A 144,179-nucleotide genomic window follows, 5' to 3' on the forward strand; every position below is an offset into this window, starting at 1 on the left:
CATGAGGCGATGCAGAAGGAGATGAACTCAATGGAGTCGCTAGGTGTGTTCTCCCTCACGAAGTTGCCGGTGGGCGAGCAGGCCGTCGGTAGCCGCTGGGTTTACCGTCTTAAGCCCACAGCGACAGGAGAACCGCAGTATAAGGCCAGATTAGTGGCGAGAGGATTCACGCAGTGCAGGGGGTTGCATTATACGGAAGTTTATGCTCCCACCTCTAGGAGTGAATCTCTACGCTTGGTCTTGGCCATTGCTGCACAAAGAGGTTTGCTGGTGCATCATTTTGATGTGGATGTTGCTTACTTGAACTCAGACCTTCAGGAGGATTTGTACATGCTTCCTCCTCCAGGGTTTGAGGGCAATGAGCAAGGTACTGTGTGGAAACTTCACAAGTCAATTTACGGCCTGAAGCAATCGGCCAGGAATTGGAACTTGTGCCTGAATGAAGCTTTGGAGAATCTAGGGTTGAGGAAGAGTCTTGCTGACAGTTGCCTGTTCCTTAGAGGATCAGGAGACTCACAGGAACTGGTGTTATTTTACGTTGATGACATCATCCATGTTGGAAAGGCAGACAAACAGGTGCAGAAGTTTGCCAAAGAGCTTGGGAAACGGTTTCAGCTCAAGAACCTAGGTGCAGTAAAGATCTACCTAGGCGTCCAGATAGCGAGAACTGAGGATGGTAGCTTCTTGCTCAGTCAGAAAGGCAAGATTGAGCAGTTGCTTGAGAAGTTCAGAATGTCCGATTGTGCAAGAGTTCGGACACCCATGGAGACGAACTTCGTGAAAGATAGCCAGCAAGCAGAAAGTGCTGAGTTCGAGAATGCTGAGCTCTTTCAGTCAGCTCTAGGTAGTCTGTTGTATCTGTCCCAATGGAGCAGACCAGACATTGCCTTTGCTACCAACCTGCTAAGTAGGGAAGCGTCAAAGCCCAGTGTGAGTGCTTGGCACGGTATCAAGCGGGTACTGCGCTACCTGCAGCATACCAAAGACTTCTGTCTTAAGCTGCCAGCTGAAGGTGAGGCGAAGCTCACATGCTATGCGGACAGTGACTGGGCGAATTTGCAGGACCGCAAGTCTGTGTCTGGGTTGGTGGTAAAGTTTGGGAAGTCACTAGTTGGGTGGAAGTCCCGGAAGCAAAGTCTCATTGTGCTGTCTTCTACTGAGGCTGAATTCAGTGCACTGTCAGATTTGTGCCGGGAACTAGAGTTCTATAGATGCTTGGTGCAAGAGATCTATGGGGATTGTAGCTTGCCCATCACGGTTTGGGAGGACAATCAACCTTGTTTGAAATTGGCTGAATCTGCACAATTTAAGGCCAGAACCAAGCATCTGGACATACATTTCCAAAATGTGTGTCAGAGTGTTCAGTCAGGTTTGATACGGCTGAAGTACTGTGCCAGTCACAGTAACTTGGCCGATGGATTTACCAAACCTTTAAGCTTCCAGCGTCATGGGGAGTTTTGTGGTGGTTTGGAGTTGGGGGTAAGTTCTGTACATACTTTCCCCACAGTAGCGCAGGGCGAGAGGGGGTGTGAGGAGAACCTGAGCTTACAGGGTTAAACAGCTCAGAGTGTACGCCCTGCCTACTGTTGGGAGGGGGGAGGTTCGTCATTTCCGAGAGCCGAGAGCCTTTGTTTTTTCTCTACTTTCGCTTTTGAGGAGAGAGGGCGTGTTTTCACGATGCTGTTCGCTGTGATAGTTAATGGATAGTCTGCTGTAAATAAAACTGCTTTTAGCTGCTAAGATCCTGAGTGGACTTTATTTAAGCACACTGAAGCATGCACTGGAGTTTTTTTGCAGCTTTCTTTTACCGCTGTTGATCTCTGCTTTTGCTCAGAGCATCGGAATGTGGAGTTTGGAATGCAGAGGCCTGGCCGGTAGCTGCGCAGCGAAAGCGGGCCGGACGCCAGGCTTATCTGAGCAACAAATCTGTCCTTCAGAGTAGATTCCACCGTGGGAGCAGGGCCAGGGCGGGAGAGTGCTAGAGTTCTGTCTAGTCATGTTGTGTGGCAAGTCCCCTCCCCCATGTGAAATAAAGACACTGGACACAGTATTTAAGGTTAATGGGCATAAAAAGGCCACAACTTTATTGATTACAGAATTGGAAGGTATTGGCCTTAGGCATTGGCTCCTATCGACTACCCGGAAGGGTTGTCCACAAGCCGTGGGAGTCCTGTTGAAGTACGCCAACTAGGATCCCACGGGTGTCACCGCTCTGGGGCATGCCGGAGGCCCTTACCTCCCTAGGTTTCGAACAAGGCCACGCCCCCGGAGTCCTCTACCGGACTACCCTTTCTTTTGGGGAAGGTGATGGCGCTTCCTTCCCCCCTTCATTTGCATAACAATTGATTCCTGCCAATGCCTAACCGCCACTCGAGCAAAGCTCGCCGCCAATACCTTCAAGCCTGTAACCAATTCCTAATCCCTGCTATGATGTCCCCCAACCAAATATCGTTTCCATCGTCTGACAGATGCACGCCATTCCATCTGTAGAGGGCCTCGCTGCTGTACTGGATGCTTGGGTGGCCGATGACGCCCCCGCCCAGAGCTGCCACTCTACGCTCCACGGCCCGCTGCAAGACCTTTCTTGCTTTATTGATTCCAGCCGGGCTCACACAATCCCTCCATGTCCTCCTCTCAAGCAACGAGGACCACAGGATAGTAATGTTTGGGTAAACCGCCATCAGGCCAGCAAAATCGTCAAAGATGTTCCATCTCAAATCAATAGCTTTGCGGTACGCTAGGTCATTTTCCCCCAACTGGATGATCAAGGCATCCGGTGGGCCCTCAGAGGTGGCTCTCGCCATCACAGTTGGCTTAAATTCGCACCAGCGCATCCCTCTTCGCGCTATCCATGTCAGCTCAACATTAGCGGGTAAGTTCAAGTTTTGCCCCAGCCCGGTACTCATGGCACGTTTCCTGGCCCAGTGCACAATGCTGTGGCCCACCAACCAAATGCGAACCTTACGGAATTCTGAAAAGCAAATAGACAAAGAAACCGAGGTCAGAGACGTGCCCACTAGTCATAGGTTCTTTCTTACATAAGCTCTGTATGCATTAGATTTCCACCGGCCCAGATCCTTTATCCTCTCCGTGGAAAGCCCGAGGTGCACGGCGGTGGTTGCAGCACCGATCCGAAAGGAGTGAGCTGCCAGTGTGGTGTAGTGGTTAAGAGCGGTAGTCATGTAATCTGGGTAACCGGGTTCGCGTCTCCGCTCCTCCACATGCAGCTGCTGGGTGACCTTGGGCCAGTCACACTTCTTTGAAGTCTCTCAGCCCCACTCACCTCACAGAGTGTTTGTTGTGGGGGAGGAAGGGAAAGGAGATTGTTAGCCGCTTTGAGACTCCTGAAGGGGAGTGAAAGGCGGGATATCAAATCCAAACTCTTCTTCTTCTTCTTCAAATTCGGCCGTGGGCTGCCCACAATGGAGCAGACCAGACATTGCTCCACGGCCCTGCGCATCACCCATGTAAACTGGTGCCTAGCCAAAGGCGATCCATCAGCATGAATTAACAGGGGGCCTGGGCTACTGGGTCTTAGGTAGAGGAAACGCCTTGTATCCCTAACCGGGCAGGGGCCACTACCTTGCGTGGCTGGCAACCGTAGAACGGCCCCCCTGCCCTGCTGGTCAGTCTTGGAGCTCCAAACTTGGACCATAAGCTTGTTTGCTGAAAGGGTCAGATCACTTAAGAGAATACCCCTCTGGGCGTGGAGAGCCCCTCCCTCACAAACCATTTCCCCTATGCGAAGGGCCCCAAAGAAGGCTATGGAATAAGCGGCCGAGAATAGGCGAGCTTTGTATTTTGACCAGCATATTGTACGTAATTTTTTTGTGTATCTGGGTCAGAATGTCGAAAGTTATGGGCCTCCTCCTATCAGGGCTGGGGGGCTGAAGCCGGCGCCACCCTTCTAAAGTATTACGCACTATAAATTTAGCACACGGGTCGGTGGCGAAAAAGGTTTTACAAAAATATGAAATCCCAGCGGAATGAATATTGAGGGTCTTAGGTGCCCTGCCCAGCTCCTTCAGGTGGGCTAAATAGTGGAGGACCTCCCTCGTTGAGGGAACAGATTTCCGTTTCACGCTGGGAAATTTATTGCGGAACTTTAGGAAGTCGGCCCACGCTTTCTTGTAAGATCTCATTGTGGAAGGGGCGACTGCACCGAATACTCCCTTCATCATGTCTTCCTCCCAAGACTCCAGAGATGCTCCGGGAAAGGCATCGATGATTGTTCCGCATCCGGCGCTAATGAGCGGAATCGCTCCATCTGAAAGCGAGACAGAGCATCCGCGATGTCATTATTGATACCAGGTACGAATTTAGCTGAGAAATATATATTGTTCTCAAGACACAGGAGGACGAAGGACCGCAACAAGTTTCCCACCCTAGGGGTGCGCGCGGACTGTCTGGAAAGAACCGCTACCACTGCCTGGTTATCCGTGTTGAAACAGACCCTGTGATTGCGAAACTGCTCCGCCCAGAGATGTACTGCCACTAAAATAGGGAAAAATTCCAAAAATGTAAGGTCCCGAGAAATGGGCTGGCCCTCCCAATCTTCCGGCCATTTTTTTGCACACCACTGACCCCTGAAATAAACTCCGAAACCCAAGGACCCTGCTGCATCTGACTGAACTTGGAAGTCAGCATTGAGTGACATGGAGTCCTGCCACAGGGATATGCCATTGTATTTATCAAGGAATTGTAGCCAGACTTCCAAATCTGCCTTGACTTCCTTAGAAAGGCGGACCCTATGTTGCGGTGCCCTAAGACCCGCTGACAGCCTGGCCAGATGGCCACAAAAAGGTTGGCCCGGTGCCACTACCCTACAAGCGAAATTTAAGTGACCTAGCAGGGATTGAATTTGCCTTAGAGTAACCTTCTTTAGAAGCAGTAGCTGTTGTATCAATTCCCTAAGGGCTGCCAGTTTTTCCCAAGGCAGTCTGGACGTTTGGGCCACGGTGTCTAACTCGATGCCTAAATAGACCAATGAAGTAGATGGACCCTCCGTTTTCTCCACGGCCAGTGGCACCCCCAGCTCACCTGCCAGGGCCATGAAAGCCTCCAGAAGGGAGGAGCATCGTTGTCTGTTATCTGCTACCAAAATAAAATCATTGAGGTAATGCGATACGCCCGACGATCCTGTCCTGAGGCGTAGGGCCCAGTCCAAAAAGGTACTAAAGGACTCAAAAGCCGAGCAAGCCACGGAGCAGCCCATAGGCATTGCTTTGTCAATGAAATACGCCCCCTCGAATCTAAAGCCCAGCCAACGGAAGTCCGCTGGGTGGACGGGAAGAAGGCGAAACGCCGACTCAATGTCACACTTGGCAAGGAGTGCCCCGCGCCCAAATTTGCGGATCATTTTTACTGCTTGGTCGAATGGTTTCTTTAAATGTAAAGGTTCATCATTGTTCCACTCCATGTGTATGTCTTTAAGGGGCCGGAGCAAGGGCCAGAGCAAGATAACGAGACCCAGCTTTACAGCTGTGAAACATAGCAGGTGCTGCTGAGTTGTATTTGATTAAGGCGTGTCAGCATCTGGGTGTAGTATATAAGGAGCAGCACCTATCTCTCCCATTACCCTGGGGGATGGGTTGGTGGTTGGGTCTGGTTTGGTTTGGTTTGGTTTGGTTTGTTTTGTTGATGTATTTAGTGTAAATGGAGTTTTTGTTTTTCTTATTAAAACCTTCTTTAAGTTATTTTTGAGTCCCTTTAATGCATGGTCTCCCCAGCAAGCTCTCTGCAGCGCTACCATACTGCAAAAAGCCAACATCTTTGGTTATGGGCCCAGCTGCTGAGTGGATGACTGCATATTTTTGGACTCTGAGAAAGGTTTGAAAACTCCTTCTTCTGTTAGCGTAGTTTCTGTGGGTCTGGAAGAGTTCCAGAATGGTTGACCGGGTTCCTGAAGCTGAGAAGGCTCTGGTCTTCCCACAGCTAACAGATGAGAACTATAGTTTATGGTCTTTTCGGGTGGAGGCGCTTTTGACCTCTAGAGAAGTATGGACCTATGTAACTGATGACCCTCCTGACCCTGTAAGTAATGCTTGGTTGAAAGGAGATGCAAAAGCCAGGGCGATAATTAATTTGGTAGTCAGCGACCAGCAAGTAGTCTATATAAGAAATAAGAAAACTGCCAAAGAAATGTGGGACAGTCTTGCAGCAGTGCATGTTAGAAAAGAGTCAGCGTCTGCATTGACGTTTTTCAAGCAGTTGTACCAGACGAAGTTGCAGCCTGGTGGTGATTTGGCAGCACACTTGAGACGTCTGGAGGCAATACGCTGCGAATTAATTCGAAGGGACATGGAGATACCTGATATTCAGTATGTTTTTATCATCCTTTGTTCCCTTAATGAGGACTTTGATGGTATAGCTAGCCAGATATCTGCCGTTCCACCAGCACAATTAACTGTGGAAGGGGTAACGGCAAGATTAATGGGCGAGTTGGACAGAAGGGAGTCTTGTGCCATAAGCACTCCTATTTCCAGAAATAATGAGGAACGCCATATGCAAACCTGTGGTGGTACAACTGCATTTAAAGCTGCAAAGCGTTGTTGGTTCTGCAATAAGCAAGGACATTTTGCAAGGGACTGCAGATCCAAAAGAAAGCAAAGTTCTCCCAAGCCTGTTTCTGTTCGTCAGTCACGGTCGTCAGCCCAGCAGCCGACATCGTACCGTAAAGACAGAAACGAGCCGCGAGCTTTTCACGCTCGGACTAAAGATCGTAAAAGAATTAAAGATGCCAAGTGGAAGTCTTTTGTTATCGACTCAGGAGCATATCAGCACGTCTGCAATGATCGAAGCTTGTTTATTTCTTTCGAAGAGGAAATTGGTAATGTACATTTAGCCAATTCACAAGTCCTTCAGTCGCTTGGCAGGGGTACTGTTAAACTTGACTCTTTAAACATTACAATAGCGAACTGCATTTATTGCCCGTCAATGGACAATTTATTATCAGTAAGGTGCTTTGCTCGTCAAGGCATAACTGTGCGTTTCTTAAAGTCTATGTGTGATTTTTTCGAGGGGAACAAACGTCTATTGTATGCCCGGGAATCTGATGGTTTATATAGACTGTATTTTCGCACCTACTCACAATCGCATATAAATTGCAGAGCAGCACAGTCAAGCCAGGGGTTGAGGAATGTAAGACCACATTCTGGGTGTATCCACATGGCGCACAGAATTCTGGGACACCTGAATTTTGCTGATGTAATTAAGACAAAGAATATTGTTGATGGCCTCAACTTAAAACCATGCAAATTCTTTATGCAGTGTCTATCCTGTTGCAAGAATAAGATTAAGGTTGCACGCAAGGGTAGGTGCTCAGATAGAAAAGTAACTGAGCCATTTGAGCGTGTACATTGTGATTTAGTTGGGCCACTCCCACCATCATTAGGAGGTTCTAAGTACTGGCTTACCCTCATAGACCAGTATAGTAGATACTGTTGGACTTATGCAATAGCTGAGAAGTCCCAAGCATTTGAGAAGTACAAGGTTTTTTGCAACTGGGTAAAAACACACTTTAACAAACCTATTAAGAACCTGTTTTCTGACCGGGGCGGGGAATTTGTTTCTGAGGATTTTGAGAAATTCCTGGAAGCGCAGGGGACTACTCATGAGTTATCTTGCCCCCGAAGTCCCTGGCAAAATGGGCTTGTTGAAGTTGTGCAGCGTGACCTGCAGGCAGGGGTTAAAACTTATCTGCACGATGCTAATCTGCCCAAAGACTTTTGGGCTGAAGCGCTCCATGCCTTTTGTTATGTTAGAAATCGCAGTTATCATTCTGGTTTAGATGTCACCCCCTATGAGAAGCTGTTTAAAAAACACCCTAATCTGAAATACCTACGTATTTGGGGTTCAGATGTAATTATGCATTATCCCGCTAAGCAGAAATTGGGTGAACGTAGTGTTCAGGGAAAATTAATGGGCTACCAGCAGGGGGTGTACAGAATTTACATACCAGCAACTGGCAAATTTCATATTACCAGAAGCATGATACAAACTGTAAATTGGAATGGGGTTGCTGTTTTCCAAGATACTGATGGTATAAATGATACTGAGGAAGAAGAGGAAGAAGCAGCAGCAGCAGGAGAAAATGGTGCTTCTGAATTAATGGGGAAAGACAAAAAGCCTGTTGGATCTGATAATTTGTTTGAGGATTTAAAGTCACAGGCACCCGAGGGGAGGCTAGATTCTCTTGAGTTTTCTGACCGTGAGCTTAGCCTACAGGCACCTCTTCAGTCTGACAATGATAATTTACAACCTGAAACTAGTAGTTCACTGAGTCCCATTAAGTCTGAGGAGTCTGACTCTCCTTCCGGACTGAGACGTTCAGATAGAAAGAGGCAGAAGCCACAGCGTTTTGCAGATGAACATTTTAATACTGTGTATGCCAATAAGGTGGTTTTTGAGCCAAAAAGCTACAATGATGTTCAGAATTTACCTAAGCACAAGCTGTAAATTGGTATAAAGCTATGAACTCTGAGATAGCTTCTTTAAAAGAGCATAACACTTGGTCTCTTGTACCACAAACCCCAGATATGAGACTTATTGATTCAAAATGGGTTTATAGAGTTAAAATGAATGACAAAAATGAAGTTGTAAGGTACAAGGCAAGACTAGTTGCTAGAGGTTTTCAACAAATTCCAGGCGAAGATTATGATTTGTGCTATTCACCAAGTGTAAAATATGAAAGTTAAACTTTTGTTAAAAGATGCATCACAATGTGGAAAAGCCCACTACACAATGTTTCTCTGCTCTTAAGAGAGTGGTAATGTACCTTAAACATACCAAACATTATAGGTTGCAGTTTACAACAATTATTGACAAAGGTTTTGAAATTTTCTGCGATGCATCTCATGCAGTAGAACAAAATAATTGCAGGGGTGTGTCTGGTATGGTGTTTTGTTACAACGGTTGTCCATTTGAATGGAAGTCCCAGACACAAACCATTATTTGTCTCTCCACAACAGAGAGTGAATTATGTGCATGCGTTCAGGCCACTCGTGATGTAGAATGGTATCGGCAAGTATTTGCAGACCTACAGATGCAAGTAACACTACCAGTAAAAGTTTACCTTGATTCCCAGAGTGGACTTGCTATCCTGTGTTCAGAGACCAATACGCAGCGCACTAGAGTCTTAAGATTACGTTTAGAATTTGTAAAGAAACTAATTGCTGATGAAATGGTTGTATTTAAATATGTTCCAGGTGACAATCAAATTGCGGACATTTTTACTAAAGCACTTCCAAAGGTTACACATGAAAAACATGTACAAAGTATGCTTTATGTTTTTGTTCCACAATGATGAACCGCAGGGGAAATGTTGAATGGTTTCTTTAAATGTAAAGGTTCATCATTGTTCCACTCCATGTGTATGTCTTTAAGGGGCCGGAGCAAGGGCCAGAGCAAGATAACGAGACCCAGCTTTACAGCTGTGAAACATAGCAGGTGCTGCTGAGTTGTATTTGATTAAGGCGTGTCAGCATCTGGGTGTAGTATATAAGGAGCAGCACCTAGTTCTCCCATTACCCTGGGGGATGGGTTGGTGGTTGGGTCTGGTTTGGTTTGGTTTGTTGATGTATTTAGTGTAAATGGAGTTTTTGTTTTTCTTATTAAAACCTTCTTTAAGTTATTTTTGAGTCCCTTTAATGCATGGTCTCCCCAGCAAGCTCTCTGCAGCGCTACCATACTGCAAAAAGCCAACATATTTCACCGTACAAAGCTCCTGGGGGATCGCGTCATTGACCGAGCCTCCCCTTGGGTAAGAGAGGTTGTGGATCATGCGGAATTCCCCTGGGGTCTTTTTTGGTACAATACCTAACGGGGATAGATGAAGTCCTTCTACTGGGGGCTCGGCAAAGGGACCTGCTACCCTACCTGCTCTGATTTCCTTCTCTATCTTTTTTCTGACTATCTCTGGCCTTTCTCTGACTGATGTTTGGTTTTGTGGGTCCCCGGTATTAGGGGGAAAAGACACAGGGATTCTGAAACCCGTGGAGAAGCCCTCCCAAAGGTACTGTGCGGCTTTCCGATCGGGGTATTGATCCAGCAGGGTTCTGAGGGGCTGGAGACGGATGGGGGAGAAGGCCAAGCCAAGATGCAAGTTACTGGCGGCTACCGGGCCCTTGGTGGGAGGATCCGGGGGCGCCCCTGTTATTGTTGTGGAAGAACCCCCTGCCCCCACGAAAGGGCTGCTGTTTGTTCTTGAAGCATGCCGAGGCAGGATGGTTGCCCCAGCACCGCTCACATTCATGAAGGTACTTACAGGAGGGTCGCGAGCATACACCCCTGTTGTACTCCCAGCAGTGTCGGCGCCGTTTCACCTCGGTCTTACCCGCCTTGGCTGAATCCTGGTTTTTCTTTTCGATGTAAGGATTGACGTCCTCGCCCCAGTAATTAGGATCCGTTAGATCCCATCGGGTAGAAGGCAGGAGAGAAGCGTTTCTACGGAAATTCTCGTCATAAGTTAAGGCGGCACTTTCTCCAGCTAGCGCGTGTGCCCTCCTCACGTGAGCCATATAGGCGACCAGATCCATGGAGTGCCGTGGATAAGCCGCGCAAACGACTCCCATGAAAACCTGGAACCCATCCAGCCAATTCTCAAAGGTGCGCTCCGCTCTAGGGGTCCTATACCTCCGCTTCCCGAAGGAGCGCCTCTTCTCACCCTTACCTGTTAGCTTAGTCAGGGGGAGGAGGCTGAACATGTCCACGTAGTCCCCATTGAGGATTTTATTCCTCCTCTTCTGGGACAAATGGTTCCCCAGTATAAAGTCGGTGGACTGATTGGTGGCAACTTTTACATCCTCCACTAAAGCCCCATCTTTCCAGTCCAGCACACCGTTAAAGGTCTTACGATGGGAATTGGCCCTCCTTTCGTGCGCCCAAAGTGGGATCCCATGATTCGCTTCACCCAGACCCCAGTAGCTATCCATGGGGCCCTCGCTATCCGAATCCGAGGATGACGTACCTGAGTCGTCCTCCGTCTCGGACTGCTTACTTCTTTTCTTCTTTGAAGAGGTGTGTTTTTTCTTGGACTTTCTTTTCCCTCCTTGCGCCTCGACGTTGGTTGGGTTCACACTGGCAGCTGCCTGGGCAACTTGAGGTTGCACGTGCTCCTCCTCCAAGGCGGAGCCCGCACTGTCATCGGTAGAGCTGTGCTGGGGCTGCTGCTCCTGAAACACACTAGGAATATCTACAACGTGTGAAACAGCGCTGCCACTGGCACCCGTGGCTGTAGCCCTCCCCTTCCCGGTACCTTTTGCAGGCGCCTTTCCTTTACCACTGCTTTGGTTGGTTTTCCTAGCGATGGCTGCCTGGGCACGGGTATTAGGGCAGCTTACGATTGCCGCTTCCGACTGGTTGCTAACCCCTGCCACGACTGGGATGCCCTGCTGACCCTGACCGCAAGGCGGAGTATCGGGTATCACGTCTTGTGATGGTTCCAGGGCTGGAAGGGCAACCCCCCCCCCAGGCCTACACTGTCTGTAAAAGGTTTCGAAAGCCATAAAAAATTGAGCGAAGGCTTGGGGGTCGCATGGCATACTGAGTGCCTGTAGGCGGTGCCATCTGATTACTAGAAGTGGATGGCTGCTGGTCCCCACCTGACGCCATTACTTCGCAAAACCGACAGAAATTATTCGCCTAACTATAAGGAGTCGCCTACCAAGGTGGTCTGTGTACTCCCCACTAGCACAATACAACCTAAGCTAGCTTAGATGCCACTACCAGCCACTGCCAGCGATCAGAAACACAGCCTAAAGCTGCACCCAGCTCAGTATTGTCTATACCAGCTTGGCACAATGTTGACTCTGGGAGGGCTGGTTGCCCTAGCTCAGTATTATCAACCCTGACCAGCTGTGGAACTGGCAACCCAGTTCAGTATTATCCAGACTGGCTAAGGTTCCACTTAGAATTATAAATGCTAGCTGCGACAAACTTCAATAACCTCAATAACCTTGACTTAGCTGTGACTTAACTCTTTAGAAGTTAGCAGCACCTATTCAAATATCACCTATGCCAGTGCAGCTGTAGCTCCAAACAAAATAAAAGCTAGTTAGAACCACTAGCCCAATAAAGTAAAAGAATTAAATTTTTTACCTAAATATATGAATATGCTATTATTAGGCTTCTAACTATATAACGAAATGTGTTTTCTATCCAATAAGCTCAAATAAAAATTTCCCTAAAACAATCGGTTCAAGCCAAAACCAAATCCCAGTGAAAGAGGACGCTTTATTTGTTGAGGGCTGTTAAATCAATTTCTAAACTGAAGGAGAGGGTTTAAGTAACCACTGCAAAATAGTCTCCACTATACCAGGCACAGTGCCCCCACAGCAAAATCAACTTAAATTATGTACCGCACTCGCCTTAAAGGAAAATATTATGAAAATGATTTATAGGTGGTACACGACTCCAGTCAAGCTTGCAAAAATTTACCACTTGTCTGATAATAAATGTTGGAAATGTAAAGAAACTGAAGGTACTTTTTTTCACCTTTGGTGGACATGCCCAAAGATTAAGGCTTTCTGGGAAATGATATATAATGAAATGAAAAAGGTATTTAAATATACCTTCCTTAAGAAACCAGAGGCCTTTCTCCTGGGCATTGTCGGCCAATTGGTGCCAAAGAAAGACAGAACATTCTTTATGTATGCTACAACAGCAGCAAGAATACTCATCGCAAAGTATTGGAAGACACAAGATCTACCCACCTTGGAAGAATGGCAGATGAAGGTGGATTGGCAGAAATGACTGGCAGAATCCGAGACCAGGGAAAAGAGACGGCAGAAGAAGATTGGAAGAAATTTAAGAACTATCTTAAGAAACATTGTAAAATTAATGAGTGTTAAAATGATGCGGCTTTAGAAAGTAAGTGGATTACAGCTGTAAAGATTAAGTTAAAAGAAAAGAAAGGTTAACAATTAGATAAAATTAAGGGTGAGGATTTGCTGAACTAAATATTTGAAATTGGAATGCAGAAAGGGGAGGTATGAGGAGGTCGGTGAAGTAAGTTTTAAGAAAATAAGGATTTGAAATTATACTTGTTTTTTCTTGTTTGTGTTTGTTTGTATTGTTGTGTTTGATTATATAATTTGTGAAACTTTAATAAATATCTTATAAAAAAAATGTACTGCACTCAGCGCTGTAGGCCCAAATAATCTCCAATAAACCAGGCACTGAGCCCCAATGGAAAAGATTCAACTTAAAATATCACCAGCACTCAGCACTTTAGCCCCCCCAGACAAATAAAACCAATAAATCCAAACGATTAACACCAAGAGCCACCTGACTCGCTGCCCAAATCGAAGCGCAATTAATACCCTCAAAGGGAAGTTATTAATCGGCAAATATAAAAACCGTGAAGGCAAGGTCTGCCTGAGCTGCACAAAAACCTTGCTTGCCCGATCGCAGCTTGCTTGCGCTGTTACCCTCGCTTTCAAAGAATACTATGCTAGGGCTCGCAATATCTTCCTACCGGCGTGCGCCACACCTAAAATGGCCGCCCGGGCCTCTACCAGTGCCCCTTCCCAAGATGACGACCGTGGTCTTCCCCCCACCTCAACAAAGATGGCTGCCGGCACTACAACCACGTGCGCCCACAAAGATGGCGCCGGTACTCCGCCCTTAACAAAGCCCTAAACAGAAATGGAAGCCGCAACTTCAAAACCCCCGCTTAGGAGGCGAGCGGTTACTGTAGCAACGAGGCAAACCCAATCCGGCACGAAAATGTAAACAAAGTTGGAGAGGAAATACGGGGACAAAATGCACTGCAAACCAGGAGGCTGAATAACACCGGGGGGGGTGTGGATTTAGAATAGGGAAGAACCGACACCCTATCTGCAAGCCTGGCGCTGCGGGGGATACAAGCCAGGGGACAGCAAAGCGAAGCAACTCGCCGAAAACCTGATGACATGAAAACTGAAGGGGGAAAAGCCAGGAAACCCGTGAGGAAAGCAGGGGAGACAATAAAACACAACCGCCGGCAAGCAAACCTACTACCCGAGCGAGAAGGAAGGGAGCGGAAGGTGGCAGCGGACCGGGGCGCTCCGCTCCGCGTACTTTACCCAACCTGCTCTCCGATTTCAATTGCGACGCTCCCTGCGTTGCCTGTATTCAGTCCCGATCCTCCGACGGCTCCCAAACTGACTAGGTAAGCTCCGAATGCAAGCCAATCCAATGGAAAGTTCCCACGGAGCCGCCCGTGCCTCCCAACCTTCTTTCTGCCGGCAAGCACCCCAGCAACAGTGATTTCAGCTCAGGAGGAGCCCGTGGTCTCCCTAGTGATTTATCTCAGTGGGGTGAGGGCAAGCCGGAGGCAGAAGGTGAGGCTCACAACAACCCCTGAAACAGCGACAACCGCTCCACAACAGCGAACAAACCACTCAGCTGGAAAGGGGCAAAGAGGGCGGTCCCCGGGCGTGCCTAGTCTTAAATAGGCTAGGCCACGCCTCCCCAGCCCGCTGATTGGCGGGCCGGGTCGCCGACACGCCCGGGAATTCCCTGATCATGCGGGGGCAAGGACCAGCCCCCGCGTGTGAGATGTGGGAGGGATTTCTGCCCGTAACCCCCTCTCCTCCCAGGTCGGAAATGGCTTTGTATGGGATCAATTTCAATCTGTTACCTCCGAGGATGTGGACAGGCTGCTTGGACAAGTGAAACCAACTTCCTGTCTTCTTGATCCTTGCCCATCCTGGCTCATAAAAGCAAGCCGGGAAGGGCTGGGTGATGGGCTCCGTGAGGTGGTGAATGCTTCCCTCTGTGAGGGAGCCTTCCCAGACCCGCTGAAAGAGGCGGTCATTAATCCGCTTCTTAAAAAAACATCCTTAGACTCGGCCATTATGGCCAACTATCGCCCAGTCTCAAATCTTCCATTCTTGGGCAAGGTGACTGAGCGGGTGGTTGCTGAACAACTCCAAGCACGCCTGGAGGATGCGGACCATTTGGATCCCTTCCAATCAGGATTCAGGCCTCATCATGGGACTGAAACTGCCTTGGTCGCGCTGGTCAGTGATCTCCAGCGGGCTAGGGACAAAGGTGAGAGCTGTTTCCTAGTTCTGCTGGATCTCTCTGTGGCCTTTGACACCATCGACCATAACATCCTTCTGGACCGTCTAAAGGGGCTGGGAGCTGGGGGCACTGTTATACAGTGGTTCTCCTGAGCCATGTCCAGAAAGTGGTGTTGGGGGATGAGTGTTCAGACCCCTGGGCTCTCACTTGTGGGGTGCCTCAGGGTTCCGTCCTCTCCCCCATGCTTTTTAATATCTATATGAAGCCGCTGGGAGAGATCATCAGGGGGTTTGGGCTGGGTGTTCATCAGTATGCAGATGATACCCAGCTCTACCTCTCTTTTAAATCAGAACCAGTGAAGGCGGTGACGGTCCTGTGTGAGTGCATGGAGGCGGTTGGAGGATGGATGGCGGCTAACAGATTGAGGTTGAATCCTGACAAGACTGAAGTACTGTTTTGGGGGGACAGGGGGTGGGCGGGTGTGGGGGACTCCCTGGTCCTGAATGGGGTAACTGTGCCCCTGAAGGACCAGGTGCAGAGCCTGGGAGTCATTTTGGACTCACAGCTGTCCATGGAGGCACAGGTTAATTCTGTGCCCAGGGCGGCTGTCTACCAGCTCCATCTGGTACGCAGGCTGAGACCCTATCTGCCTGCAGACTGTCTTGCCAGAGTGGTGCATGCTCTGGTTATCTCCCGCTTGGACTACTGCAACTCGCTCTAAGTGGGGCTACCTTTGAAGGTGAACCGGAAACTGCAATTAATCCAGAATGCGGCAGCTAGACTGGTGACTGGGTGTGGCCGCCGGGACCACATAACACTGGTCCTGAGAGATCTGCATTGGCTCCCAGTACGTTTCCGAGCACAATACAAAGTGTTGGTGCTGACCTTTAAAGCCCTAAACAGCCTCGGTCCTGTATACCTGGAGGAGCGTCTCCACCCCCATCATTCAGCCCGGACACTGAGATCCAGCACCAAGGGCCTTCTGGCGGTTCCCTCATTGCGAGAAGTGAGGCTACAGGGAACCAGACAGAGGGCCTTCTTGGTAGTGGCGCCCGCCCTGTGGAACACCCTCCCTTCAGATGTGAAGGAAATAAGCAGCTATCTTCTTTTTAAAAGACATCTGAAGGCAGCCCTGTTTAGGGAAGTTTTTAATATTTAATGCTGTAGTGTTTTTAACACTTGATTGGAAGCCGCCCAGAGTGGCTGGGGAAACTCAGCCAGATGGGCGGGGTATAAATAATAAACTATTATTATTATTATTACATGAGACCGAGCAAAGTAGAAGAGCTGAAGGCTGCTATTGAAGCATCCTGGTCTTCCATAACACCTCAGCAGTGCCAGAGGCTGATAGCATCCATGCCACATTGAGGCAGTAATTGATGCAAAAGGGGCCCAAACCAAGAACTGAGTACGTATGCATGCTTCTACGTCTCAGAGGTCCAATATTGCTCTATTTGCAATCCTCGTTTTGCTGATTTCATTTACTATTCTAATTTTCTGAGATTGTTCATTTGGGGTTTTCATCAGCTGTACGCCATAATCATCACAATTATAACAAATAAAGGCTTGACATATCTCGCTTTTCATGTCATGAGTCTATCTCATATACAGTGGTACCTCGGGTTACATACGCTTCAGGTTACATACGCTTCAGGTTACACACTCCGCTAACCCAGAAATAGTGCTTCAGGTTAAGAACTTTGCTTCAGGATAAGAACAGAAATCGGGCTCCGGCGGCGCGGCAGCAGCAGGAGGCCCCATTAGCTAAAGTGGTGCTGCAGGTTAAGAACAGTTTCAGGTTAAGAACGGACCTCCGGAACGAATTAAGTACTTAACCCGAGTTACCACTGTATTAGTTTCACCTTTTAAGTTGAATTACTGAAATAAATGAACTTTTCCACGATATTCTAATTTTCCGAGTTTCACCTGTATCTGGGGGGAAATAAAGTGGTATGCTGAGAGACATTGTTACGGTGGAGAGCAAATCTGTTTTCAACAATCCTAACATCCAGAGAGAAACCAGATGGCAGCTTTTTTTTTACTGTGTCCACAGAACTCAATGAAAGCCAACCAATGGTTTGGGTCAGGTTAAGTAGAAGCATGTTAAAATCTGCAGATGGCACAAAGTTCAGCGGCAGTAAATCAGAAAGAGGAGCAGTCCTTAAACTGCTGAAGAGAATGGGATAAACTTCAACTGAGCATCCAAGTATTAACATCCTTACAGTAAGGACCTTACCCAACCCTAGTCACATGTAAACACCATTTTAAAGTATAGCTTGATGAGCTAAAAGATGAATAGGAGTACACATTCAAAAGCACATCATATTGGAAACAATGCAGTTCAGTACTAACACTCAGATATGTACCAGCTTTATTCCCAATTCGTGATCCAGCAAGAGACAAACATACTGGAGCTGATTTACATGTATTTTTCTTCTTTTCTGGATTGGGGCATAAGCACTGAGCTCTATCTTTGTTCTTACCTTTATTCAAACGGTTCAAGGCTTCTTCAATGGAATGTCTGTCATCTTCTGTCTCTTCTGGTTTGTTTACTACCAGTAGCCAGCAAAGCTTGTTCTGGCACCTTAGAATTCTTGTGTCTCTTCATTTTTTTCTTATTCCAGGAAAGAAACACAAGACAAGGTCAGCTTTTTGGGGGTTTTCTTTTGCTAGTATTTTCCTGTCCTCTGATAATCGAGTTTGGTGCAGAAAAGGAATGGAGAGCTTTGTTGTTGTTGTTGTTTAGTTATGTCTGACTCTTCATGACCCCATGGACCAGAGCACGCCAGGCACTCCTGTTGTCTAGGTTTGTCATTGCTTTTCTCCCAAGAAGCAGGAGTCTTTTAATTTTGTGACTGCTGTCACCATCTGCAGTGATCATGGAGCTCAAGAAAGTAAAATCTCTCACTGCCTCCATTTCTTCCCCTTCTATTTGCCAGGAGGTGATTGGACCAGTGGCCATGATCTTAGTTTTTTTGATGTTGAGCTTCAGACCCTATTTTGCGCTCTCCTCTTTCACCGTCATTAAAAGGTTCTTTAATTCCTCCTCACTTTCTGCCATCAAGGTTGTGTTATCTGCATATCTGCGGTTGTTGATATTTCTTCTGGCAATCTTAATGCCGGCTTGGGATTCATCCAGCCCAGCCTTTCGCATGATGAATTCTGCATATAAGCTAAATAAACAGGGAGGCAATATACAGCCTTGTCGTATTCCTTTCCCAGTTTTGAACCAGTCAGTTGTTCCATATCCCGTTTTAACTGTAGCTTCTTCTCCCACATAGAGATTTCTCAGGAGACAGATGAAGAGTTACCTTTGAAAACAAGCAAACAAAGGTGTCTTAGGCACATCAATGAACCCAATCACAACAACTGTCGACATGCATAGGGCCGGGAGGCCAGCTGATAAGCCCCAGCTCAGACGTCTCCTTCCATCGTCCCGTGCTTCGATGTAAATCAGCCACCCAGACTTCAAAAGCCAGGGCACGCTATTAGCAGAGTGTACTGTGCACACAGAAGTAGGTGTGAGGCTTGTGAAGTCATTCTACAGCTACAGATTTATTAAACATAAATCAGGACAAAGAAACATATCCCTTCTCTCTCATGTCATCTCAGAGAGAACAGCAAGAGCAAAAGCTATACACAAACGGAAGTTCCCAGCATACTGTGCTGGAGTGTAAACAGACATGTGACATGCAACAATCTCATGCCTGTTCCTTAAGGTGGAATGGAAATGTCAACATCCTCCCCCTTTCCATGTAACCTGTGCTGCAGTATTTCAACCCAACTGCAACTGCTGTACATAAACCTTACGTTGTTCTCTGTTAACAACCTTAGACAACAGATCTGCAGGAATCTCATTTCCTGGCATGTAGGACACCTGAATGACTCCTTTCTGGATACACTCTGTGATGGCCTGGGAATCTGATTCAGAGGCTGAACCAGAGGAATCCCAGCCTGCACAGGAGTCCCTGCCTCCAGGGCCGGTTGAGCCGGGGCAGGGCCTTGAATCTGAAGGGCCCGCACCTGTGCTGGATCCTCAGGAGCAGACACCAGATGAATCCACTCTGGCTCCGGGGGTGATTGAGGGCCCATTGCCTGCAGGTGCTCCTCTCCCAGCCCTGTCAGGGGAAGGTGAGGCAGCCTCTGGGACCAGTAACCCTCCAGCCTCTCCTGAGCTGCATAGGCTCAGGGCAGAGAAGCGGAGGGAACTAAGTTCTATCAGGAGGAGTGCTCGCCTTAAGGCCAGGAGAGGCAGGTCACCTGTGGGCTGGGACCACCCTAGGCCCCAGAAGAGATAAAGGCCAGTCAGCCCAGTCCCAGGTTGCGGGAGCAACGTCGTTGGAAACCTGTTTCTGTCAGCACCCAGACCTGTTTTCCCGGAGTTCCCGACCACGCCCAGCTTCTTGCTTTGGACCCCGCTTTGCCCTTGGTGGACAGTCTCCAGACCCTTGACCCAGGACCAGACTCTGACCACGCCTCACAGTAACCCCCCCCCCCCGGGACCAGCACACACTCCCTTACACGATGTACCTTTAACGGCAAGTATTTGGTTCTTTGCTAGCAACTCTCTGAGGCTAGAAAAGCCAAACAGGATCTGTTGTCTTGATACACCTGTATAGGACATTTCACAGTAACCCTGCCGTCCTGAAACAGTTGCATCAACCATTCACAATCCATAAGTGAATATGACAGTGCATTGAGTTCAGCTTCACATGAACTTAGGCTAACTGTGGTTTGCTTCTTGCACAGCCAGTCAAACAGACACTGGTTGTACATGTAGCATACCCCAGATGTGCTTGTGCCATCTTTGGTTTCACTGCCAAAACTCGCATCTCCAGACTTCTGACCAGTGAATCTGAGTCTGTAGTGCATAGTACCTTTGAGATAATGTGCTATGCGCTTGAGAGCTTTCCAACCCTGAACAGTAGGATTGTTAGTGTGTCTGCTAAGCAGATTAGTGCTTACAGCTATATCAGGTCTTGAACATCTGGCAATGAAGTTCAGTTTGCCTAAAATGCATCTGTACAGTGTAGTGTCAGAAAATGCTTCACCAGTATCATCTACAGGATTTGCATCAACCAAATTCAGCCTGGTTAAGACATCAGCAATTTTCTGAGATTGGTGTACCAAAAAATCACCTGCCTGGTTTTTCTCTACTTCCAGAGAAAGATAGTTAGATACCTGCTGCTCTGTGGAGTATGGACCCACATGTCAGAGCCAAAGATTCTCATGTGCTTGACGTATGGTTTCTTACCAAACATATTTTCATCGGGAGTACAACCTATGAGTGCAGAAAATCATCTGTTAAAACAATAAACCAAACAATTCAGTGACTCCACCCAATATTCCTCATGCAACAAGGTCTTTAGTGCTTGTAGTAAAGTCTGGTTTTAACTTTTGCAAGTCCATTCATCCATGAAGATCTTGGACTTGCGAGGTCATGCTGAATCCCCTTCTCAGTGAGAAAAGCCTCAAACTGCTGAGAAGGGATTCTCCTCCGCGGTCAGTAAATAAACACTGCAGTTGCTTTCCATGGGCATTTTGCAACCAAGCACAGAATTCATTGAACCTAGGAAACGCTTCTGATTTCTGCTTGAGCATTAACACATGAATGCACCTGGAAAAAGCATCAATCAATACCATGAAGTACTTTGTTCCACCTAGAGAGGTTGCAAGTGGACCAACAAGGTCTGTGTGGACAATCTGGTAGGGTTTAGATGCCTACCTGCCAGAAACCTTGCCCTTTGATGCAACCCTCACCTTGTGCTCTGCACATGACTTCCACTTCATGTAAAACCTGCAGGGTTTGATGGTCATTCCTTGAACCATCTCTGGCATCTTGGTCAGTGCCTGCCATCCCAGGTGACTGAACCGCCTGTGGTGAGAATGTATGCAATCTGTGATGTAGGTACGATGTATCTGGGGGGTGGTCTTGAGCTACACCCCTTTCTGTGATGTAGGTATGATGTTTCTGGGGGTGGTCTTGAACTCCAGGGTGGGCAATTTAAAATGTCTATATAAGGGCAGGCACACCTTTCTTCGGGGTCCTCCTCCTTCTCCTGTGTGTGTGTGGGGGAGAGCACCCTGTTGCAACAGCTCAATAAAGATCAGGCATACTAGCTGCTTTGCTTCTCAATATTCTCTGGTTGGCCTCTGTTATTTTCTCTGATCGATGGAGAACCTACAAAGGACTCTAGAAGGGCTCTTGTGTTCCCCATAAGGGAATAAGGGCAGATTTTTGTTTATTACAATATGCAGGACTGGGCTGCAAAAGACAGAGTTTGGCCTCATTAGGTCCCCCTACCATGAACTCCTTAGGTGGGCCACCCTGCGTCCGCCTCGGCATCGCGCCTCGCTATTCTACAACTCAAGATAACACTGAACTGCTCTGCAGGGTTGTTGTAAGGGTTGCAAGTCAAGGCATCGGAAGTGCTTTTGAACATTGAAAAGCCCCTAATCAATGTTAGGATATTTCCGTTCCACCTTAAAAGGGAGCAGGATGTTTGTGTCACAGCCTGCGTATTTCCTGTTCACAGGATGTTTATGTTTTGCTATTGCTTTCGTTTCTCAGTCTGTTGGAGACACTGACTCAGAACGGTCATGTTTTTTCTTTGTTCTGATCAATGCTAAATAAAGTCTATAAATATGCTCTCCTGCTGTGCATCTTTCGTTGTGTGTGAATTCTGCTGATAGAGTGTGCACCAGCCTAAGAATGTGGCAATCTATTTCTGAGGCTTCGTGTCGCTAATTGCTGATATTGCCTGTCTACAGGAGGTCGATGGATCGTCCGGCAGCCGGCTTGGGGCCGTGATGGACTATATCTCCCTGGCAGTATCCCAACAACAAGGTTTCGGGCCCAGATTCACGGCTCTTACAGGAGAGTAAGACTGCGACAGACGGCTGAGGCAAAGAGCCTTTGAACTCCGGCAGATTAATGGATCTGGGAGCTGCACCAAGGGCTTCGTGATTAATGAGCTGCTAAGATAAGAAGTCTTTGAAGGCAAAAAGACTCGCGGCTCAAAGGAAAAGCTGGAAATGGAGTTTTTCCAAGCTACTGAGTGCCCAAAGTTAAATGGGCAAAACTATAAAACCTGGGCAAAGGGGTGTGAAAGTTTACTGCATCAGTTTGGAGTGTGGCATACTGTGTTTGAGGCCCCTCCGGTTCCTCTGACAGAGAAATGGAAACGCCAGAATTTGAGGGCCATTGACGTAATAGTCCTGTCCGTCTCTCTTGAGGAAATTAAGACGCTTGCTGGCAACACCACTGCACGTAAGATGTGGAATGCTTTGAAAAAAGCTCATCAGCCAGTCATCCCAGCCCAGAGTTTGACTGCATCAGAGGTCCTGGCTGTTTCCCAGAATGCGAGTGAATGCAGGGATGCTGAGGGCACCGGTTGCAAGCTGCAGGGGGACCTGACCGACACGTCATCCCAGGCAGCATTCCAGCCTCCAGGGGGAGCCAAGGAGTCGGCAGCTGAGAGTTCTGTTTCTCATGGGAACCAAGGTCATCGCCTTTGCAGAGGCCGGAAAGGCAAAGGTAAACAGAGGCAGGCGCCTGCAGATGGCCAGAAGCAGAGGGAGGGTGAAGAGCCCACACCAGTGGAAAACAAGGTTTTGTTTGCTGGCACAGCTTCACCAAAGGCTAAAAGCACGTCTGCTGACCAGGAGCAGGGGGGCAAGCTGCAAAAGCCCACACCAGTGGAAAACAAGGATTTGTTTGCTGGCACAGCCTCACCAAAGGCTAAAGGCAAGTCTGATGGCCAGGAGCAGCAGGGCAAGCTGCAAAAGCCCACGCCGCTAATTGTTGATATTGCCTGTCTACGGGAGGTCGATGGATCGTCCGGCAGCCGGCTTGGGGCCATGATGGACTATATCTCCCTGGCAGTATCCCAACAATCAATGCTTTGAACTACTATCGCTTTATGAAACTCTGATTAGTAACAGTTTGGGGAATTAAAAATTGCTTTGTTCTGGGGGCGCTGAAGCTCTGTTCTGGGTTGAAAACCCAGTGAAACCACTGGGCCATCTAGTTCTGTATGGTCTGCCATAGCCAGCAGCTGCTCTCCAGGATTTCAAAGAGCAGGTTTTCCCATGAATGGATTGAAACTGCCGCTTTTTGCATAATATGCCTCTCCCAGTGGGCCATCCAGAGCCATTTCCTGTATAGCGTTCTACATCCTATGTAGTCCTGGTTCTTCTAGTTCAATTCAGTTAATTCTGCAACTGTGCAAGTTAGGCCACATCTGCTTTATACATTCAAATCACCATCATGCCACTTGACATTATAACAATTGCATCTTTGTATTCAATCCCTTCAGCACGTTGGACAGCAGTCTCTCAAGGGTTATCCACAGTTACCTTGTGCCCCATGCTTCCTAGGCACAGGTCCGTGTTTTAAAGGCACTGTGTCCGAGTGTTTTGTTGTCCCAGGGCTTTCTAATTTCATTTTCAGCATCCCTTTCCAGGGCAGCTATATTTATTTCATGTATTTAAGGAGTCCTCTGTGTGTGCCAAAGGCTTGTTGCTGGGACAATAGGAGGCTGCCTTATACTGAGTCACACTATGGCTCTATCTAGCTCAGTGTTGTCCACAATGGATGGCAAAAACTCTCCAGGGTTTCAGATAGAGGACATTCTACCTGGAGATACAACAGACTGAACCTGAGAGCTTCTGCTTGTAAGCAGGTGCTTTACCTCTAAGCTATGGCTCGTCTCCCATTGCTTCTGCCCTGAATGAACGGCATGTTGGGATACTGCCAGGGAGACAAAGTCCATCATGGCCCCCAAGCCGTGTCCGGACGTCCATCGATCTCCCGTAGACACGCAGTATCAGCAATTAGCGACAAGAGCTCCAGAAATAGCCTGCCACATTCTAGAACTCAATGCACGCTCTCTATCAGCAGATAATGCACAACAAAAGTCGCACTCAGGAGAGCATTATTTACAAGTTTTATTCAGCGTTGATCAGAACAAAGAAAAACATGACTGCCTGCTTCAGTGTCTCCAGACACAGAGAGGGCGAAAACAAAAGACACAACAGAAACATCCTGTGAAACAGGAAATACGCAGACTCTGACTCACAAAGCCTGCTCCCTTTTAAGCTGGAACGGAAATATCCTAACACGGCAAGCCTGTCCTACAGTCCTCCCAAAACTCTCTTTTGTGGCTATACTCTGCAGGAGGTAACTGGTAGTAGAAGTTGAGCTGTCTGCAAAGTGACTGAATCAGTGAGAAGGGTGATCTGTAATGAAATGGTGACTTTCAGGCATCTCTTGAAGACCTTTTTATGCCAACAGGTCTGTGCTATCATTTAAACATTTCTTGAGTACCCAGACATTTTCATTATTTTGACTGATTTTAATGTCCACTGTCCACCCGCTTTTGTACATTGCTGTATTTTATGACATGCCCTAGCTTCTGAAAAGCCTTTCACTCAAACCAGTTAGACATGACATGAATTAGAGGTTTTATCCATCCGGCATGTATGGAACAGACCCTGACGAATCAAATGACAAAGCATAATTAATCCCCCAGCTGAACTGAACAGGGAGCAGCAGCTGGGGTAGAACATGCAAACAAGAAATTATTAGTTCAAGGTATAGAAGCCCCAGAACACCCCAACCACATGGAGTTAAGAATAGCAATTCCAGATTAAAGGGCTTGCATCTGAGACATTTGTTCCTTCCAAGACAGGTGATGTTCCTACAAATGCATTGGAAATTTTGAAAGGTCCGTGGGCATTTTTCCTCTGCAGCTGAAGATTCAGAGCTATCTGAAGAGGGGGAAATACCAGGTCTTGCTCAGCTGGAGATGTTTTATTTCCTTTGAAGATATAATCTGATGAGAATTTTAGGCTGCCAGGGATGGGGCAAAATATGAGGATGGGGAAAATGATATCACTGGCAGTCACATGGGAGGTTGCTGAAAATGCACATGGAGAAACAATGGGTCTTTGTACTGAGGGGACTTTTTGACCTGCAGGAGGAAGCTAGTTGTTGAAAGGGAACATGGATCTGAGAAGGAGCTTAGAGGGAGATTTCAACATCCATCTGGTGCCATCAATGGCAGTTCGTCACTAGTTCGGACTTGGAGACTCTTTTTCACTCTTAAGGGCCATATTCTCCTCTGGGAAGCCTTCCAGGGGCCCTGTGCCTGTGGTTAGAGGGGCCACAGTTGAAAATGGGTGGAGTGATGCATGTAAACTTTGCTTTTCTAAGGGAGGCTGGTTTCTACAAACATTCAACTCTTCACTCTATGTCCTTCATGACTCAAGGGTGCGAGGGGAGGGGTAGTACCCCTGGTGGGGGGCACGTTGTGCTCCTTCTAGGGTAGTTTGTCCACCTTTGGTCACTACAGCTTTCACCTGTGGCTCTTAGAAACTGTCAGCCTGCAGCAGCAGCCACACCCCAGGAACTGCTTCAACTGGCAGGCTAACCAGGTGAGGGGAGTTGATGGGTCTCAAACTCTCAAAGCTAGTGTTGGGGGAGGAGGAGGCTGCAACAGATCCCCAGGCACCTGCCATGTCCACTGTTCTCTTCTCCCCTCCTCCTCTGTCCCCAGGAACAAGGGAGGCATTACATGTAGCAGAACAAAAGGCACAGAGAGCCCCTCCACGCCTGTTGGGAAGTTAGCCAACTGGGGAGGAGCCTTAGGATAGGGATGCCATATTTCTAAAAGTAGAAACCAAGACCCCCCAAAAGCTGTGGAGCTATTTTTAGGAAGACCCCCAAATTTTTGAGCTTCTTAAAGGAAGACCCAGAAGCTGTTGATGTATGATAGCCCTACCTTAGGAGGAGGCTAAGATCCTCAGTTCTGGAACCTGGGGCTAGTCCTGCCTGTGGAGTTTCTCTGTCGGGTTTTGTCTCTCTGAATAAAGAGTCCACCTTACTGCTTATCTCTGAGTTTTGATGCTGAACTGCAGCTGAATCAGCCCTGACAGCCAGGCTCCGGACAACCGAGCAGATGAGACCACTAGGGGGTCCAACAGTCAAGAAGGTGGTTTCTGCCCGTGCTGTAGAGGGAAGTGAAGAGCAGTGGGGCTCATCCACCTGGGAAGGTAGCTCATTTAAGAGAAGGAAGTCCCTGATCCTAACCTTATTGATCCATTTAGCCCAGTATTGCTGACTTCCACCCTGAGTGGCAGAAGCTCTCCAAGGTCTTGGGCAGAGAGAGGCTCCTACCTACATTGAGCTTCTAACTGCAGATGCTAGGGACTTCACCTGGGACCTTCTGCATGCAATGCAGGTGCTGACACACTGAGGCTATGGTGCCTCCACAAAACCTTCAGTTATGGGCAGGAGGCACTACTCGGCAACATTATATCCCACCCTTCCTCCCAAAGGAGTCCGGGGCAGCAAACACACAACAGTTAAACAACCAAAACATCCAGAAACAGTTCCTATATAGAAGCAGACTAAGAAAAATCTCTACTTAGAAGGCTTCTTGAAAGAGGAAGAGGAAGTAGACATTGAAAAGATAGCAGAGAAGGGACCCCCGATAAGATGGGACCTGCAGGAAGCCGTCATCTGCAGAGCTGAGCCATCAATTGAGTATATAAGGGGTGATATAATTTTCAGGTACCTTGGCCTCAACCAATACCTCGAATTATCAATCAACCTCCTCAGTCTCCTTTATGCTTCTGATGAAATAGGCTATGCCTGCATAAGTTTTTGTTACGTTGTCCTAAAATGCCACTAGTCTTTTGTCTCTTCCTTTTGAAGGATCCTGGTGAACAAGCAAAAAGCCCTTGAAAAACACACACACACACACACACACACAAGAGGACAAGGCAAGACAGGGTTGTGCACCACAAACCATCCCCAAATAAGCCAACATTCCCCATCAATCAATATTGGGCTAAAAGCTATAGAACACAAAGCTAAATGCACCTAAAAACTGGTTTTGAAATAGCCTTGGTCTTGCCTAGTCCCTCAGCCTTGTGAGTTTGGGAGTTAGTCTGCAAGAGTGAAAATCTAATGGAGGATTCCATTGTTGAATTAACCAAGCAAGGGTCATCGTTGCCCCCTATGTACCTGTTAGTTTCTGTTTCCTCACTGAACAGCTGCTTGGAGTCACAGGACTGTTTACATTCCACAGTCCAGATACTGTTAGATTCTCACGGGAAAGGGAGATGGGATGTGACGTTACTGGTTTCCTGTTTCCTTTGTTCTTTCGTTTATTTGTTCAGTTGCTCTCTGCTTCTCATAGAGAGAACATGTATATTTCTTTGCTCTCTGCATAGCTTAGTAATAAAGCATGGCGAGTAGCCCATACTGCCTCATCCTTCCGTTGTGGACTTTGTTGTTTTCATGCTCTGCTGGGCTCAAAGGAAGATGAGCCTTATCAGCTCGGACGACCGGAGCTGAAATTTCTAATATTTTTGGTTATGGACGCCAGAAGGATGGAATCCAGAATGACGGCCGGCAGAGGAAGGAATGCAGTTATCTTCTCTGCGTGTCAAGAAGATTGATGAGAGGTATGTGCTCTTGCCCCGGGATGGCTGCCAGTCCCTAATTAATGGCATTAAGGCTGGACTTTGAACTCTTTGCCAAAGCACTAACCGGCAGCGGCAGAAAGAGAAAGCCTTAAGAAAGTGTGCTTTTTGGAATGCAGCTGGTGGTTGAGAGACGCAGCTTGCTTTAAAGACACAAGATGGCCAGTCTAAGAGTATCAGAGGCTCTTGAAAATGCTTTTGGAATTCCAAAGCTCGGGAAAAATAATTATCAAAACTAGGTGCAATATGCAGAGGCTCTGCTAAGAAAAGAGGGTCTGTTCAATGTGATAACAGACGCCCCCCCAGCTCCTGTAACTGATGAATGGGAGGCTAAGGATTCCAAAGCAAGGGGAACTCTGACGCTGATTGTGTCCCCTGAAGAGCTATGTCTTTTGCGTGACAAGGCCTCAGCCAGAGAGATGTGGCACAGCTTGCAAGAGTCACATTTAAGAACAGAAGCGGGCGCTTCTTTGTTCTTTTATGCCAAGTTGCATGATATGGCACTTGTTGAAGGAGCAGGTGTACGTGCTCACTTAATGCAAATGCAGAATCTCAGGCATGAGTTGCAACAGCGAGGAATCACCATTCCAGAGGCTGTGTATTCCTTCATGATTCTACATTCTTTGGGTTCAAGTTGGGAAGCGATTGCCAGCCAGCTTGCTGTTTTGCCTACTGCTCAGTTAACGGTAGCACATGTTACTGCTGTGGTATTGAATGAAGTGGATCGCCATAGTGCTAGCTGCATCACTAAGGGGGAGTCCTCACAGTTGTCATCCCAGAATGCAGTGGAACCACTAGATGGTGCCAAAGCTTTGAAGGCAGTGAAATGCTAACCATGTGGACGTCTAGGCCACATGAAAAGGGAGTGCAAATATCCCAAGGCCAAGGCAACAGAGCAGCGCAGCGAAAGCTCAACGCATGGAAAAGGCAAAGGTCCGAAGTTCAAGACAACGCAAAACAAGGCAATGGTCTCACGCTTCACTCCAAAGGTCCAGAAGACATCTAGATCTTTCTTCATCGTCGACTCGGGAGCCAACAGGCACATTTGTCGACACAAACATCTCTTTGTGTCCTTTACTCCGCAGGAAGGTGAGATTCACCAGGCGGATGACCACACGATCTCCAGTCAAGGCTATGGAACAGTTGTTCTTTACAGCTTGGATGCATCAATACGCAACGTTCTTTTTGTTCCAGATGCTGCACACAACCAACTGAGCGTCTCGCAGCTGACTGAACAGGACATAGACGTTACCTTCAAGAAGAGGAAGTGCACCATCACCAAGAAAGATGACTTTGTATTGCATGCTGATTATATTGATCGTTTGTTTTTATTGCATTATGATGTTTCTGTTGATGTTGTGCAGGATGAAACTGTTGGGAAACTGCCAGGGAGATATTGTCCCTCATGGCCCCAAGCCGGCTGTCGGACGTCCATCGATCTCCCGTAGTCAGGCAGATCCAGCAGTTAGCGGCACAAAGCCTTAGAAATAGATTGCCACATTCCAGGCTTGTGCACAATGTTTATCAGCAGAAACACAGCCAAAAGCTCGCACCGCAGAAGAGCATTATTTACAGACTTTATTTAGCGTGGAACAGAACAAAGAAAAACATGACCGTTCTGTGTCAGCATCTTCGGCCAACTGAGAAAACGAAAGGAAACAGCAAGCATAAACATCCTGTGAACAGGACATGCGCAGACTCTGTGACTCTCAAAGCCTGCTCCCTTTTAAGGTGGAACGGAAATATCCTAACATCCTCCCCCTTTCCGTGTAACCTGTTGTACCTGTGGTTCACTCAATTGCAACCTTTGTACATAAACCTTATGTTGTTCTCTGTTAACAACCTTAGACAACAGATCAGCAGGAATTTCATTTCCTGGCATGTAGGACACTTGAATCAGTCCTTTCTGAATACACTCTCTTGCACGATGTAGCTTAATCTGCAAGTACTTGGTTCTTTGCTTGCAACTCTCCGAGTTCAGCAAAGCCAAACAAGATCTATTGTCTTGATACACTTGTATAGGACATTTCACAGACACCCTGATGTCCTTAAACAGTTGCATCAACCATTCACAATCCATGAGTGAAAATGACAGAGCATTGAGTTCTGCTTCACAGGAACTTAGGCTCACTGTTGTTTGCTTCTTGCACAACCAGTCAAACAGGCAGTGGTTGTACATGTAGCATACTCCAGAAGTGCTTGTACCATCCGTGGTGTCACTTCCAAAACTTGCATCTGCAAAGATTTCAAGACCTCCAGTCTTCTGACTGGTGAACCTCAGCCTGTAGTGCATAGTCCCTTTCAAATAGCGGGCTATGCGCTTCAGAGCTTTCCAATCCTGAATCGTAGGATTGTTGGCATGTCTGCTAAGCAGATTACAGCTTACAGCTATGTCAGGTCTTGAACATCTGGCAATGAAATTCAGCTTGCCTAGAATGCATCTGTACAGCGTTGTGTCAGAAAACGCTTCAGCAGTACTGTCTACCTGGTAACCTGTCACCATCGGTGTGTCTGCTGGGTTTGCATCAACCAAATTCAACCTGGTTAATACATCAGCAATTTTCTGTGTTTGGTGTACCAGAAAATTACCTGCTTGGTCCCTCTCCACCTGCAGAGAAAGATAGTTGGATACCTCACCAAGATCCTTCATGTCAAAGTGCTCCTTCAGCTGAGCTAGGGTGCTTTGGTAAAAAGCCTGATTCTTCCAAAACATCAGAAGATCGTCAACAAAACATAAACAATACAGTTTGTTTTGCCCCTCCTCCTTGACAAACACACATGGATCAGCATTGCCCTGGTGAAAACCTAGAGAAAGCAATGTCTCAGTGAGCTTTGTGTTCCAACACCTGGCACTCTGCTTGAGACCATATAAGGATTTCCGCAGTTTACAGACCATTCCCTTCTGTATCTCCATCCCATCAGGTGGAAGCATGAACAGCTCCTCCCCCAAAATCCCGTACAAAAAAGCTGTATTAATGTCATGATGGGAAACATGCAGTTTCTCCTCCGCAGCAATCTTGAGCATCAGCCGAATGCTCTCATACTTGACTGTGGGTGAGTAGGTCTCGTGGTAATCCTGTCCTGGTACCTGTGAAAAACCTCTGGCAACCAATCTGGCTTTGTGTCTGACTACCTTGCCATTCTGGTCTGTCTTGGCCTTGAAGACCCATTTGCTGCCAACCAGTCTCATTCCTGGGACTACCGGTACCAGTTCCCAAGTTTGGTTCCTGTTCAAGGAATCAACTTCAGCCTTCATGGCATTAAGCCAAGGCTCAGCATCTTTAGAGGTTAACTCCTGAACCTCTTTGAAGCTTGAAGGTTCCCATACCTTCTCTGAGCTACTAAGAACAGCAGTTGCTGTCTTAGCAAACTCATCAGCATACCTCTTTGGAGGTCTGCCCTTGGTCGCCCTTTCAGACCTACGTACTAGACGCAAGTCTTCTGGACTCATCTCCTCCTTCCTAGGAGAAAATTGACCAATGGTAAACAGTGGTTCTTCCAGTTCATTGTCAGACGCATCAGATGGTCTGACTGAGGCCTTTGCGCTCTCGTAGTCTGCTGTGTCATCACTGCCACTGACATCAGCAGCAGCAGCAGCGCCGCCCACTGAACTGGAATCCGAACTCTGATCATCATCATCATCATCATCATCCTCATCCTCATCAGCAGCAGCTTACTCATCTTTAGCTGCTTGCTTGACATCACCTTCATCCTCCTCTGGGTAACTCTGGAAAATTCCCACATTTTCCCCCCACTTAGGATTGTACTCAACACTCCTTGTGAACTTAATGGACTTAGAGTTAGTCATCCATACCCTGTATGCACCTTTTTCGTACCCCATGAACAAACCATGTGCCCCACGCTTCCCAAGCTTGTTGGTTTGTTGTGTGCGTACCCACATGTCAGAACCAAAGATTTTCATGTGTTTGGTGTTGGGTTTCTTGCCAAACATCTTCTCATAGGGGGTACAGCCAATGGGTGATGACAATCTGCGATTAAAACTGTAAACCAAATTCCCCAAAGCTTCCCCCCAAAACTTATCAGGGAGATTGGCATCATGCAACAAGGTTTTGATTCCTTGCAGCAATGTCTGATTTGCTCTCTCCGCAAGCCCATTCATCCATGGTGATCTGGGCGTTGACATGTCATGCTGGATTCCCTTCTCAGTCAGGAAAGCTTCAAACTGCTGAGAAGTGAATTCCCCGCCCCGATCGGTAAACAAACAGGAAATACGTTTACCGTGCACATTCTCCAACCAAGCACAGAATGCCTTAAACTTCGGAAACGCTTGCGATTTCTGTTCGAGCAAATACACATGAATGTACCTAGAAAATGAATCAATCAGAATCATGAAGTACCTTGCTCCCCCTAAAGAGGGCGCAAGTGGCCCAACCAGGTCTGCGTGCACTAGCTGGTAGGGTTTGGAAGCCTGCCTGCTAGACTCCTTGCCTTTTGGAGCAACCTTCACCTTGTTCTCTGCACAAGATACACATTTCATGTGAAATTTACAGGGTTTGATGTTCAAACCCTCAACCACCTCTGGCATCTTGGCCAGTGCCTTCCAAGAGAGGTGACCAAACCTTCGATGCGCATCGTGAATGCAACCTGCATGAAGAACTTTGTTAGTTTGTGCAACACAACAAGAATCAGCATTAGATACAACAGCAGTGTCCTCATAAGTTATATGGAACAAACCATCCATAAACTTTGCATGCAAATAGTCCTCTTTGCCTTTACTGATGACACAGACGCTCCTCTTGAAGGAAATCTGAAAACCACGCCCAGTAAGCTGCGGGACGCTCAGCAAATTGCTTGCAGCGCCTGGGACATAAAGTACACCGCTGATGGTTGTGTGCAAACTTGCAAGTTTCACAGTCCCTTCTCCTGCAATTTGCAACGTCCTTCCATCAGCCATGTGGATCTCACCTTCCTGAGGCATGAAGGAGATAAAGAGGTGGCGATCCTTCGAAACGTGGCGCGTACAGCCTGAATCAAAAACAAAGCTGCCTTTGGCTGTTGGAGCAGTCTTTACAGCAAGCAAACCCTTGTTTTGCACCGGTGTGGGCTTTTGCAGCTTGCCCCCCTGCTGCTCCTGGCCACCAGACTTGCCTTTAGCCTTTGGTGAAGCTGTGCCAGCAAACAAAGCCTTGTTTTTCCCTGGCGCGGGCTCTTCACCCTCCCTCTGCTCCTGGCCATCTGCAGACGCCTGCGTGTGTTTACCTTTGCCTTTCCGGCCTCTGCAAAGGCATTGACCTTGGTTCCCATGAGAAACAGAGCTCTCAGCTGCCGACTCCTTGGCTCCCTCTGGAGGCTGGAATGCTGCCTGGGACGACGTGACGGTCAGCTCCCCCTGCAGCTTGCAACCGGTGCCCTCAGCATCCCTGCATTCACTCGCATTCTGGGAAACAGCTAGGACCTCCGATGCAGTCAAACTCTGGGCTGGGATTATTGGCTTGTGAGCTTTTTTCAAAGCATTCCACATTCCACGTGCAGTGGTGTTGCCAGCCAGCGTCTTAATTTCCTCAAGAGATACGGATAAGACTATTATGTCTATCGCCTTCGAACCATCGGCTTTCCATCTCTCTGTCAGAGGAACTGGGGGGGCTCAAATACGGTATGCCAGACCCCAAACTGATGCAGCAAACTTTCACACCATTTTGCCCAGGTTTCATAATTCTGCCCATCCAACTTCGGGCACACAGGGGCCTCAGAAGCTTCAAAAGCGTGGAAAAACTCCATTCCAGCTTTTTACTTTAGCCGTGAGTCTTTTTTAACTTGAGAGACTCCTTATCTTGGCAGCCATTAATCACGAAGCCTCTTTGGCGCAGCTCCCAGGCCAATTAAGCCTTGCCGGAGATCAAAGGCTCCTTGCCGAGGTAAACAGAAAAGCGTCCCTTTCTTTCGCTTTCCCCACAACATACCTCTCTGACGCAGTCTGTTGCAGCTTTTACTCTCCTGTAGGTGCTGTGAATCTGGGCCCATAACCTTGTTGTTGGGAAACTGCCAGGGAGATATTGTCCATCATGGCCCCAAGCCGGCTGTCGGACGTCCATCGATCTCCCGTAGTCAGGCAGATCCAGCAGTTAGCGGCACAAAGCCTTAGAAATAGATTGCCACATTCCAGGCTTGTGCACAATGTTTATCAGCAGAAACACAGCCAAAAGCTTGCACCACAGAAGAGCATTATTTACAGACTTTATTTAGCGTGGAACAGAACAAAGAAAAACATGACCGTTCTGTGTCAGCATCTTTGGCCAACTGAGAAAACGAAAGGAAACAGCAAGCATAAACATCCTGTGAACAGGACATGCGCAGACTCTGTGACTCTCAAAGCCTGCTCCCTTTTAAGGTGGAATGGAAATATCCTAACAGAAACTTGTTGTATTGCAGGTACTAACAAGGTTTTGCATGCAGGATGTATTCATGATTATCACCGGAAATTTGGTCATTTGAACTTTGAGGCAGTTTCCAAAATGCCTGCCTTGGTTGAAGGTATGAATATTAAACCCTGCAGGTACCACATGAAGTGTAAGGCATGCGCAGCGAACAAGGTCAAAATGGCTGCAAAAGGTAAGGTGTCTAGTAGACAAACTACAGAACCATACCAGGTAGTGCATGCTGATCTCGTTGGTCCATTATCACCCTCTTTGGGTGGAGCCAGGTACTTTATGGTCCTCATTGATTCATTTTCCAGGTATATTCATGTGTTCAATCTCAAGCAGAAATCAGAAGCGTTTCCTAGGTTCAAGGAATTCTGTGCTTGGTTGGAAAATGTGCATGGTAAACAGGTGAAGTGTCTATTTACAGATCGAGGGGGAGAATTCACTTCTCAGCAGTTCGAACCTTTTCTGACTGAGAAAGCAATTCAACATGATTTGTCAAGTCCTCGTTCTCCTTGGATGAATGGACTTTGTGAGAGGGCAAGCCAAACATTGCTTCAAGGCTTGAAAACCTTGCTGCATGATGCCAAACTTCCAGAGAGTTATTGGGCAGAATCGCTCAGCTGTTTTGTTTACACTTATAATCGCAGATTATCATCACCGCACTGGGCAACAATTTTTTACTTTTTGAATGTTGTCTAGATTTCTACAATTGATTTAGGGTATTTTTGCACTGCTGAATCAGGAAATGACATCTGTTTCTCTCCATCAGGTCAGGTTTTTGTGCTATGTTGATTTGAAAAAAATCAGATCTTGTGACAAAATCGATTACATTTTTGTGGCATTATCAGCTGATTTTTGTCAACACATATCATCCTAAATATGTTTTTAAGAGAAAAAAATGTTTTTCCAACAACATATATTGATTACCTGATAGAAACATCGTTTACTGTAAACTGAATGGTGGGCATTGATAAAGGTAAGTACATGTAAATTGCATGTTGCTTCACCATTTTTCAAACTTCAGGGCTTGAACTTCCCTTTCTTGGAACTCCTGGAATGCTCAGCGGCAGGGAGGTCTCTCTTCAGAGTCCAACAGTAGTGAGCCATCATGACTGCGTCCCAGCGACCCTGATACCTGGTCTCCATCTCTTTCATGTCCTGATGGAATCTCTCTCCCTGCTCGTCACTCATTGAACCCAGGTTCTCAGGAAACCGGTCCATATGTGAAAATAGGTAGTGCATCTTGACGCTCATGTTGCAGCCCAGGTTTCTGAAAGCAGTCAGCATATTGTTGACAAGTTCTGTGTAGTTTCTGGCCTTATTGTTGCCAAGAAAGTTCTTCACTACCAGAACAAATGCCTTCCATGCTTCCAGTTCCACTTCGTTCATTGAGTTTCTGAACTGTTTTTTTTATAATAATATTTATTAGTTTTAGAACAAATTGAACACAACACTACAAAAAACCAAAAAAGAAAAAACATACAACAATACAATACAATACAAAAAACAACAACACTGCAAAACACTAACATACAACTAACAAAACAAAACAAAAACCATTTAAAACACAGTCCAATTTCAATATCTTATCTTTTTTTCACTAATTTCCACGACCTCCTCACACCTCCCTTTTTGTATTCTACTTCTATTAATTGTTTCAGCAATTCCTTTCCATCTTCCTCTGTTTTCTATCCTATAATTGTCTTAACACATTCTAACCTTATTTTTCCCTTTAATACTCTATTAATCTATTTATACTTAATTCCTTATAACATTTCTACTAAAGCCATATAACTTCATTCCAACATTTTTCTAACATTCATTAATTTTACAGTAGTTATGTAAATAGTCTTTAAACTTTTTCCAGTCTTCTTCCACCGACTCTTCTCCCTGGTCTCAGATTCTGCCAGTCATTTCCGCCAATTCCATATAGTCCATCAACTTCGTCTGCCATTCTTCCCTGGTGGGTAAATCTTGTGTCTTCCAATATTTTGCGATGAGTATTCTTGCTGCTGTTGTTGCATACATAAAAAAAGTTCTATCCTTCTTTAACACCAATTGGCCGACCATGCCCAGGAGAAAGGCCTCTGGTTTCTTAAGGAAGGTATATTTAAATACCTTTTTCATTTCATTATAAATCATCTCCCAGAATGCCTTAATCCTTGGGCACGTCCACCAAAGGTGAAAGAATGTACCTTCAGTCTCGTTACATTTCCAACATTTATTATTGGGCAAATGGTAATTTTTTTCAAGCTTAACTGGTGTCATGTACCACCTATAAATCATTTTCATTAAATTTTCTCTTAAGGCATTACATGCCGTAAATTTCATACCTGTGGTCCATACCTGTTCCCAGTCAGCCATCATTATGTTATGTCCAACATCTTGTGCCCATTTAATCATAGCTGATTTCACCGTTTCATCCTGAGTGTTCCATTTCAACAGCAAGTTATACATTCTTGACAAATTCTTAGTTTTTGGATCTAACAATTCTGTTTCCAATTTTGATTTTTCCACCTGGAAACCAACTTTTTTGTCCAATTTGTATGCCTCCATTATTTGATAATAATGGAGCCAATCTCGCACTTTGTTTTTCAATTTTTCAAAGCTCTGCAATTTTATTCTCTCTCCATCTTGTTCCAGAATTTCCCAATATTTCGGCCATTTGGCCTCCATATTGAGTTTTTTCTGTGCCTTCGCTTCCATTGGTGACAACCATCTTGGGGGTTTTTTCCCTAACAAATCCTTATATCTTATCCAAACATTAAACAATGCTTTTCTAACAATGTGGTTTTTATATGCTTTATGTGCTTTTACCTTATCATACCACAAATATGCATGCCAACCAAATACATTATTAAAACCTTCTAAATCCAACACTTCAGTATTTTCAAGAAGCAGCCATTCTCTCAGCCAGCAAAAAGCAGCTGATTCATAATAAAGTTTAAGGTCTGGCAGGGCAAATCCACCTCTTTCTTTAGCATCCGTTAATATCTTAAATTTTATTCGAGGCTTCTTGCCCTGCCAAACAAATCTAGAAATAACCTTCTGCCACTTCTTGAAACAATCCATCTTATCCAAAATTTGCAATGTTTGGAACAAACATAACATCCTTGGCAGCACATTAATTTTTATCACAGCAATTCGGCCTAACAATGATAACTTCAAATTTGTCCATACTCCTAAATCCTTTTTCACTTCAGTCCAACATTTTTCATAATTATCCTTGAATAAGTTCACATTTTTAGCAGTCATGTTAACCCCTAAGTATTTCACTTTTTAAACCAATGTTAGTCCTGTCTCCTCCTGAAACTTCTCTCTCTCATTCATAGTTAAATTTTTCTCTAGAACCTTGGTTTTCATCTTATTCAACTTGAAACCTGCAACCTGTCCAAATTCTTGAATCAGTTCCAATACCCTTTTAGTACTAGGTTCTGGCTCCTGTAAAGTCAATACTAAATCATCAGCAAATGCTTTCAATTTATACTGTTTAGCTCCCACCTGTATACCTTTAACCTCTTGGTCCTTTCTAATCATATTTAGCAAAATAAAAAAATTCCTTCCAGTAGCACCTTAAAGACCAACTAACTTAGTTCTTGGTATGAGCTTTCGTGTGCATGCACACTTCTTCAGATGCACACGAAAGCTCATACCAAGAACTAACTTAGTTGGTCTTTAAGGTGCTACTGGAAGGAATTTTTTTTATTTTGACTATGGCAGACCAACACGGCTACCTATCTGTAACATATTTAGCAAAACCTCGAGGACCGATATAAAAAGCAATGGAGAAATTGGGCAACCTTGTCGTGTCCCTTTTTCAATCTTAAACTCTTCTGTCATCACATTATTCACAATTAATTTTGCCTTTTGTTCTGAATAAATTGCACCTATACCATTTTCAGAACCTTGTCCTACCCCCATCCCCTGTAGATTCTTCTTCATAAAACTCCAAGAAATATTGTCAAAGGCTTTCTCTGCATCCACAAATATCAAGACTGCTTTAGTATTAATATTCACTTGTAGTTTTTCTAGAATATTAATTATATTCCTCGTATTGTCAGACAAATGTCTGCCCGGGAGAAAGCCCGCTTGGTCTGTATGAATTTCTTCTGCTAACACCTTTTTAAATCTTTTAGCCAAAATATCTGCGAAGATTTTGTAATCCACATTAAGCAGCGATATAGGGCGGTAGTTCTTGAGCTGTGTCTTTTCAGTCTCTGTTTTCGGTATAAGTGTAATGTAAGCTTCCTTCCACGACTCTGGTGCCTGTCTTCCTTCCAATATTTCATTGCAGACTTCCTTCAATGGTTGTATTAACCATTCTTTCAAAGATCTGTAATATCTTGAAGTCAAACCATCTGGTCCTGGAGATTTGCCTAATTGCATGTTTTGGATGGCCCCTTCCACCTCCTGATCCGTTATCTTATAGTTCAACATTAACTGTTTTTCCTGAGAGATTTTACGTAGTCCATTCATTTTTAAAAATCGATCACTATCCATTTCTTTTTGCTTCTCCTGTGTATAAAGTTGTTTAAAGTATCTCTGAAAACACTTCCTGATCGCCACTGGGTTCTGTATATTCTTTCCTTCCACTTCCAAGTTCGTAATAGTGTTGAGTTTTTGTCTTTTTTTCATCTGCCAGGCCAACAATTTTCCACACTTATTTGCCGATTCAAATGTCTTTTGCCTCATCTGTTTGATCTTCCATTCTATTTCCTGATTCATCAGCTTCATATATTGTGTTTGGTATAGCTTTATCTCTTTCAGGATCTCCTGTGACTTTGGTTTTGCTCTCAGTTTTTTCTCTCCTTCCTTTATTTCCCCAGGATTTTATCCTTTTTTCATTCTGAATTCTCTTCTTAATTGCATTCTGTTGTATTAGGAATCCTCTCATAACCGCTTTGCTTGCGTCCCAAATTACTCTTTTTTCCACTGTAGTATTCATATTTATCTCAAAATAATCTCTTAGAGTTTTTTGGGTCTTCTTAGTCACCTCTTCATTTCTAAACAAAGTATCATTCATCCTCCATCTAAAGGAACCAATTGACGTCAATTTCATTTCCATCTTCACAGCATTATGGTCAGAGCAAGTTTTAGGGCAATTCACCGTTTTGCAGATCTTCGGGACCAGTCCCCTGGTTACCCAAATTTGGTCGATTCTTGTCCAAGTCATTTTAGCCTCAGAGAAAAAAGTTCCCACTCTTCCCAGAGGGTTCTTCATTCTCCAAATGTCAACTAAGTCCATACTTTCAGTCATGTCAAAGAAGGTTTTTGGTAGTCTACCATCTTTGGTGACTACCTGTCTCTGTGCCTTGTCCATATTTGTAGACACCACTCCATTCATGTCTCCCATCAAAATCATATTGTAGTCCATATAGTCCATCAAAGTCTCATGTAGCTTCTTAAAGAACAACGATTTTCCTTCATTTGGTGCATAAATACCTACAATCAGAAATTTCTCTCCTTGTAATTGAATTTCAATTGCAACAAATCTTCCTTGATCATCTTTAAATATGAATTTTGGTGATAGGCTCTCCTTTGCATAGAGGACCACTCCTCTTTTTTTAACTTTATCCGATGAAATAAATTCTTGGCCTAATCTTTTATTACTCAATATCTTCCTATGTAGCCTTATCACATGTGTTTCTTGTAAACAAATCAAGTCCAAATGCTCTTTTTTCAATAAATGAAATACTCTCCGCCTTTTTTCGGGGGAGTTCAGTCCATTCACATTCCAGCTCAAGGCCTGCAGCGCCATCATGTAGTTACTCTGGTACCCCCCCAACTGCACCCAATGCTTGCTCCTCTTCTGTTGGTAGTGATGGTGAAACGTTCACTGGGAGGTCCAATCCAAAGGATAATGTCGATATATCCAATGTTCCCCTGTTTGGTGATCTTCTGTCCGATGCTCTTTGCTCTGGTCCTCTATCTGGTGATCTTCTATCCAATGCTGTTGGCTCTTTTCCAATTCCCTTCTGTAGATCTTCGTATTTAATCAAAAACTTTACTTTAACTTCTACTGATCTTATTTTTATTTTCCTTCCTTTGAAGCTGAAAGATAGGCCTTGGGGGAACTCCCACCTAAAGATGATTTTATTCCTTCTCAGCAGAGCAACAATATCTCCGTAGTTGGATCTAAGATCCAAAAGGTATTTTGGGACGTCTTTGAAAATTTCCACTCTTGACTGATGTATTTCTACATTCTTCTGGTAGTGCCAACCCAAAATTTTGTCTCTCTCTTCTTTGGTCCGGAGGGAAATCAACAGTCTCTTATTCTATTCTTCTCTTTCTTCCCTCCTCTTCCAAGTCTAAATGCCCTCACAATTCTAAACTCTTCTTGACCCAAGTCCAATTCCCAAAAATCAGCAAATTCCTGTGTAAGAAAATCTATCAAGGTTTCCTTCTCCAATTCCAGTATGGCTCTAATCCTCAAATTTGTCTGTTTTTCTTTAAGTTCAATCATAGCAAGCATCACCTTGTGTTCGTCAAGTTGCCTCTGTAGGGTTGGCACTACCTCTTTCTCCAATTGTGTTACTTTACAATCAGCTGCTGCTGCCTTCTCCCTAGCTTGCTCCGCAGTCTGCCGTGTCAAAGTGGATTCCTGTATCAATTTCTGAATGGATTCTGTATTGGTGTTCACCTTTTGTCCCAAGTTATTTATACTTTCTGTATTTAAAACAATTTTATTAGTTGCAGTATCCACTTTCTTATTAAGCTGTTCCAGTGAATCATTTATCTTACTTAATGCAACTGCTAGAGCCTCTTCTGTCGACATTCCTTTTGATTTTAAATGTACTGGTGCAGAAACAACAGCCGCAGAAGAGGCAGAGGGGCCTGATGTTGAAGCTCTCCTGGGTTGCTGCCAAGTCTTACCGGATCTCAATGTTCCCCCAGCTGCTGGCTGTTCTGTTTTTCCCTTTTCATTTGCCATAACACTTAACAAATTCAAGGTCAGTCCCAAAGTCTCACGGTTTCTTATCTTGTGACTGGAAATTCCCCTAGCCCAGCTCTTATAAAGCAACCAATTTTAAAGACCTCCACTAGGGGGAAACAGTTTCTATTTGTAATAGTCAATTAGAATCCTCTTTCAAACACAAATCCGGAGTTAGTTTCAATTTTTCAGTTACTTTTACTCCTTTTTAGTAACAGACGGAGACAATAGAAACAGTGTATTTCTCTTATTTTGCTAGCTGTCAAAGAACGTTCTAAGCGCTGTCAATGAACATTCCAAAACGTCGGTCCTGCTAGCAGCCCGTTTCCAGGGTCAGAGCGGCAGTATTTTTACTCTCATCACTCTCTCTTGCAGGTATACTCTGTCCTCAACTCCCCCCTCTTCTCCTGCCACCAAGGGCGGGTTTATACTCTTTTCTGATGGAAATTTAGTCTTTTACAGAAGGCTTTCCAAGACTTTAGCTTGCAGCCTTATTGCTTCCGTCTATTTACAAATGGGGAAGGCGGACTTCCTGTGTTGAACCTCCCCTGTTTCGATGCCAAATTAAACTTTTAAAGTCCAATTCTCCCTCTTCCGCTCTACTCACGAATAGTTCTTTGAAGTCAAATTGTCCACAGGAAAAAGTCAGTGCTCTCCGGCAACAGCTATGCGGCTTCGCTCCGTGGAAGAAGCAGACGATTCGAAGCACCATGCCGCTCACCCCACTTCGCTCCGGATCCCCGAAACCGGGTTTCCCCGCGAGTAGGGGAGGCGCAAAAGGTGCCCGCCGAATCCTACGCTCACAGGCTTCTCCCGCCTGTGATTTTTTGCAGGTCTCCGCCTTTGCCGTGGCGGCCAGACCCAATTCCCACGGGGCAAATTCCTCCCGATCAGAGGAATTCCGCCATTACCGGAGGCACCACCCCGGAAGTCTGAGTTTCCGAACTCTGGATCTCTGATGAGCTGACGGATCTGAGGACCATCAAACATGCCAGCTTTTAACTTCTCCATAGTCAATCCTGGAAAAGCCTAGCATAAGTAAGTGAAGCAGTAACCATCCTTGTCCAGAGCCTTTGTGAACTGCTTGATTAAGCCGAGCTTGATGTGCAGCGGTGGGAAGAGTATTCTGTCTCTGTCCACCAGAGGGTCATTGATAACATTCCTTTCTTTGCAAGGCACCAATTCCTCCCACACAGGCCAGTCCTTCTTTGTGTAATGCTGAGCACGGTCCCTACTATCCCACATGCACAGAAAACATGGGTACTTGGTGAAGCCAGACTGTTGTCCCAACAAAAAGTTCACCATCTTCAGGTCAACACAAATAAACCACTTATGCTGATCATAACCAATTTTCTCCAGCACATACTTCACCGCTTCATAGTTCTCCTTCAGTGTAGTCGAGTGAGCCAGGGGTATAGAGGCAGACTGGTTGCCGTTGTGAAGCAGAACACATTTCATTGATCGCTTGCTGCTGTCAATGAACAGTCTCCAATCTTTGGGTTCATACTGTGGCACTCCAAGCTTGAGCAGAAGCTGTGCAATATCTGCACAGTACACCAAGTCCTTCTCTTCCGAGAAAAACCGGAGGTACTCTTGATGCCTGTTGCGGAAGAAGCTGATGCGAGCACTGTCAGAGAGGAGGTTTTTTTTCCTTCAATCTGGATGCCAACAGTTCGGCAGAGTCCTTTGACAAGCTGAGGTCGCGAACTAGATCATTCAACTCCTTTTGAGAAAATGGATGTGGAGCATCATCTTCAAGAACCACTTCTTCTTCTTCATGTCCTTCAACACTGGAGGCATCTTTGTCACTAATGTCAGGAAGTTCTCTGAAGATAGGCACTGGAATTTCATCACAATGAGCTACAGGACGACGTGTTGATTGAAGTTCAGGATACTTGAGGCTGCTCCGGTTCTTTCTGTTGATCCCAGTCACATCAACAACGCAGAAGTAGCAGTCAGTGACATGGTTTGTCGGCTCCCTCCAAACCATAGGAATTCCAAACAAAAATAGGTACTAATTAGTCATAAGTTGGCGCATGCACGGGTGGAGTTTCCTATACACTTTGTGGGGCGACTGCCCCATTAACTTAGTTTTGATCCCCCAACTTTATGCTTTGCCGCACCAATTTATGGAAGATTTCGAGGTTTTATGACTTCAAACTGATCCCTTTTCGACATAATCACCCAGAACTATTGGACCTGAATACTTCTTGTCATTAAAATAATCATTTCCAATCAAAACAATTATTTGACATGGCATTTTACCCCCACCAACTTCTTCTAAAATACTCCACACAAGAGTACATGTGAACAAAAATGTAAAAAAATGACATGTGGCCATAGCTCAAAAACTTGACCTGATTGAGCAAAACCAATTTGATTTTTGGATTCAGTGCATCAGATTTGTCCTAAATCAGCTGAAAAAACGCAGACAACAAATTTGTTGTTGACCAGTGTTGGTTGTACCGCCTATGAAAAGATGTTTGGCAAGAAACCATACATCAAGCACATGAGAATTTTTGGTTCTGACATGTGGGTTCACACACCACAAAGCTCCAAGTTAGGCAAACGTGGTTTGAATGGTATCTTTCTAGGATATCAGAAAGGTTCTTACAGAATAATGATGACTGACTCTAAGACAATTAGGCTCACTAGAAGTGTTGAGTACAATGCCAAGTTGGGGGGGGGATGTGGGAATTTTCCAATGTTATCCTGATGACAGTGAAGAGACTGAGGATAAGCAGCAGCAACACCCCACACCCACTGATGAAGGTTCTGAAACTGAATCTGAAACTGAATCAGATGATTCAGAGGATTTCAAGAGTGCAAAAGCCTCTATGCGACCCCCTGAAGGTTCTGATCAAGAATTGGAGGAACCATTGTTCACTATAGGCCACTTTTCTCCTAAGAAAGAAGAGGAGAGTGTTGAAGACTTGCGTCTAATTCGCAGGTCTGAAAGAGCCATGAAAGGTAGACCTTCAAAGAGATTTGATGATGAATTTGCTAAAGCAGCAAAAGCTGTAACTGCTGTTAATAGCTCTAAGAAGGTATTTGAACCTTCAAGTTTCCAAGAGATCCAGGCTTTGGATACAAACGATGCTGAGCCATGGTTAACTGCCATGAAGGCTGAGCTTGATTCCTTAGAGAGGAACAAAACATGGGAGCTAGTTCCAACAGTTCCAGGGATGAAACTGCTTGATGGCAAAGGGGTCTTCAAAGCAAAGACAGATCAAAATGGCAAGATAGTCAGACACAAAGCCAGATTGGTAGCCAGAGTTTTTTCACAGGTACCAGGAGAAGACTATCACGAGACCTACTCACCCACCGTGAGATATGAGAGCATTAGGCTTATGCTCAAACTTGCTGCATAAGAGAATCTACACATTTCTCATCACGATGTGAATACAGCATTTTTGTACGAAACCTTAGGTGAATCACTTTATATGCTTCCACCTGATGGCGTACAGGTTAAACAGGGATTTGTTTGTTCTCTGAAGAAGTCCCTATATGGTCTCAAACAAAGTGCACGATCCTGGCACTCTAAACTCACTGAAGTGTTATTTTCTCTAGGTTTTCAGCATGGTAAAGCTGATCCATGTGTATTTGTCAAAGAGGAAGGGCAAAAGAAGCTGTATTGCTTGTTTTATGTTGATGATATTCTTTACTTTTGGAAGGATGTCAAAATGTACAATAGCACCCTAGCTCAACTGAAAGAGCACTTTGACATGAAAGATCTTGGTGATGTATCCAACTACCTATCTCTGGAAACAGAGAGAGACCAAGATGGTAATATTCTAGTACACCAGTCACGGAAAATTACTGATGTGTTAAGCAAACTAAACCTAATGGATGCTAACCCTGTAGACACACCGATGACAACAGGTTATCAGGTAGATGACACTGAAGAAGCATTTTCTGACACTACACTGTACAGATGTGTGCTAGGAAAACTAAACTTCATTGCCAGATGTCCAAGACCTGACATTGCAGTTAGCTGTAACTTGCTAAGCAGACACGTCAACAATCCTGCTGTTAAGTATTGGAAAGCTCTGAAACGCATAGCACGCTATTTGAAAGGCACTATGCACTACAGACTGAGATTTAACCATCAGAAGTCTGGTGGTCTTGAGATATTTGCAGATGCAAATTTTGGAAGTGACACTACAGACAGGAAAAGTACGCCTGGAGTTTGCTACATGTACAATCAGGGTCTATTTGATTGGTCATGCAAGAAGCAAACAACAGTTAGCTTGAGTACTTGTGAAGCTGAACTGAATGCACTGTCTTATTCACTTGTAGATTGTGAATGGTTGTTACAGTTTTGCAAAGACATGAGAATTCCTGTCAAATGTCCAATCCAGGTTTATCAGGACAACAAAAAGCATGTTTGGCTTTGCTGACTTCTGAAGGTTGTAAGCAAAGCACAAAGCACTTGCATTTGAAGCTGCAACATGCTAGGGAATGTGTTCAGAAAGGACTCGTAACGGTGTCCTACATGCCAGGTAATGAAATTCCTGCTGATTTATTGTCCAAGGTTGTTCCGAGGGATCAACACTGTACCTATGTACAGAAATTAGGTTTGTACTGATATTGTACGAACATGCCGCCCAGTGGTGTTTACAGAAAGGGGGAGGATGTTAGTTTCTGTTTCCTCACTGAGCAGCTGCTTGCAGTCACAGGACTGTTTATATTCCACAGTCCAGATACTGTTGGATTCTCACGGGAAACGGAGACGGGATGTGATGTTACTGGTTTCCTGTTTTCCTTTGTTCTTTCGTTTCTTTGTTCAGTTGCTCTCTGCTTCTCATAGAGAGAACATGTATATTTCTTTGCTCTCTGCATAGCTTAGTAATAAAGCATGGCAAGTAGCCCATACTGCCTCATCCTTCCATTGTGGACTTTGTTGTTTTCATGCTCTGCTGGGCTCAAAGGAAGATGAGCCTCATCAACTCGGACGACCGGAGCTGAAATTTCTAATAGTACCTTGTGGTTGCTCTGTGCCAGAGGGCAAATGAGGGTGGGCCTCCTCCCTCGCCTGGCTGGTAATGAGAAAGGAAAAGGTCAGAGTTGTGTGAGAGAGCTGGGCTAGAAGTTGGCAGAAGTCACAGAGAGAGAGAGAGCCATGCCTGATTTCTTCTTGATTCGAAAGCTGTAACTGGAAGAAGCAAGACCTTCTGGGGCGTTAATGCTGTGAGCCTCTCCATCTTAGGCTCAGGTTGTATATGTGTGTGAATAAACCATATATGATAAAGGCACCACAGTCTCCGCTGAGCCTCATTCCAAGGAAACTTGCTCTAACAACCTCACTAATGCAGCCCTTTCAGTCCTTTATTCTAGTTCCCCTTTCCATGCTGTACCATACAAAGCTATGCCAGTATTTTCAGGGTCATCTTTCACCACAATTTAGGGTTGCCATATGTCTGGGGAAACCCGGACATGTCCTCTTTTTGGGGACCAACATGCCTATCAGGGTGATTTTTTACATTTTAGAGGGAATGTCCAGGTTGGGGGGGAGTTGTTGGGGTCTCGGGGTCAGGTGGCTCAGGATTGGGCTGCTCTGCCCGCCATGGCCCTTGCCAGCCCGAGCTGGGGAAAGGGGCATGGCAGTGCCGACCCCGCACACCTCTTTTCCCAGCTCGGGCTGGCAGTGCCTCAGGCTGTCCTCTTTTTTTGCTCTTCAATATATTATTTCATTGTTTATTACTTATTGAATTTATATACCACCCAATACCCGCAGGTCTCAGGGTATTTCACAGAGTAAAATGGAATATAAAACAAAACAAAAAAATACAGTTGTACCCTCGTTTTCAAACAGCTTAGTTCTTGAACGTTTTGGCTCCCGGACACCGCAGTGACTGTTCCAGTTTGCAAACTATTTTTGGGAAGCCGAATGTCTGACGGGGCTTCTGCGGCTTCCGATTGGCTGCAGGAACTTCCTGCAGCCAATCAGAAGCCGTGGTTTGGTTTTCGAATGTTTTGGAAATCAAACGGACTCCCGGAACTGATTCCATTCAACTTCCAAGGTACGACTGTAATCAAAATAAAAACAACAACCCAGTAACCCACAGTTGGATGGCCCCATTGGGTTCTAGAATTATGGAGGGATGAAAAACTTATCGCATTCCACTTTCTCTACACTATGTGTGTACCCCTGACAGTGTCCTCCCTTACTTATTTCCCCCCTAAACTAGAAAGCCCCAAATGTTTTAGCTTCTCATCTGGGAGTTGCTCCAGCCCCTTGATAATTTTGGTTGCCCTCTGCTGAACATTTCTGCCCCCACGACTGAGGAGATTTCACTCCTCCCATATCCAAGAATCTGCTGATGTTCTCTGCTGATTCTCCAGAGAGGAGGGGGTGGTTTCTGCTCTCTACTTATTCCGCTCAAGCCTCACGTCAGAGAGAGAGAGAGAGAGAGAGAGAGAGAGAGAGAGAGACTGAGTGTTAGAGAGAGATCATGTGTATAGATAAGGTTGCTGCTAAGAGCAGCTGCAGACACTCAGTGCAGTTCAACATTTTTCGTTTAGACCTCATTTAGCTCTGTATATAGTTGTGTATTATAGTTGTAGATAGAATAAAGAAGATATTCTACAGAGCTGCTCTCCGAGTCGTTTATACTCTGCTATACTCTGCTGTGCAACGACTGTCTTCTTGTGGAAGTGAATCCGGTGCTCACAACTCTAAGCTGTGAGTCCACAGCACTTTGACCTGTTCCTGTGCAGAAGGTGGTCTCTGGAAGTGCTACCCAGCTCGCCTAGCCCAGTCGGGGCTGAAGTGGATGAGTCCAGTTGGTGACACTGGCTCATGGGCGATGCTGACAACGACCCCCACCCCCAAGCTCTGCCTTCAACTGCAAACGTGGCAGACAATGCCTTCCCTGCAGTTGCACTGCCAAAAAAGTTCAGTTTTACTTTTAAGGACAGGAAATTCTCCTGCAGGCCATCTGTGCTAAAGAGAGGGTGCAGATATAACTCTCCTTGTTTTGGACCACCCAATTTGCAGAAAAATAAGACAAGATTAAAAGTGTTGAGTTTTCCCCACCCCATGGAAAAGGAGCAAATGAAAAATCCTCTCCTGAGCTGTGGCTGCTACTTCCTGAGCATGAGAGATGAAAAGGGCCTGTATGGATTTGGCAAAGTCAGCATTCAGAGTTCGAGAATCACACTTGGCTCATGACCAAGGGTGTCAAAAAATAGCAAAAGCCAAACTTTTGGCTCAGAGTTGAAATGCTGACGTTCCTCTTCTCTCTGGCCTGCTGGTCAGCGGATGCCTTGACCAAGACCTGGTTGTCTAACTTTAGACCTTTCGCCTACACCTGCTGTTCTGGGCTATGAAACAACAGCAGCAATTCAGACCTTGACTCACTGCAAATCATGTGTGCAAATACAGAACCTGGCTTTGGGCTGCTTTGCCTCTGACTTACTTTGCAACATCCTCTCTCTCCAGAGGAATCTTGCTTTGAACAAAAGTAACCCACAGTGGAGGATCAACTTCACTTTATAAGCCCTGCCCCCCCCCACTCCACCCCACATATGGGGGAAATAATACTGTTATAACTGACCTCTCCTGAGGATCCTTTGCTGTTATTCTGTGAGGTCCAAAGCTTTGCTTGACCCCACCAAGCCCCAAACAATGTGGTCCTTAAAAAAATATGTGCCTGCACCCACTTTTACACTTCAGTGGCACTTACTTTGACATGTTGACCATGAATCAGTGTGGCCCTCAGCCTGAAATGGGATTAGCTATAGCTGGTCTGCCCCTTAACTCAGAAGTTGCTGGATCCACATTTCAAAGCTTGCCTTAAGACAGTAAAGCTTATTTTTCTACAGCTGAGGTGGGGGATCTGTGTTCCCTCCAGATTTTGCTGGTCTCCAATGCCCATCACCATCATGACCAATGGTCTGGGATTAGAGGATCTGGAGTCCAGAAACACCTGGAGGGCCTGAGCTTGAAATTAGGAGTGTCAGTTTTTCACTCTGGGCCTGTGACATTCTGAACAAAGGGACAGTCTCTGCAAGAGCGCTCCAATGCTGAAATGAAAAATATGGCATGTCAAACAATAGCTTGGGATCACACATCCACTCTGGAAGTCCTAAGGCCAGATGTGTGGGAGCTGCTTGGGCTTACTCACTGATCAGAGAAAGGAATTCTGGGAGCATCATTTTTTTTAAAAAAAGCATTCCCTTCTTTTCCTTTTTTAATTTATGGAAGTGGGTTCTGAAAGAAAACGTTGTAACTTGGTGAGTACTTATGCCCAAGGCCAGCCTAAGACATTTTGCTGCCTGAGGGAAACGACAAAATGCACTGAGGTCAGCTGGGTTGTTAAAAAGGTAGCGGGCAAGGCACGTGACAGCTCTCTTCTCCCACAGAAGCAGCCTAGTCAGGAGGAAGAGCTGAGGGGAATACTTTGCTGATAAATCTCATGGTAGTAATGTGCCTAGATAATTAACATTTTCTGTACAAGTATGAAATTGGTATTGTTTAAACAGTTGAACAAAAATATATATTTCCTAATAACATCAACTCTGACTTGGACCTGTTTATAGTATATCCTGAGATTTTGAGTTTGAGATTGGACAATAATTGGACATAATGGCCAGGTCCAAATATGTCTTTTTAATAAGCAGTTTAACAATCACTTCTTAAAGGGGGTCCAAGAAGACTCCCTCACAGAGGGAAGCATTCACCAGCCCACTGAGCCTATTGCTCAGCCATGCCTGGTTCCCTTTTAGAGCTAGGATGGGCGAGGATCAAGGAGACAGGTGGTAGGTTTCACTCGTTCAAGTCTATCCACATCCTCAGAGGCAACAGGTTGTAATGGATCCCATCCAACTTGACTAGACCCAGTGGCGTAGTGGGCTGCGGGGGCACAGGGACAGTTGCCCCAGGCACAAAATTGTTAGAGGTGCACAATTTCAGCACCTGGTGCTGCCTCAATACAACTGCACGCTTCCATCACTGGGGTCCAATGACAACGGCTTGTCCATGCGATCAGGTAAGTGACCTCTCCAGACAATGGGATGGCTCTTCTTTTCTTATCTCTGTGGCTGTGATCCCCTGGGTGATGTGGATGCCATTAGGCAGTCGAATGCGCATGCATACTCCGTCTGTTTCCCTCCCTCCTACCCCCTCCTCCACGTGGACTAGGCAGAGCTCTGGCACCCTCCTACCTTGGTGGAGTCTACCTTTTTCCAAACCTGAGCAATTTTATCTGCAAAAAAACCTCATGACAGGAGTCATTACGGGAGATCTTGGACTCTGTATCAGACCCTGATGGCAAAGGTGGTTCTGTTAGACTATGATACCACCTGAAAGAGTCTCCTGGTACTGTTTTTACCAACAGATCCAGCAACAATGGTCCTCCTCACCGTCGCTATCACCACTTGGTAGGCTCGACGTTGAGCTCTAACCTGTGTTTGGTCTCATTTGAAGTGAGTTTTTCACCACCAGCACTTTAGCTGTCTCAGTAATTGTTTCATCACCCTCAGCCCCAGGGGTAGAACCACAGGGTCATCCAAGTGCCATGCCATTGGAGAAGGTGCTTTTTAAGGTTTGTGGAGCAGCACACTCTTATTCCCCACCACCAAATGTGCTTTCCATGTGTTTGGTCGCCGTCTATCGGGTCTCCCCAGATGAATTTGCTATCAGAAGGAGGCATGTGAAGCCATAATCCTGGAAAGAGATTCTGGAGAGAAGCGAAGCACTCAACCCAATTTTAGCGTTTGATTCTGTGAGAGGCGCCCAGTGCTTGGTCTTACTAGCTGCAGCTCAACTTTAACTATGTTTACAGCAGAGGAGCAAGTCCTGGAGGGCTGGCTTCCTATTCTGCCTCTATGGGTGAGTTGGCATTGATGAGGAAAATTCCGGGGTGTGAGGCTACTCAACAGCCCAGTTCGTCAGGCAGAGCCCACGGGTACTTGTGGTCAGAAATGAAGGAGATTCCAGCCACAAGTTGGAGCAAAACAGCGGTCAGTAGACCAAGATCTTTTTTTGTTGCGCAACAGGTTCCCACAGGAGTAAGAACCCCGAACATGGGGTGACATTGACTTTTAAAACTTCCCACGGTCACCCAGAATACATTGCGTACAGAGTCACTGACACATCAATACTACATCATTAAAGCGTCACAAAAGGGGAGGGTTACACAGGGATTAACAAGATTAACATAGGCCAGGGGTAGGCAACCTAAGGCCCAGGGGCCGGATGTGGCCCAATCGCCTTCTCAGTCCAGCCTGCGGACGGTCCCGGAATCAGCGTGTTTTAACATGAGTAGAATTTGTCCTTTTACTCAAAATGCATCTCTAGGTTATTTGTGGGGCATAGGAATCCGTTCATTATTTTTTTCAAAATATAGTCCGGCCCACCACATGGTCTGAGGGACGGTGGACCGGCCCACAGCTGGAAAAGGTTGCTGACCCCTGACATAGGCAAATATGTCCAGACTTCTCACTCAGTACAAGCTTAACACAGGCAAACATGTCCAGGCACCTCTTAAGTACCTGCCACCAAAAGTACAATAGAACTCACTCCTGCACATCCATAAAAAGGTAAAGGGACCCCTGACCGTTAGGTCCAGTCATGGATGACTCTGGGGTTGCAGCACTAATCTCGAGCTTCCGGGTCATGTGGCCAGCATGACTAAGCCGCTTCTGGCAAACCAGAGCTGCACATGGAAACGCCGTTTACCTTCCCACTGGGCACTTTGATGTGCTTTCAAACTGCTAGGTTGGCAGGAGCAGGAACCGAGCTCAGCCCGTCGCGGGGATTCAAACAGCCGACCTTCTGATCGGCAAGCCCTAGGCTCTGTGGTTTAGACCACAGCTCCACCCGTGTCCCTCCTGCACATCCATACCCTGGGGCAAGTCTGGTGATGGGCTCTTGGTTTCTTTGGCCAACTAACTGCTCAGTAATTGTCACCTTTGGGCACTTCCCTGGGTGAGGGGGGGGTGTACACGTGTCCTCACACTTGAGGGATTATGGCGGGAGATAGAGGGGGAAAGAGTCCTTTCCTTAAGGGCAAGAATCGCGTTGGAATGGAGGAAATTGATGCAGGGGGTTGATTTCCTATGATTTTCTGAAGTTAGGGGCTTTTCCTAAGCTGGCAGTCCGTAAGGGAAGTGGTTTGACATATTTCTTGCAACAAAGGATCATTTTTTTGCAATAGAAACCAGTTAATGGGGTTTTAATGGACTGAGTCCATTGTTCTCTCAGCAGGCGGCCACTCAGGAGCTCAGTCAAGCTTGCAAAGCTCCGCTGCTCTGCAGAATGGAAACAGGCAGCGGTACAAGAAAGATTCTGTCCACTAGAGGCCGCTATCCGCTAACCGCTATTGGCTAGCTGTCAAAATCCTATGCTTTTAATTGGGCTATACGCAGTAGTATACATACATTATTTATTACGGCCATAGGCCCATACAGATAAAAACAAGACATAAATAACAGCTTGTGCACGTGGGGAAAAACAGCCGCTAAAACACCACTATAACAATAAAATACTATAAGATGGAATGACATACTGCGCCTTAATTAGCTTGTAGTGCTCCTTGGCAACGCTTTTGGGTAAGGACAGCGACCAGAAACCTAGCTACTTTCAGGGTCGTATGGGTATCCTTATCCTGCAAGATTTGGGCAAGGTGGAATTTTGGTGGGGTACCCTCTAGTTTCTGTGTGATTGATCCCAACAAATTTGCCCGTGGCACATTGAACAGGGGGCAAGTGAACATAATGTGCTGAAGCGACTCCGACGTCTCCTTATCACATTCGCACATGGCGGAGGCTTGGCCCTTTGAGAATCTATGTCTCAGGACATTGGAGGGAAAAACGTTAAACCTCGCTTTGGTGAAGGCCAGCCTATGGGCAACAGTCGAAAGGGAGGAGAGGTATGATGGAACACAGTAAGTTAAAGTAATACCAATGTTCTGGGGCGAAGAAACACCTCCCCCCAGCGTATAATTTCGCTGTAAATCGATGTCATCCAGTCTTTGGCGGATCAGTCTTTGAGCAGTGATTTGATCTAGTTTTAGGGAATCTAAGGGAGAGCTTCCATAACTCAGGAGTTTGGCATGAATTCTACTAGTCCAAAGGCTGGAGAATTCATCTCGCCATAAGCATTGGACAAGGTAATGGTCTGGTAATCTATGCCACAATGATAACCAATAATTGAAGACTTGCTTCCACAGGCAAGTTTCTAAGGATGCGATCTTCAATTCTAGTCGCATGGCTGCGTTGCTTACGCACAGGGGGAGCATTAGGATCCGACGTAGGAATTGGTTTTGCAGAGTCTCAAGAGGAGCAAGATCTGTCATCACGGCCCAGAGCGGGGCAGCATAAGCAAGCATGGTAACCACTTTTGCCTTGAACACCTTTAGGGCCGAGGGAACATGCAAAGCTCCATCCGAAAAGAAAAATCGGAGGAGCGCATATGACAGAGTTTTGGCCTTATTAAGTAGGTGTTGAATTTGTGCTTTCCACCCCAAATTGTATTGAAAAATAACTCCTAGGTATTGAAATTTTAGGACTTGCTCTATTTTTGCTCCACCAAGCTTCCATTCGTATAATCTCCGACTTCTGGCGAAAATCAGAATCTTAGATTTAACATGGTTGATGGTTAATTGGTTGAGTTGACAATACGTGGCAAAGATCTTCAGAGCTCTGGTTATTCCAACACGTGTATGAGATAGAATTACCGCATCGTCCGCATATAAAAGGAGTGGACAGCGGTAATCCGCTAGTCTAGGCGCATGTGTACTTGGAGATGAGTTGACTAGGGGTGTTCGCATGTCGCTGATGAATAGGTTGAATAGGCAGGGAGCCAATATACATCCTTGGCGCACTCCCTTGTTTATTGGTATCGAATTTGTGAGGTCGCCCGCAGGAGTAAGTCTCACTCTGGCAAGGGTACCTTCATGGAGCTGACTTATAAGCCATAGGAGTCTTCTGTCGATGCCCTGTTTCGCAAGTTTCTCCCAAAGAATATTTCTAGGAACGCTGTCAAAGGCTGCCTTTAGATCTAAGAAGGCAGCACAAAGGTAGCCCCGGGGAGGGGAGGAGTACTTCTGTGCCAGATGGTAAAGAACTATCGCATGATCAGTTGTAGAACGTTTAGTTCTGAACCCTGCTTGTTCGTGGCCAATCTGGTTAGTCTCATCTACCCATCGCGATAGTTTAGTCAGCAAAAAGCTGGCATAAATTTTCCCTATGATCGAGAGGAGGCTGATGTTACAGTAGTTTTCCGGCTCCATTGGAGAACCTTTTTTATGAATTGGTACTATAATGGCCTCCTTCCATATTTTGGGGATGAGACCAGAAGCGTTGATTGCGTCGAAGGTTTTGGCCAAGATGCCAGCCCACCATTTTGGGTGTAGTTTGATGGCTTCAGCAGGGATCAGGTCGGGCCCTGGGGCTTTGCCCGGTTTCAGCTGGGCTATTAGCTTGGCTATTTCGTCAGGATCGGTGGGAGGCCAAATAGGTAGGTGGGAAAACAGATGCATCAGATGGTCGGAGGGAGCATCTGCCTGTGAGAAACATTTCTTCAGGAACAATTCCCATGTCGGTGCTGGGATGACTGCCCTTGGGTATTTCCTCACCCTTCTGTTAATCAAAGACCAGAATTCCCTGGATCTATGTGGCTTTGAAGCAGTAATCAAAGCCTGCCAGCGATTATGTTGCCATTCACGTTTGGCAGTTTTCTGCGTGCGTTTGTAAACTTGCTTGGCTTGTGCATAACTAGCTGGCAGAGTAGATGCATCGGAGGTCTTATATACATTATATATAGCACGAAGGCGCTGTCTTGCTTGTTTGCACTGAGAATTATACCAGGGGGCACCGTAAGTATACTCGTTTCGATTTAATATTTTGGGTGGTAACCTGAAGAAGGACGTAAGAACAGTCGTATGATGGTGGAAGCGTTTCAACACTATGCTATGCTCATCTGAGGCAGAGCCTATGTCGGAATGGGGCCCGAGGATTTCTTTTTGAAAGAATTCCTGATACCATTTGATTCCTCTTACTTGGAGAGATTTGTTGGTTACCATCTGGGTCGCATGTCTATGGGCCTCCGACTGCCAGTTCAGGGAAAGCTTGGCTACCAGGGGAAGATGATCACTAGATTGTACATTCTCGATCTTAAAGGTGGAAATACACTTAAGTAGATCACTGGAGACCAACAGGTAATCGAGGACGCTGTTTGATTTGACGCTCAGATGAGTGAAATCCCCTGGAATATCAGGGAGGCATGTTCCATTTAGGGGGACCAGATTTAAACGGATGGCCATTTGATAGAGGAGTACTCCAGCCTCATTAGCTCGTTGGTCTTTAGAAGTTCTCCTCATGATATGTTCCAGATCATAATTATCAAGGTTTGGGGTAACCCACCATTTGGCTTTGGTCAGCGAGTCCCAATTTGCTGCTGTGCGGGCATTAAAATCGCCACCTATTATGGCCGGGGTGTTAGGAAACTTAACATAGCATGAGAGCAAATGCTCTTCTAGCGAGCCCCATTTAGAGCCCAGTTCGGAGGAAGAACCCCCAGGTGGCAAGTAAACATTTGTAACTAGAAGCGAGATCTTTTCCCCCGCAATCAGCCCGGTAAGGGCATAAGGAGGCAAGGCCTGTACTAGAGTAAATTTAGAGTGTAGGTTGAGGGAGATGCCTATTATTAGGCCCCCTTTGGGGCGGCCTCCTTTCTGAGAGGGGCAGGCAGGGAGTTCTAGAAGCTCAAAGCCATTTAGGGCAATTTTCTCTACTTCCCACGATTCTTGAGCAGTAGTATGTAAATACAGAGATCGTTCCCAAGTCCCCGTTCATATTGATACGGTTTTATACCAGAAAGAGGGAAGCAGGGTCTTTTATTAATAGAAAATATGTGGTGCTTGGTGTGACAGGGGAAGGAAAGGGCTTTCTTGAGCTCATTGTCTCGCGCCCTAGGTATGTGGAGGGGTTTCTGGGAAAGGCGAGATCCCTAGCGAATTTCCCCCTTGGAAATTCTGTATAGTATATTCTTAAAAAAGAAACAAAAAGTGGGGGGGGGGGGAGAGAAAAGACTGAAAGGGAAGAAAGGTTTCCTCTGTTCCCCTCCACATTCCCGGATGTAAGAACAGTCCTTCTGGATTAAAAAGGTAAAGGTACCCCTGCCCGTTTGGGCCAGTCTTGCCAGACTCTAGGGTTGTGCGCTCATCTCACTCTATAGGCCGGGAGCCAGCGCTGTCCACAGACACTTCCGGGTCACGTGGCCAGCGTGACAAGCTGCATCTGGCGAGCCAGCGCAGCACACGGAACGGCGTTTACCTTCCCGCTGGTAAGCGGTCCCTATTTTTCTACTTGCACCCGGAGGTGCTTTCGAACTGCTAGGTTGGCAGGCGCTGGCACCGAACGCCGGGAGCGCACCCCGCTGCGGGGATTCGAACCACCAACCATGCGTTCGGCAAGTCCAAAGTGCTGAGGTTTTACCCACAGCGCCACCCGCGTCCCCCTCCTTCTGGATTAGACCAATGGATTATCTAGTCCAGCACCTTGTTTCCCATAGTTGCCCAGCAGAGGCTCACAACAAGCCCATAAGCAGAACCTGAGTGCAATGGCCCTCTCCCACTCATATTCCCAAGCAGGGACAGACCTATGATGAGCCAGAGTGAGGCACAGCTTCCTCAGGCGGCCGATGCTGAGGTGAGGGGATCGAGCTGTGAGTGCCCTGTGGCCTGTCCTGTACCCCTACGTTAGCTGACTGCTCTCAAGTGCAGTGAAAGATCCTGTCCTTTCCAAAGTACTTGGACTAAGATTCAACAGTCAATCCAATTGGCTTCGGTACAGGAAAGTTTTTTGGATGTTTTATTGTTTTTGATGTTTTCATTTGCTGGGAGCGCCCAGAATGGCTGGGGTAACCCAGTCCAATGGACAGCATATAAATAACAACGTTGAATTTGTCTGATTTCCTTTCAAAGCCATTAAAGTTGGTACTTTTCAGTACCTATGGGTGTAGTGGGATCTGGACCATGGAACTCTCAGTTGGTGACTTGTGGGAGTCAGTCTGCAGCTCACCACACCTCAACCAGTGAGATGTATCACCAGAGATTACAGAACCCGAGCCAAGTCTTCAATGATGTCCTGCTCCCAGCAGAACAGCTTCTTCCAGAGCAGTGGCGGAGCAAGGTGGGGGCGGTCCGCACTGGGTGTCATCCTGAGGGTGGGGGGGGGGACATTCACTGTAGGCTTGGGAAGCTGGAAGTTGTGGGTGGGTGGCACGCTATTGCCCTGCGCTCCTGGCTGGAGGAGGCAGGCAGGCAGGGGAGTGGACAGGAAGGAGGCAAGTGAGCAAAGAACGGGACGGGACAGGAAGGGGAGAGGAAGGAAGCGGGATCGGTGAAAGCTGGCAGGGCGAGGCCATCACTCGGGACCTTACCTTTCTTGAATTTTTCCCCATAGTGGTGGCTGTGCACCTTTGGACTAATGAATTTCGTGATCGCCAGGTGTGCTTTAGGGCAGACAATCAAGCAGTGGTGAACGTCCTGGCCAAACAGTCTTCGCGTTCCGAGAGGGTTTCTGGTTTGCTTCGCGCATTTGTGCTGCTGTGACTCAAATTTAATATTATTTTCTCTGCCAAATTCATCCCAGGCATTAATAATGACACAGCGGACTCTTTATCTCGATTTCAGATGGACCGCTTCTGGTCATTAGCACCTCAGGCTCACCTGCTGCCAGAACCTTTCCCAGGCCACCTTTGGAACCTTGGAAGCGCGAAGTTATCAAGGGAATATTGGCCTCTGTGGCACCTTCCTCTCTAAAGTCATATAAAAAAGCCTGGTGTGATTTCTTGGAATTTCGGTTTAAGGAGATAGCTCTCATGCATTGTATTCCGCCCACTACCCATCATGTTCTACAGTACTTGGCACATCTGCATAACTTAGGGCGTGCTGCAAAAACTTTAAAAATTCACATTGCTGCAATTACGTTCTTTAGCAAATTGGTATTTTCATTTGACCCTTGTGCAGACTTTATTGTCCATAGAGCAATTGAGGGGTGGAGCAGGCTTCAACCCTCAAAAAAGGATGGCAGAAGGCCGATAACTTTCGACCTTCTCTGTTTGATACGCAGAAAATAGGGCCATTTGCTGGTCAAAATATGAAGCACGATTATTTTCCTCTGCCTATGCTGCTGCTTTCTTTGGAGCCTTGAGAGTGGGGGAGGTTGTTGCAGAAACCAAATCAAATAGTACCTCATGGGGCCTGCTGTTAGAATGTTGGGTGTAGTGAAGGGTTAACCTTCTATGTCTTGAGCTTGAGGGGAAGGGCTTACAAAGGAAGTAAGCCAGGATGTTACGTCACAGCTTGTTATGCTGTGAAAGAGTGCTTTTGTTTTTGAGTTGGAGTGCGGCTCTCAGCCGAGAAGGATGTCTGAATTCTCTGGTGGAGTGTTTGACTGTTTGGCATGTAAATAAAGCTTTTAGATTAGAAGAAGCCGTTTGGAAAGATTTACTGTCCTTCTCACACATGAGATTTCGCTGTGTATCTGCTTAATTGCTTTCTCCAGAGCTACGCTGAAAACAGAAGATGGCTTGGCAGGTTAAAATGATAAATTATGCTGAGCTTGATAGAATATCAGGAAGATTAAGGGACCAAGACGAACAGAAATTTCATGACAATTGGAAGAAATATTTAATGTATATGGAATCTAAATCTCAGGTGACACTGGCGGGGTTGAAATAACTCTAACAGCGGGAAAGGCCTATGTAAAAGAGTTAAAAAGTACGCGACTATATAATTTATTCGATACTTACCAAAGGAGTGGAGGGAAGTCCAAGGCTCAGTTGAGACCAGTTATATATTTTATTTATGATTTGTGAAGTGGATATAATTTGTATAAGGTATGTGGTGGATTTTTTGTTTATGTTTTTCCTGTATATATGTGCAAATATGAATAAAAAATTATGAGAAAAAAAAAGAAAACAGAAGATGGCAGACGCTGGAAACCAGAAGCTCGCAGCGGGAGCGTAGCTGGACGAATAGAAGCAAAAAATCTTCTGAACAGGTTATGGCTCAACGCCAAGAGTGTGAGAAAGGACTTGAAAGGCTTTAAAAGACTGAAAGTCAGCTTGATCGATTGCCAAAGAGATCAGAGGGCAGATCGGAGGAGGCTGACGGAGAGGGAGCATCGGAGCCAAAACTTTCCGGAACGCCCGGTTGGCAAGAATGAGTGAGTACTCTAGCCACAGAAAGGAAAGGGAAAGCATGGCAAAGCCCCAGGGACATGGCTTTGAGTTTAATATGCCGTGTCAGAGACTGAGTAGCCAAAATTGGCTGGAATGGTCTTTTGCAATGGAATACCTGCTAGTGGGAGAGCAGCTATGGCACTTAGTGCAACCCCCACAGCCTGTTGCTGTGCAAGCACAGGGGGGAAAGGCTGCAGTTCAAAGTGAGCTGGAGCAACGTGTGCTCAGAATTCTGGCTGAAAGCGTGGAAGCTTGTCTTGTGCCAGTCCTACAGGGTGCCAGACAGCCAAGGGTCGCTTGGGAATCCCTCCGGAAAGCTTGTGAAGCTGGGGTGGGAAGCAAGGGCCAAGAGATGGCTGCACCAGAGGGGGAGAGCCAAGATGGCACTGGCCAGATTCTTGAGAGCTCATCCAAAGCTGAGAGGAGTTTTGAGCCCCCACGGGGGGGCGAAGGGACTGTTGCTGTGGCTGCTGCTGGTGTTTTTGCTGTGCCTGAGAGCAGTTTGGATGCTGCAACGTGTCTGTGTGAGGAGCCAGGAGAGAGGCTAAGAGTCGGGAGCCCCGTACTCATCAGAGGGGGTGAAGGCAAAGGTCCTGGAAGCCCTGTGAGCAGTGGGGGGGGGGCAGTGAGCAGTGAATGCTCTGAGAAGCCTCTTTCTCCAAAAGCTGCCGAGTGTTGTTTACTCCGTGAGCCGGAGCCTAGCCGTGGGAAGCTGAATGCTACTGGAGGCTCCAAGGTCGCACAGCTGGGAACTTTGCTGATAGCGGGCGGCTATCGGAAGGAGCTGCGTGAGAACGCCAGGAGAAGTCCAGTCTCCAAGGCGACTGAGAGAGTTGAATCTACGGAAGCTGTGAAGGCCGTGGGCAAGTCCCCCTGCCGGGGGGAGTCTGTTGCCGTGGCAACCAGAGAGGACGTCTGCAGAGGCCCCAATGAGGGGGGCAGCAAGGGGAGTGTTGCTATGGCAATTCTTCAGGAATGTCAGCAACCAGACACTCTAACTGTTGTGGTGGACAGTGGAGCCACAAACACTCTCGTGCCATCTGCTGGTCTTTTGAGGAACTGCAGGACAGTAAAAACTGACAAATATGTCACCTTGCTGATGGAAGTAAAAGAAGGCTGACACAGTCAGGATATTTTTACTGTTCTTTTCTTAAACATGAGGTCAAAGCTTATGCTGTGCCAGGCTTAGCCAACTATTTGTTAAGTGTGCATGATTTACTTGCTGATGGTTTTCGTGTGTCTTTTGCAGGTACCCAATGTGAGTTTTCCAAGAATGGGAAGCAATTGTACACAGTGCAAGCCAAGGGGGGGTTGTTTCTTATAGAGTTGCCTATTTCTACAGAAGAGGATGACACTGAAGATGCAAAGGGGCAATGTGTGAATGTAGCACCCCACGATGGTTGTCCACATATCTGACACAGGAGATTTGCCCATCTGAATTGGGGAAATGTCAAGAAGGCACCTGAACTGACACAGGGGTGCAAATTCAAGGCTTGTGACAGATTCTTGGATTGCCATGCTTGTAAACAAGCCAAGATTGTCACATGCTCTTATCCAAAGTCAGAGAGACAGACCACTCCACCCTTTGAGTTAATTCATGCAGATTTGTGTGGCCCCATGTAAGTTGAGTCGTTGGGGGGTGGTCAAAATACTCTCTGCTCTTGATTGATGATTTTTCTAGGTCTGCTTGGACTTTTGCTCTGCACTCTAAAGGGGAGGCGGCTGGGCTGATCAGGGATTGGATCACCGCAGTTGAGGTAACTTTCTCCACCAAAGTGCGTGGTTTTCAGAGTGACAGGGGTTCGGAGTTCACTGGTTCTGCTTTGCAGGATTTCTTTAGAGAGAAGGGGATTGGCCACCGATTGACCGCTCCTTACTCTCCACGGCAAAATGGAGTCGCAGAGAGGAGGAACAGGACAATACAGGAAGCGGTGTCGTCTGTACTGTGGGATGCAGGGCTACCCCAGAAGTACTGGTTGGAAGCCTGGCGGTATGTGGTGCATACGCAGAATAGAGTGTACAATTCAAGTGTAGGGAACATGCCCTATTTCTTTCTGCATGGAAAGAAACCCAAGGTGCACTACCTTTGTGTGTTTGGTTGTGAGGCCTGGGTTCTAATTCCAAAGGCTCTACGCAAGAAAGATGAGCCAAGATCCAAAAGAATGATCTTTGTAGGGTATTGAGCCTGGCTCCAAGGCCTGGTGGTTTGCGTACCCAAGTGGAAACCAGTCAAGGTTAGTGATCAGCAATAGCGCTGAATTCTGTGAACATGCTGGATGGGCACATTTGCACGCTAATCCGGACGTGCTTTCGCAGCAGTTCTATGACTCAGACGTTGAGGAGGAGGAGGAACTTGTTGCTGGGGACCGAGGTCCGGAGCAACAGGATCCACCACAGGGAAAGAGTCCAAGGCAGGGACAACTCAGGATCCCTCAGAGGGGGGAACCTAGAACCCCTCCTCAGGCAGTTGTCAAGTCTGAGCCAAAGAGTGAGCCTTCCTCACCTGCTGGACCAGCTGTAAGGCCCAAAAGGCGCAGCAGGTCAGAGGGGGAAGACACTGAAGTTGAGGATGATTTAGCTGGACCCAGTGAGTCAGAAGGGACACCAGGGTTCACACTGAGGAGATCAGCGAGGACAAGGAGGCCTCCTGATCGGTATGAAGCTACAGGCGTCTAGGTTGGTGTAGCCAGATGTGAACCTGAATCCTTCGAGGATATTCAGAGTTTACCTCAGGAAGAAGCAAGTAAGTGGCACAAGGCAATGGACAAAGAGATGAGGTCCATGGAAAACCTAGGTGTGTTCTCGCTCACAGAGTTGCCACCGGGCAAACAGGCTGTGAGTTGCAGGTGGGTTTACCGACTTAAACCCACTGACGCTGGAGAACCACAGTATAAAGCTAGATTAGTGGCTCGAGGATTCACTCAGAGAAAGGGAATACACTTCACTGAGGTGTATTCGCCAACCTCACGAGTGGAGACTCTGAGGACGCTTTTAGCTGTTGCTGCACAGAGAGGTTGGAAGGTAAACCACTTTGATGTGGATGTTGCCTACCTGAACTCAGATCTCCAGAAGGAGCTGTACATGCTTCCTCCTCCAGGGTTTGAGGTCAGTGGGCCAGGCATCATCCTCCTCCTGGGTTTGAGATCTTGAGGCAGGGTGTTGTGTGGAGATTGCACGAATCCATCTATGGATTACGTCAATCAGCCAGAAACTGGAACATGTGCCTGAATGAAGCCTTAGAAGAGCTAGGTTTCAAAAGAAGTGTTGCTGATAGTTGTCTTTATTTGAGAGGATCAGGTGCAACACAAGAGTACTTGCAGATTTATGTAGATAACGTATTATTCTTTTCAGAGACAGATAAACAGGCAGAGAGGTTTGCCAGGGAGCTAGGTAAACGGTTCAAGCTCAAGCAGCTTGGTGCTGTCAAAACTTATTTAGGTGTGGATGTGGTTAGAGCACAAGATGGAAGTTTCTTGCTCAATCAGAAAGGTAAAGTTGAGCAGCTGCTTCAGAAGTTCAGGATGAGCGATTGTGCGGGAGTGAGTGTGGAGTTTGGAACTGACAGGGTTAAAACTCCGTGGTGTCCTGTATCTGGGAGGAGCTTGACGCAGGGAAGTGCGTCAGACTCTGTGTGTGTTCAGAGAAGTGCTTTCGATTCTAACTGAGAGAGACGCAGCTAAGGCTGCAGAGAGACAGTGTGTGCTTTTGGAGAGCACAGCGATGCCGGAATGTTCTGATGGATTTATTGCTTTGTAAATAAACGCTTCTAGAGATAGGAACCGATCTGACTTTGGACTTGATTTATCCCTCATCTCACACAGATGCAGGACCGCTGCGACTCTGCTATTCCTGCCCGGGTCAGCTTCCAGCTTCAAAGCAGTGCTGCGCAGGGGAAGCGCTGACTGGACGGCAGGATTAATTTCCCCAGAGGTTATGGAAGTTCTGTGTTTCCTGACAAATGTGAGGAGGGAGAAGACTGCCAGCTTTGAGCTCCTGCCAGGAAGGGCAGTGGGAGAGGCAGCTGGGCACCCAGCAGTGGGGGTGCAAGCTGATCCAAGAGCTCTGGGAAAGCCAAAGTCTCCAAGAGTTGTTTGTGCTTTGAGGCGAAGTCCAACAGCGAAGGGCATTGTTCTGCAGAGGCCCAGGATGGCGGCAAGGACACTGGCCGGCGTGGAATGTCAACAAAGCAGGTTTCCAGGGCTGGTTCCCAGCAGAGACGTGGGAAAGCAACAGGCCAGGAGAAAAACAAAGACAAGGCGTCTTATCACCTCACAGCTGTGTTGGTATCTCTGGGAAGCTGCGAAAGCCTTAGTCGGGGGGAGGCTGTAACCATGGCAGCCAGGAAGAACACTGGCAGTGGGGGTGCGAGCGTCGCCATGGCATCTTTGGAAAACAGCCAGAGAGACATTTTATCTCTTGTAATCGATTCCGGAGCTTCTCATTGCCTCGTGAACTCCAGAGGGCTCCTGAGGAACTGCAAGACAGTTAAAACTGGACGTTATGTCATATTAGCTGATGGATCTCAGAGACCACTGACTGAAACTGGGTCTTTATACTGTTCTTTTCTAGATTCTGAGGTGCAAGCTTTTTTGGTTCCAGAACTTGCACATTTTCTTTTAAGTGTGTCAGAACTTATGGCTGTTGGGTTTGATGTTCTGTTCTCTAACAATCTGTGTTCCTTCTACAGGGATGGGAAGAAGATCTACAGTGTTGAGAGGAAAGACAGGCTCTTTCTGGTGGAGATGCCTATTGAAAATGGGGCTGTTGGTAAAATGGGACTGGTGGAAAATGGGGCTAGTGGAAAGTCCATTAAAGATGCCCAAGTGCAGTGTGCAAATGTCCCACCACACCATGATTGTTTACATCTCTGGCACAGACGCCTAGGGCACGTAGCGTGGTCGTATGTACGAAAAGCCGCAGAGAACACAATTGGTTGTAGGTTCAAGGCATGTGACAGATACCTAGATTGTCAAGCCTGTAAGCAATCGAAGGTCACAACATGCACATACCCCAGGTCAGAGAGGAGAACCAGTAAACCGTTTGAGCTTGTGCATGCAGATTTATCAGGACCCATGCCAACACCTTCTTTAGCTGGGTCTAAATGGATTCTGGTTCTGATTGATGATTTTTCGAAACACACCTGGCTGTTTACACTTAGACAGAAGTCAGAGGCGGCTGCACTGATCGGGGATTGGATCACAGCGGTAGAGCTGCGTTTCTCTACCAGGGTGATTTCCTTTCAATCTGATCGCGGGGGGAGTTCACAGGTTCTGCGCTGCAATCGTTTTTCAGGCAGAAAGGTATCAGTCATCGACTGATGGCCCCCTATTCTCCGCAACAGAACGGGGTGGCGGAGAGAAAGTTTCGGACCCTACAGGAATCAGCGAACGCCATGTTGGCAGACTCGGGTTTGCCACAGCGCTTTTGGGCTGAGAGTTATAAGACAGCATGCTTTGTTCAGAACAGGGTGATCATAGAATCATAGAATCATAGAATCATAGAATCATAGAGTTGGAAGAGACCACAAGGGCCATCGAGTCCAACCCCCTGCCAAGCAGGAAACACCATCAGAGCACTCCTGACATATGGTTGTCAAGCCTCTGCTTAAAGACCTCCAAAGAAGGAGACTCCACCACACTCCTTGGCAGCAAATTCCACTGTCAAACAGCTCTTACTGTCAGGAAGTTCTTCCTAATGTTTAGGTGGAATGTTCTTTCTTGTAGTTTGGATCCATTGCTCCGTGTCCGCTTCTCTGGAGCAGCAGAAAACAACCTTTCTCCCTCCTCTATGTGACATCCTTTTATATATTTGAACATGGCTATCATATCACCCCTTAACCTCCTCTTCTCCAGGCTAAACATGCCCAGCTCCCTTAGCCGTTCCTCATAAGGCATCGTTTCCAGGCCTTAGACCATTTTGGTTGCCCTCCTCAGGACACGTTCCAGTTTGTCAGTGTCCTTCTTGAATTGTGGTGCCCAGAACTGGACACAATACTCTAGGTGAGGTCTGACCAGAGCAGAATACAGTCGCACTATTACTTCCCTTGATCTAGATGCTATACTCCTATTGATGCATCCCAGAATTGCATTGGCTTTTTTAGCTGTCACGTCACACTGTTGGCTCATGTCAAGTTTGTGGTCAACCAAGACTCCTAGATCCTTTTCACATGTACTGCTCTCAAGCCAGGTGTCCCCCATCTTGTATTTGTGCCTCTCATTTTTTTTGCCCAAGTGCAATACTTTACATTTCTCCCTGTTAAAATTCATCTTGTTTGTTTTGGCCCAGTTCTCTAATCTGTCAAGGTCGTTTTGAAGTGTGATCCTGTCCTCTGGGGTGTTAGCCACCCCTCCCAGTTTGGTGTCATCTGCAAATTTGATCAGGATGCCCTTGAGTCCATCATCCAAGTCATTGATAAAGGTGTTGAATAAGACCGGGCCCAAGACAGAACCCTGTGGCACCCCACTAGTCACTCTTCTCCAGGATGAAGAGGAACCATTGATGAGCACCCTTTGGGTTCGGTCAGTCAGCCAGTTACAAATCCACTGAGTGGTAGCATAGTCAAGACCGCATTTTACCAGCTTCTTTACAAGAATATCATGGGGCACCTTGTCAAATGCCTTGCTGAAATCAAGGTAGGCTACATCCACTGCGTTCCCTTCATCTACCAGGCTTGTAATTCTGTCAAAAAACGAGATCAGGTTAGTCTGACATGACTTATTTTTCAGAAATCCATGCTGACTATTGGTAATCACAGCATTCCTTTCTAGGTGCTCACAGACTGTTTGCTTAATGATCTGCTCCAGAATCTTCCCTGGTATTGATGTCAGACTGACTGGGCGGTAATTATTTGGGTCCTCTCTTTCCCCCTTTTTGAAAATAGGGACAACATTTGCCCTCCTCCAGTCTGCCGGGACTTCGCCTGTTCTCCAGGAATTCTCAAAGATGACTGCCAGTGGTTCTGAGATCACATCTGCCAGTTCTTTTAATACTCTTGAATGCAGTTCATCTGGCCCTGGAGACTTGAATACATCTAAACTAGCCAAGTATTCTTGTACTATCTCCTTAGTTATTCTGGGCTGTGTTTCCTCTGCTGAATCATTTGCTCCAAATTCTTCAGGTCGGGCATTGTTTTCTTTATCGGAGAAGACTGAGGCAAAGAAGGCATTGAGGAGTTCAGCCCTTTCTGTGTCCCCTGTTTGCATTTCACCATCTTCTCCTCTGAGCGACCCCACTGTTTCTTTGTTCTTCCTTTTGCTACGAACATACCCATAAAAGCCTTTTTTGTTGCTTTTAACCTCTCTAGCAAGCCCGAGTTCATTCTGTGCTTTAGCTTTTCTGACTTTGTGTCTACACGTGCTGGCTATTTGTTTGAATTCCTCTTTGGTGGTTTTCCCCCTTTTCCATTTTTTGTACACATCCTTTTTTAATCTTAACTCAGTTAAAAGTTCTTTAGATAGCCACCCTGGCTTCTTTAAGCACCTTCCATGTTTCCGTCTCATTGGTATTGCCTGACGTTGTGCTTTTACTATCTCCCTCTTAACAATTCAAGTGTGGGAGACACTCCCTACTTTCTGCTTCATGGGAAGAAACCAAAATGGATTTTCTGCGAGTGTTTGGCTCTGAGGCTTGGGTCCTCATTCCAAAGGCCATGCGCAGAAAGGGTGAGCCAAGGTCTAGGAAGATGATCTTTGTAGGCTATGAACCGAGTTCAAAGGCGTGGCGTTTCGCATACCCTACTGGCAACCAGTCTAAGCTGCTTATTAGCGGCAGTGCTGAGTTTTGCGAGCAGAGTGGGTGGAAACATCTACACGGAAACCCGGATGTTCTGTCAGACTCAGATGAGGAAGAGGAGGACGACGAGGCTGAACCTGTTGCTGAGGTGCACAGTCCACAGCCACAGAGCCCAGAGCTGGGATCTCCAAGGCAGAGGCTCCGAACCTCTCCAAAGGGGAGTCCCAAGACCCCTCCACAGGTCTCTGTCAAGTCTGAGCCAAGGAGTGAGCCATCCTCGCCAGCAGACCCAGCTGTGCGGCCAAAAAGGTGCAGCAGGTCAGAGGGGGAAGTTTCTGACACAGGAGATGGTAGGGTTGATCCAAGTGAATCAGGCGCAGTTCCAGAGTTCACGCTGAGGAGGTCAGCAAGGTCAACCAAGGGTAAGCCTCCTGAAAGGTATGAAGCCACTAGTGTCTGGGTTGGTGTGGCTAGATGTGAGCCTGAATCCTTTGAGGATGTTCAGAAGTTGCCTCAGGAAGAAGCTAGTAAATGGCATGAGGCGATGCAGAAGGAGATGAACTCAATGGAGTCTCTTGGTGTGCTCTCACTTACACAGCTGCCGGCTGGAAAGCAAGCTGTGAGTTGCAGGTGGGTTTACCGTCTTAAACCCACAGAAGCTGGAGAACCACAGTATAAAGCGAGATTAGTAGCCCGTGGATTCACACAGAGGAAGGGTGTCCACTTCACAGAGGTCTATTCGCCGACCTCGAGAGCAGAGACTTTGAGAACGCTTTTGGCGATAGCAGCACAGAGAGGTTGGAAGGTGAACCATTTTGATGTAGATGTCGCCTACCTGAACTCAGACCTCCAGGAGGAGTTGTACATGTTTCCTCCTCCAGGGTTTGAAGTCTGTGAGCCAGGCGTCATGTGGCAGTTGCACAAATCCATCTATGGATTACGCCAATCTGCCAGGAATTGGAATATGTGTCTACATGAAGCCTTGGAAGAGCTAGGTTTCAGGAGAAGTGTTACAGACAGTTTGTGCTGGTCCCGGGGGTAAGGTACCTTGGGCGTAGCAGAGTCCACACGAAGGGGGGCAAGGTCCGAGGCAGAGAGCCGGGCGGGGAACAGGTACGCTGGAACAGGAGGCTGTGCAGGGAACAGGAACACCGGATGGTCGGGAACAGGAGGCCGAGCAGGGAACAGGAGTACCGGATAGTCAGGAACAGGAAGCCGAGCAGGGAACAGGAGTACCGGATAGTCAGGAACAGGAGGCCGAGCAGGGATCAGGAACACAGGAAGGTCCGAAGCCAACAACGACGTTGCTCCCGCAACCTGGGGCCGGGCTGACTGGGCTTTTATCCTCTTCTAAGGCCAGGGGCGGTCCCGGCCCCCAGGAGCCCCGCCTCCTCTGGCCTTAAGGCGAGCACTCCTCCTGGGGGCAACCAGTTCCCTTCGCCTCTCTGCCCTAAGCCTCTGCAGATCAGGAGAGGCCGAAGGGTTACTGGGCCCTGGAGGAGGCTCACCTGTGGCCACTGGGTCGTCAAGCCTCTCTGGGGCCAGAAGGGTTTCACCTGGGGCCAGCTCCTGATGCACTGCCACAGGTGCAGGTTCTTCAGCATCTAGGCCTTGCCCCAGTTCAGCCGGCCCTGGAGGCGGGGACTCTTGTGCAGGCTGGGATTCCTCTGTTTCATCCTCCGAATCGGAATCCCAGGCCATCACACCATCCCCCCTCCCAGGCCCCCCCCTCAACCGAGGGTCCGGACCCGGCTTGCCGGGGTACGTCGCATGGAACTCTCGGAGGCAGGCAGGTGCGTGGACGTTGGCCGCTGGTTCCCAGGAACGGTCCTCCGGTCCGTACCCCTTCCAGTCAATGAGATACTGCAGCTTTCCCCTGCGGTATCGGGAGTCCAGGACGCGTTCCACCTCGTACTCAGGCTCTCCCCGAACCAACACTGGCTGCGGTCGGGGACGGTTCGGGTGGAACTCGTCGGGTGGGGCCACCGGACTCAAAAGGGACCTGTGGAAGACCGGGTGAACCTTCAGGGTTGCGGGTAACCGGAGACGAAATGCCACAGGAGAGACTTGGTCTACGATAGGGAACGGGCCGGTGAAGCGGGCGTCCAACTTCCGCGAAGGTCGAGAGGGGTGGAGGTGGCGAGTGGAGAGCCAAACCAGGTCACCGACGCGAAGTTCCGGCCCCACCTGGCGGTGGCGGTCGGCCTGGGCTTTGTACGCTTCCTTGGCCTGGTGCAGTTGCTCCACCAAAAGCTGTTGCTGGGACTGGAGCTCTTGAAGCCACTCCGTCACCGCCGGGACCGCGGACGCCGGCAGCACCTCTGGAAACAGCCGTGGATGATAACCATAACTGGCCTGGAACGGGGTCTGCTGGGTGGACGCATTCACCGCGTTGTTATAGGCGAACTCTGCCAATGCCAGGTGGTCGACCCAGTCATCCTGCTGGTAGCTGCAGTAACACCGGAGGTACTGCTCCAGCACCGCGTTCGCCCGTTCCGTCTGGCCATCGGTCTGTGGGTGGTAGGCTGACGAGAGGCAGACCTCTGTCCCGAGGGTCTGGTGTAATGCTCGCCAGAACCGGGATGTGAACTGAACGCCCCGGTCGGACACCACACGCTCAGGTAGGCCATGCAAGCGGAAGACATGCTGAAGGTACAGCTGAGCAGTTTCCTTGGCTGTGGGTACAGATGGACAGGGAGCGCAGTGCACCATCTTGGTGAAATGGTCGGAGAAAACCAGAAGGCAGGTACAGCCACGAGACGAGGGTAAGTCCACTATAAAGTCCAATGAAACCGTGTGCCAAGGACGCGGTGGAACTGGCAATGGCTGAAGTAGGCCGGGGGGTCGCCCGGTAGGTCCCTTGGCGCGCCGGCAGACATCACAACCAGCAACATAGCGAGCCACGTCAGCCTTCAGGCGGGGCCACCAAAACTCTCGACTGACCAGATGGGTGGTCCGATACCGTCCAAAGTGCCCCGCTGCTGGGGCATCATGGGCCATCCGGAGAACCTCCAGCCGTAGTGGCCCTGGCGGGATGTACAGACGACCGTGATGCAGCAGAAGGCCCTGATGCAGGACCAGTCCCGGATACTGTGGGCTGGACCCTTCAGCCAGCTCCCGGAGCCGATCCTGGGCCCAAGCATCGACCCGCTGCTGTTCCCGCACCCGAACCTGCAGTGGCTGCGCCTCCTGGGTGGCCAGGAATGCAGCCGGAGGTAGGATCGTGGTGGGTTCTGCTTGCTGTACCGTGTCTGCGTTGTCTTCAGGTTTCCGGGACAGGGCATCCGCCTTCTGATTCTGAGAGCTAGGGATGTAGCGGATCCGGAACTGGAACCGGGAAAAGAACAACGCCCACCGGATCTGTCTTTGGTTCAGCTTGCGGGTGGTCTGGAGGTACTCCAGGTTCCGGTGGTCGGTTCTCACCTCCACCGGATGTCGTGCCCCCTCAAGATGGTGGCGCCAGACCTCAAAGGCTACCTTGATGGCCAGTAGTTCCCGCTCCCACACAGTATAGTTACGCTCCGCTGGTAGGAGCTGGCGGGAATAGAAGGCACAGGGTAAGAGTGGCGCTTCAGGCCCAATCTGTTGAGACAAGACGGCACCGAGAGCCGTACTGGAGGCGTCGGTCTCCACCACAAAAGGTCGAGAGGGGTCAGGATGTTGTAAGATTGGTGCCCTCTGGAAACAGGCCTTCAACCCCTGAAACGCCTCCTCTGCCTCCTTGTCCCAGGAAAACGGCGTCTTTGGGCGCAGTAGCCGGGTCAACGGGGTGGTGCGATGAGCATAATCAGCGATGAAGGTCCGGTAGTAATTGGCGAACCCCAGGAAACGCTGTAGGTCCTTGCGGTTCCGGGGTGCCGCCCATTCTCGAACCGCTGTCACCTTCCCCGGGTCCATTTGCACCCCATCTGGAGAGAGCCGGTGACCAAGGAAGTCCACAGTCCGCTGATGGAACTCGCACTTGCTGAGCTTTGCGTACAAACGGTGCTCACGCAAGCGCTGCAGCACGGTCCGGACATGTCCCTCATGGTGAGCCGGGTCACGGGAGTAAATCAGTATGTCATCCAAATACACCACCACGTACTTGTCTAACAAGTCCTGAAACACGTGGTTGATGTAGCGTTGGAACACAGCAGGCGCGTTGCACAAACCGAAAGGCATAACCAAATATTCGAACTGCCCGTACCGGGTCCCAAACGCTGTCTTCCACTCATCCCCGGCTCGGATCCGAATCAAGTTGTAGGCCCCTCGGAGGTCCAGCTTGGTGAACACCTGTGCCCCTTGCACCCGCTCCAGCAGCTCCGAGATAAGGGGTAAGGGGTACCGGTCTGGGACGGTAATTTTGTTCAGGGCTCGGTAATCATGGCAAGGGCGGAGTTCCCCACATTTCTTCTTAACGAAAAGCACTGGTGCCGCGGTAGGCGAGGTGGAAGGCCTAATGAACCCACGCTCCAGGTTCTTGCGCAAGAAGTCCTGCAAAGCCTCGCGCTCTGGCTCTGTTAGGGAATATAAGCGACTCACTGGTAAAGGCGCTCCGGGTTGGAGGTCTATGCCGCAGTCAAAAGGCCGATGTGGCGGCAGCTGGTCTGCCCCCCGTTCCTCGAACACGTCCTGGTAGTCCTGGTACACGGCTGGGAGCGTGGGTGCTGCCTCCTCTGAGGGCGCGGCCGCCAGCGTTCCGGATTGAGCATGGGAACATGGGTCTGGGAAGTGCACGGTCCGTTTGACCCAGTCAATCTGAACGTTGTGGGCTTCCAGCCAGTCCATCCCGAGCACCAGGGGGAAGCGGGGCATAGAAGCAATGTCCAAAGTTCGCAACTCCCGGTGCTGCTGGAGACACAGGACCAGGGGCTGGGTCTCCTGAGTAACAGCACCTGAACGCAGAAGTCGTCCGTCAATCGCTTCCACCTGGATCGGTACTGGCTTGTTCCGAAGTGGCACCTGATGATGGGTGGCAAAAGCAGCGTCCATATAGGAGCGGGTTGCCCCTGAATCTACCAAAGCATGGGTGAGGATCCAGGGCCCCCCTGGAGGGTATAAACGTACCGAAACCATAAGATGTTGCAAGTCCATTGGTGCGGGCCCATTCTGTACGGTTTGGGACCCCCGGTAGCTAGGGCCATCAGCTACTGGGGTTGGCGGTTTCCCTGCGGCTGGCGTTTCTCAGGGCAGGACCGAGCGAAGTGTCCACTTCCGCCACAGTAAAGACAGAGATTTCCCTCCCGTCGCCGCGCCTTCTCTGCGGGGGAAAGGCGTGGCCGCACTGCCCCGAGCTGCATAGGCTCCTCCGTTAAATCAGTTGTGACCGTGGGGCTGCCGGAAAAAGCTGGTGCCGTGAACTGGGAGTGTCGGCAACCCCGGGCCTGACGACGATCCTCCAACCGGTCGTCTATTTGTAGACTCCGTTGAATGAGAGTGTCCAGCGTGGTGGGGCGTTCCATTGTGGCCAACTGGTCCAGTACCTCGTCCGAAAGCCCTTCGAGATACTGGTCCCGCAGTGCCGAGTCATTCCAGGTCAAGTCCTGTGCCAACAGCCGAAACTCCGTGGTATATGTGGCCACCGTGGACTTGCCCTGTTTCAAACGCCGAATCGCCCGGTTGGCTTGACTCTCTTTCTGGGGGTTGCCGAACGCGGCCTCCAAACGATTGCAAAACCCCGTATAGTCTGCCAGCAAGGGGGAGTCTTGCCTGAGTAGCGGCAACGCCCACTTGGCCGCCTGGTCCTTTAACAAACTAATCAAAAAGTGCACCTTGGTGCGGTCGTCAGGAAAGTTCCGGGCTCGCCCCTGAATATACAGCTTGGCCTGGGCCAGGAACATGGGAAAGCTGGCCGGGGCTCCATCAAATTTCTCAGGCAAAGCCACTGGGTACTTGCCCGGAGCCGGGGCGTCGGCCCCAGGAGCCGGTAGGGCTTCCAAGCGTTGCTGAAGTGCCACAACCGCGTCGCTGAGCCGCTGCACGGTGTGAGTCAAGGCCTGGTTCTCCTGGGCCAAAGCCACCAGTGTAGCCGCCTGTTCAGCCATGGCCTCTGGCTCTTCCCGAACGCACCCCTACGAAGGGGGAGTGCGGGTGTGGCGGGAGCAAACTGTGCTGGTCCCGGGGGTAAGGTACCTTGGGCGTAGCAGAGTCCACACGAAGGGGGGCAAGGTCCGAGGCAGAGAGCCGGGCGGGGAACAGGTACGCTGGAACAGGAGGCTGTGCAGGGAACAGGAACACCGGATGGTCGGGAACAGGAGGCCGAGCAGGGAACAGGAGTACCGGATAGTCAGGAACAGGAAGCCGAGCAGGGAACAGGAGTACCGGATAGTCAGGAACAGGAGGCCGAGCAGGGATCAGGAACACAGGAAGGTCCGAAGCCAACAACGACGTTGCTCCCGCAACCTGGGGCCGGGCTGACTGGGCTTTTATCCTCTTCTAAGGCCAGGGGCGGTCCCGGCCCCCAGGAGCCCCGCCTCCTCTGGCCTTAAGGCGAGCACTCCTCCTGGGGGCAACCAGTTCCCTTCGCCTCTCTGCCCTAAGCCTCTGCAGATCAGGAGAGGCCGAAGGGTTACTGGGCCCTGGAGGAGGCTCACCTGTGGCCACTGGGTCGTCAAGCCTCTCTGGGGCCAGAAGGGTTTCACCTGGGGCCAGCTCCTGATGCACTGCCACAGGTGCAGGTTCTTCAGCATCTAGGCCTTGCCCCAGTTCAGCCGGCCCTGGAGGCGGGGACTCTTGTGCAGGCTGGGATTCCTCTGTTTCATCCTCCGAATCGGAATCCCAGGCCATCACACAGTTGCCTGTACCTGAAGGGGTCAGGAGAGACACAGCAAGTGGTTCTTGTATTCGTTGATGATTTCTTGATAATGGCACAGACTAGTAAACAGGTGGAGAAGTTTGCTAAGGAGCTTGGAAAGCGGTTCAAGTTGAAGCAGCTTGGAGACGTCAAGTCGTATCTAGGCATAGAGATCGCAAGAGCAAGTGATGGAAGCTTTTTGCTTCGCCAGAAAGGTAAGATTGAACAGTTGCTTGAGAAGTTCAGGATGTCTGATTGTGCAGGTGCCAGGTCACCCATGGAGACTGGATACGTGAAGGAGTGTCAGCAAGTAGAACGCGTTGTGTTCGAAAATACTGAACTCTTTCAGTCAGCTCTGGGTAGTCTGTTGTATTTGTCACAGTGGAGCTGTGGGAAGCGCTGACTGGACGGCAGGATTAATTTCCCCAGAGTGAGAAGTCCTATGGAGACTAGTTTTGTGAAGGACAGTCAGCAAGTAGAACGCGCTGTGTTCGAAAATGCTGAAGTGTTTCAGTCAGCCCTAGGGAGTTTGAAGTACTTGTCCCAGTGGAGCAGACCAGATATAGCGTTTGCTGTCAATCTGCTCAGCAGGGAGGCTTCAAACCCTAGTGTGCAAGCCTGGAATGGCATCAAGAGAGTTCTGAGGTATTTGCAGGAAACCAAAGACTTTTGTCTTAGGTTGCCAACGCAAGGTGAAGTCAAACTGACTTGTTTTGTGGACTGGGCTAATCTTCAGGATCGCAAGTCTGTGTCTGGCTTAGTGGTGAAGTTTGGGAACTCAGTAGTTGGGTGGAGGTCCAAGAAGCAGAGTCTTATAGCGCCCTCATCCACTGAAGCTGAGTTCAGTGCTCTTTCAGAGGTGTGCAGAGAGGTAGAGTTCTACGCTTGTTTGGTCCAGGAACTCTGCGGAACAAATTGTCTGCCGATACTTGTCTTCGAAGACAATCAGCCATGCCTTCGTTTGGCCGAGACGGGTCAATTCAAGGCCAGGACCAAACACCTAGACATTCGCTTTCAGAATGTGTGTCAGAGTGTTCAGGAGGGGTTAGTTGCGTTGAAGTACTGTCCCTCCGCCAAGAACCTCGCTGATGGGTTCACAAAGCCACTCTCCTTCCAAAGACATGGGGAGTTTTGCGAAGGTCTGGGTTTGGGGTGACCGAGGGTCAATATTCCCCCTCAGGTGCGAGACAAGAGGGGGTGTTGGGTGTAGTGAAGGGTTAACCTTCTATGTCTTGAGCTTGAGGGGAAGGGCTTACAAAGGAAGTAAGCCAGGACGTTACGTCACAGCTTGTTATGCTGTGAAAGAGTGCTTTCATTTTTGAGTTGGAGTGCGGCTCTCAGCCGAGAAGGATGTCTGAATTCTCTGGTGGAGTGTTTGACTGTTTGGCATGTAAATAAAGTTTTTAGATTAGAAGAAGCCATTTGGAAAGATTTACTGTCCTTCTCACACATGAGATTTCGCTGTGCATCTGCTTAATTGCTTTCTCCGGAGCTACGCTGAAAACAGAAGCTGGCAGACGCTGGAAATCAGAAGCTCGCAGCGGGAGCGTAGCTGGACGAATAGAAGCAATAAATCTTCTGAACATAGAAGACATTCAGTTATCTAGTTCTGAGTTGGTGTTGCACATTCAGTGGTCAAAACGGACCAGAGTGGCAGGGGTGCCTTGATGAAGCTTGCAGCATCCAAACATCAGGGCCCCTGCCCAGTAAAAGGCATCAGGTGGTATTTGAGTCTCAGATCTGCCTGCGTGGGCCCTTTATTCATACATGAAGATGGTTCCCGCTTGATGAGACACCAGTTCACGCGTGTCTTACGCAAGGCAATTGACGCCTGTGGTTTCCCAGCCAATGAATACGCTGCACACTCTTTTAGGATTGGTGCAGCCACTATGGCACCCCATTTAGTTTTTTTTAAATAAGATATTTATTAAAGTTTCACAAATTATATAAACAAACACAACAATACAAACGAACACAAACAAGAAAAAAGAACAAGTATAATTTCAAAAACTTATTTTATTAAAACTTACTTCACCGACCTCCTCATACCTCGCCTTTCTGCATTCCAATTTCAAATATTTAGTTCAGCAAATCCTCACCCTTAATTTTATCTAATTGTTAACCTTTCTTTTCTTTTAACTTAATCTTTACAGCTGTAATCCACTTACTTTCTAAAGCCGCATCATTTTAACACTCATTAATTTTACAATGTTTCTTAAGATAGTTCTTAAATTTCTTCCAATCTTCTTCCGCCGTCTCTTTTCCCTGGTCTCGGATTCTGCCAGTCATTTCTGCCAATCCCATATAGTCTATCACCTTCATCTGCCATTCTTCCAAGGTGGGTAGATCTTGTGTCTTCCAATACTTTGTGATGAGTATTCTTGCTGCTGTTGTAGCATACATAAAGAATGTTCTGTCTTTCTTTGGCACCAATTGGCTGACAATGCCCAGGAGAAAGGCCTCTGGTTTCTTAAGGAAGGTATATTTAAATACCTTTTTCATTTCATTATATATCATTTCCCAGAAAGCCTTAATCTTTGGGCATGTCCACCAAAGGTGAAAAAAAGTTCTCAAAACTCTGCAATTTCAGTTTATCCCCTTCCTGTTCCAAAATTTCCCAATATTTCGGCCATTTGGCCTCCATATTGAGTTTTTTCACAGCCTTTGCCTCCATTGGGGACAACCACCTTGGGGTTTTGTTTTCCAACAGGTCTTTATATTTAATCCAGACATTATATAATGCTTTCCTGACAATGTGATTTTTTAAAGCTTTGTGAGCTTTAACCTTGTCGTACCATAGGTATGCATGCCACCCAAAAATGTTATTAAAACCTTCTAGGTCCCAAAATGTCTGTGTTCTCAAGAAGCAGCCAGTCTTTCAACCAGCAGAAGGCTGCTGATTCATAGTAAAGTTTAAAGTCTGGCAGGGCAAATCCCCCCTTTCCTTTGCATCAGTTAAAATCTTAAATTTTATTCTGGGTTTCTTGCCCTGCCAGACAAATTTCGAGATATATTTCTGCCACTTCTTGAAACAATCCATCTTGTCCACAATTTGCAATGTTTGAAACAAAAACAACATTCTAGGCAATACATTCATTTTAATTACAGCAATGCGGCCTAGCAGTGAAAGCTTCAAATTTGACCATATTTCTAAATCTTTTTTTACTTCTGCCCAGCATTTCTCATAATTATCTTTAAATAAGTTCACATTTTTAGCTGTCATGTTAATCCCCAAGTATTTCACTTTCTTAACCACAGTTAAACCTGTTTCATTCTGGAACCTCTCCCTTTCAGTAGCTGTTAAATTTTTCTCTAATACCTTAGTTTTTAGTTTGTTCAGTTTGAATCCTGCGACTTGACCAAACTCTTGAATTAGTTCTAAAACTCTTTTAGTACTAGAGTCTGGCTCTTGTAATGTAGAAGAAGAAGAAGAAGAGTTTGGATTTGATATCCCGCCTTTCACTCCCCTTCAGGAGTCTCAAAGCGGCTAACATTCTCCTTTCCCTTCCTCCCCCACAACAAACACTCTGTGAGGTGAGTGGGGCTGAGAGACTTCACAGAAGTGTGACTGGCCCAAGGTCACCCAGCAGCTGCATGTGGAGGAGCGGAGACACGAACCCGGTTTCCCAGATTACGTGACTACCGCTCTTAACCACTACACCACACTGTAAGTACCAAGTCATCTGCAAATGCTCTCAATTTGTACTGTTTTGCTCCGACCTGTACCCCTTTAACCAGCTGGTCCCTTCTAATCATGTTTAGCAGGACCTCCAGGACCGATATAAAAAGCAATGGGGAAATTGGGCATCCCTGTCGTGTCCCTTTTTCTATTTTAAATTCTTCCGTAACCACATTATTTACAATTAGCTTAGCCTTTTGTTCAGAATATATTGCACCCATACCATTCTCAAATCCTTGGCCTACCCCCATCCCATGTAGATTCTTCTTCATAAAACTCCAAGAAATGTTGTCAAAAGCTTTCTCCGCATCCACAAATATCAATACTGCTTTAGTGTTTATATTCACTTCTAGTTTTTCCAAAATATCTATTATATTCCTCACATTGTCTGACAAATGTCTTCCTGGGAGAAAGCCTGCTTGGTCCTTATGAATCTCTTCCATCAATACTTTCTTCAGCCTTTTAGCCAAAATGTCAGCAAAGATTTTGTAATCCACATTAAGTAACAATATAGGGCGGTAGTTCTTAAACTGAGTCTTTTCAGTCTCTGTTTTCGGTATGAGTGTAATATAAGCTTCTTTCCACGATTCTGGTGCCTTTTCCCCCTCTAAAATTTCATTGCAGACTTCCTTTAGGGGTTGTAGTAACCACTCCTTCAAAGCTTTGTAGTATCTGGAAGTCAGCTCATCCGGTCCTGGAGATTTGCCCAGTTGCATATTTTGAATGGCACCTTCTATCTCCTGTTCAGTTATTTTCTGGTTCAAAGCTATTTTACTTTGATGAGAATTTTTTTGTAATCCATGTTTCTTAAGAAATTCGTCTATGTCCAATTCTTTCTGCGGCCCTTGTGAATATAATTGTTTAAAATATCTCTGGAAGCAGTTTCTGATTTCATTTGGATTATAGATGTTCTTTCCTTCCACTTCTAAATTTGTAACCATGTTTAATTTTTGTCTTTTCTTGATTTGCCAAGCCAATAGTTTGCCACATTTATCCGCTGATTCAAATGTCTTTTGTCTCATTTGTTTAATTTTCCATTCTATTTCTTGATTCATTAATTCCATATATTGTGTCTGATATAACTTAATTTCTCTCAGAATCTCTTGGGACTTTGGTTTAGATCTTAATTTCTTTTCCCCTTCTTTTATCTTTTCCAAAATCTTATCCTTTTTCTCATTTTGGCTTCTCTTCTTTATTGCATTTTGTTGTATCAAGAATCCCCGCATAACAGCTTTACTTGCATCCCAGATTACTCTTTTTTTCAACTACAGATAGGTAGCCGTGTTGGTCTGCCATAGTCAAAATAAAAAAATTCCTTCCAGTAGCACCTTAAAGACCAACTAAGTTACCGTATTTTTCGCCCAATAAGACGCACCGGCCCATAAGACGCACCTAGTTTTTTGGGGGGGAAATAAAGGGGAAAAAATGTATTTTCCCCCCAGGTGCGCTGTGCTAATCCCGAAGCTTGGGGCGTGCGGAGCTCAGCGCGCCCCAAGCTTCTGGGTGCGCGCAAGCAGTCCGCGCGGCTCTCCCAGGGCTAGCGGACCGCTGCGCTAATCCCGAAGCTTGGGGCGTGCTGAGCTCAGCGCGCCCCAAGCTTCTGGGTGCGCGCAAGCAGTCCGCTAGCCCTGGGAGAGCCGCGCGGCTCTCCCAAGGCTAGCGGAGCGCTGCACTAATCCCGAAGCTTGGGGCGTGCGGAGCTCAGTGCGCCCCAAGCTTCTGGGTGCAGGCAAGGTCTCCGCTAGCCGTGGGACAGCCGCGCGGCTCTCCCAGGGCTAGCGGAGCACCGCGCTAATCCCGAAGCTTGGGGCGTGCGGAGCTCAGCGCGCCCCAAGCTTCTGGGTGCAGGCAAGCTCTCCGTTAGCCCTGGGAGAGCTGGGTCTCCCACAGCTAGCGGATAGCTTCCTGAAGCCTGGAGAGCGAGAGGGGTCGGTGCGTACCGACCCCCCTCGCTCTCCAGGCTTCAGCGAAAGCCTGCATTCGCCCCATAAGACGCACACACATTTCCCCTTCATTTTTGGAGGGGAAAAAGTGCGTCTTATAGGGCGAAAAATACGGTAGTTCTTGGTATGAGCTTTCGTGTGCATGCACACTTCTTCAGATACCTTATCTGAAGAAGTGTGCATGCACACGAAAGCTCATACCAAGAACTAACTTAGTTGGTCTTTAAGGTGCTACTGGAAGGAATTTTTTCTTTTTTTCAACGTTAGTCTTTATATTTATTTCAAAATAGTCTCTCAAAGTTTTTTGGGCCTTTTTGTATACTTCTTCATCTCTAAATAAGGTGTCATTCATCCTCCATCTGAAGGATCCAGCTGTTGTTAACTTCATCTCCATCCTTACAGCATTGTGGTCGGAGCACGTTTTTGGGCAGATTTCCACTTTCTTTATCTTTGGTGCCATCCCTCTAGTAACCCATATTTGGTCAATTCTGGTCCATGTCATTTTAGCTTCAGAAAAGAAAGTTCCCTCTCTCTCGAGAGGGTTCTTTGTTCTCCAGATGTCAATCAAGTCCATATTTTCAGTCATTTCAAAGAAAGTCTTTGGTAATTGTCAGGGAACTGACATCGGAGACCAGCAGAGAGAGAAGTCGCCCCGATAGTGCAGGAGAGGGAACCAGCAAGGAGAGAGAGAGGGTTTCCGAGGGGGAAGGGAATCAAGGTGACACCAAGAAGGAAGGAGGGAATGAGAGCACTTTGGAGGGAAGGCTCAGGGACTCTTCCAGTGAGATCAGCGGGGAGAGTGCCGGACCACCACTGGGCATGCCTACTCTGCGCAGAAGGCTTCCGCGCAGAGAGGCTAGGCGGAGACTGGCTGTCAAGGAATTCTTATGTTGGAAAAAAATTAGGAAACACCCACTAACGGATTCTGCCAGCGACTGAAGCAGACGCACAGGAGTGCGCTTCAGTTAGGGAAAGGTTAAACAAACAAGCAGTTTAGGGAAGTCGGTGACTTACACACAAGCAACTACAATTCCCATTACAGCAATCCGTTAGTCCCTCACGTTGCTTGTGCAGAACAATCAGAAAGGGGCACCGTCATGAGTCTAACCGGAGGAGTAGGCGCTGAGGAAGGAGCCAGGGGCGGACCATCTCTGGAGGAGAGAAACAGAGAGTTGGAGCAACAGCTGGCTGTTCTGGCGGCGCGACTGGACGAAAGGAGGACTCAGGATGCCCAGGGGAAACCCACCCCCATCGCAAGGAAGGTACCGGGACTAGTGCAGAAGTTTGGGGGCAACCCCAGAGAGTATAACGCATTTAAGACAGAGGTGCAGTATGCACTGGACCTGCAGTATGATGGTTTTGTGGACGATGGGGCTCGGGTCGCTTTTGTGATTGGACACCTTCAGGGTGGGGCCAGGGAATGGGTTCGACCCTTGATGGCGTCCGAAAATGCCACGCTAAAGGACCTTAGGAAGTTTTTCAGCGCCATGGACCATATGTTCTCGAGTGAAGTGGAGATGAACGTGATGCGCAAGGAGCTGATGAGTTGCAAACAAGGGAACCAATCAGTGAGAGAATACTGGTCTCGTTTTGCCATGTTGATCCATAAACTTGGGTGGGAACTGGGTTCGGAACCAGTGCAAATGTTGTTTGAGGAAGGGTTATCCCCTTGGGTAAAAGACGAACTTTCCCGCTCGCCCCGCCCAGAGTCGATGGACCAGCTGACCAAGTTGGCGCTCGCGGTGGGAGTGCGACAAGAGACGCGGGTGATGGAAAGGCGGGAAGGGAGAGTGGAGCGTTGTCATGACAACTGGATTCCTGAGATGCCAGAGTTGCCTCAGCCGCCAGCGGAACCAATGGTAATGGGAGGCGCACGCGTGGGGTTTCAAATGCTGGCGAGGCGTGCAAGAAGGAGGGGAAAGCCGCCAAGAAATGCTTTATCTGCCAACAGCCGGGACATTTCGCCAGGGTCTGCCCTCAGAGGAAGGCGTGGCAAGGAATGGTGGGGGCAGTTGGTGGTGAGCAGGAGGAGGAAAAGGAGCAGGGAAACGACAATGCTTGGCTGCCGAAGAGCGGGCACAGCAGCCAGGCAAGTACCCAGTAAAAGTGCCCAAGCCAGACCCTCCCCAGGCAGCCATCGCCATAGAGGTGGTGCTAGAACTCCCAAACGGGCACCCAATCAAGGTGAAGGCATTGTTGGATTCAGGGAGCTCTTGCAACTCTTTTAGCAGGGAATTTGCCCTGGAACACCAGCTCCAGTTATTGCCATTGGAGCACTCCTTGCAAGTAACAACCATCGATGGGAGGGAACTCCTGGGGGGGAGAAGTGACCCACCAGACACCTCCTATGAAGATGAGAGTATCCAGACACACAGAAACAATTGCTTTTCACGTGGCCACACTAGCAGGACCTCCAATCATACTGGGCATGAGTTGGTTGGCATTGCATGATCCAGTGGTGGGGTGGCACCAGCGAACAGTCTCCTTTGGGTCAGCTTATTGCATGGAGCACTGTCACGGAGGGGAGATCCAGAGAATGGCAGTGGCCAGAGTGGCAGGGATGGTGACAGGAGAAAAGGGGAGGGTACCACCTCATTATGCAGACCTGGAAGAAGTCTTCAGTGAGAAGGAGGCGGATAGACTACCCCCCCCACAGTCCCTTTGACTGTCAGATCAACCTACTCCCTGGGGCCCAGTTACCAGTGGGTAATCTGTACGCCATGTCAGACAGGGAGATGCAGCAGTTGCAGAATTTTATTGACAAGAACCTGAAGAGGGGGTTCATACCTGGTACCTCCACCTGGTACGCAGGCTGAGACCCTACCTGCCTGCGGACTGTCTGGCCAGAGTGGTGCATGCTCTAGTTATCTCCCGCTTGGACTACTGCAATGCGCTCTACATGGGGTTACCTTTGAAGGTGACTCGGAAACTACAGTTAATCCAGAATGCGGCAGCTAGACTGGTGACTGGGGGCGGCCGCCGAGACCACATAACACCGGTCTTGAAAGACCTACATTGGCTCCCAGTACGTTTCCGAGCACAATTCAAAGTGCTGGTGTTGACCTTTAAAGCCCTAAACGGCTTCGGCCCAGTATACCTGAAGGAGCGTCTCCACCCCCATCGTTCTGCCCGGACACTGAGGTCCAGCGCCGAGGGCCTTCTGGCGGTTCCCTCATTGCGAGAAGCGAAGCTACAGGGAACCAGGCAGAGGGCCTTTTCGGTGGTGGCGCCCGCCCTGTGGAATGCCCTCCCATCGGGATGTCAAGGTGATGGACAACTACCTGACATTCAGAAGACATCTTAAGGCGGCCCTATTCAGGGAAGCTTTTAATGTATGATATTTTAGTGTTTTTTGGTTTCTGTGGAAGCCGCCCAGAGTGGCTGGGGAAACCCAGCCAGATGGGCGGGGTACAAATAATAAATTATTATTATTATTATTATTATTATTATTATTATTATACGAGAATCAAGGGCGGTGGGGGGCAGTCCGGTGTTTTTTGTGGACAAAAGGGACTCCAAAGAACCCAGATTAGTCGTAGATTACAGGTCCTTGAACCTCGTGTCGGAACCAGTAACCTTCCCCATGCCTAGAATAGATGATATTCTGGCCAAAGTGAGGAAAGGGAAGGTTTTTACCAAGTTGGACCTTCGAGGGGCGTACAAATTGATAAGGATGAGGGAGGGGGATGAATGGAAAACCACGATGTTCACCCCTTTGGGGGCCTTTGAGTACCTCGTGATGCCCTTCGGATTAAAATCAGGCTCCAGCACATTTCAAGCATTCATGCACCTCGTGCTGGGGTCCCTGCTGTACAAGAATTGCGTGGCTTTCCTGGACGACGTGCTTATCTACTCAGAGAACGAGGAGCAGCATGTAAAAGACGTCAGGGAAGTGCTAAAGAGGCTGCAGGAGAACCAGCTGTGGGTCAAATTGGAGAAGTGCCAATTCCATGCCCGAGAGGTGGAGTTCCTAGGTTACAGATTGTCGGACAAGGGATTAGCCATGGACCCGGGCAAGGTGCAGGCTGTGTTAGAATGGAAGACTCCCAAGAGCCGGAAGGACGTGCAGAGGTTCTTGGGGTTTGGGAATTTCTATAGGAAATTCATCAAGAACTTCACCCACTTAACAGCGCCCATAACCGATTGTCTAAGCAGCAAGAAGTTTGAAAGGATGGCGGAGGCTCAGCAGTCCTTTGGGAAGCTAAAGAGGGCGTTCGCTTCGGAAGAGCAACTCTTACACGTAGATCTGCGGAAGCCAATGAAGCTGGAGACGGACGCATCAGATCGAGCGGTGGGAGCTGTTTTATTTCAGCCGGGAGATCGTGGAGAGTGGAAGCCGTGCGCCTTTTTCTCGAGGAAACTGAATAAGTCCGAACAAAATTACACTGTGTATGATCGGGAACTGCTGGCCATTCATGAGGCCTTTCGTCGATGGAGACATTTTCTAATAGGTGCACAGCACAAGATCCAGGTGTGCACGGACCACAAGAACCTAGAGTATTGGAGAACTGCACGTGTCTTGAATCAAAGACAAGTGCGATGGGCACAGGAGTTTTCAAAGGTTTTTTTTTTTGAGATTAGGTACGTACCGGGGAAGGAAAACGTCCACGCAGACGCCCTTTCTGGCAAACCAGAGTACATGGAAGGAGAGGGAGTACCGGAAGTACGTCATGTCATACCAGAGAACCAATGGGTGTGTGGGGGAGTGTTGGTAGGGAGGCAAGAACTCGTGGGGTGGACGAGGGATGACCAGTACGCCCAAACCAAAATCAGAGAGATCCGAAATGCAGCAGAAGGTCAGGGGGGTTTTGAGATAAAGGAGGGGGTTTTGTACTATAAGGGAGCGTTGTACATACCTGAAGGGGACTTGAGAGGAAAGATACTCAAACAGCTTCATGACAACCCCACGGCGGGACATTTTGGTCAACACAAAACCATGTTGCTAGTCACTAGGCAGTTCTGGTGGCCAAGGATAAGGGAAGATGTAAGAGAATACGTAAGAAGGTGCGAACGCTGCCAGCGGGCCAAGGGGGAGAGGGCAGCACCAGCGGGGTTACTGGAACCTTTGCCAACACCAGAAAAACCATGGGAGGTGGTCTCAATTGACTTTATGACCGATTTACCTAGGTCCAAGGGTAAAACGGCTGTCATGGTGGTAGTGGACTTGATGACCAAAATGTGTCATTTTATTGCGTGCTCGCACACAGTGACAGCCGAGGAAACAGCTAGGCTGTTTGTTAATCATGTGTTCAGGTTGCATGGCGCCCCCTTGAGGATTTTGTCCGACAGAGGACGGCAATTCACTTCCAGGTTCTGGAGGAAACTGATGAGCCTGTTAGAAGTGGAGGTGAGTTTCTTGACGGCCAGACATCCGGAGACCAACGGGCAAGCAGAGAGAGCCAATAGCATACTTCAACAGTATCTGCGCTGCTACGTTAACGAAAGGGAGAACAATTGGGTGGACAAACTAGCACTGGCTGAATTTGCATACAATAACGCGGAACATGTGTCCACAGGGATGAGCCCTTTCATGGCCAATTACGGGTGTCACCCCAGGGCTTTCCCAGGGGAGGGGGAGGGAAACTGGAGTGTACCGGCAGCCGAGCAATTTGTGGAAGAAATGGAGGCGTTACACCAACAACTCAGGGTCAACCTGGAGAGGGCGAAGGAGGCGTACAAGAGGCAGGCGGACAAGCACCGCAGAGACGGGGAAACCAGAAGAGTGGGGGACCGAATCTGAGAACACATGGGTTCCGGCAGAAGAGATCAGGGATGAGTATTTGCAGGAGGAGTTCCATCGCAGGTTCCCAAGAAAACCCAAACCTTTAGGAAGGTTCTGGGAGGAGCAATTTGGAGACACGGAGGAGGAAGAGGAGTTTATGGGATTTCCCCCCTCTGAAGAGGAGGAAAGGGGAAGATCAGAGGAGGAGGAAGACGAGTGGGCAGAAGAGGATGCGCAAAAAGACGGCAGCAGGTGGAGAGAGGTGCTTGAATCCTCTGAGGAGGAGGACAACTCCTTCCGAGGTTTTCCAGCTTCACCGTCCCATGAACGGACGGGGGAGGAAAGGGGGTCTGGGAGGGAGGTGGATGTCAGGGAACTGACATCGGAGACCAGCAGAGAGAGAAGTCGCCCCGATAGTGCAGGAGAGGGAACCAGCAAGGAGAGAGAGAGGGTTTCCGAGGGGGAAGGGAATCAAGGTGACACCAAGAAGGAAGGAGGGAATGAGAGCACTTTGGAGGGAAGGCTCAGGGACTCTTCCAGTGAGATCAGCGGGGAGAGTGCCGGACCACCACTGGGCACGCCTACTCTGCGCAGAAGGCTTCCGTGCAGAGAGGCTAGGCGGAGACTGGCTGTCAAGGAATTCTTATGTTGGAAAAAAATTAGGAAACACCCACTAACGGATTCTGCCAGCGACTGAAGCAGACGCACAGGAGTGCGCTTCAGTTAGGGAAAGGTTAAACAAACAAGCAGTTTAGGGAAGTCGGTGACTTACACACAAGCAACTACAATTCCCATTACAGTAATCTTCCATCTTTAGAGATTACCTGTCTTTGTGCTTTATCCATATTTGTAGATGTGAAGAGAATCAGAACTTACAGGGTTAAATAGTTCTGAGTGACGTCTCACATTCTGAGGCGTGGTTATGTTCACATACGGGAATGTTCTCTGTGTGTGAGTTCTCTTTCGGTTTTGACCGAGAGGCGAAAGATGTGCGCTCTTTCGCCGGGCTGATTTATGATGTTTTTCTACACGATTAAAGACTGTTGGAGATAAGCAAGAAAGCCTGCGTGCAGTCTGATTTATTACACACACATTGCAACAGTTTTCTACCGCTGCGGAGACTCTGCTGAAGGATGCTGACAGTGAGCTACGCACGGGAGTCCAGTGTGGCGCAGGAAAGCGTGCCGGACTCCATCATCAAGCCACATTAGATACTACTCCGTTCATATCTCCCATCAGAATTAGATTGTAATCCAAATAGTCCAATAAAGTCTCATGCAACTTCTTAAAAAATTCAGCTTTCCCCTCATTCGGTGCATAGATTCCTACAATCAAAAATTTTTCTCCTTGAACTTGAATTTCAATTGCCAAAAATCTTCCTTGCTCATCCTTAAAGATCAATTTCGGTAACAATTTTTCCTTTGCATAAATCACCACTCCTCTTTTCTTAACTTTATCAGATGAGATGAATTATTGTCCTAATCTTTTGTTAATAAGTAATTTTCTATGTAACCTCGTCACATGTGTTTCTTGTAAACAGATCAAGTCCAATTGTTCTTTTTTCAATATGTGAAAGACATTTTTCCTCTTCCGGGGAAGGTTCAAACCGTTACAATTCCAGCTTAGAAGTTGCAGAGCCATGATGGGGTTATTTACCTCCTACTGCTCCAAGTAGTTGTTCTTCTTCTGTCGGTAGTTTCAGTCCAAATGATAAGTTCGCTATGTCTAGTATTTCTTTTCCTGGTGGAACTGGTTCCACTCCAGATTCCACTTCTTTCTGAAGGTCTTCTTCGTTGTCTCTCAGAAACTTGTCTTTATCACTCACTGTCTTTATTCTTATTTTCCTATGGCATCCCATTTAGGCCTCCCAACAGATAGGATCAAGGAACTAGGTCGCTGGAAGTCAAATGCTTATAAGGGATACATTCGCAAGAATCAGCAATTCTCAACTGCTGACCAGTAATTCCAAAATCCATAGTGCTCAACCCTTACCTGTGCTTTCATTTTCTTATTTCCCAGCTTCTCAAGGTCTCCACATTTGGATCTGTGGTCATAGCATTGTTCATTGGGCTCGTGTGTCAAGTGTGGCATCAGCAATGACCTTGGTCTGCCATCAGGTGTTCGTGTTTCCTGGATTTCAAGACGCGGCATGCGTTGGGAAGAGTAGTGAAGGCAAATGCAGCATCGTTTGGTCCTGCCTTCTAAAAAGAAGGGTGTGGCGTGGCAGTCATAACCCCATAGCTATTGACAAATCCAGGAAACTTCTGAATCGTGTGGTGGCCCGCAAGCTGCTATATATGAATGGCCATGTGATCACACACCCTGACATCCGATTCGGTGATGTGTTTCTGTTTCGTGACGATGGCGTCCATCTTTCCGATCAAGGAAATGATGTGTGGTTGGCAGACATCATCAGAAGTATTAGGAATTGGTTGCAGCTGTGAGGGTATTGGCGGCGAGCCTTTTGGCTCGGGTGGCGGTTAGGCATTGGAATATGTGTGCTGTGTTGGAGGATTGGGTATGCACCATCATCTACCCCTCCTTTTTTGGTTATTCTGTTAAAGGAATTCGGCGGTCGTGGATCCTGTCCGATGTCCTGCTAGTGGCTAGGGCCATGGCACGACCCCCGGTGACGTCATGGGGGAGCTTCCAGTTGTATTTCCATCAACAAGCTCCTCCCATTGGTTGTTAACCCTGATATGACTCCCGGCTGTGTGGGGTGGAGTCTTGTATTGCTGTTTCATCCAATGCCTAAGCCAACACTACTCACATGCTGTAACCAATAAACGTTGTGGCCTAATTTCACCCATTAACCTAAAATAACGTGTCTGTGTGTCTTATTATAATCCTATGCGGGTGGAGGGTCCTCGACTCACAAACGGTTTCTGCCTCACCTCTGCAAAACTCCACATGTTTCCGCCCAACCCTGTCCTCAGCCAACCCCCCACTTAGAAGCCACTCTTGGGTTATTGACTTCTGTGTGCTTGTGTATCTGTGTCTCCCTTGTATCTATTAGCGGAAACCTGTGTGGGGTTCCTCTCTGTGTAAAGTCTTCAAGCTGTGCCTGTGTGCACCTGACAAATCTGCCCCATTGCCTTTCCCTCATCAAAATTTATCTTTTCCCCCACCTCCAGTCTCCGTTGTTGTGTGTCCTGGCTGAGAGGAAAAACAGAAGGCAGGTGGCCATCGGTCAGGGATAGTCTACTTGAGATTTCTGCATTGCCCCAGGGGGTTGGCTTGATGACCCTCAGGGGTCCCTTCCAACTCCACTATTCTCTGGTGCAGGCTTGTGCAGATTTTTAGGTACAAGTTGGATGCAAGGGGTGCAGCCCATCTTATGCACCGCCGGCTCGGGAAGAAGTCCCACTGATCATGATGAGACTCGCAGGCGAGTAGATGCTGCTGTGCAGGCCTGCTGTTTAAATAAATGTTTTACTTTTCAGATAATACAGAGCATGGTGAAATCTCAATAACTAAAATCTCCCCTTCCATAGTTTCTGTCAGGAGTTCAGCCTACACTCGAGTAGGACCCTGGCAGAGACACGTGCCTGACTGGCATGTTCCCTCCCTCCTGGTCAGTCGTTCGGGAACTTCATAAGCTTCATGAGGAAGTTGAAGTAATTTTCATCTCTTTTAATATTTTAGCTTTTGTATGTTTTAAAGTTTAGATTGTTGATTTTTCTTGATTTTACTGCTGTGGTGTTTTTTGTTGTTGTTGTTGTTGTTGTTTTGGTAAACCACTTTGCAGGCTTTTAAAAATAATTTTTTATTAAATAAAGAAGAAATACATAGAACTAATAATAGAAATATATAGGGAAATATATATTCCCCCTGTTTTATATATTTTTCCTTCTCTTCCTCCTGCTGCTGCTCCTCCTCCTCCTCCTCGTGTTCCTCACCTGAAGGAAAAGCCAAAGAACCACCATTAAAATTGGTGCCTGGTATGTGCAATCATATGCTGTATTTTTATTCTTTTTGGCAAGAAAATGGGCACTCAAGGAGGCAGCAAACCTTTGTACCCTTCAGAGGCACATGCGCAGTCTGCTACTGGCCTCTGGTCTCCTGCGCATGGGGTGGGGGTGGGGGGGAGGCCACCCCTTCCACGCAGCGAAGGCGACCCTGGCATGGCTAGCAGCTGCCCACAAAGGCACACTGAACTGGGCTCCAGACTGTGGTGGGACTCCCCTAAGCCCCAGCCAACATGGATGATGGGACTTGAAACCCAACATCATTGGGAGGTAGGACCATGTCCCCGGAATTTGTGAAGACAGGATTCTCAAAAATACCTCTTGCTTGCGGCTCCTGGAGTGTTGCTGGCAACGGCTGGAGTTTCTTTTCAAGCTCCTGGAGCTTCACACGCAATGCTTGTGCTTCCTTAAATACTGTTCCCCCACCTCCCACCCCCTCTTGAGGGCCTGCTTTAGTGTTTCAGCTGCATGCCACACCTCAGCCAAAAGAGCTGCTATAACTCAGAAAAAGAAGGGAGCATCTGTGCATGTCATTCCGGTCACGTTGCACCATAGTGGGACTTGTTCATCTGAGCTTCCACAGGCTGTTTTTTTAATTGTTTGACTTGGGTTGTTTGTTGGTTTTTCTTTAATTTGGGGCAAGGTCTTTTTATGTGCCCTCTCAGTCCCGAAGAGCCAGCACTGTAAATCAGTTTTAAGGGAGTCTTACAACCACAGCTGCCGCCACCCCCCACCCCCCAGCATCAACAGCAGTTACACATACAGGCTTTTAAAACTTATTTAATATCTTTTTAAAAAAAGTTAACCTTGTAATTCCTAAATCATTTTAAACACTTTTAAATACTTTTTAAAATTCTGCTTTTTAACATTTATGTAAATGATGTAATAAAGGAAACCAAATGGCCAGATATTTCCCTGTTTCAGTTTTATCCCATAATGTATCCATTTTGCTACATGCCAACGATACGGTGTTGTTAGCACAAACACAAGTGGGTATGAGGCGATTACTAAAGAACTTTGGGAGACTGTGTCGTAACAAAGATTTGAATACAAATTATTCCAAGACAAAAGCCGTAGTATTGGGGGCACAGCCCAGGAAGCAGAAATGGCTCCTAAATGGACAATCCATTGAACAAGTCAGCCATTTCAACTACAGTGGTACCTCTGCTGGCAAACGGGATCCGTTCCGGAGCCCCGTTTGCATCATGAGCAGAATGCAACCCGCATCTGCGCATGCACGGGTCGCGATTCGCCACTTCTGCACATGAAGTCATTCTGAGCATCTGCGCATGCGCGAGCGTCAAAACCCAGAAGTAACCCGTTCCATTACTTCTGGGTCACCGCAGGCCGCAACCTAAAAAGACGTAACCTGAACCGAGCGTAACAAGAAGTATGACTGTATTTGAGGATTTGGTTCTCTGATACTTGGTCACATCAGATCTTGGGCATCAAGATCTGCACAAGCAATTATTAGCTTTACCAGAACTGAAGGCAGCAATGGGATTGCCCCTGCTCTGAGAAAGATATACCAGTGGTACCTCGGAAGTCAAACGGAATCCAGTCCAGAAGTCCGTTCAACTTCCAAAACATTCGGAAACCAAGGCGCGGCTTCCGATTGGCTGCAGGAGTTTCTTGCACTCAATCCGAAGCCGCGGAAGCCCCGTTGGACATTTGGGCTCCAAAGAACATTCACAAACCGGAACACTCACTTCCGGGTTTGTGGCGTTCGGGGGCCAAAACATTCGAGTCGCAAGGCCTTTGGAATCCAAGGTACGACTGTATTGGTAAGGCGCCCCCACAGGTAACATGGGGGAGGAGGAGAACGATGGGGGTGTAATGGTTCTAGGGGTTGCTCGTGTGTAAGCCGGTGCTTATCACCCCGGCTGGGTGCAAACACCTGGCTGGGTTGCCTAAGTGAACCTTTTCTGTCCGGACAGCCACTCACCCGTGGCTGACTCAATCGCTGGCAGAATCCGTCAGTGGGCGTTTCTTAAACTTCTTCCAGCAAAGAAGCCCTTTGATGCCTAGTCTCCTCCTACTCTCTCTGCGTGAAAGCCTTCTGCGCAAGGAGGGTGTGGGCAGCGGAGGACCCCTACTCTCCCCGCTGCTCCCAGGCAAAGAGTCATGGGACCGCCTCGCCGCTTCCCCCATCTGCCCCCCTTCTCCAATGGTGCTACGCTGATTCTCTTCCCCAGAAGATGGGCTGCTTCTCCTGATCCCTAGACACTCTCTGGAATCCCTCTGGCTTTTGCTCTCTCCCTCCGCCACTGATGGCAGTTCCCTGACATCCACCTCCTCCTCAGGACCCCACCCCCCACCCCTGGCGCGATCTTCCGATACATCCTCCTCTCTCTCCTCGACCGACGATGCGGGGAATCCCCTGAAAGAACTGTCATCATCATCTTCTGAGGATTCAAAACCAGCCTCCCATCCGCTCGGATCTCTTCCCGCTGGTTGAACCTCCCAGTCTGATTATTCTCCCTCGGACACCTCCCCTCCCTCCTCTTCGGAGGCAGGGAAACCCACAAAGTCCCCTTCGTCATCTGTGGGTCCAAATTCTTCCTCCCAGAATCTAGCTAATGGTTTGGGCTTACCTGGGAACAAACCATGAAACTCTTCCACCAGATACCCATCAGTGATTGATTCTGCAGGGACCCAAGTGTTTTCAGACCTAGGTTCCCCCTCCCAGGCTACCAAGTACTTTACCTGGCGACCTCGCCACCTCGAATCAAGTATTTCCGTAGCTTCGTTACAGTGTTCCCTCTCCTCTACCCGTGGGTGGGTGGTAACCCCTCCCTCCCATCCCGGGAATTCCTGCCCCTCCCTGTAAGGTGAAAGTAGGGACCTATGGAACACCGGGTGTATCTTCATGCTGTCAGGCAACTTGAGTTTAAATGCCACTGGGTTGACCTGCTGTATTACCTCAAAAGGTCCCAGCCGCCTAGGCTGCAACTTCTTGCACCCTCCCTTTAGGGGCAACCCTTGGGATGACAACCACACCCAGTCTCCCACCCGTATGGCCTCCCCCTCCCGACGGTGCCTGTCTGCTTGCCTCTTGTAAACTTCCTTGGCCCGCTCCAAGTTCAGCCTGAGTTGCTGGTGTAAGGCCTCCATTTCCTCCACAGCCGCAGGTACACTCCATCCTTCCTCCCCCCGCCCCAGGAAGGCCCTGGGATGACACCCGTAATTGGCCATGAAAGGGCTCATTCCCGTGGACACGTGTTCAGAGTTATTGTACGCAAATTCAGCCAAAGCTAATTTCTCTACCCAATCGTTCTGCCTCTCGCTGACATAGCAGCGTAGGTACTGCTGGAGTATACCGTTCGCCCGTTGGTTTCTGGGTGCCTCGCCGTCGAGAAGCTCACCTCGACCTGTAGCAAGCTCATGAGTCTCCGCCAGAACCGGGAGGTAAATTGTTTTCCACGATCCGAGATTACCCTCAAGCAAGCAAGCAAGTTTTATTGCGGCCAAAGCCAGTGACACTAAACACCACAAGATCAAACAACAAGAAATCAACAACAACCTCAGAAAAAAAGGTTACACAAGGGAACTTCGCAGTGTGCCATTCAGCAGAAGAGATTTACGCTTCCTAATTACTAAAGTGCAAAATTTAGCCACCTCATATGATATTGAGCTTGCGGAATCTTCCAGGAGGTATTTTCGAAGAATTTCGGGGAAAGATTCCAAATAATATTTTTTTTAAAAAAAAATCTTTTTATTGAATTCCTTTTATGCACACAAAAAGAAAAAACAAATACATTCAACAAAATATCACGGCACTTAGGTACTAAAAAAGAAAAAAGGAAAAAAGGAAGTAAGAAAAAAAAAAATCAAATAAGGAAAAAAAGAAGGGAAACAAGAAACTACAACATAAAACGTAAAACCATCGACTTCCTTCCCTACTGATTTCGGGTTTTTACTTTCAATAGTTTCCTTTTTACCGCTGGTATTTGTTTTTAGTTTGCACATCGGAAGTTTTAAAACAAACCTGCTGTATTTGGTAAGTTTTTAAAATTACCTTCAAAATAAACCATAAATTTGTTCCAATCCTCTTTTAGCTTTGTATTTTTGTGATTTCTAATTTTTTGTGTCAATCTTGCCAATTCAATAAAATCGTATAATTTTAATTGCCAATCCCTCACCGTTGGAAGATTTGTGCTTTTCCAATTTTGAGCGATTAGCATTCTGGCCGCTGCTGTTGAATATTGAAATAGAGTTTTATCTTTTTCTTGAATTTCTTTCCCGACCATCCCTAGTAAAAAGGCCTCTGGGTTTTTGGGGAATGTGTATCTAAATATCTTTTTTAACTCATTATATATCTGGTCCCAAAATTTTTTGATTTCCTCACATGTCCACCACATATGTATAAAATTGCCTTCTTTTGTTCTACATTTCCAGCAAGCCTTGTCTACAGTTTTGTACATTCTATTCAGTTTTTCTGGTGTAAGGTACCATCTGTATATCATCTTTTCTAAATTTTCCCTAATTGCAGCGCTTGCCGTGAATTTTAGTCCCTCACTCCACAATTTTGACCATTTTTCGTATTCTATATTATGCCCCAGATCCATCGCCCATTTGACCATAACTTCTTTGATCTCTTCATCTTTAGTTTCCCATTCCAGTAGTATATTGTACATCTTAGATAATATCTTCAATTTACTTTCAATTACTTCAATCTGAAATTTGGACTTCTTTTCATTCATTCCTGTTTTTTTATCTTCTGTCCATTTTGCATTAATTTGATGATACTGTAGCCAACCCGTCAACTTCTCCTTTAATTCTTCATATGGTCTTAGTTTCCAGCTGTCTTGGGATCTTACTAGTAGATCTTCATATGTCAGTTTTCGCTCTTCCATATTTGTTTTTTTAATTGATAAGATATCTGTTGGGGATAGCCACCAGGGTGTTCTCCATTCCAACAGTTTCTTATTTTTTCCCCAGACTTCATACAAAGGGCCTCTAATGATATGGTTCGAAAACCTTTTGTGTACTTTTTCTTTATTTGACCAGAGGTAGGCATGCCAGCTGAATCTATTGTCAGCCCCTTCCAGGTCTAATAAGTCCGTGTCCTCTAAGGTTATCCAATCCTCCTCTCTCCTTTCGATCTGTTAGTAATTTGAATCTGATCCTTGGCCTTCTTCCCTGCCATATGAATCTTGAAAGAGTCTTCTGCCAGTCCTTAAATATTTTAGACCCTCTGATGACAGGTATGTTTTGAAATAGGAACAGCATCTTAGGGAGTATGTTCATTTTTATTGCTTCCATCCTGCCCAGCCACGAAAGATTCACCCTGTTCCAAACATCCAAGTCCTTTTTCACTTTGTTCCATGTTGGCGTGTAGTTGTCTTCAATTAGATTTATGTTTTTGGGTGTAAGCCAAATTCCTAAATATTTTATTTTTTTAGCCACTTTGATTCCATATTGTCTCTCTAATCTTTCCTTCGCATCATTTCTCAGGTTCTTCGTCAACATTTTTGTTTTAGTTTTATTCAGCTTGAAGCCCGATAGTTTGCCGTACTCCTCCATAATCTCCAATACTTTGCCCACGCTTTCTTGCGGCTCTTCTAGGGATAACATCAGGTCGTCCGCGTAAGCTTTTAATTTATACTCTTTAAATCCTATTTTAATCCCTTTTATCTCTGTTTTGGACCTTATTTTGTTCGCCAGGACTTCCAAAGCCAAAATGAACAGGAGCGGGGAGAGGGGGCATCCCTGCCTTGTTCCTTTCTCTATTTTGAATTTATTCGTAAGGTTGTTATTTATTATCAATTTAGCATGTTGGTTTGAATATATTGCCTGTATTCCTTTCAAGAATTCACCCTCAATCCCTGCCTTTTCCATCGATTTTAGTAAGAACCACCAGGAGACGTTATCGAACGCCTTTTCTGCGTCTATAAAAATCAGGGACGCCGGAATATTATTGTTAATCTCCAAATATTCAATTAGATTAATGACGTGCCTCACATTATCTTTCAGGAATCTGTTTGGGAGGAAACCCGCTTGATCTTTGTGAATTAACTTTGTTAAACATTTCTTCAATCTGTTCGCCATGATGTCCGCATATATTTTGTAATCATTATTTAATAACGATATTGGCCTGTAATTCTTCATGTTCGATTTGTCCGTGTCTGGTTTAGGGATTAGTGTTATAAAAGCTTCCCTCCACGTCTCGGGTATTTTCCCTCCTCTTAGAATGTTGTTCATGGTGTCACAGAGTGCTTGTGCTAGTTGACCTCCCAAAACTTTGTAATATTTGGCCGATAACCCGTCCGGGCCTGGTGCTTTTCCCAATTTCATTTTTTTTATCGCATTTTCAATCTCCTCCATACTTATAGGTCTGTTTAATTGGGTTCTTTCTTCTTCTGTGACAGTTTTCCCTATGCAATTCTCTAAATATTTTTCTATTTGGGCTGGGTCTTCTTCTCCTTTCTTATATAACTCCTCATAAAATTTGAGAAAAAAATTTTGTATTTTTTTTTGGGTCTACTATTAATTCTTCTTCTACCATTATTTTATTTATAACATTCTGCTTCTGTCTTTTTCTCAGTTGCCAGGCTAGGAATTTTCCCGTTTTATTCGCCGATTCGAAATATCTCTGCTTCATTAGCTTGATTTTCCATTCTATTTCCTGGTTCGTTAGTATTGAGTATTGTCTTTGTAGTATTTTTATTGATTGTAAACTTTGCTCGTCTTTCGGGTGTTCTATTAATTTCTTCTCGTACTCCCTTAGCTGTTTAAGTATTTCATCTGTCTTTTGCTGCCTTATTTTTTTCTTGTGGTTGCTTTGCTGGATAAAGAAACCTCTTAAAACCGCCTTACTAGCGTCCCAGACTGTTTCTATGTTTGTTCCTGTATTGAGGTTCAAGTCCCAATACTCTTTTAGTGTGGCTTTGGCTTTTTCGATAACCTCATCGTTGTCCAACAGAAAATCATTCAGTCTCCATCTGAAACCTCCATTTGATTCTCCTTTTAATTCCAAAGTTATTGAGTTATGGTCGGAGAGGGTTCTCGGTTGAATTTCACATTTTATCGCTCTTAAAGTAATTTCTCTTGAGGCCCAAATTTGGTCTATTCTTCCCCAGCTTTTATGTACTTCTGAGAAGAAGGTAAACTGTTTTTCTGTTGGGTGCTTGTGTCTCCATACATCCGTTAGGTCCATGTTCTCCTCCAAATCTTGAAATGATTCCGGTAACTTTCCTTGTTTTCGTTTTCTCTTTTCTGTTTGTCTGTCCATTTCTAATGCCGGCACTGCATTAAAGTCTCCCAATAGTATCATCTTGTTATTTCCTAGTTCTAGTAACACTTGTTCCAATTTTTTATAGAACTCTGACCTATTTGAGTTTGGGGCGTAGATGTTTACCACGTCAATCTTTTCTCCTTGAAAGCTTATTTGAACCCCCAGTATCCTTCCTTCTTCATCCTTGTAGGTCAGTTTGGGTTCCCATTTTTCATCGACGTATGTTACCACTCCCCTTTTTCTCTCTCTCCCGGAGTTTATGAATTCTATTCCCAGGTTCTTATTTACTAATACATGTTTGTGCTTTTTGGCTACATGAGTCTCTTGTATACAGATTACATCCAATTTTTTCTTCTTCAACACATTTGCAATTTTATTCCTTTTTGTTTTTTCATTCAATCCATTTACATTCCATGTTAAAATTTTGAGATTCATTATTACTTTTATCTATTAAAAAGTCAGTAATTTGTTGGTTTAGGTTTTGAGTTTTGACCGATTTAAATTCGGGTGTTTTGGTTCTCTACTTCCTCCTGTTCCTCCCCTGCCTCTTCCTCCTTCGCCTCTTCCTCTTCGTCCTCCTCCCCTCCCTCTCCCACTCCTCCCTCTCCCTCCGGCCCTCCCCCCGCTCCCCCTCCCCCTCCCTCTCACGGCCCCTCCCCCCATATCTCTCCAACAACCCCCCAAGCTCTTTTTCGTATCTGCGAAGGAATTTACTGACTTCCTGAATCTCTGTTATCTTGAATCTTTTTCCTTTGTAAAAAAATGAGATCCCTTCAGGGAATTCCCATCTGTGTTGTATGCCATTCTTTTTCAAAGTGTTGACTATCTGTTTGTAGCCCTCTCTCTTGCGAAGGAGCCTGATTGGTATTTCCTTAAAAATAATAATTGGTTTCCCATCAATCATTAATTTCCTCTGATAGCTTTCTCTCAAAATTATGTTTCTCATCTCTATCGATCTGAAAATCACTAAGCAGTCTCCTGGGATCCTTTTCTGTTTGTTTTGTTTCGATCTTATTTTTATTCTAAAAGCATTTTCTATGGTTTGTGCAACTTCTTCTTCTCTCAATACTAGCCACCTCGCCAGTTCTTTTGTCATCTTTCCTTTTATATCTTCGTCCCTTGCTTCCCCTATTCCTCTAAATTTCAAATTTAGCTGCTTTTGCTTCATTTCCATCATGGCTAAATTATCTAAAACTTGATCTTGGCTTTTATTTAGTTCTTCAAAATTCTCCTTAATTTTTTCTACTTCTCTTCTCTGATCTTTCGTTTCTTTCTGTATTTTCCTATTTGAGTCCTCTAAGGACTTTGTTCGGACCGTTAGGTCTTTAATTTTGTTTGAAAGTTCCCCTACCACAACCTCTATTTTTTTATCAAAGGATTCCTGCATCTCTCCTAGCTTTTTTTCCATGTGGGTTTCGTTCTGTCTAAATTCCTCTTTTATTTTCAGCCATAAAGCATCCAAATCCCTTATTTCCTCTTGCCTTGAAATTTTCCTCTCTATTGGTGTTCCCACCGACTTTTTCCCGTCTCTCCCCGCCATCCGCCCAGTCTATTCCGTCCCTCTTCCCCAATCCTTAAGGATAAACAGACTTATGTTTCTTTCTACTCACCCCTAGGGGGTGCACAATCTAGAAGGGGATTCCATTGGCCTGCTCCTTGGACAGGTCAGAGCATTAAAGTTCAATAAAAAGGGAAAAGGGAAAAAAGGGGGAAAGTAAGAAGAGGGAAGGGAGAGAAACGGGGGAGGAGACTGGAAAAGGGAGAGAAACAAGAAGGGGGTACAAGAAGTCCAAAAACAGTAAGGGAAGGTTTGAGATTCTTTCTTCTAGACTGACTTCAGCCACTTGTTTGACCTAGTCCGAAATTCTAGTTTTGACAGCAATCCAATGTTCAAACTTTGTTCAGGTTGATGTCTCCGTGGGGGCAGCCAGGACTACAAGTCAGGGATGGGGGGCGGGAGAGGCGGGAGGGAGGGGGCAAACGCGGGAGGAGAGAAGGGGGGAGAAAAGGGGAGCAAAGGGTAGGGCAATGCTGGGGGTCCTATAGGTTTCCGAGTCTTTCTACGGGGTTTAGATAGTCTGCAAGAAAAGGGAAGGTGGCTAGATTTCACTCCTAGTTTCCAACTGGAGTGAGATGAAGGACGAAGCTTCCACCGCCCTCTGAAAGAAGGTGTTCTTCAAATTAAACAAAACTGAGGGAAGTCACGACTCTCGTAGTTCTAGTTGAAGTTAAGTCCTGAACAATGGTTAAGTCCGTCGAAGTCCGGCCAAGTATCAAAGTCGCGCCAGGTTTCCAAGCCAGGTTTCACAGTTTCAGCTTAGTGCAGCCCAATGGAAATAGAGGCTGGCGTACGTGCTCAAGCTCACACAGTATTTTCCTCCCGCGTCCAACAAGCTGCGAGAGCTGCGGAAGCCGGCAAGAGCCGAAAAGTACGGAGAGAGAAAAAAGAAGGGAGGGACGGAGGTTCAAAATCGGCAAGAGTTGTTTTGTTTAACACCACTGTCAAAAACCAGCGGGGCTGTTGGGGATATTGAGGAGGGGGGCAAGGCTCGTCTCCTCCGTGTCTCAAACTTAGCTCTTCTCTCCCCCTCCTACCCCCTCCGTCTCCGCCTCTGGTTATCGCCTCCTTTCAGTCTTCTTAATGCTCCTTTTAGTCTCTCTCCAAACTTGCCTGTAGCGGTCTATTTAATACAAAGTCTCTAAAGTCTCTTTTCCAAGTAAACACTATCTGTCTTGGATACTTTTGCCCCGTGAAACTCCCAGCGGGGACTTTCTCTTCTTCGTTTCTACAGCGGGTAGGTAAGAGTTTCTTTGTTTCACTCTCCCGATTAGCGTCCCAGCGCCATCTTAGCTCCAAAATGCAGATCGGGCTCCTTAGTTTAATCAGGTTATATCCAACGCGCCTTGGGCTCTATTCTCCAAATTTTCAATTCTGACATTTGTTAAACAGCCCCAGAGGCGGTTGTTCTTAAAGTTACGGAGATTTGTCGCCACTTTCAGCTGGGGCTCGAGGCATTACTGCACGGGGTTCGCAGGGCTTACCATAGTGCGCCTCTCGATCCTTCACTCCTGAGTCATCCCAAAATAGAGAAAGCTCAAAGGGGTTTCGGGTCCCTCCGACGCTGCCGGTTGCGCTTCCCTCAAGGGGGCCCCCCTTGAGGTTTCGGGGGTCGCAGTGCCTTTGCGTTGCCCCCTCAGAACCCTATGCAGTCCGGAAAAAGCTGTTCAGCAACTTCTCCGCGCACCCATGCTGCAGGCGATCCAAACCGGAAGATATTGAAGGGGTATAAATTTTGATAGAAGCGGTAAAATAAGTTGAACTCGTTCTTCACTATAAAATCCGCAAACTAGAAGAATGCGTGTGACAGATTCTACCTTATTAGACATACAAGAGCAGAGACGCGCATGCATTGGGACCCGCGTAAATTTGCCGTACAGCACTGCTGAGGGCATTGTCTCAAAGCGGGCTCTAGAGAAAGCCCATCTATAGGCTTCGTTAGTGATGTTAGTTAAGTAAGGGGCAGCTGCAAAATTAGGCCAAGCTTTTAAACATCTATACGTCTCCGGGAGTAGGGCGCCTTCTTGTTGCAGTTCGATATCATAAAGTCTCCGAGTGATAATTGCTTTTGCCTTGTTCAAAGTTCCAATAAAAAGATTTTCAGGGTTTAGGCCAATTTGTTTGATCTTATTAGTTATTTGCATGAGCCAAGGAGGATAGGGAACTGCGGCCAGGAAGCAGGGTAATAGTCCCTTAGGATTGTAATGGATTTTCAGCCAGAGGGATATTGCTTGTTCCCAGACCTTTAATTCCACTCTGGGCAGTCCTGCCTCTTGCCTTAAGACTGCGTTAGGTGTACACTTAGGGGTAGCTCGACTTCCGGTAATGATGGCGGACAGCACTCTACTAATGTGAGTCCGTTGATTTTATCTTTTTATTTTCTCTTACTCCTTTTAAAGACTATTTTAATGAATATTGAGCTCAGATAAATTTAAGCACCTCACCCCACTCTATCCCATGTTTCGTATTCCTGACTCTTCTTGGAACTTTAAAACTGCATTGACTATCTTATCACATTGCAAAGAGCTTACAGGAAGATTCATGGGCTGTTCCCACCACAAGTTTGGAGGCACAGACGGAGCATAATTTAGTGTTATGCCAATAACCTTTGGCACACTCCTCCTCCTTGAATAGGATATTTTTCAAGGAAAATACTCCCTCGTCTCTTTGAAAAACTTGGGGAAGATGAAAGAGCGAGGCAAAGGGAGAGATGACCCAGAGCGAGGCAAAGGGAGAGATGACTCAGCAATTAGGCAGCCCTGCTGATGCGAGGAGGGGGCTTGGTAAACGCTGTAGAGAATCTGAGGACTTAGAGGAAATGGCATGTTTGCCCCTCACCAAGCAAACCAAAATCAGCGAATTCTTCTATGGAAAAACAAAGGACACTTTCAATATCCCGACCTCGAACAGCTTCTCGCCATTAGCAGAGATAATAGATAAGGAAACTACACCCAAGGAACTATCCGCTAAACAACCTATTAACCCCTTAAACAACACCATCATGAGACCAAAAGGTCCCAAAAAAGTTCCAACTATGCCCATTCAGGCAGAAGACTGCATCGGAGAACAAGCAAACCATCTCTCTGAATTACTACTTGAACACTCTACCACGTTAGACCTAGTGGCTAAAACCGTGGACTGTATCTTTAAATATATAAGAGACATCAAAGGCTCCTTAGAGAAAATTATATCCTTTGTATCCCCAAAAGTTAATGTCAGCCCCGTAGACGTTTCACCGGAGGATAGGGCCGAACCAACACCCAGAGTACCTGTCCTATTGCGCTCAACCCCGCAGACTGGCTGCAAATTTGAACGAGATTACCCTCAATGGGGGCCCATGCAGTCTAAAAATGTGGTCCACAAACAGCCTGGCTGTCTCCTCTGCCGTTGCTGCATGCGAGCAAGCTACGAAATGGCACATTTTAGTCAGTAGATCGACCACTACCATGACCGCTGTCTTTCCCCTTGACTTGGGCAGATCTGTCATAAAATCAATGGACACCACTTCCCAGGGCCTTTCCGGTGTATGTAAGGGTTCCAGTAGCCCCGCGGGGGCAGTCCTTTCCCCCTTTGCCCTCTGGCATTGGTCGCACCCTCGTACATATTCTCGCACGTCTTCCCTCACCTTTGGCCACCAGAACTGCCTGGTGGCAAGTAGCATGGTCTTGTGCTGTCCAAAGTGTCCAGCTGTTGGGCTGTCATGGAGCTGTCTAAGTACCTTCCCCCTCAAAGTCTCCCCTGGTACATACAGCGCCCCCTTATAGTACAGTAGCCCTTCCTTTTCCTCAAACCCTCCATTGTCTTTCTTTCCGTCCCTGAGCTCCCTGATTTTAGTCTGAGCAAACTCATCGTCTCTGGTGAGCCCTGCCAGTTCTCGTTTCCCAACCAACGCTCCCCCACACACCCACCGGTCCTCGGGGAACGCGTGACTGGTCTCTGGTGGCCCCTCTCCTTCCACGTACTCCGGTTTCCGGGAGAGTGCATCTGCCCTTATGTTTTCCCCTCCCGGCATGTATCATATCTCGAAGAAAAACTTGGCAAACTCCTGGGACCATCTGATCTGTCTCTGGTTGAGCACTCGTGCGGTCCGCCAGTATTCCAAGTTCTTGTGGTCAGTTCGGACCTGGATCTTGTTCTGTGCCCCTATCAAGAGATGTCTCCATTGCCGAAATGCCGCATAGATCGCAAGCAGTTCTCGGTCATACACCGTGTAGTTTTGCTCCGACTTGCTCAGCTTCCTAGAGAAAAAGGCACACAGTCTACAGTTCTCCTTGGACCCGGGTTGCAAAAGTACCGCTCCAATCGTGCGGTCGGACGCGTCCGTCTCCAGTCTCATGGGCTTCTCCGGATCCACGTGCAGGAGCTGCTCTTCCAAGGCGAACGCCTTCTTCAGTTTTTCAAAGGATTGCTGCGCATCCTCTGTCCATGCGAACTTCTTTTTGCTACTAAGACAATCCGTTATGGGTGCTGTCAAGTGGGTGAAGTTCTTTATGAACTTCCTATAGAAGTTGCTGAAGCCTAGGAACCTCTGCACATCCTTTCTGTTTTTGGGGGCCTTCCATTCCAGCACTGCCTTCAACTTGCCCGGATCCATGGCCAGTCCTTTGTCTGACAACCTGTACCCCAGGAAGTCAACCTCCCTGGCGTGGAATTGGCATTTTTCCAGCTTGACCCACAACTGATGCTTCTTCAATCTCTGTAGCACCTCCCTGACGTCTCTGACATGTTGCATTTCATTGTCCGAATAGATTAAGACGTCATCCAAAAAGGCTACGCAATTCTTGTACAGCAGGGGCCCCAACACATGGTGCATGAAGGCTTGAAAGCAGGCGGACCCCGATTGTAATCCAAATGGCATGACTAAGTACTCAAAAGCCCCCAGGGGGGTGAACATGGTCGTTTTCCATACACCCCCCTCCCTTATCCTAATCAGATTGTATGCCCCCCTGAGGTCCAGCTTGGTAAAAAATCTTCCCCTGCCTTACACGTGTCAAAATATCATCAATCCTGGGCATTGGGAAAGTCACGGGTTCTGACACCAGGTTTACGGCCCTGTAATCCACGACTAATCTGGGCTGATTAGTCTCTTTTTTGTCCACAAAGAACACTGGACTGCCCCCACCACCTTTGATTCCCTTATGAAACCTCTCTTCAGGTTCTTGTCAATAAACTGCCACAACTCCTGCATCTCCCGGTTGGACATGGCATACAGCTTACCCACCGGTAACTGAGCTCCTGGAAGCAGGTTGATTTGGCAGTCAAATGGCCTGTGGGGGGGCAGTCTGTCTGCCTCCCTCTCGCTGAAGACCTCCTTCAAATCAGCATATTGTGGTGGCACCTGCCCTTTTCCCTCCAGGGCCACCCCAGCCACCCTGGCCACAGTCATTCTTGGTTCCTTCCCTCCCAGACAGTGTTCTAAGCACTAAGCTGACCCAAAGGTGACTGGCCTTCACTAGCATTTGAAACTTCGCTCGCGCGCGCTCCATCAATTTCCATCGGCTCCGCCGCCTGGGAAGGCTCCCTCTGCATCTCAGGAATGCGGTTGCCATGGAAACGTTCTGCCCTTATCTCCCGCTTCTCCTGAGCCCGCGCTTCCTGGCGTACACCGATTGCAAGCACAGACTTTGTGAGTTCATCCATCGACCATGGGCGGGGCGCTCTGGACAGCTCGTCTTTCACTTCGGGGTCCAAACCCGCTTCAAACAGCATTTGTACTGGTTCAGAGTCCAGATCCCACCCGAGCTTGTGGACTAACATCGCAAAACGCGACCAGTAGTTTCTGACGGACAGGCTCCCCTGCTTGCACCCCATCAGCTCCCTCCGTGTCACGCTTTGCTCAACCTTGCTGGAGAACATTGCGTCCATTGCCTGGTAGAATTTCTTAAGATCTTTCAATGCATCATTCCCCGTTGCCATTAAGGGCCTTATCCATTCCCGCGCCCCATCCTGCAGATGTCCAACAATGTAAGCCACCCTCTCCCCGTCATCAGCAAAGTCATTTTTCTGCAATTCCAAAGCATATTGAATTTCCGTTCGGAAAGCATTGTAGTCTTGGGGCTTTCCACCAAACTTGTTTACCAGCCCCGGGACCTTCCTCCCTATCGGGGTGGCTCTGACCTGTGCATCCTGAGCCCGCCTCTCCTCCAGCCGCGCTGACAGGGTAGCGACATGTGCCTCCAGGTCTCGGTTCCTCTCGACCATACCTCGCACCATGGCTTCTTGCTCTGTCTCTCCAGCCGGCCCTGTTTGGCTCATCGTGCTGCCTCTCCGGGGCTGCGCACAAGCAACGTCAGGGACTGACGGATTGCTGTAATGGTTCTAGGGGTAGCTCGTGCGTAAGCCGGTGCTTATCTCCCCGGCTGGGTGCAAACACCTGGCTGGGTTGCCTAAGTGAACCTTTTCTGTCCGGACAGCCACTCACCCGTGGCTGACTCAATCGCTGGCAGAATCCGTCAGTGGGCGTTTCTTAAACTTCTTCCAGCAAAGAAGCTATTTGATGCCTAGTCTCCTCCTACTCTCTCTGCGCGAAAGCCTTCTGCGCAAGGAGGGCGTGGGCAGCGGAGGACCCCTACTCTCCCCGCTGCTCCCAGGCAAGGAGTCATGGGACCGCCTCGCCGCTTCCCCCATCTGCCCCCCTTCTCCACTGGTGCTACGCTGATTCTCTTCCCCAGAAGATTCAGGCGGCCTGAACCATTGGAGCCCATTTCCTGGAACTGCCGCCTCTGCCCTGATCAAGGGACCTGACACCAAGCCCTGGGGGTCCCACAGGAGAATTAAAACTGCCCCTTTTTCTTGTTCCCTTCTCTCTCTCTCTCTCTCTCTCTCTCTCTCTCTCTCTCTCTCTCTCTCTCTCTCCCCCTCCTTCTTCTTCTTTAGTTATACACACAACCCTCCCTTTTTAAATTAATACATTATTACTCACTTTCATCCATTTATATTCACTTCTTACCCATTTACTCATTGTCATTATTATTCCCCATTTTTTCTCTTTTTTAAAAAAAGGTTTTTTTAAAAAAATTCTCATTAAAGAATTCTATATATATCTACTTTTCCATCCCCACTTTCCCCCACTTTTTCTATTTACTTATTACAATGTTTTTTCCCCTTTTCCTTCTCTTTTCTGAACAAACAAACAAACCATTTTCAATTGGATTTTTTGTGTTTTCTTTTTCTTTCTTTCTTCTTTTTCTCTCTCTTTTCTCTTTTCCTTATCTTATCATTTCTTTCTCTTTCCCTTTTCTTTCCATCTTGTATTTTGTCTCACTATAACTTGAATCACCACAGCGACTTTTGATTTTTAAATAGAATTCCATTAGCCTTTACATTTTTAACTTTTAACTCTTATCTGCAAACTCCCAACCCCACCTCCCCACCTTAACATTGGGAGGGCAATGCCCCCAGAATTTATGAAGACAGGATTCTCAAAAATACCTCTTGCTTGCAGCTCCTGGAGTATTGCTGTCAACGGCAGGAGTTTTTATTCAAGCTCCTGGACCTTCATACGCAATGCTTGATCATCCTTAAGTACTGTTTCCGCCCCCGTCTTAGGGTTATTGGGCGCCTTCTTCAGTATTTCAACATCCTGGAGAGGACAGACACTTCCTGCTAGACATTTACTCCAGACATTTACAGAAGGAACAGAGGCACTGGTTGAAGAAGTTGGGAATGAGCAGACAGTGCTATTGATGAGAAGGAGCTCCACCCCAGGGTGCTAAAGAGCTCTTTCCTTAGCCTGCAGGTGCCAGAAGGCCAAGCACTGGTGTTGCAGTGGTGGTACTTCAGAGGAGCATGAGAAAAGGCTGCTCTGGATTCTGGGTATATAAATGGCCTTGCCTGAAGCTTTGGATTGTGCTCTGCATTAGCAGAGAGGCTCTACTTAGTTGAAGCACATTTCAGTTATTATAGAAACCGGTGTTTCCATGCATGCTTGTTCAGGAACTATGTGAACTAGGCAGCCACTGTTTTAAACTGGCCCTTTTTCTGGCAGGTTAAACGATTAAAGTTGACTTAATTAACTTCATCCGCCAACTACCCCTCTAAGCAACCAGAGCAATTACAAATAAAAGGATCTCCAACTGCATGCTAGCGCTATCTGCAAGCAAGCTCTCCCACAAAGTGGGGGGGGGCAGGGGATCCCCACTGCTGTGCTTTGCCTCACCGCCCCAAAGACAAGCTGTCCAGCTGGAGAAAAGGGGGGAGGGGTGTACGCAACAGGAACGGCCAAGAACGCTGTTTTTTGCTTGGCAATGAGGCGTTAAAGCAGACATACCTTCCTCTGGGTCTGCTCTCTTGGGTCGGCCTCAGCGGCAGCTGCTGCAGCAAGGTCGGGGTTTCTTTCTTTCTCTCGTCAGTGATGCGATCAGATCGAGGATGCGAGTTGGAAGGAAGCTCTCCGGCTGGCGCCTCGTTTTAAATGCACCCTCCCAGCCAGCGGATTGGCTGGCTGGAATGTCCCCGGATGTAATGGCTTGGCTCTCCCACAGAAGCAAGACACCGGCAGTAATTATCTCAGGTTTATTGCTCAAACACATAAATCACTACGGAGCTCCTTCACTCCGTGTCTGACTCCAAGTTAGCAGTTGCCAAGTCTAAACTCCGCTCCTTCCTCTTCTTCCAAAAGTGGAAAAAACCCTTTCGCTTCCGCTCTTTTCCCCTCCTCTCACTGACCTTTTCGCGCCTTCGAGTTTTTGGGCTAGCTATTCCCGGCCTCTCCCCTTCTATCTCTGAGCTAAGATTGGTGTTTAGAGCTTTGCTATCTTCTTGCTCTCTGCTCTCTGAAACTCTGCCACTCGGCTTCCCCTCCTCCCTCTCACATTCCAGTCCGCATTCCAGTGTCCTTATCTCCCTTGGCTTGCTTAGATTCCCAGCCTCTGTCAGCTCCGGAACGAAGCTGACACCGGATTTAATTAATGTCCCCGGATGCAGTCGGGACCTCCGATGCCGCTTGCTGCCATGGCGTCAGCCATGTGGCAGCGCAGGAAGTCCCCAGGCATAAATCCGGGGACATGCCGGGGACAGATTGCCGAATCCGGGGAGTGTCCCTGGCAACTGGGGACGCATGGTAAGCCTCCTTCTGGCCTTACCTGAGCAGCAAGTGTAGCTTGTCCTGGCTCACCGTGGATACTTTCAGCTGCCATCAAGCTCCCAGGTGTGGATCTGTTGTCCTGACCTGAATACAAAAGAAGTGATTTTACATCTCCATTCCAACACGAAAGGAAAGCCCAGAGCCTGGCTTCATGCTCCCCCTCATCTGGAGTATGGTCACTTCCAGCCCCCTCCCAGCCCAAGGATCTCCTTATAGAGGACTGCTTGTATGACAGAGAGGTTTTCTGTGGAGTGCTGCCTCCCTCTGCTGGTGCAAGCTGTTTCTCCAGCAGAAAAATGCTTCCTGGTAGATTGGAAGCGGCCATCCCTCTTTCCCCAACCCATTCCATATGCATCCCGACCCCAAATATCAGGATTTGCCATCTAGCCTAACTCTAAAGTGCTGCTGATACACAAGATAGGCAATAGCCTGCCACTCACTAACCTAACTGCAGCCTTGCGGGAAAAGAATATAAAAGCAGCCAGATATTTTGTAGTCCAGCCTAGTCACATAAGCAGACCAGTCCCTTGCAGTGCACACTGAGATATTTCATGGTAGGCTGGATTAAAGTCGGCTCACATTCCTGGGGAGGCTGTTTTCGTCCACAGAGTTTGTTCTATGAGACACAAGAGCCAAATAGCCGAGGAGACAGTTTTTTAGCTGCCTGTCATTCATACACTTTAAAATGAAAGGATTTCAGGGGCAGATGCTCTTTTTCTGCATCAAGGGTGGGGGTTTCCAAAGGACTACTATCCAGACCTGCATTAATGGCTTATGAGAAATGGGCTCGTAGCCCTGTGACAGCTGCACATCATGCTGATGTGTTTAAGGGCTGATGTTGCACTCCCAGGTAGAATAGCTCGTTGTCATTATTTTAGGCTCTGTGTCAGTTGACTTTGTGACATGATGGGGGGGGGTTATTATTTTTAGAGTACTTACCTGCAACCTATTATGTGGGAATCTCAAGGTACTTTACAACTAGGTCAGAAAATATGCAAACATTGAAATGCAGCAGAATAAACAGGCCTACAGTGAAAAAAATATCCTTCAAAGCCCATATTGGCTGGCAGCAGCATCCCCCCAAGTCCATGATGGATAAACACTTTCCCCACATGGACCAGAATTGCACCCATGTTGGCAAAGGCCTCCTTTCTAGAAGGGGGAGCAGAGGCTGCCCCCACCCACTGCCCTCTTCTCCCAGGCATCTGAAGAGACAAACGGCTCACCTTCTCTACCTGTGTGCCACAAGCCTGAATTGCAAGACAGTTCCCACTTTGGTGCAACAGGGAACAAACATGCAGATGACAAGTTCTGAGGCTCCCTTAACAAAGCCATTTCTCTGGGCCCACATGCCAGCCTGCTGCTGGTTGCCCACCCACAGGAAAACGGCACAATTCTCCCCACCAACAGGACATACCAATAAGATGGGGATTGCGTGGCAAGTCCCCTTCCCCATGTGAAATGAAGACACTGGACACGTTATTTAAGGTTAATGGGCATAAAAAGGCCACAACTTTATTGATTACAGAATTGAAAGGTATTGGCCTTAGGCATTGGCTCCTATCAACTACCCGGCATGGAGACCGGGAAGGGTTATCCACAAGCCGTGGGAGTCCTGTTGAAGTACGCCAACTAGGATCCCACGGGTGTCACCGCTCGGGGGCGTGCCGGAGGCCCTTACCTCCCTAGGTTTTGGACAAGGCAACGCCCCCCCGGAGTCCTCTACCGGACTACCCTTTTCCTTGGGGGAAGGTGATGGCGCTTCCTTCCCCCCCATTCATTTGCATAACAATAACCCCTGCCAATGCCTAACCGCCAATACCGCGGACGTTGTGACGTTTGCTACGAGGTAGGCGAAAAAACCAAAAGGCTAAAAGTGCGCCAAGTTGGAAAAATTCCTACCAGGCCCCATGCGGCGACCAACCGGAGTCCATAGCAAGGTCATAGCTAGCTAAGCCTAAGGGAGGGTGGGATGGGAAAACCGCTCAGCTGGAAAGGGGAAAGAGGGTGGTCCCCAGGCGTGCCTGGCCTTAAGTAGGCTAGGCTACGCCTCCCCAGCCCGCCGATTGGCGGGCTGGGTCGAAGACACGCCTGGGGATTCCCTGGATCTCGCGGGGGCAAAAGGCCAGCCCCCGCGCGTGTGGGAGGGGGTAGCCCGCAATCCCCTCTCCTCCCGAGCTCGGAAATGGCTCTATAACATAGGACCTCCTAACTTGTGAGTTCTGATATAACTTCACATATACTTTTCAGATATTCCACAAACTTTCCCCAGTCCTCGATGAACTTTTGGTCTTGAAGATATCTGATTTTTCCAGTTAATTTGTCCAGTTCTGCATAATCTGTCAGTTTCATTCTCCAATCTTCTATTGTCGGTATTTCTTCTTGTTTCCATTTCTGGGCCAGTAGAATTCTTGCTGCTGTAACTGCATATTGGAAAAGTTTACAGTCCTTTCTTTTTATTTCATTTCCTGTAATCCCTAAAAGAAAAGCCTCTGGTTTCTTTACAAATGTATATCTTAACATCTTTTTCATTTCATTATATATCATCTCCCAGAAACCTTTCACTTTCTTACAATCCCACCACATATGATAAAACGTTCCTTCTTTTTCTTTACATTTCCAACACTTATTGCATGTCTTATACATTTTTGCTAATTTTACTGGTGTGATGTACCATCTATAAAACATTTTCCTTTAACGCCGTACAAGCCGTAAATTTTAAATTTTCCTTCCATAGTTTTTCCCAGTCATCGAATTGTATGTTATAGCCAAAATCTTTGGCCCATTGTATCATTACCGATTTAACTTCTTCATCCTTCGTATACCATTCCAATAGTATCTTATACATTTTTGACAAAATTTTACAATCTTTATTTATTATATCTGTTTGAAACTTTGAATCTTTTTCTACATAACCACTTTCTTTAATGTCTTTTTTAAACATTTCATTAACCTGAAAGTAATGCAACCAATCATAGACATGTTCTCCAACTTGTTCGTATGGTTTTAATTTCCATTTCCCTTCTTCTTTGATTATCACTTCACCATATGTAATCCATTTACCTCTCATATTTATTTTCTTTACACTCATAACCTCTAATGGAGACAACCAGTGTGGGATTCTTGGTTCTAATAGGCTTTTATACCTATCCCATATTTCTATTAATGAACTCCGGAAAATGTGGTTCCCAAAACCTTTATGAATTTTCTTCTTCTCACACCATAAATAAGCGTGCCAACCAAATCTGTTATCAAAACCTTCTAAATCTAGTAACTCCTTATTTTCTAATTTTATCCATTCTTTCAACCAGCAAAGAGAAGCTGCTTCATAATATAATTTCAAATCTGGCAGGGCGAAGCCTCCTCTTTCCTTCACATCCGTTAGTAACTTATATTTAATTCTCGGTTCTTGCCCTGCCAAATATACCTTGAAATCACTCTTTGCCACTCTTTAAAGGTTGTCACCCCCCTAATTATGGGAATAGTCTGAAACAAAAACAGCATCTTTGGAAGAACGCTCATCTTTATCGTAGAAATTCTACCCCAAAAGGATAGTTTCATTCTGCCCCACACTTCCAGATCTTTCTTTATTCCATTCCAAACCGGTGTATAATTAACCAAATTCCTAAATATTTTACCTTTTTTACCACCTCTATCTCTGTTCTGTGTTGCATTGTTTCTATCATACTTTGATCCATATTTTTTGCAATTATTTTAGTTTTCTTCTTGTTCAATCTGAACCCTGCCACGTTTCCAAATTGTTCAATCTCCTCCAATACTTCTTTTACACTTTCTAATGGTTCCTCAATCGTTATTACCAGATCATCAGCAAAGGCTTTCACTTTATATTCATTCTGACCAACAGTCACCCCTTTTATTAATTCATTTTGTCTAATCGCACTTAGAAAGACCTCCAGGACCATTATAAATAACAATGGTGAGAGCGGACATCCCTGTCTAGTTCCTTTAGATATTTTTATATCTTCCGTAGTCACGTTGTTAACAATCAACTTAGCTCTCTGCTCTGTATATATCCCATTAAACAACTCTTTCCCCACATCCATATACTCCAAATTCTTCAACATAAAGTCCCATGCTATATTATCAAAGGGCTTTTCAGCATCCACAAACGTTTCTCATTCCTGGCAGTCAGATATTCTAAAATATTGATTATATTCTATTTCTCTCCCACGACTAGGCCAGTAGCGGATCTCATACCCTGTAATAGCTGGACTAAGAATATGCTGCCAAGAAACAGAGGCTTCTGTGGATGATCTGACTCTTACTTTCACATTTCTAGGTCTTTCAACAGGAGCATCGTCTGCTGAATAAATGATATTCCTTATATTATCCTTCATCTGTCTGCCTGGAAGGAAGCCCGCTTGATCTTTATGGATAATTCCTAATAATATCTTTTTCATTCTTCTCACTAGGATTCCCGCAAATATTTTATAGTCTGTATTCAACAGTGAAATAGGCCTGTAGTTTTTAACTTGTGTTAAATCCGAGTCCTGTTTAGGGATAAATGTAATAAATGCTTCTTTCCATGTTTCCGGAATGTCTCTTTCTTTTAAAATATTGTTCATAACTTCTTTCAATGGTGTCGTCAAAACCTCCCTCATTTCTTTATACTATCCTGATGTAAATCCATCTGGTCCTGGGGCCTTCCCCCTCTTCAATTCCTTTATCACCTCTCTTATCTCATCACTTTCTATTGGGGCATTCGGCTGGTCTTTTTTTTCTGCCGGGATCTTCTGCGCCTTTTTTTCTTTCAAAAATCTTTCTATTTTCCTCATATTATTCCTTTCTCTGTTTTTGTTTAATTGTCTGTAGAAGTCCAAGAATCCTTTTCTAATTCCTTTCGGATTATCAATCTCTTCACCATCCACATTAATCTTGTTGATTATATTCTGCTCCTTTCTCTTTTTGATTTGCCACGCAAGCCATTTACCTGATTTATTAGCGAATTCAAAGTTTTTCTGTCTTAACATTTTAATGTTCCATTCCACTTCTTTGTTTATTATCATTGCAAATTGAGTTTGCAAGGTCTTGATTTCTTGCTTTATTTTTAAATTGTTTGGTTTTTTAATTAATTTTTGTTCATTGTCCATTATCTGCTTCAAAATTTCTTTTTCCCCTTTCCCCTGTTTTTTTTCCTCAATGAATTCCGCTGAATAAAAAAACCTCTCATCACTGCCTTGCTTGCGTCCCATCTTTGTGCCTTTGTTGCTGTCATCCACAAAATATTCAGTTAATTTCTTTTGCGCTTTCTCTATAATTTTTTGGTCATCAAGAAGGTAATCGTTCATTTTCCATCTAAAAGTTCTTTCCTCAAAACCTTTTAATTCCAATTTTATTGGATTATGGTCAGAAATTACTTTTGGTTGAATCTCAATTTGTAGAACTCCTGGAGTCAGTTCATTCGAGACCCATATTTGATCTATTCTTGACAATGATTGATTCGGTTCAGAAAAAAAAGTAAATTGTTTCTCCAATGGGTGTCTGAGTCTCCAAATATCAATCAAGTTACAGTTCTTGACCATTGAGAAAAACGTCTTAGGTAATTTCCCTTCTTTACTTGTTCCCTCTCTTAGTCTGTCCATTTCCAATGAAACCACGCCATTCATATCTCCCATTATTATAATTTTCTGATCCATATACTCAAATAATTTTTCTTCCAAAATTTTGTAAAAATCAGTCTTATTTCCATTAGGTGCATAGATCCCGACAATTATCAAACTTTCTCCTTGCCATTTGATCCGGACTGCTATAATCCTTCCTTCTTCATCTTTAAAAATTTGTTGTGATTCAATTTTACTCTTAATGTATAGAACTACCCCTCTTTTTTCTCTTTATCCGAGGATACAAATTCGTTTCCTAATCTTTTGTTAATCAAAATTTTTCTGTTTTCTTGCCACGTGTGTCTCTTGTAGACATACAATGTCCAAATTTTTCTTTTTTAAGAATTGTTCAATTTTATTCCATTTTTTCCTTGTTCATCCCATTTATATTCCAATTCCATAATTTTAGCGCCATAATTACTTCCTAATTAAAATAATTTAGATTACTTTTTTATAACCTATCTACTTCTTCTTCTTCTTCTTCCTCTTCTGACTTCTTTCCATTCTGATCTTCTTCTTCCTCCAATTCCGACTTTCCAACAGGTCCAACTCCTCCTTCTGCTCCTTTGACTTCTCCTTCATCTGCTCTTAGTTCCTTATATCTTCTCAAAATTTTTCCTGTTTCCTCTGGACTCATCAGTCTATGCTTCTTACTTTTATAGAAAAACAAAATTCCCTCTGGAAATTCCCATTTGAACTCAATCCCATTCTTCTTGAGAATCTGTACTAGTGGCTTATATGGATCTCTAAGTTTCAACAATCTGATTGGAATATCTTTGAATAATGATTATATAATTCCCGTCTATATTTAGTCTCTTCTCTCTATTCTTCTGTAATATCTGGTTTCTCATTTCTCTATCCTTAAAAGTAATTAAACAGTCTCCTGGGAATTTTCTTGCTTTACTTGTTCTCACTCTCATTCTAAATGCACTTTGTATTGTTTTTGCAACCTCTTCTGTTGGTAATTCCATCCATTGTGCTATTTCTGTTGTCAATCTGTCTCTGATATTTTCATTCTGTATCTCCGGCACAGATCTCAACCTCAGATTCACTTCCCTCTGTCTCAATTCATTCATGGCAATCAAATCTTTAATTTCTTCTTGTGATTTATTTAATTCCGACATCCCCACCTTAATCTTCTCTTCCTCTCGTTTCACTTCCTTCATTTCCAATTTTGTCCTCTTCATCCCTTCTTCCAAAGATTGTGTTCATTTAGACACCTCTTTTATTTGCCCTTTCAGTTCATTAACTGTCTCATCAATTTTTTTATCCATTTTCCCAATCTTGCTGTCTACGTGTTCTAATTTAGTTTCCAAATTCTTTTCACTTTGCTTAATTTCTGCAAACATTCTCAGTATTTCTGCTTTAAAATCTGCTTCTTGTTTGGATCCTCTCCTCTCTACTGGCGTCCCCCCCCCCTCCATCCCCTTCTTCTGCTGGTGTGTCATCTCAGAAAATATCTCTCATAGACTGGCCTCTATAACCTCCCCCTCCAGACACCTGGATAATAACCACAAACAAACACCAGATTTACACCAAATTACAAAAACAATTACTTAACTTACAAAAATAGTTGCTTAAATATTTGTCAAATCCAGTTATTATAATTTAGTCAGTACCCCAATTTTTAATTTATAATATATAATTTGTCTGGTAAAAGAAGGAGAAGAGAGAGAGGTGCCTTTTGTAGAAAGAGATGCCAAGAGAAGTAATTTATCTATTTCCGATCCAACTGTTGCCTTGGTAGTTTTTGAAAGCTAGAGGACGAAGTCAGAAATCAAAACCAAAGCAACACCAATCTTCTTGCCCCCAATTGGGCTAATCCTCAATTAAATTAATCTTCTGACAAACTTTTATATCATTTATAGTCCAAATATATTTGTAATCCAGGTGTATACCACTTTTTCCCTCAAAAAGCAAACACTTTGCTTCAAGTTATTCCAGACGTGCCTCTATTAAAAAGTGGAGCCTCAATCCCCAAATTAATCCAATCCGTAGAAAAAAAGTAACCAAAAATCAAAAAACCCCAAGTTTAACAAAATAATAATAATAATAATAATAATAAATTAAAAAAGAACAAATCCGTATTAAATCCGTAATATCCACTTAGAGCTTCAGAGAGAATAAAATATCTGTGCCAGTATCAAAGTAGGATTCCAGAGGCAAAGTTCAAAAAATACCCACGCAAAAAGGAAGAAGCTAGAATTTACTTACTGTATAAGAGCACCCAGCTGGCAAGATAAATAGTAAAAAAACAAATTGTAATATCCCATTCCATCCACTAGGGGATCAAAATCCAAGTCTAAGAGGCGTAGGTCAAAAGTTTTCCCTATAGTTAATAATCCCAATTTATTCAGAATTTAATATGCCAAGTTTAACTTTTAAAAATAAAGATCCAATAAAAAAACCAAAAAAGACCCCCCCAAAAATATTAGTTTTCCTTCTTATCCGATGTTACTACCGTTCCTACAAGATCCTCTGCTTAGCGATTAACAATGGAGTCGGAAGCTCCCCTTCCGTTCCGCAGTTCTTTGTCTTTTAAAAGTGAAAGCGAGGGAGAGCTTCGATCCTTATTCCACCCTCTGCTGCATCAAAGACCTCTAATTCCCACAGTAATAACTTTCTGTTCCCCCTTTTAACTTTGATAGTCCCTTGATTCTCTGTAACTTCTTGTGAAGTTACTTTTTAAAAGAGTTTTCCAGCTCTGTGTATAGTGCTGCGTCCAAGCTGATTCCAGATAGGAGCCTTCCTTAAGTTCCAATCGTCCAAATTATAGTCAATTTGAGTCCGAATTTCTTATATTTGAGAGCAGAGCGCTTTCCTTGTAAGCTCGGGGCTCCGCTATTCGGATATAGCAATGGCTTCCCTCAGCCCGCTACCCCGTTCCGCTGTACTCTTCGCTCCTTTTTGGAGTTACTTGACAGCCGGACGAGTAGCTTTTGGCATTGCCGGAAACCTGACTCTCTGGACACCCTCCAGAGGTTGGTTTAGGGGGCTACTGCACCCTTTAGCACCCCTTTTTTATCCGAAATAGCTCGGGATCTCCTTCACGGAAAAATCCCCGCTTACGGGAGGATCGCGCTCCACCGGAAGTCGGCCTCTGGGGCTCCATCTCTCACCAGGCCCAGGTGGTATGGCCAGGGGTCAGGGATGGGGGCAGTTGTCCAAACCAGCTGGAGAGACTCAAGGTGGGCATTACAGCCTCAAAGCCCTTTCCCTACCTCTCAATCTGGACTTACCTGGCCTTGCCCCTGGCCGCCTTTAGCCAGATCAGCTGTGCTCAGAGCTGGGACAGACCCCTCTGGAGACTTAGAGGTAGAGGAAACAGCCTGGGTCCCCTGGAGAGCACTCTGAAAGGAGATGCCCTCAAAGCTGATCACACTTTTCCTACTCCCAGACTGCAGGCTAGAGAATGTCGCTGCACGCTGGTGACCCGTTCCCTGGATGGTGCACTGGGAAGAAGAAACCTCATCCAGAGATGGGAGGGAAGCACTTCAGCCATTGCCATGGGGCCTTTCTTCGGAAAGCTGCTCGGGGACCTGCAATGGAGCACTGCCCAAGGAGGAGGAAATGTGGGAGCCCTGCTGGGACGGCTGCTGGGACCCCAACTCTTCCTGGCTAAGGGAAGCAGCTCTTCCAGTGGTATCTCTGGGAACAGAGGGCATCGAACTGAGCAGGCAATAAGAATGCTCAGCCAGGTGGGAGCCGGAGGTCTCTGTGGTCGCACCCAGGGATTTGTTGGGTGACCTTTTCTTCTCCATTCTGTGGACACAAAGGCAAGTCTTCTGACCACTGTACCAGCTGGTTTCAAAGGCTATTTTTTATGAAAGCTTGAAAAACAAAGAAAACACAATATACAGAAATCAGTGTCAGATATCAAGCATTTTGAAAACATAAAAATGACAAGAAACAGAAAACAAAAATACTTCTGATTGTTCGTCTATCAGCTTTAAAAGCTTATGCAAAGACTTCTGGGTTAGCGCCATCGGCTAATGGCGGATTCCCTCCGAGCTCCGGAGGGAATCGGCTCCGCAGGAGTTGGGTCTAGCCGCTGTGGTCACGCGGGGACCCTTAAAAATCACAGGCGGTGCAGCCTGTGAACCTGGTGACTCGGCGGGCACCATTTGCGCCCCCGACCCGCGAAGGAGCCTTTTTAAAGGCTTCAGAACGGGGGACAGGGTGAGTGGCGCGGTGCTGAGAGTCGACTGCTTCTCCTGCAGAGTGAAGCCGCATGCCATGGTCGGAGAGCGCTGACTTCTTCTTGTGAACAATTGGATTTTAAAACAGCAACCCGTGAGTAGTACGGAAATTGGATTTGTAAAGAAATATTTTTTTTTTAATTAGGCACGATCGGGGAAGGCGCAAACAGGAAGTCCGTCTCCCCATCTTGTATATAATCTAAAGCAAGGACCAGCTAACTAAGGTCAAGAGGATTTTTTCTTTTTTATTGGGTAAAGACATTAATTTCACGATTTGGCAGTTTAAGTAATCTTACTGGAGGATAAGAGCTAATTTTGGGAGCTGAAGTGCCACACCCCCCCCGGACCCGGGAGTGATCCGCGAGAGAGCCTGTTGAAGAGATATTGAAGAGTTTGACAGCTGTCAAATTAGCTGTCAAGACGGGAAAAGAGAACTTTGTTTTCTATTGTCTCTGCTGGTTATATTCGTTACAATTTGGCTATATTTTGTTGAAAACAAGGAAAAACTGATACAAACTAATTTGATTTTTGGATTTGAACTGGAAGGAATACTAAGTAACCAAAATCCCTCTAGAGGGGGTTTTGGGACATTACAAGAATGGCTGAAGGAGGGAAAATTCTTTTTTCTTTTTTTTTTTTTGCATTTTAAAATTTTATTAATATTCCATTATATATACATTATATCCGTATTTGGTACATCTCATACATTTTGGACTTCCTTCAACGTCATTGACATTCATTCGTATTTGTTTCTTTGTAACACATTCCAATCATTCATACTGCCATTCATACCTCCCTTCATGCATTATTTCCAATAAGCAATACTCATTAGTGCTTTACAGTGCCTCTTTAAATCCCACTAGCGTTGTATTTACTAAACATTTGTTCTCCAGATAACCCACGAATTTCCCCCAATCGTCAATAAACTTTTGATCCTTAATATATCTAATTTTCCCTGTTAATTTATCCAGCTCAGCATATTCAGTCAATTTTAATCTCCACTCTGCTATCGTTGGGCTTTCTTCCTGCTTCCACTTCTGCGCTACCACAATTCTAGCTGCCGTTACCGCGTACTGGAAGATTTTACAATCCTTTCTTTTGATATCTTTCCCCACCATGCCTAATAAAAAAGCTTCAGGCTTCTTTACAAAGGTATAACTTAATATCTTTTTCATTTCATTATAGATTTCGTCCCAGAAGCTTTTAACTTTCCTACACTCCCACCATAAATGATAGAACGTCCCTTCTTTTTGTCTACATTTCCAGCATTTGTTATCTGTTTTGTACATCTTAGCTAGTTTTACGGGTGTCATGTACCATCTAAATAGCATCTTCATCATATTTTCCCATAGTAGCACACATGCTGTAAATTTTATATTCACTCTCCACAGTTTTTCCCAGTTCTCCCGTTGAATATCATAGCCGAGGTCCTTTGCCCACTGAATCATCACAGTTTTTACTTCCTCATCTTTCATGTTCCATTCTAGCAGTATTTTGTACATATTTGACAAATTTTTACGATCATTATTTATTATCTCTCTCTGAAATGTCGATACCTTTTCTTCATAGCCCCTCTCCTTCACCTCTTTTTTAAATATTTCATTTATCTGGAAGTAGCTCAGCCAATCGTATGTGTATATTTTAACCTGGTCGTATGGTTTTACTCTCCACTTCCCTCCTTCCTTCATTACCATTTCTCCATACCTGCCCCATTTTTTCTCCATATTAACTTTCTTTACACTTATCAACTCCAATGGGGACAGCCAGTGTGGGGTTTGGGGTTCTAATATATTCTTATATCTATTCCAGACCTCTATCAAAGGTCCCTTAAAAATATGGCTGCAAAATCCCTTATGTACTCTTATTTTATCCCTCCACAGGTACGCATGCCACCCAAATCTGTTCTTATACCCTTCCAGATCCAATAACTCTGTATCTTCCAACTTTATCCATTCTTTTATCCAACAAAGGCATGCGGCCTCATAATACAATCTCATGTCTGGTAAGGCGAAGCCCCCTCTTTCTGTTATATCTGTTAATAGCTTAAACTTAATTCTGGGCTTCTTTCCTTCCCAGACATATCTGGAAATCGCCTTTTGCCATTCTTTAAAGTTTTTTGTACCTTTTATTATGGGTATCGTTTGGAATAGGAATAGCATTTTGGGGAGTATCATCATTTTGACCATGGATATTCTTCCCCAGAATGATAGTTTCATCCTGGCCCAGACCTCCAGATTTTTTTTAATTCCGTTCCACACCGGGATGTAGTTATTTTGGTATAGATCAATATTTTTATTGGTGAGCCAAAGTCCTAGGTATTTTACCTTTTTGGCAACTTCGATTCCTGTTTGTTGCTGTAATAGTTCTATCTTATCTTGATCCAGATTTTTAACGATCATTTTTGTCTTACTCTTATTCAGTTTGAATCCTGCTAGCTTCCCAAATTCCTCCATCTCCTCCAAAATTCCCTTTATGCTATCTATCGGTTCTTCCACCGTTAAAACCACATCATCAGCATAAGCTTTAACTTTATATTCATTTGAACCTAATGTTATTCCCTTAATTTGTTTATTTTGCCTTATTGCATTTAGTAAAACCTCCAGGACCACTATGAAGAGGAGCGGCGAAAGCGGACAACCCTGCCTTGTTCCTTTAGATATTTTTATATCTTCTGTAATAACATTATTTATTATCAGCTTCGCCTTCTGTTCCATATAAATTGCCTTTATCCCGTTCCAGAACTCTTGACCCACTTCCATGAATTCCAAATTTCTCAACATAAAATCCCAAGCTACATTATCGAAGGCTTTCTCCACATCTACAAAAATTAGGCTAGCTGGTTTGTCATATCTATCCGATAAATATTCTATTATGTTAATTATACTTCTTGTGTTATTTTTTATTTGCCTTCCCGGTAGAAAGCCCGCTTGGTCTTTGTGAATGATCTTTATTAATATCTTTTTTAATCTTTTTGCTAAGATTCCGGCGAAGATCTTATAATCTGTGTTTAATAAAGAAATGGGTCTGTAATTTTTTACTTGAGTCGGATCTGCATCTTGTTTTGGGATTATTGTGATGAATGCTTCCTTCCAAGTACTTGGGATCTCTCTTTCTTTTAGGATGTTATTCATCACGTCAACTAACAGAGTCATCAATATGTCTTTCATTTCTTTATAATAACTCGAAGTGAACCCATCTGGGCCGGGGGCTTTCCCTCTTTTCAATTCCTTTATCACTTCTTCTACCTCTTCTTCGAAAATTGGGGCATTTAACCTTTCTTTTTGTTCTGTCGAAATCTTCCTCACCGTTTTTTCTTTTAGGTATCTTTCTATTTTCCTATTGTTGTTTCTATCCTTATTTCTATATAGTTGCTCGTAGAAATCCACAAATCCTCTTCTAATTTTTTTTGGATCAGTTACCTCTTCTCCGTTTATTTGTATTTTATTAATTGTTTTTTGTTCCTTTCTCCTTTTGGTTTGCCATGCAAGCCATTTTCCTGACTTATTGGCAAATTCGAAATTTTTCTGTCTTAATCTTTTGATATTCCACTCAACCTCCTTATTTATTAACATTGCAAATTGTGTTTGGAGGGACTTTATTTCCTGCAATATCTTTTCATTGTTTGGTTTTTTAGTTAATTTTTGTTCGTAATCCGTGATCTGTCTCAAAATCTCCTTAGTTCTTTTTTCTTTGATGTTTCTTTTCCACACATTTTGTTGAATAAACAGGCCCCTCATTACTGCCTTACTTGCATCCCATACCACACTTGTTTTTACCCCTTTGTCTAAGTTATCTGTAAAGTACTCAAATAATCTCGTCCGTATTTTTTCCACATATTTTTGATCGTCCCACAGATTATCATTTAATCTCCATCGAAAGCTTCGTTCTTCAACTCCCCTCATCTCCATTATTATGGGATTATGATCCGAGATATCTTTAGCCTGAATTTCAATTTTTGTAATTCTTAATGTTAGTTCATTTGATATCCAAATTTGGTCTAATCTTGACATCGATTGATTTGGTTCAGAGTGAAATGTGTACTGTTTCTCCAGGGGGTGTCTCAATCTCCATATATCTATTAAATTACAGTTCTTAACCATTTCAAAAAATGTCTTAGGTAATTTCCCTCCTTCTGTCTTCGTTTTCCTTAATCTGTCTATTTCCGTTGAGACCACCCCGTTCATATCCCCCATTATTATAATCTTTTGATCCATATATTCAAATAATCTCTCTTCCAATAATCTGAAAAATTCTGTTTTATTTCCATTTGGTGCGTAGACTCCCACTATTATCAACATTTCACCTTGCCATTTAATGCGGACTGCTATTATTCTCCCTTCCTCATCCTTAAATAGTTGGTGTGATTCAATATTATTTTTAATATATAGTACTACTCCTCTTTTTTTCTTTTTATCCGAAGAGATAAATTCATTCCCTAACCTCTTATTAATAAGGATTTTCTTATGTTTGCTGGCCACATGAGTTTCTTGGAGGCATATGATATCTAGATTTTTCTTTTTTAAGATGCGTTTGATTCCATTCCGTTTTTTCTTATCGTTCATTCCATTGATATTCCAGTTCCATAATTTTAAAGACATATTAATTTAGGTGTTACTCTAATTTAGGTGTTACTCTATATCCTTTCTGTCTCCTCTCCTTCTCCCTCCTCTTCGTCTTCTTCTAATTCTCCTCTGCTCTGATCTTCCTCTTCACCTAATTCTAACTCTTCCCTCAAATTAAGTCCGCCTTCTGCACCTTTCGACTCCTCCTCTCCCGACTGAAGCTCTTTATATCTTCTTGTAAACTTTCCTATTTCCTCGGGGCTGGTTAATCTTCTTTTAACTCCTTTATAAAAAAAGGAGACGCCTTCCGGAAATTCCCATCGGAAATCAATCCTGTTCTTTTTAAGCAATTGCACTAGTGGTTTATAGGGTTCTCTTCGTTTTAACAGCCTTATTGGAATATCTTTAAATATGATTATGTAATGTCCGTCAATATATAATCTCTTTTCCCTGTTTCTTTGCAGAATCAGGTTCCTCATCTCTCTATCTTTAAATGTGACTAAACAGTCCCCTGGGAATTTCCTGACTTTACTTGATTTTATTTTCATTCTATATGCATTTATAATTGTCCTCGCCACATCTTCCTCCTCTACCTCCATCCACTGTGCTATTTCCTTTACTAATCTTTCTTTTATATTTTCATTTTGTACTTCCGGGATTTGCCTCAGTCTTAAATTAATCTCCCTCTGTTTTAGTTCATTCATTGCAATGGAGTCTTTTATTTCTTCCTGTATTTTATTAAGGTCTGCTATCTCATTCCTCATTCTTTCTTCTTCTCGCTTCATTTCTTTCATTTCCTGCTTTGTCTTCTTTAATCCCTCATCCACTCTTTTTGAAACCTCTTTAATCTGTCCTTTTAACTCACTTACTGTCTCCTCAATCTTTTTGTCCATTTTTCCAATTTTATTGTCCACCTGTTCCAATTTTGTTTCTAAGTTTTTTTCGCTTTGCTTTATTTCTGCAAACATCCTCAATATTTCTGTTCTAAATTCTGTTTCTTGTTTTGAAGCTCTCCTATCAGTTGGGGTTCCTCCCTCTGCCCCTTTCTTTTGAGTATGCGACATTGTCCTTAAACCTCGGGAATTCCTTTATATCGCTGAGTATGTCACTAAATCCCCTGTCCTCCCGATATATATCTTCCTATCCTTATAATTAGGCTATCCAGTTATTCAGTTAACCCCCAAGAGGTATTAACCACCAAAGATAATATAAACCCCCTTATATATTAACAGCATATAATGACAGATGACAATATACCAAAAGTAGAGATGGGGCCACCAAACCCCCTTCTCTAAACGTTCGTCTTAACCGATATTTTTAGATATTATCCCCCCTTCCTGAGGTTTGGGGGAAGCTGGTTAATCCTCCGTCACAGTAATGTCCTGATTGTAATCTTCTTGCCCCTGTTCGGGCTAATCCAGCCAATCTTTTGGCAACAACTTAGCTTATGAGGTTCTTAGTCCCAAAATAGTCTGAAATTTCCAAAGTTGAGGTATAATGTTTAGTTCAATCCACCAGGGGGAGTCAGTCCCTTTCGAACTTAGGAACAGAGTTCTTAGATAATTGGATGATTGGATAATTGGTTAGTTGGGCTTTCCTGTTTGTCTGATTTACACGCTGTTCTTCCCCAGCTCCTACTCTTCCCATAACCCAAGAGTCAAAACCCAAAGGAGAAGTAGCAAGTAAAAAAAAAGTCCCAGAACGACGATACAATAATTCAAAATGCGCAAAGTGTGTTTTTTCTTCCCTTTCCCCGCAACTTTTAAAAAGCTGTTTAGCATAACGACTCACAAAAGTCTTAACAGTAGTCTTAACAGTAGTCCTCTTAACAGTAGTTTTAACAGTAGTCTCCTTTAACCTCTTTATATTTCACTGTCTTCGTTGCTATATCGACTGGATTTTCGTTTCTAACACCGCACTTCTCTGCCCTCCCTCGATTGTTTCCCTTTCTCCTCTGCTTCAGGAGAAGGTTTAACTTCTATGGAAGTCTATGGGAGGGACAGACACTGTAGCCGCTAGCAGCAACTTACTTTCTCCTTCGGCTCTGCAAACCGCGCTGCGTCTTACTCCAATGAAGACAAAGTGACGCTGAACTCGGATGTTTCTCTTTATACTCAGACACTTACTTATCTTCCCCACTCACACTGTTTCCAACACTTCTTTTCAGTGTCTGAGTTTCTTTGTATCGAGAGCGGGGCGCTTAGCCTGCAGGCTCGGGGCTTCGCTGATTCGCCGCCGTAATGGCCGCCCAATTAGCCGCCGCTCGTTCCGTCGTTCTCTTCACCTTTGTTCAAAGGCTACCTGACGACCAGACGAACGGCACCTCGGCGCTGCTGGGCACCTAGACCTCTGGATACCCTCCAGAGGATTAGCGGGAGTTTTATCGCCCTCAAAAACTCCCAAATCGGCAGAAAAAGCTAGAGCTCTCTCCGGAGAGACAAACCCTCGTCTGCAACCGGATCCGCGCCCCACCGGAAGTCTGAAGGAGGGAAAATTCAAGCTAAATTGGACAGAGTGTTTTTTCTCTTGGGAAAGCTACAAGGCCAAATTGATGTTTTGGCTACCAACGTTGCAACTCTGGACTTAACAGTAAACAAATTCATTGAAGTTGATAAGGACTTGATTCAGGAAGTTCATGCAGCTGGACAAGAGGAGAAATTTGGGAACTTTGAGAGTGTGGAGAAAGAGATACATGTTGTTTCTGAGGAAAAGGAAGGAGGAGATGTAATGTTGCAGATGACAAAGGAGAGCCAGAGGCCTGACATGATGGTTATAAAGGAAAATAAGAACTTGATGATGAAAATCTGGTCCGAGCTTGAGATTGAAGAATGGAGAGATCTCCTTACGTGGAGATCTGAAGACCCAAGGATTACAAACTTGATTAAGGTGAAAGTTGGAGCTTTGGGGACATTTGGACTTGAAAGGAGTAAGAAACAAGATTTGGGCTCCACTTTTAAGTATGGAGGTCTGGCTGGAAGAAACATTGTCCCTATCGGGCCAGAGCGTCTCCGAGATCTGGTGTTTAATATTAAGGACTATCAAAAAAACCGGCAGAGAGGAACTGAGAGAGAATTGAGAGCCTCGGACGTGAGATCTCCAGGCTGATAGCAGATTAAGACTGATGGACATTTGTTGGGGATTGAAACCGGGAAAGGGGATGGGGTGGGGTTTGGGGATCCAAAGGGTGCATAATTATAATCCATCTTTTTTCTTTTTATTCTGTTTTGTTATTAGTATGAAAAGTGGGGAATTCGTGGAAGGGAATTTGGGTCGACTTTAGAAAAAGGATTTAAGATTTAAGAATGAGCATTGATGTATAAATTTTGATGTTGTAAAAATGGTTTTTTAAATTGAACTAAATATAAAAAGGTTAAAAATTGGGGACAATAAGGATTCTAAACTGTATATGTTTTCTTTTTTTGTTTTTTGTTTTTGTTTTTTTTTTAAATGGAAAATTCTTAATAAATATCTATTAAAAAATAATAATTAAAACTTATGCAAAACTCGCAAAAAGGAAGATAGAGCAATAGATAGACAGGTCGCAGGAAACGGAAGAACTGAGGAGGAGGGAGGGGCGGGGCTGCGAGGGGGGGAGGGGGCTGGGGGAGCTGGGGGGGAGGAAGAGGAAGGTGAGGTGGAAGAGGGGAATACGGAAGAGGAGGAAGAAGTCAGGAATTGAAAGTTTTGAATAAACCCGATATATAATTTTAGCAATGTCTTTAACTTTTCTAACATGGAATGTTAACGGTTTAAATGAAAAATCAAAAAGAAATAAAATAGAGAAAGTCCTGAGAAATAAAAAATGCGATGTGATTTGCTGCCAGGAGACCCATGTAGCTAAAAAACATAAACATATACTGGTTAACAAAAAATTAGGAGTGGAATTCATAAACTCAGAAGTGAATAAAAAGAAAGGTTTGGTAATCTATGTGAAAGAGAAATTGGAACCCAAACTGATTTACAAAGACGAAGAAGGGAGGATCCTCGGAGTTCAAATTACCCACCAAGGGGAAAGAATTAATGTAGTATCGATCTATGCCCCCAATACAAACCAAACTGAATTCTATAGAAAATTGGAACAAATACTGTTGGATTTGGAAAACCATAATTTAATTGTACTTGGTGACATGAATGGAGTCCCGGAACCTGAGATAGATAGAAGTGAAAAAAAGAGGAAAAGGAACCAGGGGAAACTCCCCAAAACTTTTGATGACCTCCAAGAAAATCTAGATTTAATTGACATCTGGAGGTTCAAAAACCCTACAGAAAAGCAGTTTACACATTTTTCGGGAGTCCATCAAAGCTGGGGTAGAATTGACCAGATCTGGGTTTCCAGAGAGCTCTCGACAAGATCGGTGAAATGTGAAATAGATCCCAGAACACTCTCGGACCACAATCTTATATTTTTGGAACTAAAGTGTAAGCTAGCAGGCCCTTATAGATGGAGAATGAACGATTACTTATTGGAACAGGATGATACAATCGGTAAGGCAAAGAACATTTTGAAAGAATATTTTGATCAAAACCTGAATAAAGGAACAAAAATCGATGTGGTCTGGGATGCAAGTAAAGCAGTACTTAGGGGTTTTTTGATCCAACAGAATAAATATAAAAAGAATTTGAGAGAGGTAAAAAAGGCTGAAATAATTAAACAATTAAAAGAAACAGAGAGAAATTTAATAAAAAATCCCGAAGATGAAAAGAACAAACAACTCAGCAAATTATTACAAACCCAATATTCAACATTGATAAACCAAGAAATAGAGTGGGGAATAAAACTGATGAAACAGAAATATTTCGAGTCGGCAAATAAAACAGGTAAATTACTAGCGTGGCAATTGAGGAAAAGGAAAAAACAGAGAGTAATCAATAAAATTAAACATGAAGCCCAAATAATAGAAGATCCTAATGAGATAAAGGAAAAGTTCCAGCAATACTATGAAGCTCTGTATAAAAAGAAGGAAGATGAGGATATAAATGAGATAAACAGGTATTTGGAAAACAGTGGAGGGGAACAACTACTAGAAGAAGAAAAAGCACTCTTAAATGACCCAATAACGGTGGAAGAGGTCAGGAACATTATTAAGAAAATGAAACCGGGGAAAGCCCCAGGCCCGGATGGCCTGTCGCAAAAATACTACAAAACTTTAGAGGAATATCTGGCCCCGGTTTTATGTAATGTAATTAACAACATTTTACAAGGGGGAGAAACACCTGACTCATGGAGAGAGGCATACATAACGGTAATTCCGAAAGTAGACTCGGATACGCTCGATATAAAGAATTACAGACCAATATCACTGCTCAATGATGACTATAAGATCTTTGCAGGAATAATGGCTAGCAGATTAAAGAAATATCTGAATAGAGCGATCCATAAAGACCAGGCCGGATTTCTGCCCGGCAGGCAGATCAAGGATAATGTAAGACATATAATTAATATAATTGAATATTTGGATCTTAGAATCGACATCCCCGCTGCCTTAGTCTTCATAGACGCTGAGAAGGCTTTTGATAATGTATCCTGGAACTTCCTCATAAAGTGTATGGAAAAGGTTGGAATAAGAGGGCCATTTCTAGAAGCTATAAAGTCGATTTATTCAGAGCAAAGAGCGAAAGTAATTATCAATAGTAACTTGACTAACCCACTTAAGATTACCAAAGGTACAAGACAGGGGTGCCCTTTGTCGCCCCTGTTGTTTATCTTGGTTCTGGAAACTCTTTTAAACAAGATAAGAGAAACATCTGAAGTAAGAGGGATCAGAATAGGTACAAAAGAGTACAAAGTTAAGGCCTACGCTGATGACCTAGTAGTTTCAATAGAAGACCCCGCAAAAGGGATTAACACAATGATTGAATTAATGGAAACGTTTGGTAGATTATCCGGCTTTAAATTGAATAAAAGCAAAACGAAGATGCTGATAAAAAATGTAGATGAACAACTAAAAAACAAAATCGAGTTGGAATCCGGGTTAACGGTATCGAAAAAGGTCAAATATCTGGGTATCTGGATTACACCAAAAAATATAAATCTGGTGGAAGATAATTACAAAAGAACTTGGAAAGAGTGCAAAAGAGACCTAGATAGCTGGAACAGATTACAACTCTCCTGGGAGGGAAGAATGGCAGCCATCAAAATGAGCATCCTTCCAAGGATGATATTCCTATTCCAAAACATCCCAGTAGTCAGGGGCACAACTATGTTTAAAGATTGGCAGAGGACCCTTTCCAGATTCATCTGGCAGGGTAAAAGGGCCAGAATCAAATATAAGCTGCTCACTGACAGAAGGGATAGAGGAGGGTTTGCAGTGCCAAACCTGCAATTATACTATGAGGCGTCATGCCTCTGCTGGACTAAGGAATGGATAGCTTTAGACAACACGGACCTACTGGATTTGGAGGGTTTTAATATTAGACATGGGTGGCATGCGTACCTGTGGCAGGACAAGGGGAAATTACACAAAGGATTCTCCAACCATATTATAAGAGGCGCGTTGTTGGAGGTGTGGAACAGGTGCAAAAGGTTAGTAGAAAAAGATATCCCCTGGTGGCTGTCACCCGTTGACATCCTAATAACTAAGAAACTAAACATGGAAGGTAAAAGATGGACATACGCCGACCTCCTAAGAAGATCAGATAAAGGATGGGAAATTAAAGCCTACGAAGAATTAAAAGATAAACTATCGGGATGGCTCCAATATCACCAAATTAATGCTATTTGGAGGGAACATAAAAAAACGGGAATGAGTAAGAACAAATCCAAATTCCAACTAGAAATAATAGAGGGAAAATCTAAACTCCTAACTAAAATGTATAACCAGTTACTAGACTGGGATACAATGGATGAGGAAATCAAAGATGTTATGATTAAGTGGGCTATAGACCTAGGACACCCCATTGAATATGAAAGATGGACAAAATTATGGATTAAAGACATGAAATTCTCAGCTTGCGTCAGATTCCGAGAAAATATGGAAAAAATGATGTACAGGTGGTACATCACACCAATAAAATTAGTTAAAATGTATAGAACTGGGGACAAGACGTGCTGGAAGTGTAGGAAGAAAGAGGGAGATTTCTTCCATATGTGGTGGTCCTGCGAAGAAATAAAAAAGTTTTGGGGGTTGGTATATGATGAGCTAAAAAAGATCCTAAAGTATACATTCCCAAAAAAGCCCGAGGCATTCCTCCTAGGAATGATAGGAGAAGAAATCAATAAAGACGACCAAATCTTTTTCCAGTATGCGACAGTATCCGCAAGGATACTGTTAGCGCAGAGTTGGAAAACATCGCATATCCCAACGATCAGTGATTGGCAGAATAAACTAATTGAATACATGGATACAGCAATAATGACTCAAAAGATCAGGCAACAGAGAAATAACAAATTTATTAACGACTGGAATAAATTTCTCTCATACATGGAGTTGACTTTGGGAAATGTAAAAATTACAGTTGGTACGATATAAAAACCGCGAGGTACGAACTACGACTAGATGAAGACACTGCTGAATATATTGTTGAGTTATGGCTCTCGACGTGGTGGTGGGAAGTCTGATAATGAATCTGATTTATATAAGATATGTGTACTTAAGTAGTAAGAAACTTAAAATTGGTTTTTGTATTTTAATTTTTTTTGGTACATTTTTTTTTGTTGTTTTTGTGCTTGTTTTTATGGAAGATGTATTTATGTTTTTTAATTGATGTGACATAATAAAGGTTTTTTTAAATTTTTTTTTTTAAAAAAAAAAACTTATGCAAAACTCTTACTTCATATTAACATCCAATTCTTCTACTTTCCATAAACCAACCTCCCCCCCGCCCCAGTCTTCGAACCCAGATTACCACAAATTCATGTTCCTTTTTGTGCAAAAACGGGTTTCCCATCATTAATAAATGTCAACAGTGATTTTTCTGTAATTAAGCTGTCAACTTTGCTATCTCAGCCAAATCCATTGATTTTCTATTATTCAGAAAACCGCAACCAACAGCACAGTTTTATAAACTGACCATTCAGTTAACACTCCTGAGACATTGAAAAAAAATCACCCCAAAGGCAGCTGAATTGTCAAAACCAGTCTTACTTATACTCCCTGCCATCTATCTCATCCAAATTGCAATGGCAGAAACACACGCAGCCTCCTGGTGTTAAATATCAACAATATGTATGGAATAGGAAAAAGCTTCCTTCTATGTTAGCTTTGTTCTTTGTTGCAAAGTAATTCCCAAGAATAAGCCCAGAGTAGGTAGGCCTTTTTACTCCTGGGGAAATTACTGGCAATTTCATGCCAAATGCAGCAAAGGGGAGAGGCACAGGAGCTGCTATGAAACAGACGATCCTCAAATCACAGCTGTTTGATACAGGGATGGAATCAATCCTTTTGCTTCAGTAAAAACCTCAAGGGTCGTAGGTTGTGGTTAAATGAACTGGATGGTGTTACCAAGGATCTCAAAATGAAACACCGCTTTGAAAACTGTTGAATGATATTTACCTCTCCTGGGAACAGTACACCGCAGTGGTGGGCAGTTCCACAGACCCTCCTCCTCTGCTCAAAATTCATACAGATCCATCTTTGCACAGGGAAGATCCAGACAAAAGGAGTCTGTTTTCACAGTACCCGTGGAGGGGTTTACACGGCTCCATCCTCTTGCCTCCCCCGTCCCCCGATCACTGTTTCACTCCGGAAGGTGTCTCAGACCTGGGTGGAGCAGCCACAAATGACAGGCAAAGAGACAAGGTCCTGCCCAGATTCAGGCTTCCTCATGATCGTGTGGAATCTGTACACGTTTCTGTTGGCGCTTCCACTAGTGATTTATCTGTACAGGATCGGACTTCATTTCAGCCAACCACATCCTTCCTCTTCCCCTGACAGCATACTAGAGTTCATATGGATTTCAAAGCATGCTTTTAGAACTTGTATGCTTAGCTTTAAACTCCACAAAATTAGCCTATGGCTAGGGTGCTATTTATCAAAGTCTGTGTCCATTAAAATATGTTCAGATAAAAGTATGCTTTCCCACTTGTTATACAATTATTATTTTTAAAATTGCATTTAACTATTTACTATTTAAACAGCTTATACACCACTTTACTATAATCATCTCTGAAGTGACATACGAGAAATACATTGCAGAAAAAGTTAACATTGATGACATCAGACTTCCGTTAAAAAGACCTGCTGGAATAAAAAAAGGATTTGGTAGGTGCTGGGTGCTCAACAGGGAAGGGGTCGTGCCTGATGCTGTCAACTGACAAGATGTAGGTGTGGTTGAATCAAATGGGAACAGTGACCACAGTGCTATCAAATTCAACATACACAGTATGTAACTGGACAATTGCTAAGGAAATCCAGAACAGTCACATTTGACTTCAAAAGGGGAGACTTCCTCAAAATGAGGGATTGGGTAAAAAGGAAGTTGAAGGGGTAAAGTCAAGGATGGTGAGCCCTTCTGTGCTCCAGAGGGCCTGGGTGGCCGCATTCCCCTCTTGTTCTGAGCACTGCAGAGGGAGGCAAACATGTCCTTCCTGGGGGCTGGTCCCTCCCCGCCCTGTTCCTGGAAGGCAGCAGGAGGCGGGGACTGCTGCAGCTGCCTCCTTTGGGGGCATGGCTCACCTTGCCTGCTCCTGCCTTCCTCCAACACAGACAACCTTACGTGTCTCAGCCATCCATGCAGACTGTTTAAGGGGGCTTGAGAGTGTGTGAGCAGACTTTGTGATGGGAGGAGACAGGCCTTGCAGAGGAGGAATGTTAGGATATTTCCATTCCACCTTAAAAGGGAGCAGGATGTTTGTGTCACAGCCTGCGTATTTCCTGTTTTCACAGGATGTTTCTGTTGTGTCTTTGCTTTCGTTTTCTCTCTCTGTTGGAGACACCACTGACGCAGACAGTCATGTCTTTCTTTGTTCTGATCAACACTGAATAAAGCTTGTAAATAATGCTCTCCTGCGTGCAACTTTTGGCTGTGCATTATCTGCTGATAGAGCGTGCATGAGCTCTAGAAGAAACTCATGTCGCTAATTGCTGATACTGCATGACTACGGGAGATCGATGGATCGTCCGGCACACGGCTTGGGGCCATGATGGACTTTATCTCCCTGGCAGTATCCCAATAACAAGTTATGGGCCCAGATTCACGGCACTTACAGGAGAGTAAGACTGCGACAGACTGCGTTGAGAGGAATGTGGAGGAAAAGCGAAAGTAAGGCTTTCCTGTTTGCCTTTGAACTCCGGCAGACTAATGGATCTGGGAGCCACGCCAAAGGCTTCGTGATTAATGGGCTGCCAAGATAACAGGTCTCTGAAGTGAAATTGACTCACGGCTAAAATAAAAAGCTGGTATGGCGTTTTTCCAGTCTTCTGAGGCTGCTGAGTGCCCTAAGCTAAATGGGCACAATTATAAAACCTGGGCAAAATGGTGTGAGAGTTTGCTGCGTCAGTTTGGAGTGTGGCATACTGTGTTTGAAGCCCCTCCAGTTCCTCTGACAGATAGATGGAAGGCCGAAAATTCGAAGGCGATAGACGCAATAGTCTTGTCCGTCTCTCTGGAGAAAATTGCAACGTTAGCTGGCCACGTCACTGCACGTAAGATGTGGAATGCTTTGAAAGTAGCCCATTTGCCAGTCATCCCAGCCCAGAGTTTGACTGCATCAGAGGTCCTGGCTGTTTCCCAGAATGCGAGTGAATGCAGGGATGCTGAGGGCACCGGTTGCAAGCTGCAGGGGGAGCTGACTGCCACGTCATCCCAGGCAGCATTCCAGCCTCCAGGGGGAGCCAAGGAGTCGGCAGCTGAGAGCTCTGTTTCTCATGGGAGCCAAGGTCATCGCCTTTGCAGAGGCCGGAAGGCTAGAGGTAAACAGAGGCAGATGCCTGCAGATGGCCAGAAGCAGAGGGAGGGTGAAGAGCCCATGCCAGTGGAAAACAAGGCTTTGTTTGCTGGCACAGCTTCACCAAAGGCTAAAGGCACGTCTGATGGCCAGGAGCAGGGGGGCAAGCTGCAAAAGCCCACGCCAGTGGTAAACAAGGTTTTGTTTGCTGGCACAGCTCAACCAAAGGCTAAAGGAACGTCTGATGGCCAGGAGCAGGGGGGCAAGCTGCAAAAGCCCACGCTGATGGAAAACAAGGTTTTGCTTGCTGGAAAGGCTGCTCCAAAAGCCAAAGCCAGGTTTGTTATTGATTCAGGGAGTACCCGCCATATTTCAAAGGACCGCCATCTCTTTATCTCCTTCAAACCTCAAGAAGGTGAGAGCCACCTGGCTGACGGAAAGACGTTGCGGATCGCAGGAGAAGGGACTGTGAGACTGGCAAGTCTGCACACAACCATCAAAGGTGTACTTTATGTTCCAGGCGCTGCAGACAACTTGCTCAGTGTCCCACAGCTTACTGGGCGTGGTTTTGAGATTTCCTTCAAGAGGAGCGTTTGTGTCATCAGGAAAGGCAAAGAGGACATTTTGCATGCAAAGTTTATGGATGGATTGTTCTGTATAACTTATGACGACACTGGTGCTGTTGTGTCTAATGTTGATTCTTGTTGTGTTGCATAAGCTAACAAACTTCTTCATGCAGGATGCATTCACGATGCACACAGAAGGTTTTGTCACCTCTCTTGGAAGGCACTGGCCAAGATGCCAGAGATGGTTGAGGGTTTGACCATCAAACCCTGTAAGTTTCACATGAAATGTGTATCTTGTGCAGAGAACAAGGTGAAGGTTGCTCCAAAAGGCAAGGAGACTAGCAGGCAGGCTTCCAAACCCTACCAGCTAGTGCACGCAGACCTGGTTGGTCCACTTGCGCCCTCTCTGGGAGGAGCAAGGTACTTCATGGTTCTAATTGATTCTTTTTCCAGGTACATTCATGTGTTTATGCTCGAACAGAAATCGCAAGCGTTTCCGAAGTTCAAGGCATTCTGTGCTTGGTTGGAGAATGTTCACAGTAAATGTATTGGCTGTCTCTTTACTGATCGGGGTGGGGAGTTCACTTCTCAGCAGTTTGAAGCTTTCCTGACTGAGAAGGGAATCCAGCATGACATGTCAACGCCCAGATCGCCCTGGATGAATGGACTTGCGGAGCGAGCAAATCAAACGTTGCTGCAAGGAATGAAAACCTTGTTGCATGATGCCAATCTCCCTGATAAGTATTGGGGGAAGGCTCTGGCGGATTTTGTTTACACTTTTAATCGCAGATTGTCATCACCTATGGTTGTACCCCCTATGAGAATATGTTTGGCAAGAAACCTAACATCAAGCACATGAGAATCTTTGGTTCTGACATGTGGGTACACACCCCACAAAGCAACAAGCTTGGGAACCGTGGGGCACATGGTTTGTTCATGGGGTACGAAAAAGGAGCATACAGGGTATGGATGACTAACTCTAAGTCCATAAAGTTCACAAAGAGTGTTGAGTACAATCCTAAGTGGGGGGAAAATGTGGGAATTTTCCAGAGTTACCCAGAGGAGGATGAAGGTGATGTCAAGCAAGCAGCTAAAGCTGAGGAAGCTGCTGAGGATGATGAGGATGAGGATGATCATCATGATGATGATGATCAGAGTTCGGATTCCAGTTCAGTGGGCGGCGCTGCTGCTGGTGTCAGTGACAGTGATGACACAGCAGACTACAAGAGTGCAAAGGCCTCAGTCAGACCATCTGATGCGTCTGACAATGAACTGGAAGAACCACTGTTCACCATTGGTCATTTTTCTCCTAAGAAAGAGGAGATGAGTCAAGAAGACTTGCGTCTAGTACGCAGATCTGAAAGGGCCACGAAGGGCAGACCTCCAAAGAGATATGCTGATGAGTTTGCTAAGACAGCAACTGCTGTTCTTAGTAGCTCAGAGAAGGTGTGGGAACCTTCAAGCTTCAAAGAGGTTCAGGAGTTAACCTCTAAAGATGCTGAGCCTTGGCTTAATGCCATGAAGGCTGAAGTTGATTCCTTGAACAGGAACCAAACTTGGGAACTGGTACCGGTAGTCCCAGGAATGAGACTGGTTGGCAGCAAATGGGTCTTCAAGGCCAAGACAGACCAGAATGGCAAGGTAGTCAGACACAAAGCCAGATTGGTTGCCAGAGGTTTTTCACAGGTACCAGGACAGGATTACCACGAGACCTACTCACCCACCGTCAAATATGAGAGCATTCGGCTGATGTTCAAGATCGCTGCGGAGGAGAAACTGCATGTTTCCCACCATGACATTAATACAGCTATTTTTGTACGGGATTTTGAGCGAGGAGATGTACATGCTTCCACCTGACGGGATGCAGATACAGAAGGGAATGGTCTGTAAACTGCGGAAATCCTTATATGGTCTCAAACAGAGTGCCAGGTGTTGGAACACAAAACTCACTGAGACATTGTTTTCTCTAGGTTTTCACCAGGGCAAAGCTGATCCATGTGTGTTTGTCAAGGAGGAGGGGCAAAACAAACTGTATTGTTTATGTTTTGTTGATGATCTTCTGATGTTTTGGAAGAATCAGGCTTTGTACCAAAGCACCCTAGCTCAGCTGAAGGAGCACTTTGACATGAAGGATCTTGGTGAGGTATCCAACTATCTTTCTCTGCAGGTGGAGAGGGACCAAGCAGTAATTTTCTGGTACACCAAACACAGAAAATTGCTGATGTATTAACCAGGTTGAATTTGGTTGATGCAAACCCAGCAGACACACCGATGGTGACAGGTTACCAGGTAGACATTTTCTGACACAACGCAGAAGCATTTTCTGACACAACGCTGTACAGATGCATTCTAGGCAAGCTGAATTTCATTGCTAGATGCTCAAGACCTGACATGTGTCTTTGCTTTCGTTTTCTCTCTCTGTCGGAGACACCACTGACACAGACAGTCATGTCTTTCTTTGTTCTGATCAACGCTGAATAAAGCTTGTAAATAATGCTCTCCTGCGTGCAACTTTTGGCTGTGCATTATCTGCTGATAGAGCGTGCATGAGCTCTAGAAGAAACTCGTGTCGCTAATTGCTGATACTGCATGACTACGGGAGATCGATGGATCGTCCGGCACACGGCTTGGGGCCATGATGGACTTTATCTCCCTGGCAGTATCCCAACAGTGAGCAGACTTTGTGATGGGAGGAGACAGGCCTTGCAGAGGAGGAATGCTGGGGGCAGGCATTCAAACTCAGCCCTGAAGCTCACTGGGTGGCTGAATGTGGGGGCCGACCTAATCTTACACAGAGCAGACCCATAGACATTACTGGACACAGAGATAGTTTGGTGTAGTGGTTAGACTGTCAGACTGACAACTTCCGGCTGCTGCGGAAGGAATGTTGGTGTGCTGAATGTCACTTGCGACACGGAGCCGGCAGAGAGGCTTTGAGGGCAGCGCCAGAGCTCAGCACCCCCCAAAAAAACCCTCACAGGAGTGTGGGGACCCAAGGGTTCCAGCAGAGCGAAAATTCTCGCCCCCCCAAGCCCCCCTGGCTGTTTAGTACACGGGAGGAAAGGGGAAGAGGCTTGATGAATGCTCCAGGCAACATCGCAACCTCCTGCCGAAGCTACGATCCGTCACCAGAAGCAGCAGACCTTCCTAATTAGAGGTAAAAGCCAATAAAACAATTTAAAGGTGCAATTAGACCATAAAACTTCAATTTGGCTAAACGGAAACAAAAGAGGAAGTCAGTTTCTGATTTTTGCGGACAGGCTCTGCAAGGGAACATTTTTGTGAATGGGACTCAGACCTTGTTTATTGCTATGGAGAATTGCTACAGCTAACTTTGACTGGAAGGATGGTTACATTCTAATGGCTTGCAACTTTAACTGTATCCAGTTACCCAGTGAGATATAAGTGAAAATCTACACAGCTGGAGGTTTAAACAACTTTATAAAAAAATTTGGAAGAGCTAAAGAAGAAAGGGGGAAGTAAAGACAGGAAGCCTGCAGGGAACTCTTGCACATTTGGGGGGCAACCTCCAAAATAAAAGTGGGAAAGAGCCTAGAACAGCTTCCCAAGTATTCTAAAGTACCCCAAGAAGAAATGGGAAAGCTCTCCAAATAAGATTTGTTAATCAAAGGCTCAGCTGCTTGTGAATTGGAACTTTAGTTGCCTGTGAATTTGCGATTTGTAAAACAAGACTATGGCCATGGGATTAAAAATAAGAACCAACTAAAAGGACCTACAAGTTCTGGAAATATTGCAAACCACCACCATTTGAGAGACTATAAGTAGATAAGTATAATTTAAAGAATAATTTCTTTTCTGCTGGTTTTTTATTTGTTTTGTGCATTCCTTTTGTTCCAAGACAATATTGGAAATTGGACTGGCCTAATATAATTTTTAATTTACCTTCCTTGTTTTTGGAATATATTTTTTTGTTTTGTTTTTGGAATATTAATTAACTGGTCCCCCCCTTATTGTTAAATATTGTATTTACATATTCCATGTTATATGTTTTATTGAAAGTTTTCCCTTTTTTCTTTTTCTTTTTATATCTTCCTTTGCTTAGGGGATAAAAGTGAATGTGAAAGTGTGATGAGGAGAGAGATAGCTGACAAAAGGGAAAGGGAAACTGGGAGAAAGCTGGGAGGGGGGGTAGCTGTACAGCCGAATAGATTCAGAGCTGGCAGGTGTGACCTTGAGCAACTCATACAATACTGGGAACCAACAGATAAGAAATGTCGGGGCCAGACAGAATAACAACACAGAAAACAGCAGCTTCGGTTGCTGCTGCAGCTGCAAGACGGGCCAGTGTACAGGGCGATAATGGGGAAAAAGGAGACAAAGAACAGACAGGCCCTTTTGCACTGCAGCTTTTAGAATTCAGGAAAGAGATGATAAAATCAAAGCAAGAATTTACACAACAGGTCCGTAGTGACATGGAAAAATCTCATTTATCATTGAAGCAACAAAGCGAACTGGACTCCTTGGCAGGTTTTGAATAAACATTCACAAACCTTTTATTGATAATAACCAGCTAAATAGTTTGAGGATCTATACAACTCTGTAACATGCAGAAAACAGCATTCCTAGAGAAACCAAAGACTGGAACTGAGGGAAGTCGGGGGTGGGGTGGGGGTTTGTGTGGGAGGGGGGGAGGGAGGAAAAATGGGGGGGAACAAGGATGATATGTTTTTGGATAATATGTCTTGTTATACTTTTGAATAAAAAAAAATAATAAAAAAGACTGTCAGACTGAGACCCTGCAATTCTATGATTCTTTGAGAGTAGGAGAACTTTTCCCTACCCGCTTTCTCAATGCCATCCATATTTTTTTTTAAAAAAATCATATATATATATATATATATATATATATATATATATATATATATATATATATATAACACATATCAGTTCCAACAGTCATACAACATATCTTCTTATCTTATACAATATTTTAGACTTCCGTCAACACCTCTGATGATTTTCCGTTCTTTATCACTTATTCTGCATTTCTTAATTTCTATATTACATTTAATTATCCTTAACTAATAATTCTTTTCAAAGTCTTTCTTGCAGTATTTCAAACTATCCACCTTACAAAACTTCTTGCAGTCATAGAATCATAGAATCATAGAGTTGGAAGAGACCACAAGGGCCATCGAGTCCAACCCCCTGCCAAGCAGGAACCAACCCAGTCCTACTAGCGTAATCTATTCATCACAATTACTTTTCAAATAGTTCATATATTTACTCCAGTCTTCTACGAATCTCTGATCTTGCAGGCTTCAAATCCTTCCTATTAATTTATCTAATTCTGCATAGTCCATAAACTTCATCCTCCATTCTTCTTTCGTCGGCAGTTCTTCTTGCTTCCATTTTTGTGCCAATAATATTCTTGCTGCAATCATTGCATATAAAATCAACTTACAATCCTGTTTATTAATATCATCTTCTACAATGCCAAATAGAAATGCTTCTGGTTTCTTAATAAATGTATATTTCAACATCTTTTTCATCTCATTATATATCATTTCCCAGAAGCTTTACATTTTTTTACATTCCCACCACATGTGATAAAAAGTTCCTTCCTTTTCTTTACATTCCCAACATTTATTACTTATTTTATACATCATTTTCATCACATTTTCTTTCAAAGCATTGCATGCAGTAAATTTTAATCCTTCCTTCCACAGTTTTCCCCAATCTTTTAGCTGTATATCATACCCAAAATCTTTGGCCCAGTGTATCATAACCAACTTTACCTCTTCATCTTTCAAATGCCATTCAAGCAGCAATTTATACATTTTAGACAAAATTTTATATTTATTATTCAATACTTCAATTTCAAATTTTGATTTGTTATCATCAAATCCTTTCCCCCTCAAATCCTGTTTAAACATTTCATTGACTTGGCGATAGTGCAGCCAATCATTTACATATTCTTTAACCTCTTCATAAGGTTTCATTTTCCATTTATTTCCTTCTTTTTGTATTAATTTTTCACATGTAACCCAATTTTTGCTCATATTTATCTTCTTCACACTCATTGCTTCTAATGGAGAATAGCCACTGCGGTGTCTTACGTTCTAATAGGCTTTTATACCTATCCCATATTTCAAAGAGAGATCTTCGGAATATATGGTTTCCAAATCCTTTATGGACTTTTGTCTTATTATACCATAAATATGTGTGCCAACCAAATCTATTATCATAACCTTCCAAATTCAGCAAAGCTGTATTTTCTAACAACATCCATTCCTTTAACCAACAGAGGCAGGACGCTTCATAATACAGTTTCAAGTCTGGCAGGGCAAAGCCTCCTCTTTCTTTAGCATCTATTAATAACTTAAATTGAATTCTTGGTTTCTTCCCCTGCCAGATATATCTTGAAATATATGTTTAAAGATTGCTGCTGTAGTGATGTTAGGAAATCTTAGTTAGACAAACTTTGGTCAAGCTGAGGAAAAGCATTGTGGAAGAACCAAAGACCAGAAGAATTATGGGGAATGTGTATTTGTTATTTTAAGCCGTAGACTAATTGGCTTGGGAAGTGTGAATAAGTTATCTCATGCATCTGCAGGAAGGAAACTTTCCAAATTGATTTGGGGGTTTTAACACCTGGTTATCCAAGATTTTGCCTGTGTGTGAATGAGCCATCAAACCTGATCACAGCAGGAATGTGTATCTGGTGTGTGTCTGGGAATTTGGGAGGAACCCTTTCATCCCAAGGTCTTGAGAACAAACAAGCTTCAGTTGTCACAAGCTGAGTTATCACCCTACTAAGTGAGCATTGGTAAATTTTAAATTAATCAGAAGACCCGATTGGTCCTTGGGTCTGATTACACGTGGGTTCGCAAGGATAAAATCTTTAGGAATGGAGCCTGCCAGCGCGCAGCATCCGCCTGGCTTACGAACATCCCGGCAGTTGTCATCCTTTCTACATTCATATGCACGTTCTTTGTGATGTAGAATTCCTATCTATTGTTTGGGATTCAGATTCAGCCGAGGACTTTTGAACTATCCTAAGCCTTCTTTTGTTCTCGCTTGTGAGTATGTATTAGCTAGTAAAACTAAACCATGTTTTTATTTTCTTGTTTGAACCCTGTAAGAGATGTGCCTACTTTTAAGTATGATTAATCTTGTTTTTTTAATAAATCATAAAAAAGGATTTTCCTGTTTTGTTCTGTGTGCCTTCTGTGGGGAAAGTCTGAATCCAAAGTCTGACCACTTAGCCTCCTACTGAACCTGTTGAATTTCTGCCTGCATTTGTGGTAAAGCAATGCAGGGTGGGGCAGCCAGCAACACTGAAGAGTAACCTTCTCCCTTGGGTTATTCTTCTGGGCTATCCCCAGACAAGGGAGTGGTGGCCGCAACTACCCATTCTGTTGTGTTTTGTCCTGAAAATAAAAGTATTTGGCACACCCTCCTCTCTCTCAGCCGGGTCCTGCTGGACTGGAGGGCAGGTGAGGAAGGTGTGTGTGTGTGCCAGATTACTACAGCTGCCCCCTTGATTATTGGAACTGATTGAAACAAAAATAACATCTTTGGTAGCACATTCATTTTAATAGCTGAAATCCTTCCCCAAAATGATAATCTCATCCTTCCCCATATTTCCAGATCTCTTTTGATTCCATTCCACACTGGTATATAATTGTTCTGAAAGAGGTCTATATTCTTTGACGTTAACCAAATTCCTAAATATTTAACTTTTTTTAGCAACTTCAATACCAATTTGTTGCTGCAACATGTCCACCAAGTCCTGTTTCATATTTTTAATTATTATTTTAGTCTTTTTGTTCAGTTTAAAACCTGCTACATGTCCAAATTGTTCTATCTCTTCTAATACTTCCTTGGCACTAATTAGTGGTTCTTCCATTGTTAATACTGTCGTCTGCAAAAGCTTTCACTTTATGCTCTTTCCGACCCACTGAAATGCCTTTTACTTTTTCATTTCTCCTTATTGTCCTTAGAAAGACTTCCAGTACCGATATGAATAGTAATGGTGATAATGGACACCCTTGTCTTGTACCTTTTGTAATCTCAATATTTTCTGTTATATTATTTACTATCAGTTTTGCTCTTTGTTCTGAGTATATCGCTTTTAATCCTTTTAGAAATTATTGTCCAATGTCCATTAGTTTGAAATTCTTTATCATAAATTCCCAAGATATATTATCAAAGGCCTTTTCCGCATCTACAAAAATTAACACCGCTTGCTTTTCCTTTCTGGTAGTCAGATATTCAATTATATTCATGAGATTTTCTATTTCTTTTCCTTCCGCTATGATTTTATTTATTGTATTCTGTTCTTTTCTTTTTTTGATCTGCCAAGCCAGCCACTTTCCTGATTTATTAGCATGTTCAAAATTCTTTTGTCTCATTCTTTTTATATTCCATTCTACTTCTCGGTTTATTATCATTGCAAACTGGCTTTGTAGCATTTTTACATTCTGATTCATTTTAACATCATTTGGTTTTTTAATTAATTTCTTCTCATTTTCCATTATCTGATTTAATATTTCTTTCTTTCCTTTTTCTCTAAATTTCTTCCGGATGCTATTTTGTTGTATGAAGAAACCTCGCATCACCGCTTTGCTAGCATCCCACACCACATTCATTTTGGTTTCTTTATTACATTTCCCCCCCAATTTTTTTTATTGATTTTTCCAAAAAAAATTAAACAAACAAACAAAAATCTCCACCGTATTTAATCCAAACTTAGTAACATTGTTGAGTGACTTCCTCGTATCCCCCTGGTTGAATTTCAGTGTATATCATTTTAACGGTTTCCCAAAACCAATATTCTTATAAAGTTAACTTAAACACTTAACATGTTTCTTTCTTTCCAATTCAGCATTAAACATATTAATTCATCACATTACATATTAAAATCCTAAGCCTATCTGGTATTTGCAAGCTTTTCCAGTTAATTTAACTTAACATATTTAACTAAATAGTCTTTAAATTTCGTCCAATCTTCCTGATAGTCCTCCTCCTTTTGGTCGCAGATTCTTCCAGTCAGGTCGGCTAGCTCCGAAAAATCCATCATCTTCATCTGCCAGTCTTCCACTTTTGGTACTTCTTGTGTTTTCCAATTCTTAGCTAATAAAATTCGAGCAGCAGTTGTGGCATACAAAAACAATTTAACATCTTTCTTGGGCAGTTCCAAACCTGTTATTCCAAGAAGAAAGGCTTCTGATTTCTTAATAAGTGTATATTTCAACATTTTTTTCAATTCATTATAAATCTTTTCCCAGAAGTCTTTCACCTTGGGGCAGGTCCACCACATATGATAAAAGGTACCCTCTTTTTCTTTACATTTCCAACATAAATTATCACTGTTGTGGTACATCTTTGCTAATTTTACAGGAGTCAAATACCATCTATACATCATTTTCATTATATTTTCCTTTAATACTGTACATGCAGTGAACTTGACCCCTTTATTCCACAGTCTTTCCCAATCCTCAAACATTATGTTATGTTCCATGTCTCTTGCCCAATCTATCATCACTGATTTGACTTGTTCATCCTTTGTATGCCACTCCAACAGTAAATTATACATTTTAGACAAATTTTTAACTTTAGAATCCAACAACTGTGTTTCCAATAAAACCATTTTTCTTATCTAATTTGTACAATTCATTAATCTGGTGATAATGTATCCAATTTATCTTTAACTTGATCAAATGGTTTTAGTTTATAACCTTCTTTATTCTCCAATAATAAATCTGAATATATCAACCACTTGATGTCTATATTTAACCTTTTCTGGGCCTTCGCCTCCATTGGTGAGCCATCTGGGCATCTTCCTTTCTAAGAGATCTTTATATCTTATCCATACATTGTATAGAGAATTCCTAATTACACGATTTTTAAATGCATTATGGGCCCTTACTTTATCATACCATAAATATGCATTCCATCCAAACACAATGTCAAATCCCTCTAAATCTAAAACATCCGTATCTTCCAGTTGTATCCATTCTTTAATCCAGCAAAAGGCTGCTGCTTCAAAGTAGATTTTCAGATCTGGCAGGGAGAATCCCCCTATTTCCTTGGAATCCGTAAGTAATTTGTATTTAATTCTGGGCTGTTTCCCCTGCCAGATAAATCTAGATAAAGCTTTTTGCCATTCTTTAAAACATTTCACATTATCTATGATTGGGAGGGCTTGAAACAAAAAAAGCATCTTTGGCAATACATTCATCTTAACCACTGAAATCCGGCCCACTAATGACAGTTTTAAATTTGACCATATCTCTAAATCTCTCTTAATTTCATTCCATAGTTTCTAATAATTATCTTTGTATAAGTTCAAATTTTTCCCAGACAGATTCACACCCAGGTACTTAACCTTTTTCACAAAATCTAGGCCCATCTTTTCTTGTAATAGTTTTTTCATCATTATCCAGATTTTTCTCTAATACTTTGGTTTTACTCTTATTTAACTTAAATCCCGCTACCTGCCCGAATTCCTGTATCAACTCCAGTGCTTTTACTGCACTGGAGTTTGGGTTCTGTAATGTCAATATTAAATCATCAGCAAAGACTTAATTTATATTGTTTGGATCCTACTGTAATACCTTTAATTTGTTTGTCTTTTCTAATTATACTTAGCAAGACCTCTAGGACTGAAACAAACAGCAGAGGGGAAAGTGGGCACACTTGCCTGGTTCCCTTCTCAATTCTAATTTCCTCCAATACCACATTATTTACAATAATTTTAGCTTCTTGTTCATGATAGATCGCCTTAATACCATTTAAAAAATCTTGACCAACTCCCATACTTTCTAAATTATGTAACATAAAACTCCAAGATACATTGTCAAAGGCTTTCTCTGCATCAATAAACATTAGCATTGCTTTACAGTTCTTTCTTGCTTCCAGCTTTTCCAAAATATCAACAACATTCCTAATATTGTCTTTCATATGTCTTCCAGGCAGAAATCCTGCCTGGTCCTTATGAATATGTTCAGACAGAACCTTCTTTAGCCTGTTAGCCAGTATATTCGCAAAGATTTTATAATCCACGTTAAGTAGGGACATTGGTCTGCAGTTCTTAACATTAGATCTATCTTGATCTTGTTTTGGAATCAGAGTAATATAAGCTTCCTTCCAGGTTTCAGGTGCTTTGCCCCCCCAGGATATTATTGCATACTTCTACCAATGGTTGAATAAGACAATCTTTCAGTGATTTATAATATTTTGCTGATAGACCATCTGGTCCCGGAGTCTTGCCAAGTTGCATTCAGTTTATTGCATTTTCCACTTCCTGTCTTGTGATCAGTCCCTTTAGTAGGATCTTTTTATCCTCTGGAATCTTCTGCAAGCCATTAGATTTAATGAACTGCTCAGTCTTAACCTGATCCTCCTTATCTTTTTTATACAGTTGTTTGTAGTATTTATGAAAACATTTTCTTATGTCCACAGGGTTCTCCACAGATTTTCCTTCTGTTACAATATTTGTGATGGTACTTTGCTTCTGCCTCTTTTTTAGTTGCCAGGCTAAAAGTTTCCCACATTTATTTGCAGATTCAAAGTTCCTTTGTCTCATCCTTCTTAATTTGCATTCTATTTCTTGGTTTATAATCTGTGAATATTGAATCTGAAGGGCTTTAATTTCCTTTTGTATTTGCAAATTCTTTGGGTTTCCTCTAAGCTTCTTTTCTTTGTCTTTTAGTTGTTCCAAAATTTTATCTTTTT

Source organism: Podarcis liolepis (genome assembly GCF_965112155.1).
Source record: "Podarcis liolepis genome assembly, chromosome: W".
Taxonomy (NCBI): Eukaryota; Metazoa; Chordata; class Lepidosauria; order Squamata; family Lacertidae; genus Podarcis; species Podarcis liolepis.